Below are 141067 nucleotides of genomic sequence, written 5' to 3' on the forward strand. Positions count from 1 at the left end.
GTGCATTTCATATGTATAGTGTGAGCAGTCAAGTCACAGCTCGACAATTGGACCGTATAGTGTGAGCACATAAATTGTGAGCTTTGTCTTTACATTGCATGCGATTTACTGTACTTAACAAAAACATTGCTGAAATTGCACAGTGTCATCTGACCCTTAAAAGCACTTTGGTGGTATATCCACATCTAGATTTAGTCACATAGATTCAGTCATTTTAAATTTCATAAAAAAAATAAAAATAAAAAAAAGATTTTTTTTAACCCTGATCCTGTCCTGAAGAGTTTAGTTCCAACCCTAATCAAACACACCTGAAGCCGCTAATCAAGCTCTACAGGATCGCTTGAAAATGCACGGGCAAGTGAGTTGAAACAGGTTGGAAATTAACTTTCAAGGCAATAAAGCTGTGTAAGAACTCAGTGTGGAGCGAAGTCCAAGATTTACCACTGTGTGTGTGTCTGTGTCTGTCTGTGTGTGTGTGTGTGTGTGTGTGTGTGTGTGTGTGTGTGTGTGTGTGTGTGTGTATATGTGAACCGACCTTCAGGAAGGTGATGTCATTGTCCTCAGAAAGGTTTTCCAGTTCTCTGACTCTGTCAGAGAGAGACTGTTTTCCTTCTTGAATTATTCTTTCCAGATTTGCTTCCTTTTCATTTTCTTCTTCATTTTGAGCTGATATCTTGCTATCCTCCTCCTCCATTTTTTTTTTTTCTTTTTTTTCTCAAACTCCATCCTGATACTCCTCTCTGTCATATGAGTTTGAGACTGTGGGGATAGCATGTGTGAAGACCTTATCATCCACACAAATCTCACAAGAGGAATAAATAGATATCAAGCTGTACTCAATGACCTTGCTACAAATCTGTCAGATTTGTCCTCACAAAATCTACTTAATGAGAGCTTTAAAGTTGTCCAAAACTGCACTTATAATGTTAGAAGGGTTTTACAACAAAGGCTGTAATAATTAAAAAAACAAAGGCCATTTTCTTATGTTTACGAATGCTTTCAATCTTAACTAACCGTGCAAACAGGCTGGTGTAGTACCGAAAGCCATCAGAGGCAGACGGTGGGTAAATACTACACTCCATTAGGGTTGCAAACTTCAGAAAAGAAAAATGCGGGACAATCATGGTTCTTTACAGGAAAATAAGGGACTCTCAAAATATTTGTAGCTACTGTAAACACAGTATGTGTTTACATTTTTCTCAGACATAAACACATTTGTTTTGCTTAACCTATTTATGTACAATTTAACGTTAATTCTAAAACGAATTTTAAGGTCACACAAAAAGTCACATTACACACAAACCATAGTTAAAAATAATAGCATTTATCTGAAATAGAAAGCTTTTGTAACATTATACACTACATTTTAAAGAAATTAAAGAAAGTAATAGCCTACATTTATTCAGCAAGGATGCATTAAAGTAATCAAAAGTGACAGTAATACATTTATAATGTTACAAAAGCTTTTTTTATTTCGGATAAATCTACTTTGAACCTAGCCTGGATGACACCAGACCCTTCTCAGTCATAACCGAGAGTGGGTCTGGGGAAGGGGCGTCACCAACGGACGTCGCTCAAATGCCTCTAGGCGCAATTGGATAGATCTAAAACCAATCAGATCGATCGTCATCGTGTAAAGCCCGTCTCAAAGTTGTGATTGGTGCCAAGATTTGGAAAGATTGGAAATGGGCTTGAATGGGCTTTTGGCCAGACTGACTTGCAGAGCAAATCTAAATTTGCCAAAAGTTCGTCTGGGTTTTCCCAGGCTACTTTGAACCTTCTATTCATCAAGAATCCTGACTTTTTAAAAATAAAAATAAAAAACATTAATAATAATCAGAAATGTTTCTTGGGCAGTAAATCACATCAGCATATTATTCACTCAGGAAGATTTCATGTTTTCTTGCGTTGGCTGGATGTTGGACTCATGAACAATAATCACGTTGTTTGAATTCACTAAAACTGATATGCTGAAATCAAAACCCGGCCGGACAGTGAAAGGGATTAGCCGTTAGCGTGAGTCCGGATCGAACAGGGAGCGACCAGACAGCAGAGGATTCTGTTCACAAATCAAACAGTGATTTGTCCCAATTCTCAATTTAGAGTTTGTTATCCGTATGGTCTGATGCGCGTGAGTGTGAACTGTGATTGGATGATGACCGGTGTCGTGATCATTCTCAAGTGTTGTGTTGCTGTTGTATCAGTCAGATCAGCGTAGCAATCTATTTAATCGAGACAAGGGAGGTCCCGTACGGGACAAATAAATTAGGCCCAAAATACAGTTGGCAACCCTAGTTGGAGGTATCTGTGGTGGCGTGGCCAAGAACAGGCATGACAGGTAGTGTACAGATGAGAAGATTTATTTCTTCCAAAAATTATATACAGGGGCAGATGTAATGAAAATAATTTCCAAAATAAAGTCCATTTAAAAAGACTTAAGATGCATTCCACTAAGGTTAGCAGATCATGATGTTACTATGGCTGGGCAAATCTGACTCCCCTCTTCTTCTTCTTCTTTCAGAGTTTTATGGCAGTTGTCAAACCAGCTAAAAGGTGCATTTACCGCCACCAACTGGACAGGAGTGTGAAGCGTTAACCGAGTGAAGCAAATAATCAAATCATTCTGATTAAAAAAAAAGATCTATAAAAAATTATATATTAAACTATATTCTGTTTCCCTTAGATACCTTATTAAAGCACTATAAACCCTTGCCTCTTTCTGTGCGTTTTGAAATATGCTATTTACTGACAATGTATTAATACCTACGTAGCTTAATGATTCGGTAAAATGTATTCTTTCTCTGTTTTATTCTGTGCAATGAATCAACACATGTTCTGACTCCCCTCTGATATTCACCACTGCTAGATATACTCCTTTAGCCTCTACCAAACAAAAATAAAGGTAAATATCAAATAAAACTTTCCCCAATTAACAATAATATTTACAACTAAATATCCACTGTATCGTACCTAACATAATACAATCAAATACTTTAGGTACAATACAAAAACTACTCCAAACAAACCAAAAATGAAACTGAATGAAATGAAATAAAAGATCCCCCTCCGATCAGATCATGATGGTACAGTCCAACTTCCTCTGGAACGGCATAAGTCTGGAGGCTGAATCCCTACCTCTTCCTGTGTTTGCTGAACACACGTTCACTCCATGGACCAGAGGTATCTAGGACTCAGCTAGAGTTAAAAAGCAAAGAAGAATCTAAGAAGTGTGCACCCTTCTGTGCATTCAAACTTTAATAAACTTAACTTGTTAACGGATCCTGTGTTTGTTTCTTATACTAAGGGGATTTAAATAAAGTAACAAACCATGTTAAAATTCAACTTCAAAATTAAAGCTGCAAGCAGCGATGAAAGGGCCCTCGCACCCGTGCCATCAACACTCGGTGGCTTTAGGAAGACAGAGCATGGTTGGGCAATGTACATTTAAGGAGGTATATATAGTAAGAGTATGTCAAAGTCAGTTACAAAATGTTTTGTATAATGGTGATAATAGCATGCTTCATGACTCAGCTAAGTGTTGCTAGCATGTTTAGTATGTTTCTAGCATGCTTAGTACACAATAATTATGTTGTTAGTACTGCATAACTGTGTTAACCATGTCAGTTTCTGTTGCCAGTAGTTGGGGCTATGTCTATATCTGAATATTGCTATGTAGATGTGTTCAGTGCAGGACTTTTATCAAACATGTGAAGTTTGGGGCAGATTGGACATTGTATGCTTGAGTTACAACAACTTCCTTTAGCATTTCTAGCATGTTTTATGATGTTTCTAGCATTTTACATATTAATTTTGGGGTAGATTGGACATTGCATTCCTGAGTTACAGCAAATTCATATTTAATTGCAGTAATATCATGCTTTAGCACTTAGCTAAGTGTTTGCTAGTATGTTTTAGCATGTCTCTAGTATGTTGGTAGGATATTTAGCACCTACTGGCATTTTTTTATATGTTATTAGGAGTCCAGAACAGTGTTAAACGTCACTTCCTTTTGCCAGCAGGCGGCGCTATGACTATAACTGAATATGAGCATGGACATGTGTTCAAAAGATAACTCTTATCAAATGTGTGAAGTTTGGGGTAGATTGGACATTTTATGCTTAAGTTACAACAACTTCCTTGAGCTTTTATAGCATGCTTTAGAACTTAGCTAAGTGTTGCTAGCATGTTTCTTGCATGTTACATATTAAGTTTGGGGTAGATTGAACATCCCATGCCTGTGTTACAACAAATTCCCATTTAATTGCAGTAATATCATGATTTAGCACTTATCTAAGTGATTGATAGCATGTTTTAGCATGTTTCTAGTATGTTGTTAGCATGTTTAGCACATGCTGGCACTTTTTTATATGTTATTAGGAGTCCACAACAGTGTTTAACATGTCACTTCCTGTTGCCAGCAGGTGGCGCTATGACTGTAACTGAATATGAGCATGGTCATGTGTTCAGGACAGAACGCTTATCAAAAGTGTGAAGTTTGGGGCAGATTGGACATTGCCTTCTTGAGTAACAACAACATCCTGTTTCATTGAATTAGCATGCTTTAGCACTCAGCTAAGTTTTGCTAGCATGTTTTAACATGTTTCTAGCATGTTTAGAAGTCAATGGCATTTTTAACATCTTGCTAGAACGGCATCAACGTGTTAAACATGACACTTCCTGTTACCAGTAGGTGGCGCTATTACTATAACTGAATATTCTCATGTAGATGTGTTCAGGCCATGACTCTTATCAAACGTGTGACGTTTGGGGCAGATTGGACATTCCATGCCTGTGTTACAGCAAATTCCTATTTAATTGCAGCAATAGCATGCTTTAGCACTTAGCTAAGTGTTTGCTAGCATGTTTTAGCATGTTTCTAGTATGTTGTTAGCATGTTTAGCACTTGATGGCACTTTTTTTATATGTTTTTATATGTCCACAACAGTGTTTAACATGTCACTTCCTGTTGCCAGCAGGTGGCACTATGACTGTAACTGAATATGAGCATGGTCATGTGTTCAGGACAGAACGTTTATTAAAAGTGTGAAGTTTGGTGCAGAATGGACATTGCCTTCTTGCGTAACAACAACATCCTGTTTCATTGAATTAGCATGCTTTAGCACTTAGCTAAGTATTGCTAGCATGTTTTAACATGTTTCTAGCATGTTTAGAAGTCAATGGCATTTTTAACATGTTGCTAGAATGGCATCAACGTGTTAAACATGACACTTCCTGTTACCAGTAGGTGGCGCTATTACTATAACTGAATATTCTCATGTAGATGTGTTCAGGACAGAACGCTTATCAAAAGTGTGAAGTTTGGGGCAGATTGGACATTCCATGCCTGAGTTACAGCAAATTCCTATTTAATTGCAATAATAGCATGCTTTAGCACTTAGCTAAGAGTTTGCTAGCATGTTTTAGCATGCTTCTAGTATGTTGTTAGCATGTTTATCACTTGCTGGCACTTTTTTATATGTTATTAGGAGTCCATAACAGTGTTAAACATGTCACTTCCTGTTGCCAGCAGGTGGCGCTATGACTGTAACTGAATATGAGCATGGTCATGTGTTCAGGACAGAACGCTTATCAAAAGTGTGAAGTTTGGGGCAGATTGGACATTCCATGCCTGAGTTACAGCAACTTCCTGTTTCATGGCGAAACATCGAAATTTGTCAGGCCGCCGAGGACCCGCCCTTCGACGAAAACTCAAGATCTTCGCAATTTAACGTCGCAAAGGCCTTAAGATTACACTCACCAAATTTGAAGATGATCAGATTAAAACTGTAGGAGGAGTTCGTTAAAGTACGAGGCCTGAAAATGGCAAAAACTGCACAAAAATCTGAGAGGAAGTTCAAAATGGCTGACTTCCTGTTGTGTTTAGGGCTATGCTCCAAGAGACTTTTTTGTAGGTATTAGGTCATTACATGTATGTACCGAATTTCGTGCACGTACGTGGAACGTTGCGGGAGGCGCACTCCGTTGAACTTTTATAGGTGGCGCTATCGAGCCATTTTGCCCCGTCCAATTCTGAAACCTATATCAGATGTAAATTTTCGCCAGTTCTGACGCGTGTGCAAAGTTTTGTGAGTTTTTGAGCATGTTTAGGCCCTCAAAAATGCAATTAAATGCGGAGAAGAATAATAATAATAATAATAAATATAGCTGCGAGCAGCGATTACGGGCCCAAGCCGGTGGCACCGCAACCCCGGTGCCTTTAGTTACCTAAAGGCACCGGGGTGGCGGTACCGCCGGCTTGGGCCCTCCATCGCTGCTCGCAGCTATATTTATATATATATATATATATATATATATATATACATACATACACACACATACATATATATGTATATATATATATATATATATATATATATATATATATATATATATATATATTATTGTTCAAAAGTTTGGGGTCAGTAAGATTTTTAATGTTTTTAGGAGAAGTCTCTTCTGCTCACCAAGGCTGCATTTATTGATTAAAAATACAAACAAAAACAGTAATATTGTGAAATATTATTCCAATTTAAAACAGCTGTTTTCAATTTTTAAATATTTTACATAGTAATTCATTTCTGTGATCAAAGTTGAGTTTTCAGCATCATTACTCCAGTCTTCAGTGTCACATGATCCTTCAGAAATCATATTAATATGATGATTGATGCTCAATAAATATTCATTATTATTTTCAATGTTGAAAACAGTTGTGTACAGATTTTTTTTTTCAAAATGCTTTGATGAATGTTAGTTCAAAAGAACAGCATATATTTCAAATATATATTTTTTTAACATTATAAATGTCTTTACTGTAACTGTTGATCACATCCTTCATAAATAAAAGTACTGATTTATTTTATTTATTTACCCCAAAAATAACATTTTAATTATTACTAACCCAAAACTTTTGAGCGGTAGTGTTTAACGTTACAAAAGCTTTAGATTTCAGATAAATGCTGTTCTTTTGAACTTTCTATTCATCAAAGACTGTACACAACTGTTTTCGACATTTAAAATAATAATGAATGTTTCTTGAGTATCAATCATCATATTAGAATAATTTCTGAAGGATCATGTGACAGTGACGACTGGAGTAATGATGCTGAAAACTCAGCTTTGATCACAGGAATAAATAACAGTTTAAAATATATTAAAATAGAAAGCAGCTGTTTTAAATTGGAATAATATTTTACAATATTACTGTTTTTGTTTGTATTTTTAATCAAATATATGCAGCCTTGGTGAGCAGAAGAAACTTCTCTGTTATGTGCGCGCCACAGACTGCACGCACGTCCGCTTAGAGTTCCGCCTTTTGCCTTCCGTCAATATTACGTTATTAGAAAAATATTTTTTTAGAGAATCGATTTTTTGACATTTGTGAATCGATTCAGAATCGTCCACGTCCGCATCGCGATGCATCTAAGAATAATTTTTTTCTCCCACCCCTAGATTTCATACAAATAAACAGTTACAATTAAGTCACTTACATTTTAGATGCAATGTTGACTGTTTTTGTTCTGTTTCAGCAGCGAAAATAGTTCAACAAAGATCACGGCAGAACCATCACTTATCACGTGTTTTCTCATAACTGAACGATTCAGCATTTTTAACGAATCGGTTGACTCAAAGATTGAATGATCAATCCATAAACATCTGTCTTAATCATGATCGACTCATTCGAACGAATCGTTTGAACGAATGAATCAATGACTCGCTTATTAAGATGGATGCCTGGCGACACCTAATGGCGGTTTAGTGTTGTTTATTCTTTCCCACATGTGTGTGATTTGTGTGTGCAACATTATCATTATTTTTCTTTCACTATTATATTAGCGATTTAAAAGCACCCACTCGTGTCACACGTCGATTAACCGGTGGGAAAATATCCTCAGACACATACCTAATAAATGTATATTTAAATACAATATTGGCCTACCTGGTAAAAAGTTTTATATACTATTTTGATGTCCTTTTGGACACAAGAGGGCAGTATAGCCCTATGTTTGCTTTTTTGTTGAACCAAATAGCACTAAATAGCCTGTTTTAACTTTTTCATTCTTCTTGAATTGCAAAAACAGAATAAAATGGGTTTAGTTGTGATATTTGCATTATTTTATATAGAAATAAATGGTATATAATTACATTTTTAGAAGATTTTTAGTGTTTCCTTTTTGGACATTACTTTAATCCCTCGCCATAGCAAAACCGTTTAAGATATTTATTATCCATTCACAATTTAGCATATTTAATGTAGTTTCATCATGTTGAAAAAGTTTGGTACGAATAAAATAAATAGTTTAAGAGGAGTGGCTAAAAATTCAGAGGCTGATTTAGCAAAAAAAATCACATTCAGACCAAAATATCTGACTTCCTGATGGCCAGAGCTATTGAATGTAAATTAGAAAGTTGTCCGGCTTGATGAGAACAATATACAAACTATTTTTTCTTTACTGTAGTTAAAACTAACCCCCCCACTTTTGTCAAAAGCATGTTGAAAGTGACACACTTCCTGCTGCCAGTTGGTGGCGCTATAACTTTGACTCACAATAGCTACATCGATCTGATCGGCCTCTTACCACGAACACACTGCTGAAGTTTCATCAAGATCAGTTAATGTATGCAGAAGTTATTCCACTTCGTGTTTCTCTTTTCTCGCCATAAATTCGATTCCTCGCCACAGCCAAACCGTTCGAGATATCAAAAATCTGTTCGCAATTTAGCATCCTCAATGTCTTGACTTCATGCTGACTGAGTTTGGAGGTGATTGAATGAATTCTCTAGGAGGAGTACATCACATTCCACAGCAAGCGTTTTCCAAACAACCCATAATAGCCGACTTCCTGTTGGGCTGGCGTGAAACTTGACAGAGGGAAAGTTGTTCGGCCCCATGAAATCTATATGTGTACCAAGTTTCATATTAATTCATGCAAGCGTATTTGATATATGGACCAAGTTTTCAGACCCTGTTCAAGAGGGCGCTGTTGAGCCCCCCTGCCACGCCCGTTTCTGAAACTTTTCACATGTCTACTGGCTAATAAGTGTTATGTGTCTGTCGAGTTTCATCCAATTTCAAGCATGTTAAGAGTCTCAAACGCATCCGAAAAGAATATTAAAATTTGATGCGTTGCCACGGCAACAGTATCTAAGATATCAATAATCCTTTCACAGGTCTACATCTGCCGTGTGTTTACATTATACACATAAAGTTTGAAGCAAATCGGGTAAAATTAAGAGGGTGACTTCAAAGCATTTTGAAAGGGACACACTTCCTGCTGCCAGTTGGTGGCGCTATAACTTTGACTCACAATAGTCACATCCTTGTGATCGGCCTCTTACAACAAACACACTGCGAAAGTTTCATCAAGATCAGTTAATGTATGCAGAAGTTATAACACACTTCCTGTGTACCATTATTCGCCATAAATTCGTTTCCTCGCCACAGCCAAACCGTTCGAGATATCAAAAATCCGTCCGCAATTTAGCATCCTCAATGTCTTGACTTCATGCACACCGAGTTTGGTTGTGATTGGACGAATATTCTAGGAGGAGTATTTCAAATTCCAGAGGATGCGTTTTTCAAACAACCCATAATAGTTGACTTCCTGTTGGGCTGGTGTAAAACTTAGAGCACGAAAGTTGTTCGGCCCGATGAGATCTATATGTGTACTGAGTTTCATATTATTATATGCAAGCGTGTTTGATTTATAGACCAAGTTTTCGGACACCATTCCAGGGGGCGCTGTCGAGCCCCCGTGCCACGCCCGGGTACCAGCTTCAGTCCGGCCCTGATGGCCGCAGGTTCTGATGTGTGTGCAAAATTTCAAGAGTTTTTGAGCATGTTAAGGGCCCCAAAAGTGCCCAAAAGGTTGACAAAATAATAATAATAATAATAAAATATAGCTGCGAGCAGCGATTGCGGGCCCAAGCCGGTGGCACCGCCACCCTGGTGCCTTTAGTTACACTAAAGCCACCGGGGTGGCGGTGTCACCGCCTTGGGCCCTCCATCGCTGCTCGCAGCTATATTTATTTATATATATATATATATATATATATATATATATATGTATATGTATATGTATATATATATATGTATATGTATATATATATATATATATATATATATGTATATGTATATGTATATATATATATATATATGTATATGTATATATATATATATATATATATATATATATATATATGGCGAGGCGAGGAACGGGCAGAGAAGAGCGAACGTTTTTGGGACATTCATCATATTGCATTGGTTTTCATTTCTTGTCCTCAAACCGAGCACTAATCTGTTTATTTTTAAGTCACACATTCTCCATTGATTAAAAAAGGGGTGGTGTGGCGCAATGGATAAGACACATGCCTTTGGTGTGAGAGACCTGGGTTCGAATCCACTGTGAGACACCAATGTGTCCCTGAGCAAGACACTTAACCCCTAGTTGCTCCAGAGGCGTGCGACCTCTGACATATATAGCAATTGTAAGTCGCTTTGGATAAAAGCGTCAGCTAAAATGAATAAATGTAAATGTAAGACAATCAAATGTATTTTTTAATGGTAGTATTATTTTATACAGAAATAAATAATTTATAACTCAGATGAGAATAAAGTTAGTGTTAATTAAAATTGTAAGGAAAACAAATATATTGATCTAAAATCTACTATCATTTGCTGCAAATAGGTTGACTATTTATATTTATTATTATATTTTATTACGGCTGTAATGAACCGGCTGCGATGTCAAGATTGCAATGCTGAAATGCACAGTGTGTGTGTGTGTGTGAGGCATGGGCGCGATCGAACAGTGGAAACATAAAAACATAGGCTACTCCGTCGGTTTGTTCATACAGGACATCATTTAAACTGCACTGTGTTTACTTATATTTATGTACACTCGCAATAAAACACAACATTGTGCTTTTGTAAAAAAAACATTCAAGCAATCCCACCCCCGAAATGGCGCTATTTTTTAATGAAACTAAAATGCTCACGGCTGCATGGGCAATAACGCGTCTACAGCGAGGAACGAGCAGAACAGAGTGAATGTTTTTTAGTTCATTCCTACTGGACGTCCGTATTTCACTTTCGCTTTTAAAGGGATACTCCACTTTAAAATGAAAATTCTGTCATCATATACTCACCCTCATGTTGTTTTAATCCTTTATGAATTTCTTTCTTCTGCTGAACAGAAAGGAAGATATTTAGGAGAATGTCAGTAACCAGACAGTTTCTGATCCCATTGACTTCCATAGTAGGAAAAAAATGTATACTATGGAAGTCAATGAGACCAGAAACTGTCTGGTTACTGACATTCTTCTAAATATCTTCCTTTCTGTTCAGCAGAAGAAAGAAATTAATAAAGGATTGAAACAACATGAGGGTGAGTATTTGATGACAGAATTTTCAATTTAAAGTGGAGTATCCCTTTAAGTTAGCGATTTAAAAGCCCCCGCCGCGGTGTCACACATCGATTAACCAGTGGGAAAAAATTCTCAGTCACATCGCTATTATATTTATATATAAATACAATATACAATGGGCCTACCTGATTTTGAACACAAGAGGGCAGTATAGCCCTATGTATGACTTTTTTTTTTACTAAATAGCGCATTCTGGCTGATTTTAAACTTGTACATAATTCTTGAATTGAAAAAAACTGAATAAACCCAAAACTAGTTCTGTTTCGGTTTAGTTCTGATATTTGTATAATTTTATATAAAAATAAATGGTGTATAATTAAATTTTAAGAAGATATGAGATGTTTTCTGATTCCTTTTTTGACATTATTTTAATCCCTCGCCATGTCAAAACCGTTTGAAATATTTAATATCCGTTCACAATTTAGCATCTTTAATGTATTTTCATCGTGTTAAAAAAGTTTGGTGTGAATAAAAAAAAAAACACTTAGCAGGAGTGGGTAAAAAGCAGAGGCTGAATTTGCTAATAAATCCACATTCAAACCAAAATATCTGACTTCCTATTGGTCGAAGCTAATAACTGTATATTAGAAAGTTGTCCGGCTCGATGAGACCAATGTACGTACTGATTTTTGTAACTGTGGGTAAAACTAACCCCCCCACTTTTGTCAAAAGCATTTTGAAAGTGACACACTTCCTGCTGCCAGTTGGTGGCGCTATAACTTTGACTCACAATAGTTACATCCATCTGATCGGCCTCTTACCACGAACACACTGATGAAGTTTCATCAAGATCAGTTAATGTATGCAGAAGTTATTCCACTTCGTGTTTCTCTTTTCTCGCCATAAATTCGTTTCCTCGCCACGGCCAAACCGTTCGAGATATCAAAAATCCGTCCGCAATTTAGAATCCTCAATGTCTTGACTTCAGGCACACCGAGTTTGGTGGGGATTGGATGAATTCTCTAGGAGGAGTACTTCGCATTCCACAGCAAGCGTTTTCCAAACAACCCATAATAGCCGACTTCCTGTTGGGCTGGCGTAAAACTTGACCAGGGGAGGGTTGTTCGGCCCGATGAGATCTATATGTGTACCGAGTTTCATATTAATTCATGCAAGCGTGTTTGATCTATGGACCAAGTTTTCGGACCCAATTCAAGGGGGCGCTGTTGACCCCCCCTGCCACGCCCGGGTACCAGCTTCAGCCCGGCCCTGATGGCCGCAGGTTCTGACCTGTGTGCAAAGTTTCAAGAGTTTTTGAGCACGTTAAGGACCCCAAAAGCCCCTGAAACCTTGAAAAACTCAATAAAAGCAATAAACAAATCCCCCCCTCCCCTCACACACACAGAGACACAGAGAGAGGGAGAGAAAATTCTTCAGAAAATCCACATTCAAACCAAAATATCTCTCTTCCTGTTGGTTGGAGAAAGTTCATGTAAATTAGAAAGTTGTCCGTCTTGATGAGAACAATACACATACCAAGTTTTGTTGCTGTTGATAAAACTAACCCCCCCACTTATGACTAAAGGTGGCGCTACTGAGCCCCTCACCACGCCCGTTTCTGAAACTTTGCACATGTCTACGGGCTAATAAATGTGATGTGTCTGTCGAGTTTCATCCAATTTCAAGTATGTTAAGAGTCTCAAAAGCATCAAAAAAGAATATTAAAGTTTGAAGCGTTGCCATGGCAACAGTATTAAAGATATCAAAAATCCTTTCACAGGTCTACATCTGCCGTGTGTTTACATTATACACATAAAGTTTGAAGCAAATCGGGTAAAAATAAGAGGGTGATTTCAAAGCATTTTGAAAGGGACACACTTCCTGCTGCCAGTTGGTGGCGCTATAACTTTGACTCACAATAGTCACATCCATGTGATCGGCCTCTTACAACGAACACACTGCTGAAGTTTAATCAAGATCAGTTAATGTATGCAGAAGTTATAACACACTTCCTGTTTCCATTATTCGCCATAAATTCGTTTCCTCGCCACGGCCAAACCGTTCGAGATATCAAAAATCCGTCCGCAATTTAGCATCCTCAATGTCTTGACTTCATGCTGACCGAGTTTGGAGCCGATTGGATGAATTCCCTAGGAGGAGTACATTAAATTCCACAGCATGCGTTTCCAAACAACCCATAATAGCCGACTTCCTGTTGGGCTGGCGTAAAACTTAGAGCACGAAAGTTGTTCGGCCCGATGAGATCTATATCTGTTCCGAGTTTCATATTATTATATGCAAGTGTGTTTGATTTATGGACAAGTGTTCGGATTCCGTTCCAGGGGGCGCTGTTGAGCCCCCCTGCCACGCCCGGGTACCAGCTTCAGCCCGGCCCTAATGGCCGCAGGTTCTGACCTGTGTGCAAAGTTTCATGAGTTTTTGAGCACGTTAAAGGCCCCAAAAGCCCCCGAACCCTTGAACAACAATAATAATAATAATAATAATAATAATAATAATAATAATAATCCTAACGAAAACAATAGGGCTCTGCGCCCTTTCAGGGCTTGGGCCCTAATAATAATAAACAGAGCAATTCCAAGAGGGTCCTCACACCATCGGTGCTCGGGCCCTAATAACCAATTTAAATCATGGTAGAGTTAAATATGTGAGGTCAGCTACGCACCCGTCACAGCATCAAAAGCCATCATACATCTTTTTGTCCAGTGATCTTGTTTTTCCTGCTTGTCTTTTCACGTGTCAGAACAATGGCCTCTTATATGTGAAATGATCAGAGAAAATGTATGTAAATAACCCTTTAAAACAGCTGGACATTTTTTCTAGTGCTCTATTTGTCAATTTAATGTAGGTATCTATACACTTCAGTTTCTATGAATATTGTTACTTTATATAGCAGTTATATTTTTATTTCTACCTTTTTTTTTTCATTAAAGCAGAACTCGGCAACTCTAGCGAACTCTAGTCACTTCTTCGCTGATTTTCCCTTTTGTTGTCGCATGTTTTCCCCACGAGCTCCCCCTACAGCTGTGGGAGGGTGTATATTTCACAACACGGTCGTAAAAAACTCACTTGCGGCGGCCTCCTCCCCCTCTCTACCGCTGCTCATGTGCGTTTGTTTTGATCGGAGCAAGCCAACTGTATCGTGTGGAGCTATGTCTACCGAGGTGGGTAATCTGGTAATACATCATACATGCGTGTGTGTTTATGTCGAATTGCCGTAAAGCAATTCGTGTTTCGCGCTCGTTCTCGTTCTCGCTTCTCACGAGACTTCCAATTTCTATCTTGCCGGGACGGTAGTCCCCAATTTGCAAGGTTGGTTTTCCGCCTGGGAACGCTGGGGGGAGCGGGGAAAGTCACCAATATCACCAGAACAGGTTGTTTAACCATCCAAATGATTTCTAGACAGTTTTATTAAGTTAAAAAAGTTACCAAGTTCTCCTTTAAACTCTGTGGACCCAAGAACCAAGTTAAACCAAGACATACTTGCCGAATAATTATTCCAGTCTATATGTCTAACCAGTCAGCCTACAGTCCTCAGGTGGGTGGAACTTGAAAAGCTAGCTGAAGTTTTGTAAAGTAAACATCTATGGAATTTATGTTTAATTATGTTGATCCTAAACACCTTAAACCTTAATGTACCTGCAGATTTTGCTATAACGTGTCGTTCTGTAATGACCCTTTCAGCTGAACGAAGAGCATCTTTCAGCTTACCCTTTAAAGATGAACACAAATATTACACATACACATGTATGTTGCACAAAAAGATACATGCATTTGTTTATACCTATTTGTAACTTCCTTGGCAATAAACTGGGCTGCAATACCCAAGCATTTAATAATTACATAAATAGAGCAAAATTTCTCGGCTTGGGTTGCCGTACAGCCTGTTGTAGCGGCTGTGTTTCGTGCCATTCATGTTCATTGTCCTTACACGTTGAACATATAGCCTTATCATCCGTTTGACAGAACAGCTCAATTTTCTCTCCGTGTATCTGACAAACATGTTCTCCGTCCCTCTCCTTCCTCGTGTTGTTCTCTCTCAGGTAAGACTCACAGGTGTTCCTCAGGCTCAGATTGGACACCGGTGGCTGAGGTGAAAGCTGTCGACAGACGGGACAGTTTCTGGATCTGCTCGAGGTCCAGTGATCATTAATGCACTGACGACAGAAACTGTGACCACAGCTCAATAACACCGGGTCAGTGAAGAGCTCAGTGCACACGGGACACGACAGGTCGCCCAACAGAGAGGCAGCCATGAAGACTGAGACAGAAGACGAAGATTACATTATTCCCTGAGATTGAACAATTTAAAAAAACTCATAAACAACTGAGAGAGAAAACAAAAAAGACACAACAAAGGACTTCCTCATATATGCCCAGCCTCCCATTTTGATGAGAGAGGAGGAGTTAGAGTTAGACAGCTGGATCACAATTGAAATGATAATGGGTTGAAGTAAAAGAAACAAAGAAAACATGCACATCCCTGATGCAAATGTATCCAGGGGCCCGTTCTTCGTACGTCGCTAACTCAGTTAGCTGGATTTGATTGTTGACGATTTGGCATGATCTTGGATTGTTTGGTTCTTCGACGCTCATCCTGGACTTGCTGTCATAGCAACAGGTGCGCAATCTTAAACCTGCTCGGGAGCAGGCTTATTTCATGTTAACAGGATTAGACTGCGGCTCATAAACGGAGATGATACGGGAAGTCCAGCGCAGTGCGATAGTGCACTTTCTGATATATATTTTTTTTCCTCGTGACTCATGAGATTGTCGTTTACATTATTAATTTGTTGGAAACGCACATTTATTTTCGACTTGTCGGAGTCGGGCTTTAACTACAGCACAAACTGTACCCTAAGATTAATTGCGAGTGGCTCTTTCCTTTACAATATTGGAGATGCGGAGAACTTGATGGAAAGTGCTGTTTGTCGTGTCATTCGGAGTTTACCTGGCGCTTTTAGGTTTAAAAAACAGTTTTAGTTTTTTTTGTTGTTTTTTTTTTTGGCATTTCCAAGCCACTGAAGACCCAATGTAAATCAGTTTTTTTAAGCAGCTTTTTATTTATTTTTATTTATTAGACTATAGCCTACTATTTATTAGACTATTTAAATATTTTTTTATGAAGATCATGCGATCATGACCATGCTGATTACAGTATGTCACTCAGGCTTATAGGCTAGACTGCCATCAAGGCCTCAATGAAGGGGATTATGTGAACAGAAAGGGGGTTCACAATGTAAATGTGCAGCCCAGTTACTATTGTGATTCTTAATATTCCAGATTAATAATATTATATCAAATAAAAAAAAGGCAGTTGACAAATCTTCCATATCACAAATGTGAAAGCAAAATGGTCAGGATCTGTGTATGACTTAAGAATTTTCAGAGATTCACATTTATGCACATTATTTGAAAGTGGTAAGGAAAGTTCCACAATTGAATATCAAGCTCACTGTATTACATACACTTACGCTGATCCTAACAGAACTGCATTTTTTCATAGGTGATTATGACATGTTCCTGCCTGCAGACAGGTGTTTTAAGACCCCATTCCCTGACCCAAACCAGTTACAATGCAGCTCTAGCCAGGACAAGGGCACACAATGAAATGAACTTTGGCTGACTAAAGGGAAGATTTCAGTGTCTGAAAAGTCTGAGGGTTGCACACCTGACAGGGCCTGTGACATTGTTGCATTTGCATGTGCCATATTACACAACACTGCCAAAAAAAAAAAAAAAAAATACACTTTTCATTAAATGTTTAATAAAAGACAAATATGCTTAGTTCCTTGAGTTTTATTTCAATTGTTCTTTGTAAAGAAAAGCCAGTGGTCAAGTGCCTGCAACAAGAGATATTAGACACATGCCTCATGCAACAAATAAAAGGAAAAGTTGGCTATACACTGGCCAGCTGTAGGCCTATGTCTCCTCTGTGTGTGCAGACTCTTCTGTAGGCCTTTCTGTAGATGTGGAATTCTGCAACTTATATTGCAGCCATAAAGCATACAAGTATAAATTAAGTAAAGTTCTTTTTGCACTTGCAGGTTGGCTAGTTCCTCCATATGACAGTTATCTGAGAGGGTTTATTCACTGTCCAGTGCAATGGAAACAAATGGACATTACAAAGTCTTATACTTTCTTTCCTTTGGAAAGTTAGAAAATGTCCACTTACTGCACATATTTCAGCTCCACTTTCTTGGGAACAGATACAAGTGTCGGTGTATTATGTATATTATAAAATTATGTATTATGTATAAAATGATGTATTATGTATTATGTGTAGGGTAAGTGTACCCATTAAGCCCACCAAAATCTAAGTCTAGGTTTTTTTCATAGATATTGACATAGTTTATAAGAAAAAATATTTGTTAAAATGCAAGATTAATCTCTCATTTGAAATTGTATTAATTAGTTGATGAACATTTTAGAATATAAAATTAAGATAATTTAGGAATAAAGTCAGAAGTCTGGCATGGGCTTAATTGGTACTTTTGGCACCATTTAAGCCTGCATGTGTTCGAAATAAGCCCACATCATCATTGATTCACAAAATATTAAAAAATTAAATGATTTTAAAGAAGTAAAACATCAATATATTTATTTAGTGACAGGGAAGTATAAAAAAAAAAAAAATTTGCTAATGTTTGATTAGAGCCCTGGGTATGATGGGTTGGTGTTAGTGGCCGGTGGTCTGGAGCTTTAAGTCGGCTTGACTGGAGTTGTAGCTGGAGTCAAGCTGGAAGTTTGACCGGGTGTATCTCGGGAGCCAAGCCGAGTTAGGGCTCCATACTCTGGGCTTAGGGGGGCCTCCTAGTGGGCACCCCACACAGGGAGTCTGGAGCCTTAAGCCAGCTTGGCTCCCGAGTTATGCCTGGTCAAAGGTGGAAGTTAAACTGGGTGTATCTCGGGAAGGAAGCTGAGTTGGGGCTCCAGACTCTGGGGTTTCAGAGGGTCTCCTAGTGGACCCCCCATACCGGGAGTATGCAGCCTTAGGTCGGCTTGACTCCGAGGACTGTGGGGAATATAGGGTCCCTCTGGGAGCTCTCCATGCCCGGAATATCAAGCCTTAACTCAGCTTGGCTCCCGAATTATGCCCAGTTATACATAAAGGACTTTAGGACAAAACGGGCTCTATCTCATTTTAATGAATGTGTGTAATTTGTGTGTAAGTAAGGTAAGGGTAAAAGGTTAGTAAGATAAAAGCACACAAAGACATGTTATCATTAAACACTTTCAAAAAATGTATCAAAGTTTGCAATTAGAGGGATTCCTCATTGAAACACATAAGGTGGGCTTAAATGGTTCCACAGTGAGTAATGGTGAAAAAAGACAATGTTTTCCTTTAAAAATGTAAGATATGTTTACAAATACATGCATGGAGCTTAAATATACTGTGGACTAAGTATCATAGTAATTTTCATTGTGCCCACATTGAGAAATGTTAAGTTTTTTTCATTCAAGGTTAGCTTGTGTTGGCTCTAGTTTGCATGCGTTTTGTGGCACTGTACCATTTAAGCCCATCTTTAAAAAAAGTTAATTTATAAAAGAAATCTTCTCTACAAAACAATTTATGATTTATTTATTAGTAAATTAATGTAAAATGAATCACAAAACATTTATTGTTTGCAGTTCACATGCTTAATTCTTTGGCAGTCTATCTTTCTGTAAGGCTAATGGTTTGACCTATAGAGATTAGCTTTGAACGCAAGCTAATAAAACTCATCTTTCAATTTAAAAGAAAATGATATAAAATGATTAAGTACTATTTGTTCAAACACAAAAAACAATACATTTATCTCTTATTTTACATAATATCAATGTAATTTCCAAAGAAATGGCTGAAAATTGCAGAAATGTGTTGATTTCTGAAGGGTCCAGAAACACCAAAGTTTTGGGGTGACTTTGTGTGAGGTCCCCTGAGACAGCATGCACATGGGTGGGGCTAACTCAACATTGCAAAATGTTATTGGTATGCAATAAAAAATGTCAGGGAAGTAACAAATCACTGGATTGGTTAAAATAATAAGCAGCATAAAATATTATTTTCTCTTTTTTTTAATTGATTTCAGAGTTGAAAGTGGGCTTAAAGGGTACATGGGCTTAATGGGTACACTTACCCTATTACTTTCTTGGGAACAGATACAAGTGTCGGTGTATTATGTATATTATAAAATTATGTATTATGTATAAAATTATGTATTATGTATTATGTGTATTATGTGTATTATAAAAGTGCACAAAAGAGGAAAACACAATGTCATTACAATGAACTACACTCGGGAAAAATGGGATCAATAACTCATGGCATAATATTTTTACATTAACATAAGTTTATCAGTTTTCACTTTCACAAGTCAAAGCAATTCATCATTACTCAAGATTTAACAGTTGAAATGACTATACGGCCTTAATTTAATGCAGCAAAAATTATTTTACAGTGTAGGCTACTAAGATCTTTTTTTTTCTCAGCCTTTTTCTTGGTTGCTTTTATAAACAGACAACCATTTATTTAACAGTGCCTTTTATAAAAGAGACTATATAACAAAAAATTACCATTATGTAGAATATTTTTGTACTTCACTTTTATTAGTTCCCATGTTCTAGTGTGGTGACTCTGACATTACAATGAACAAAGTAATTATGCAATTATTAAAATACAAAAATATAGGCTAATAAATATATTATAGGATAAATATATTATATAAATATAGGCTGATAAAAACATCTAACATGGCCACTTCTAACGGATTTAAATTGTCTGCTACTTTTTGCCAGCCCTCTCTCCTGGCTTTTGCAGACTTTGGGCTGGCGTTTTAATTAAACATTAAAATTCCGAATAAACTTCGACTATTAGTTCTTGCTCTGCGTAGGAGAAAAACTGAGCGCGCTCTTTGGCCACGCTGAGCAGCCAATAGCAGCGTTGCTGATCAATGTTTCTACTATCGATACATATCCCCTTTTAACCAGCGCATGAACGCGCAATTATCTCAGATAACTCAATCCAGCGATACTAATCATATCCGGCAAGTGTGTTCGAAGAACCGAGTTAGCCAGATCATGATTCGCACGATGATATCATCTTGGATGTGTCATTTGATCTCGGATGTAATAAGCAACGTACGAAGAACGGGCCCCAGATGATGTTGGTTTGTTATTGATGATAACAACATAATCATCACCTAGATTCAGTATGCAGTCTTTGTGTGGTGTTGTTCATTTTATATTTTAAGTTTGATTATACAGTATGAAATCCAGCAGTGTCATCATCATCTATGAAGGATTTTAAATGAATAATAAGACACAAACATTTGAACTGCTGTGATATTTAGACACAAAGAGATCACTGTGAGATCAAATTGTTGACTGGGTAGCAATGTTGATTGTTAACAGTTTGCTACAAAAATTTGTGCAAAGCGTTATGGGACGTAGGAAAAAGGTGGATATTATTTAAAAGCTTGAACGCTCAAGCGTGGGCGAGGCAGAAAAAAAATAAATAAATAAATAAATTATTAAGGGTTAGTTCACCCAAAAATGAAAATTCTGTCAGTAATTACTCACCCTCATGCTGTTCCAACTCCGTAAGACTTTCGTTCATCTTCAGAACACAAAGTAAAATATTTTTGATTAAATCTGAGAGCTGTCTCACTCCTCCATAGGCTTCTAAGGCATTATAACTTGCTGGCCCAGAAAATGCATTCAAGACATCGTTAATATAGTCCAAGTGACTATAGTGGCTCAATCTTAAGTTTATAAAGCGAAGAGAATACTTTTTGTGCACAAAAAATAAATAAAAATAACAACTTTATTCCACTATTCATTTCCTTCTCTCTGGGCCTCGAGTTTTTTCACGTAGTGTAACTGCGCAGCGCTTCTGTGTTATACGTCACACGCATCACACACGACCAGCGTCGGCCAATAGTGAGCCTACGTGTGACGTACAACACAGATGCGCTGCGCAGTTATACGACGTGAAAAAACTTTTCTTTTGTAATTTGTGTTCCGAAGATGAACGAAGAGTCTTACGTGGTTGGAACAACATGAGGGTGAGTAATTACTGACAGAATTTTAATTTTTGGGTGAACTAACCTTTTAAGAGAAAGAGAAAGCGAAACACTTAAACGAAGCACAAGGGTCTAGAATCACTCCTGAAGGCTGGTAAAGGTCTGGCTATGCGAGAAAATAAAACTAGTTAAGGCTATTTCAGCAGCTGTGAATAAATAATGCAGACTTGAATTGAGTTCATTTGTTTTGACAATAAAATAATGTTTATCTCTATGGTTTTAAACTCATAATGGTTCTAAAATATCCCGTATAGCAGAAGCCTGTTTATGTTATACATTGTAACAAAGAACGTATGAATTTCTCACACAATAGACAGCATTTAAATACCCAATGTTTTAGCTTGAATGTCCGAAAGTTTTCTTTCTTCATTGACTTTTGACCCCCGTCCAGCAGCAGAGACTCCAACAACACATCCATTCAGGACATGAGAGAGGAACCAATGAAGAATGAAAACAGACTGAGAATCAGAAAGACACATGAAATAGAGGAGAGCAGACTGTGTGTGAGTGTGTGACGTCTGCTTTAAACACACACTAATCACTGCATCATCTCAATGTTTAGTGTCTGAATCTCTCAATCCTCAATCTGAACTTTACAGATGTATCATGAAAGACGGAGAATGTGGTTAAATGTGCACAGATTTATTGAACAAAACCAGTAACCCAGTGTTACACCGTGTAGGAGCCTAAATGCAGTTAACTGATAAATAATTTTAATTTACGCGTTAAATAGTAATTTACATGATTCAGTTATGTGGAGGAAATTGAAGGAAATACTTACAGTATTTACAGGTTGATGCAGTTAATATTTACAGTAATGCAAGGAGTTAATTGTGTAATTATCTAAAATGTGTGTGGATAATTTAGAGTGCATTTATATTACATTGGTGATATTTTGGGAATAGAGGACTGTTATCGCATTTTTACCTTTAACTGCATGCACCTTTAATTGCTTGGAATACTCTTTTGAGAGTTATCTGAGTGAACAGTCAGGCAAGCAGAGCCACACAGTTTTTTGACCATTTTTCTCTCTCTCCCCCTTTTTTGTCGTTAATTAATCATTTTTATTTTCTGTAATATTCCTGTGCTGATGTTTTGTTTGCTGAGAAAACGGATATATTTTTTCACGAGTGGTTCTGTGGATTTATTGATGTGGATTCTGGGGAGTGGACAAATTGTCAAGCTAGGGCTTAATTCAGTGGAAACCTACATTTTAGTAAAAAAAAACTCGCTCTGCACGGATTATTGGACTTTGGAATGGCCTGACTCGAGACAAAGGACAGAAGGAGGAAACTTTCACGGTAAATCTGTAAGTCGTAGCTTTCCTTCCTAAACTGAAAATAGTCACAGCACTTGCATATTGTTGTCCTATTGTTAGTTTAACTGCTTCTATTGTTCTCATTTGTAAGTCGCTTTGGATAAAAGCGTCTGCTAATGAATAAATGTAAATGTAAATATAAAAAAAACCTGGAAGTTTCCAGATGAAGAACATTTTTTGGTCACATGACCAAATGTCTCAACAAGACCAATCCAAAACGTTGTAAATATAGAATGGACAACAATTTTATGATATAAAACATAATATGATTCTGCAGTTTTAGCTTAAATGATTTTGCAGACAATATAATAAACAAAAAAGCACAAAATCAGTGTTTCAGGAGATTATCTCAATTAAATTATGCAAATATCAATCATTAAGTGGTGCCTAATATCTGCCTAATACATAGACCTTAGTCTATAGGTATGAGATGCCACATTGAATTTTGAACATTGAACAACAATATAATCCAGTGAATAAACTGTACTTTTGTTCCCTCAGAAATGAAATATTATCCTAAGGTCTATTGAAAGGAGAGAAAACACATTGAGCTAACAGTAGCAGTTTGTGACAATCCAGCAGGATGAACCGTTATTCTTTTCCTCATATATTCATTTGCTCTTTCTTCCATGCCAGAATCATCAATATAGCCATTACAAAACCAAAACAAACGAAGATCAATACTTTATGTCTCTCCATGAACGACAGTTTCTGTTCAACAGTCACAATTACTTTAGCTGGAACAACACGCAGAGGGATGGACTGATCCTCCGGGATCACAAATGGAAAGACATTCTTTTCTAACGGCAGAGTAAATCCTGCAATATATGAATTTCTCCTGGCATCAGAAAAGCTCACCTTCCTCAAGGGTTTCTGGTCGCGCGAGTCCTGGAATAAATTCAGACAATAATCAAGCTTAACTCTCACTACCGCTGGATTTCCCTTCATGTTTAATCTTGACATTCTAGCTGTCATCTCTCTGTACGAATCTCCAACACGTCTGAGACCCCAGAAGCCGTTTTCAGGGGTCAAAGGTTGTGTAGGTGGTATTCCCTCCAATCCAAGACACACTCCAAGGCTCCAGTGCCGACTGTTTCCCACTTCAATATCCCATGTGTGAACACCATCACTGTATCCCACAGTTCCCAACACCATACGGTTCTTGTGCAGAGGAAGAGGGTTGGGTTTGTTCTGCCGATGGAGACATGATGAGGTGACAGAGGTCAGATCATCTGACACCAAGACGTCTGGTGGAGATGTGTTTGGATTCAGGATCACGGGATCTGAGGAGAACAAGGAATAGTCACATAAGTTGATAATCTAAGCAGTTCTTTCAGGAGTGATCTAGTACTCACAGTAAGGGCAGACGTCCTTCATCTTCTCCCACACTTGGTACTTCAAGTTGCCCAGATGTTTGGGAACATCAATAAGAGCTTCTGAACTCAGTTCTGCATCTGGGAGTGTGTATTTAGCTCTAAACACACACACACCACAGATAAATGAATTTTAATTCATTCTCATCAACATTTAGAAACAAATTGTAAAATTGGAAATGAAAAATACCTGTTCATAATGGTATAATAATTCTAAGAAAAAAACAAAACAAAGAGAGTACCCGTCATAAAGTAACAATAATGAACTAAGGTGTATTTACACTAAGAATATGTAACACTGATGCACTAATGCACTATGTAAAACGATTTACACTAATGTTGAATCCATTTTGTAAAAGTAATGCTAGGAAAGTGTGTGTGTGTGTGTGTGTGTGTGTGTGTGTGTGTGTGTGTGTGTGTGTGTGTGTGTGTGTGTGTGTGAACCTTCAGGAAGGTGATGTCCTCATCCTCAATTCGCTCTTCCAGTTCTCTGACTATGTCAGAGAAAGACAGAATTCCTTCTTGTATTCTCCTTTCTATCTTTTCTCCCTTTTCATTCTCTTCATCATTTAGAGATGATACCCTTCTCTCCTCCTCCTTTCTGAGGAACTGATGGAGTTTCTCAAAACCCATCCGGATACTCCTCTCTGTCATCTGAGTTTGAGACTGTGGGGATGGCATGTGTGAAAACCTAATCATCCGTATCTCCCATGCTGTAACAATGAACTAACAAATCTGTGAGACTCCTTAAGTTTACCTCTGTCCTCACAAAGATGACCAGTTAAAACTGCACTTTTAATGTTAGTAGGATTTTACATCAAAAACTGTGATAATAAAAAAAAAAGGAATTTTTTTTACATTCACGAATGCTTTCATCATAACTAACAGTGCAAACAGGATGTAAGTAAGAGATTAATTGAGCAGTGTAAACAGTGTCATTGATTACAATGTCGTTTTGGCAAAAGAGCAGAACTTTGTGCTCACGCTGAACTGAAATGATTGACAGCTCCAGCAATTATAATATAGAGGGATAATTTTTTATCACTTCTTTTTTATAATTTAAACACTTTAAATAATAGATGATTTCCATGCTACTAAGAGGAACAGTGTGAGGTTGACCGCTTGGACACATTAGGATCCTGTGGAAGGTATGTTACTTTTAGGCCAGTGATCCTGTTTTTTCTGCTTGTCTTTTCACATGTCAGTGGGCGGAGCCAAAGAGGCGATGATGAAGAAGTAGGCGTTGAACTGATTCTGTAGCGGCGGTATTGCTATTATGTAATAGTGGGAAGCAAGTACCAAACAAGCCATTTAGCAGCTTGGTTTCAATAAAAGCTGTTTTTGGACAAGGTTTTCTGAATCTTACAGTATGTTTTTCTTTCTATAGAACAATGACCTCTTTTATGTTAAATGATCAGGGAAAATTTTCAAATTCATGACCCCTGCACAGCTACTTCGAGTCCATAACCCTTTCAACATGTTGGACATCTCTTTTCCCCTGTGCCTTATTTGTCAATTTAATGTAGGCGCAATTATATTTTTATTACAACCCGAATTCCGGAAAAGTTGGGATGTTTTTTTTTTTTAATTTGAATAAAATGAAAACTAACAGATTTTCAAATCACATGAAGACAATAGAACAAAAATGACATAACAAATGTTTTAACGGAGAAATTTTACACTTTTATCCACTAAATGAGCTCATTTCAAATGTGATGCCTGCTACAGGTCTCAGAAAAGTTGGGAAGGGGTCATGTTTACTACGGTGTAGCATCTCCTCTTCTTTTAAAAACAGTCTGAAAACGCTTTGGCATCGAGGTTATGAGTGTCTGGAGTTTTGATGTTGGAATTTGGTCCCATTCCTGCCTTATATAGATTTCCAGCTGCTGAAGAGTTTGTGGCCATCTTTGATGTATTTTTCGTTTAATGATGAGCCAAATGTTCTCTATAGGTGAAAGATCAGGCCAGTTCAGCACCCGGACTCTAATACGATGAAGCCATGCTGTTGTAATACATGTAGTGTGTGGTTTTGCATTGTCCTGCTGAAATACACAAGGCCTTCCCTGAAATAGACGTCGTCTGGAGGGGAGCATATGTTGCTCTAAAACAGGGGTGTCAAACTCAGTTCCTGGAGGGCCACAGCCCTGCAGAGTTTAGCTTCAACCCTAATTAAACACACCTGATCAGTTAATCAAGTCCTTCAGGCTTATTTGAAAACTGCAGGTGTGCGTGTGTTGAAGCAGGGTTGGAACAAAACTCTGTAGGGCTGTGGCCCTCCAGGAACTGAGTTTGACCTGTGCTCTAAAACCTTTATCTACCTTACAGCATTCATAGAGCCTTCCAAAACATGCAAGTGTCACGGAATGGTGAGTTAGTGAGAGGAGGATTCAAGTGCAGGTAAGGATCTTTTATTAAATAACAAATAAACAAAACAAAACTAACAACAAAAACTCCCAGTGGGGGAAAACAGGACTGGCATCGGCAGGAACAGAACATAAGGGAAACATAGATAACAAACCAGCACAGGACTGCAAACACAGTGAGACTAAATAGGGAAGCAAACAAAAGAGGGTAACGGGGAAAGCAGGTGGGGCAAATTAATCAATAATCAGGTAACAAGATGGGAGGGGCTAGACAACTGACAGGAGAGCACATGGCACAAGGAAATGCATGACAAGCCATGTGCTCACAACAAACCAGACTATACACAAACACATGACAAACCGGGAATGCCAGAGCTCTGTCACCAACCCAAGATCAAACCCAAACAGAAGTGACAGAACCCTGACATTATTCCTGGGCTCATTTAGTAATGTCATCGACACAATCATGCCGATGAGTGATGCAGTGTAGTCTGAGGGCCCCAAGACCACGGGCATCCAATAAAGGTCTTCAGCCTTGTCCCTTACGCACAGAGATTTCTCCAGTTTCTCTGAATCTTTTGGTGATGTTACGCACTGTAGATGATGAGATTTGCAAAGCCTTTTCAATTTGACGTGGAGGAACATTGTTTTTAAAGTATTCCACAATCTTTTTACACAGTCTTTCACAGATTGTAGAGCCTCTGCCCATCTTTACTGCCTCTCTAAGACATCCCTTTTATAGCTAATAATGTTACAGACCTGATATCAATTAACTTAATTAGTTGCTAGATGTTCTCCAAGCTGAATTTTTTCAAAATGTCTTGCTTTTTCAGCCATTCAATTTGAAATGAGCTCATTTTGTGCATAACATTGTACAATTTCTCCGTTTAAACATTTGTTATGTTATCAATGTTCTATTGTGAATAAAATACTGGTTCTTGTGATTTGAAAGTCTTTTTGTTTTCATTTTATTCAAATAAAAAAAACGGCCCAACTTTTCCGGAATTCGGGTTGTAATACTGTTACTTCTTATTGCATTTCCATTTTTATTTCTACCCTTTTGTCATTAAATTCTGTGGACCCAAGGACCAAGTTAAACCAAGACATAACTATTCCAGTCTATATGCCATATTTCATACGACAGCCTACAGTCCTCAGTTGGATTTAACTTGAAAAGCCAGTTAAAGTTTTGTAAAGTAAACATCTGTGGAATTTGTTTAATTATGTTGATCCTAAACATTAACCTCACCTTTATGTACCTGGAGATTTTGCTTTCCCGTGACGTACCATTCTGTAATGACAGCAATGTATTTTTTGCTGAACGAAGGGCATCTTTCAGCTTCCCCTTTAAAGATGAACACAAATATTCATTATCACATCTGTTACTTTAAAACCCATTCGTAATTTACTTGGTAATGAACTGGGCTGACATTTCCAAGCATTTAATAATTACATAAAAAAAGTATCTGCTAAGAACAAAATTTCTCACCTTTCGTTGTCTGACAGCCTGTTGTAGCGGCTGTGTTTCATGCCATTCATGCTCATGTTTCTTACACTCTGAACATAAAACCTGGTCATCTGTTTGACAGAACAGCTCAATCATCTTTCTATGTGTCTGACACTCCAGTTCTCCATTCTCCTTCCTCGTGTTGTTCTCTCTCAGGTAAGACTCACAGGTGTTCCTCAGGCTCAGATTGGACACCGGTTGCTGAGGTGAAAGCTGTCGACAGACGGGACAGTTTCTGGATCTGCTCGAGGTCCAGTGATCATTAATGCACTGACGACAGAAACTGTGACCACAGCTCAATAACACAGGGTCAGTGAAGAGCTCAGTGCACACGGCACACGACAGGTCGCCCAACAGAGAGGCAGCCATGAAGACAGAGACAGAAGACGAAGAATAGGTTATTCCCTGAGACAAAAAAAAAAAAAAAACAGGAACAACCAAGAGAGAAAACAAACAAGACAAAGTAAAAGTCTTAGACTTCCTCATATATGCCCCTCCCATTTTTATGAGAGAGGAGGAGTTAGAGTTAGACAGGTGGATCATGATTGAATCTTAATGTGTGTGTGTTAGCACTAGTCAAGCCAACAGAACTCCAAATAGCAGCTAATTTTTATGAATGCATAAGAAATAATAATAAGTTCTAAACCTACCACAAAATATGCAGCCCTTTAAATATGCACCCATGATCACAGGTTTAAAACCTCAAAAATGTATCTACTTTTTCTTTTGTTTCTGGTGAAGTTTATAAAAAAAAAACATTCTCCCTCTAATGGTACAGAGCAGCATATCATTCTCAGGTGTGTTTTGCTTAAAAGCTGTTTTAATGCACACGACTGAATATGAAACAATGGAATAAGACACCAGGAAATTGTTGTCGCTTAATAAGGTAAATAGCATTTCCACCCTATAGACCAGACATGCTACATTAAAGCTATATATTTAGTTTATAATATTATAGTTACATATTCTCATGTATTATTATATTTTCTGTTGAACACCCAGCTTACCATATGAATGATTTCAAAAGAGTGTCCAAGTTCATTAAGCTGCCTTTCTAAAAACACATTATGCAGTGCATTATGCCATTCTAAGTATGTAGCATTTTGAATTGTTAAGTAAGTCTTCATCTTTCTGTCCAAGTAGGAGACACAATTAGTTACTGAATATTTGATCTATACATAAGGCCTATACAACCTTCAAACTACACTTTCTTGAAGGTCCAGGAAAGATTTTATTAAATCCAACATTCAAAGTTTGTCTTTGTTTATAAAAGAGAAACTGTCTTACACTGCAAAGATATGTGCCATCCCAGCAAACACATTTACGTTGTGGCAACGTCTCTGGCACGTTGCATTTCTGCTATGGCAACGTCGCTGTATACGTGCTCGCAACATTGTAACAACGTAGAATTGTAAGACGTGACAGGGCTGTAGCAACGTTGTTGCGCGACATTCAGCAACTGAGAGACGACGTTCTGACAATATTTTTATATGGTGTATTTTGTTAGATAATTACATACTTTTTATCGTTTATTGTTTATCTGTATTATTTAATGGGGCTATCAACACCTGCAAGTGTAGCCTACACTTTAAAGAGTAAAAATTACAGAAGGTTTCGTTAATTCAACTTTATTAAAATTGCATATAATCAAATTGCACTTCCAAAAGTCATACATTTGTGAAAAAAGAAAAAAAGAATGAAATAAACGAATACACATTTATTTTAAGTATAATAAATAAAACATGAAAATCAAAGGCAGATCAGAACATTTAACGAACAAAACCGGGTCTGTATGACAGACAGTAGCCGAGCAGGTGTCACCGGGGAAACATCCACAAATCCAGCAAAGGAGCAAAGAAACGAATGAGACTAAATAGCGGAAAAATCAAACGAAAAACTAAACAGTGCGAGCGATGCTTCATTAATCACATTAGAAATTAAAGCTGTAGGTTGTGTTTGATAGCTGAAGTAGGCTAAATGCAATACTCACGTATCCTTGCTCGATGATGAATGAGAACACAATGAGCCCAACAACAGGTGGTTGGAATTTAAAAGGCTGATTTTCCCGCTTCAGGGCAGTGACGAGTACATTATGTAGTCCAGTGGTTGTCAAGACACCCTAGGCACAACCTTAAGCAATGGCCCTGAACGATGGTTTAATGTCAACATTGTGACAACGCTGTAACAACTTCACCACACAACGTAGTTATAGCAACCTTTTGGCCATGTTGTTAAAACGTTGTTAGAAGGTTGGCTACGTTGTGCCAACGTTCTGTGTTTGCTGGGATACAGTTTTGCAAAGGTTGTACTGTACATAGACCTCAACACTTGGTACACAAACCTCAAGAACAGTGACAATTAATGACTGTAAAAAATGAGCTCCTTACATCACACAACAAATAACTATCAATTATGACAAAACAACTGGTTTAAAGTAAGCTAACAGCGAAACAATAATCCTAGAACAATAACTACATTTATCCATGCTGCAATGCATGCTGGGAACTCAACATTTCAGCAATATTTAGAAATAATTTTAATCTTAATAAATCATGAAAAAATTTGTGCAAAGCGTTATGGGATGTAGGATGATGGATATTTTTAAAAGAGACAGAAAGGAACAAAAAATCAAGTATTTCTGGAAACACCTTAAAAGAGAAACCTTTTACTTTTACCTGTGAATCCTATTTATGGCATTCTTTCGACTATTTTAAACATTCGCCTTTTTAATAATTAAAAGACTGAATTTTGCAATATTTGTGCCGTAGCCTTGTTTCTGCACTCGCAAGGGAGACTTTGATCATGTAGGTCAAAGATGTCGCAGCACAGCAAAATCTAATGAGTTAGACTTATGTAAGAACTGATTTTCCTGCTAAGACAAAACACCCTGCAATAAAGCCATAAAACACACCCTGGAAAGAAGATAACAAAGACAGAGCACAGGACACTCCTGTCCAAACGTTTTCCCCTTCCTTATCTATGCATCCCCCCTCCACAAGCCACTAAAGAGTTCACTAAGAATGTCTTTATATGTATCTTGTGAATCTATTGTTTTTCCTTTTCATGTTTGGTATCATTTTAAGTGTCTCAGTGCGATTGGTAAAATTGTCTTAATTTCATTGCATTCATTGGTTTAATGAGAAAGATTGAGAACTTAGGAGAATCCTGTTCTCCTCTCTGGGTGATATCTCTTCAAGATATCTCTCGAGACCCCCCCTAGGCTGCATGAACTGACCCAAAGCAAACTCTAAACAATATTGGTATAACCCTTTTGTTCTGGTCTGGGTATTTAAGGGTGGGTGACAGAGTAGTCTGTGGGACCCTTTACCAGGATCACCCCCATACAGTGCTGTTTCAGTGTTGACACACTGACACACCACTGTATGTCTCTGTCAGGAATGCATTGCTTACTTTTAGAGTCATCTTTGAGTAAATGATGTCATGTATTTATTATTTCTGAATTGGCTTTTAATCATTAACTTGTGTAAATGGCATGATAGATTTTTACCTGACAAATAAATGTTACATCTTGATTTATTCTGAAGTTTTCTGAAATCATTATTTTAGTAGACTATGAGGAGGCTGGTGCTACCGCAGCTCTGTGTCCAGGATAGGTCAAACTAAAGGCGCATATGAACGGAGCAGTAGGCACGTCATCTGAAGACCTTTTGATTTCTGTCTATCACTGACTTGGCAAGTTGTACGGAAGTGGCTAAATAAACTACACTTTTTTTGTATGAGTGAGCAGTAGGCAACCGACTTAAGAGGTATTAGCAAACCCTGCACCCTCTGAGCAAGATCACACTGGCGAGGCTGTGTCCGTGAGATCCACGTAAACCCGGGGCTTGTGAATCTGTGCGGCATCAGGTCCATTAATGAATAATTAATTGAAAGTATGGGATACTCGGAATAATCAAGGATCTAAATTAATTCATAATCAAATTTAGATCGTAGAAAATAGTCATAATATTCGATTATCATTTAAAATTGGAGTCAGATTACGCATAGAGCTAAAGTCATATTGAAACTAAATTCCAATAAATTAAGTGAACTTCACTGGAGCGCTGAAAAGACATACACGCATTATGCCTTCGCCCACCGTTGGATTCCGTCGTTGGGCCAATAGGTGGTCCTTACACTTACTTAAAAAAAGAAACATTTTCTTAAAACGGATTTCCTTAACAAAACAGGGAATGTGAAATAGGAATAGTATTTTGTACAGACAAATGCTAAGTTAGTATAGTTCACTTACACAAGAGTTAGTTACTAAAAAATAACTGAGAGTATAAAAAATGAAATAAAATTCAATACCTATTATTGTGTTTTGCATGCTGAATGTTGAAGTCTGTGTGACTCAAGCATGATCAATTACAAGATATTGTCATAAATATAGAGAGATTATATCAACACAATTAAAAGTTTCACAAGGTCTTTGATTGACATAAGTTACAATCATTATAGCACATGAAGGGAAGTAATTAGGTTGCTTTTTAAAGGTGACTTAACTTCAGACGAAATCATTAACCATAGTTACTTGATCCTGCCGTTCATTCATTTGTATTTCTTCAATATTTTGACTCAATTTTAAAGTTTCTCTTCACCTGTTGTACACAAACAAGCCTGATGACGTAATAAAGAGATACTGAAACCTGTTTGCTGTAGGCAAATTTTCATATTTGTACACAATTTTCGGTCAAATTTGTATTTTTAAGTAAATTTCTCCTTTAGCTCATTCTGATTGGTTAAACTGACCTTATTATTAAGCAGTGGATTCAGAGGATACTTTGGCCTTTAATGTACAGTAAATGACTGATAGTAAAAGTGTCGTCACTCACTTGATGCATCCAAAAGTATTTTGAACCGAGAAAGAAATATGAAAAAAATGATTTATTTTAAAATATAGCCCTTTCACACAACATTGCAAACCAAGCAGATTTAATAAGTTTGAAATCTACTGATCTAAGAGGTCAATGTGTGACATGATCCTCCTTAAACATCTTTTCACTAGTATTTTACAATTCAGAGTTCACCTAACCTCCACTTATAATTCCTGCTCTCCAACTTTCATCTACTTTTCTGAAAGGAACAGGTTTTGTGAGAGGAGTGTAACTGCATCGTGAACTATTATCAATAGTTTTGTTTGTTATGTAAACTGCTTTAAAGAGCACAATTGATGAATTATAGTTCCTGAATCAACACTAAAAAACTGATTCTGGATGCTCTTGAGGAGATTGTGAATGCAGATTTCAAGCGGTTCATCTGGCACCTGTGGAACGGTGTAGGATCAGACATCGAGCCTATTCCTCAGGCAAGGCTGGAGAACGCGGATCGCCAGGATGTCGTGGATCGCATGGTAGAGAAGTACAGTACTAATGCTGGGACTGTTGCAGTACAAGTGCTGTTGAACATCAACCAAAATGATCTCGCAAAAAAACTTGATTTGAAACTTTAGGAAGGTAAAGGAAAAACTATTAATACTGGTTTATGATTTAGTGCTGCTCTCTGAAGTATATCGTAGTGATTCCATGCAGACAAAAAACAGTTACATTTGAGATCGGTTAACTCGGTTGATAAAATTATGATTTTTACTGATTGCGTATAATGGGTGACATATTATTGTTTGAGCAGTTACATTTTAATGTTGTTGTTTTTATTTGTTATAATTATTTAAAAAATTTGGTGTTAGATGTTGAAATTAAACACCAATCATCAATGGTAGAGGATGATGAGTGATTATGTAATTTACATTTACTCATTTAGCATGTTATGCTGTGAATGCTTTGTCTGGGGATTGATCAATATAGATAACTGATGGATCATTATTTCTATATAATCAGAGTGTGTGAGTTTCTGTGCAAATGAGAGTGATTTATGAAAAAAACATAACATAAACCGCATTGGTTCAACATCATGCTTGCACTCAGAAAATGAAACAGAACTACAACTGACTTTAAAGACAGCCTGAAATCAACTACAAATAAAATATGTAGCACTGAGGATGTCAAAAGGGACAGATAAAATTACACCCCCCTTTAAATTTTTAACGTGGTAAAGACATTGTCACATTTATTTGTATTAATGGATTGCACTGTTCATTTCTGTTAAACTCAGGTTCGTCTGCAGGGGGCACCCAAGAGTTACACTACGCATCAGTAGCTGAATTGAGCGTCAGCGTCAGTTCTGGCAGGCCAGGTAGTCAAGACGCTGCTAATGCTATTTGCTAACAACACTGTCCCGTCAGCTGATCTGCTCCAGTTGATCTGCTTCAGCTGAGCTGCATTAGCTGGTTAGCTCCCCTCGCTGCTCAATGGCCAAAGCTCAAACTAGGCGCCCTATTTAAAGCTCATTCAGTTTGCTCATACATGCTTGCTGCTCGCTTCTGCTGATCTGTACGCTGGTAAGAAATCCGCTCTGGTTTTAACCCTTAAGCTATCCGTCCCGACGTTCGGGCTATTTTTGACGCCCAGAAACCCATGAGCTCAAGTCTCTGATTGTTTCGCTAATAAACACATTTGATCATTATTTTGCTCGCGCTCTGCTCAGTATAATGCCCATGGATGCGCTACCAGCTGTTTAATTCCTTCATCTAGCTCGTTTCTCAGAAGGTGGCTTGGTTATCTTTTCATAGCGCTTACACTGTAGACTGTCAAAACAGTTCAAAGACAGATAATTCTAGGTAACCGCATGTTTTAGCTATTGCGGTCTTGAATAGTCATTTCAGTAATTAATTAATAATTTTTACTATAATATAACTCGCTAAATTAGGGCGGCTCAAACGACACCGTTCGAGACACTCAACTTCTGTTTTGGGGGGGATGGCTCATTTAGTCAAAATAACGTAAGTGCCCTTATGCTGCTGCTGCTGCATCCCCTCATGCTGATAATGCTGTCTCTATATGCGGCTGCTATCTCCTGACCCCTCTTTCACACCGCAAGCGTGAGCGGCGCATCCGCGCAACTACATCATCACTGCAGCAGCAGACTCCCGCGAGTATTCACACTGGAAGTGTAGTGCAGCGGCTGCAAACTGTGTTTGGCAGACAATATAACCATTTCAAACAATGGGTCAGTTCTTTCAACATTTTTGTTTTTATAATAATACACCTTACTTTCACCCAAAACGAATAATTAAAAAGTTTAAATGGGTAAATACATATTTGTTATAATTAATTTTCTTTTCTGGCATAATTGTTAAAACACTAGACATTGGCATTGTTGTTAAAACTCTTGACATGCTTATTCTGTGCATTTTGAGCACGTTTTGTGTTAAATCACATTTATTTTGTCCATCAAAAGCATTAAAAGTGTTCTTTCACTTTAATTGCGCTGCTCCTGCTCCCGGTGTGAATGCACTCATTGATTAACATGGACGTCGAAAAAAAATACGCGCCGCTGACGCTTGCGGTGTGAAAGCGGGGTCATACTGCTGCTGTCCCCTGACTTCTGCTAATTCATGAATGGTCAGGGGACTCATCTGATTATAACATATTGCAAATTATCCGTATATTCGTAGATTACTTAGCATATAAATTGTTAAATCATCCTCTGTATCTCAGAGGATTGCCAGGTGTGGTTTTGTTTGGGGGGATATTTTAGCTCACAGTCCTAAACTGTGTGAGCGTTCCCTAATGCTGCTGCTGCTGTCCTCTGACTCTCTGCTATTTCATGGTGCTCATGAAAGGTCAGAGGACTCCCTGAACAGAGCCATGCCGCCAAATTTCAATTCAGGAACATCAACTTGTTTGCAATCTATTCAATACAAATTCTTAAATTATTTTTATTGTCTGTGTTCTTGACTTAATGGACCTGACAGAACTAACAGAATAGAAGTAGCATTCAGTACGTGATGAAGCGCGGTGTACGTGCAGAGAAAAGTACTCCTTGTTTGACCTGTGTTTTTCATGTATTTTCTACAGGTAAGCTGACAATAATCTTTATACTAGTAATGCCTAACAGTATTGTATTTTTATAGAGCCGTAGTTCGTGCCTGAGACGTTAAGAAAAGTTTAATTTTGACTGTGATTAAGAGTGTCGTACGTAAAATGGCGGACGAGAGTGTTAACAACTCAAGAGAAAAACTAGTAACTTTTAACATGAGCAAAACGGAGGGATAATTAACCAAATAGATGTGTACGAACATTAAGTTGTGTGTAGTGAAGAGTCTGGGCAGTCTGAGTTAAGAAGGCACACGTGTCTGTGATTAGTCTACACATAGATATGTTAACCTCATTTAGCATTACTTTGTCAGCCATTACATGTAAAAGCGCATTCAGTATGTACTGTTAATAAGAAGTCCAGTCAGATTCAGTGGTAAAATGCTTTTATTAATCATTTTGTGAGTTTATGATGAGAACATAGTAACTGGTGATCTGTTGAAATCTAGTTAATGATAAAGTCAGTTAATTAGCATATTTCATACAAGATTAAAAACTGATTAAAAACAATTAAAACAGTGATTAGAGTATTAAAATATATGTGCAGTTATCAATGCTAGAGTAATGTGAATTTATTCTAAATAGCTAGAGTTTGTGATACTTTAATGACGTTATTCGTCAGACCTTTCCTTTATGACTTAGGTAAAGTTGGTTTTATATTCGCACATTCGCGGACTTCCGCGCTCAATAACTCGTGAACTAAACGTTGTTGCTACACAAAACACCTATCACATATTACTACAGATAAAACACCAGAAGCTACAACATAATTTTCCTCAAAATGATCTTTCCTTCGCACTGGACAAAATACATTGATCTCTATGCGCAGGCTGCTAAGAAGGGACCATCTGCAAAGTGCAAACCCGAAGGAAAGCTCGTTTTGAGGAAGGAAAGCTCGTTTTGAGGAAGATTTAAATATTAAAACAATGTAATTTGTGTAGTAACAATATTCAGCTCACGAGATATTGAACGTGGAACTCCGCGAATATGCAAATATAAAACCAACTTTACCCAAGTTGCAGACTTGATCATGTAGGACCTCAGTCACACATACGTGGACAGCACCATGAATATAGTCAAGTAAAAAAAAAAAAAAAAAAAATTTTTTTGCTGCGTATTCACCTAGACTGCTTTAGTGTACTTTTGTGTAGGCTACTGTACATACAGTACGCAAATGTTTTATGTAAAAGTTACAGTAATTCACCAAAGGGATTTTTTTCATGTTCCAAAGGTAGTGCTTTCCTATTGACCAGACTGACTTACTACAGGTGAAATTTTGACAATACCTCTTTTACTGTACGTACAATAAACAAATAAGTTTAAGAAAAAAATTACAGTAATTCACCTTAAGTATTTTTTTCCTGTTCCAAAGGCTGTAGTGCTTTCCTAGTGACCAGACTGACTTACAGGTGAAATTTTGACAATACCTCCCTTACTGTAAGTATAGTACAAACATATTATTATTAAAAAAATACTGTAATTTCTCCTTTTTTCATGTTCCAATGGTTATAGTATGTTCCTAGTGATCACTCAATTAACTTTGATAAATGTATTAGGTAAAAGTATGTATTAGAACTGCTGTTCCTTGTACAACACAATTCTTTCATTAATTAAAAAAATGCAGATATTTTAGGTTAATCATTTTCAACGTTATAAATAAGCAACTCCCTTATTGTAATGATTCAAGTTAAGTTTTTGTTATGAAGTCCTGAAGAAGTGGATTCTGGAACACACTGCTGCTTCAATGTATATCTAATGAGTGATTATAATCAAGGCATTAATCAATAGTTTTCCTTCTATATATCAAATGAGTTGAATGACTTCTCTAGGCTTATGAGATTTTACTTTGTTATAGAAATTACCAGTGTGATTATCGAAAATGTTATTTCATGTATCCTTTAAATGTGTGTATTTGATATCTGAGGTGTAACATAAGGGTCTGACCCATGCCAGGAATGCAGTAACAGTGCTTGCTCATTTAGCCTGGCTTCCAGAGATGAAATATGGACTTCTTTAACAGGTGTCACTACATCCATCTGCTTTTCTAGGCTACCCTGATAGCAATGGTCTCAGGAGTCATTGAAACCTATAGTGGAGAGACCATTTCTTAGTTAAAGTCTTTACTTTACAGTTAGATTTAAAGTATCCTCTCCTTGAGAGAAAGAACATGTTATCTTAATGTTTTGAGAAGACTCTCCTCCTCACCAAATCCAATCTTGAAAAACTGTGTCTGTGTGTGTTAGTATTCTTGGTTACATGTTAAGGAACAAGTGGAAATATAGCTGCAAGCAGCGATACGGGGCCAAGCCCCTGAAGCAGCAGCAAGAGCAGGAAGAGTAAAAACAGCAGAAATTGAAGAAAAAAGAGCTGGTTTAGAAGTATAGGTGAAAATGAACTCAAAATGAACAGAAGTTCAGATGAGAATGAACAAGACATACATTAATCCAAGAGGAAGAAAGATTAGTACAACGTTGAATAATAAAGGAATCGACATGACACAACATTACACACAATTTTTTTAAATCATGCCACATGGGGCTCGAACCCATTATCTCTGGGTGAGATACCTGTCACTCATATCATTGCGCCACTGAGAAGTTGTGTGTTTGGCAAGATGAAGAAGGTCCAATAGTTCAAGTGAGAAGCAATTCAAAATGAATAATTTTTGTATGAATTTGCTGCATGTTGTATTTATCGAGTTCATTCACATATAGGCACCATGTCTGGAACAGAAGCAACTTTTCCACCACTTAAGGCCACAATACCTCTTGCGATCTGGGAATGTGCCACACAGCATTCAGACCCACAACCGGAATGGTTCATGGTTCATGCTAACCAATTAGCATGCTAAGCTAACTACCATAAGGCTGATCAGTCACTTCTGTATGGCTCAGTCCAAAGATCATCTGAGCCAATTTTCGTAAAAATTGAACAAAATTTGAATGAGGAGTAGCACAAACAATTGAACACTGTACTTTTCAAAATGGCCACTACTGTAATGGGCAGAGTCTTATTGTAAGATATTGATTGTGATCACCATAATGAGTGGAATCAGGTGTACTAAGTTTCATTTTACATCTATTTACATTCACATCTACATCAAAGGGTTCAAAAGCTATAACCCTTTTAATGTGGAATTTTTGAACTGGTGGTGGCGCTATAGAGTTGGTCCTACAGACTCAAAAATTAGTCCAATAACTATTCATTACAATCACTACAAGTGTGGAAGGTCACGACGTGCCTAAATTCAGGGTCCGAATGTCAGCCGCACAATTGATGGAGATATGCTTCAGTCTATCTATGTGTAGAAAATGTGTGATTATTTATTAGCCAATCAGAATCATTCAACCTGAGCAATGACAAAGCTTAGACCTTGGTGAAGGGTATAATTGCTGTGATTTTTGTAAATGTAAGGGGAAGCAGCCTACTTTTGATCACTGGAGTAATCACTCCTTGTGATTCTTGAAGCTGACTTCTGCCTGATGAAACTATCTTCAGTAAAATTTCCTTTAATTTATTATAATTCTGACTCTTGTCTAAAATTGACTGCACTTCCAATGCCTGGTCTTAATAAATCCTATCTGGTCCTTGGGTCTTTAACTGTAAGTCCCGAAATACAGATATACAGTGGTAATCCATATTGAAACAAGGACAATAAAGCAGAAGTTTCAGCAGATATTCTTTAATGATGTTCCACTGTTTAAGGTACACAGTGAGCACAACCATTGGGCATCTTTTCCAGGTAGCTTGTCTGGTGATAGTCCAATGCAGCATACACTGGGTACCATCTTTGGCACTGTTCACATTGGTAAACGTGACAAGGATTAATTATGTAACAAACCACTAACAGTTATGTGTGTTAACCAATTACATAATGCAATGAATAAATATTAAATAACATGTTCAATTGCTTAAATATTTTTGTTTACCCAAAGTAGTCCTGACTGAAAACATTTGAAAAAATTGTATTCAAACACACACATTTGTTTTACTTAAACTTTTACGTCACTTCACTAAACGAAAATATAGTAAAGTAAAAAGTACTTGACAAAACAATCAGTTAAAGGGTTTATGATAATATAAGAACAACTTAAACCAAGAGAGGATCAACAACAGCAAAATTTTGAAGAGGTGAAATTGAAATATTACTCTAACCACGAGGAATTAATTACAACTTGTATGTATAATCCCAGTGGTATTCCATGAACAATTAGAAAGATAATAGAAATAAAACAGTGCACTGTACAGTATCTTGAATGCCTCCATGATCTTGCTGTTCATTATCTGTCAGATTTGCTGCACCAATGCGTACAGGTTCAGTTACTACTGTTAATAATAATGTAGCCCCTATTAATGTACTACAACCTTAAAAAAAAAAAAAAATTACAGTATTATATTATTATGTAAAATAGTATTATTAGGTATTGTCAAAATTTCACCTGTAGTAAGTCAGTTTGGTCACTAGGAAAGCACTACAGCCTTTGGAACATGAAAAAATACTTTAGGGGAATAACAGTAATTTTTTCATAAACTTATTTGATAATTGTACGTACAGTAAGGGAGGTATTGTCAAAATTTCACCTGTAGTAAGTCAGTGTGGTCACTAGGAACATGCTACAACCTTCGGATAGTAAAAAATCCCTTTGGTGAATTAATGTAATTTTATTCTAAAAAGATTTATGTACATTATGTACAGTGACAGTGAGGCAGGTTTCCTAAATCATTATAATGCACTTTTTATTGTTGCTAAAGTACAATCAATAGCATTAGAACACATAATGTGAGAGATATTTGCTGGTACATCTGTACTTTGCAAAAATGTAGTTGTCTGTTTGCACACAATGGAAAAAAATATCTTCCCTATCTTCTTTACCACACACATTGAATGTTCAGTCACAACTTTGTATGCCATTAAAACATTATTTGCCCATTTTGATCGATTGTGGAGAGTGTTGTAGTTCACCATCTTTGTCCTAAAGATCACGTAGCTGCTTTTATTTTGCAAAAATGTGCTTTATTGCGCTTGTTATTGAGACAGTTTTTAAGCAAAAAAGTGCGAATGTGCGAATATAAAACCAACTTTACCTAAGTAATGATTTGTGTTTTAAATCCCGTGTAAAGAAGAGCATAAACATATAGCAGCTCATTTTAATATCACTACATGGTTGCATGAAGAATGAGTTCTGAACTTACCGCAAAATATGCGAGTTTAAACACCCAGAGAAACAGGTTTAAAGCCTCGGAATGGCGTCTCTTCTTTTCCGTCTCTTTTCCTTTCGTTTCTATCTAAAGGTGTGTCTTGTTTTCTTGTAACTCCACTAATATGAAAAACAAACTCACTCCCTCTAGTGGAGCAAAGAGTCTATAATCTGATATGAGAGAGAGAGAGAGAGAGAGACTGACTGACTGAATGGCGTCTATATTTAATCCTTTACTTTCTTACTTACGTTTGTCATCTGGTTTTAACTCCACTGTATGAAAAATAAACTCCCTCTAGTGGCGGAGAGCATCATCACAGTCTCAGAGTGAAGACCATCAGGAAAGTTTTATATGGTTCATAAAGGAGGTAAATAAATGATAGCTTTTTGTAGTCAGTTACCTCTCCATTACAGTGTGGTGTTTTGAAAATCTGACCTACGTCCTCAGGATGATCTCTTAAACTTTTTAGACTTTACACTTCACCAGTAAAACAGAAACTGTGGACCAACAAATGTCCAGACGTGTCACGTGACGCCCACAAAAGGTGTGCCTGGCTCTACCATACTCACTCATTCGATTTTTGAATTCTGAACACAAAAAAAAAGTTGTATAGTGTACTACACATACTATAGCGAACTATTATGTTCATATGTTACATATTATCGTGTCATTTTATTTGTGAATAAAACTTACTCTTCAGAAACAAAACTGGTCACATTACCAGAGCCTCTGATTCAGAACGTTGTGCAACTAGATCTCAGAGTGAGAACATGCAGCTGACACAAACAGTTATGGGTTATGAGTTATGAGTAATGATGCTCCATGAACAATTGTGCAAAACATCATTGGACGCACTATTGGAAAAGGATGAAACTTTGAGAGGCTGTTCACTGCAGAGCCATGGGTGGTGTGTGAAGTCCAGCTCCGCCTCTCTGAATGTAATTTGGGCCTAATGGGTGGAGCTAAATATCTAACCACACCCTAACTCAACCCATAACCCTATTAGACGTCCAGAGAGGAGGGGCTGGATGTAATTCGACTCTGCAGTGAGCACTACTTGGAGAACTTCGAAAGGTTTGAACAAGATTGGGAGGAACAAAGAGAAATTAAGTATTCCTGGAAAACAGTAAGGCGAGACCCTTAAATGATAAGAACAAGGAAGTGCAGACTCTACACGAAAACTCTCTCCAACCAGAAATGGTACAGGTTATAATTCTAAATCATTTCAGTATCAGATATACAGGTTTAGGTTTTTTTTTTTTTTTTCTTTTTTCATTTGTTAACTTTTAAGTTGTTTTGTAAGTGTTACGTTTTTTTTTTTTAGAGATAAAGTTTGTTCTTTTGACCAACTTAGAAAAAACGTACTGTGACAAAAGTAGTATATTGCAAGTCTGCAACAATTTGGATTTACATTTAAAAGTAAAATTTTTGCCCATTGTTCTGTAATGGTATTTTAAACATTCGTACTAGATAATAATAAAAGGTCTGAATGTGGCAATATTTTAATAAAATAATATGTTAATGGCCTGTTTTGCATTTGTACATGTATATATATATATATATATATTAATGTTAGACCTTTATTAGACCAATATATTGAAATGACTGATTGCAAGGAAAAGTCTCAGAGGAAACGTTTAGCTCTGCTAATCACCAACATACGATTCAAGCACTTAAAACACGGGGCTGGAGCAGCGAGAGACGAGGAGAACATGGAGTGGCTGCTGAAGGCTCTGGATTATAGTGTTGAGAAATACACAAATCTCTCTGGAACTGTGCGTACAGCCTCGTGAAATTATTATTATTTATATAAATCAGTGAAAGTCTTTGGGATGTACTGAAGGAGACTTAACAGAGTACTCGACTTTTGCATTGTCAATACAAGATCTTGATGCACCTCTTAATGGAAATAAGGTGTGTGATGTTATGTCCTATACACAAGAACATCCCAAAGACTTTCACTGAGGTTCAGCTTTGGACTCTGAGGAGCCGATTCATGTGTGGAAATGATTCTTCCAACCATTCTTTCACAATCTGAGCCTGATGAATCTTGACATTGTAATCCTGGAATATGGCCATGATGTGTTTTCCTACATGTTTGTTTAAGAAATAAAAACCACACACTCCATTGATTGGGTTAGAAGAACTGTCGCCAAACATATAACATGCTAGAAACATAATAATAACTGCAATAATGATCCAATCATATACTTTTAAGCATTTGCCTATTTAAAACAGTGACTTTTTTCTTCTTTTTTTTTCACAGGAAATAGATACAGCAATCAAGGACTTCGCTGCACGTTCTGAACATGAAGACTCGGACAGCACCTTTGTGGTTATTATGTCTCACGGGAAAAAGACCCCATATAGTGAAGAAACCATTTTAGGTGTCAACTATCATGAGGAGGAAAACCCTGATGATTACTTCCGTGTTGATGACATCTACTCCAATCTGAACTCAGAGAAATGTCCTGATTAATAAACCAAAGGTTATTCTGATTCAAGCCTGCAGAGGAGGTACGGCATTACTGATAAAACTCATATTGCTATTTCCCATTTTCTCTTTACCTTTTTCTTTATTTAGTACTGTATTGTGTGTCCATTTCTCTGTCCAGATCACCCAGGAGGTGTTTACAGGTGCTCTGGTCGTTGGGTGCACGTGAGCAAAGATTTCGTCTGTTTTATGTCCAGCCCCCCTGGTCAGTTTACTGTATGTGACATGATTGCTGAAATGAGATTAATTTGTAGCTCGCACATGTGTTTGTCTATTCACGAATGTCTGGTAAAAATTATTAAATGAATGATTTGATGTGTTACACCACGCAGATGTGTGACAAATAAAACAGTGCAGTTGTTTGTTTGTTATACATATAAATGCTTAACTTACCATTGATTTATCTCCACAGGTATCACTTCGTACAGGAATAGTATCAAAGGATCTTTTTTTGTCAACTACATCGTGGAGGTGTTCAGGAAGGTCAATAAAGTAAATTTAAATTGTTTTACTTTTCCAATGGTTTGATTTTCATTTTTGATTTTTTAAAGTACAGTTTTTTCACTTTCAAATTATTTGTTTTTTTTTTTATAGGTCAGCTCACGCATGGATAACGACCCACGTTTCACACGGCAGTGCAAAATATTGCCAAGTATAGAAAGAGTCACGCTTACAAAAAAATTCTACCTGTTCCCTGGACTTTGAGTATGTGGAGGTTCAATCAAAATCACACTTTTATGGCAATCTCTAACTCGACATCTAAACAAAAAAAAAGTCTAAATATGAAAAAAAGAGTGTGTGCTCTAAAGAAATGTGCTCTAAATTTGTTTCTGAAATTAAACATTTAAATTTGGTAAAAGGAATACTGAGCTCAAGACATACATCTGTGCTGACATTTATTAATTTATATATAACCTAATTCGTCATTTTTATATATCATTCTTAAATTTTTTTTTAACTTGATCCCATTTAATGAAATTTCATCATACACTTTTCTATTACCATATTACTGTATTAACGACATAACCGATTAATAAGTTGTTGTCTCCACCCATGTCCATGAAATGGAGACAATGTGCAGTAAATTTTTCACCCCCTTGTTTGTTATGAGAACATTTACAAATCTTTGATAAAAATGCAAATGAATCAATAAATCTTTTCTAATTTGTTGCCATCACTGTCTCTTGCCTGCTTATCCTTCTGCATTTGGTTGAAGCCTGAGTTAACTCATACTGAAGTTCTGTTCATATGTTAGCATATTTGAAGTGAAATCTTGGCATGCCATCATAGGGTTGAGTTTGGCTTCATGGCACAGATGTAGCCGCTTCCCCGCTCAAATAAAGTGAAGGTAGATGTTATAGACACGTTATGGCTGCTCTGTGCCTGCTCAAAGTTATATGTAAAGGGTCTAGATCGCCCCTGAAGGCTGGTAAAGGTCTGGCTAAAATAAAAGTAGTTAAGGCTATTTCAGCAGCTGTGAATAAATAATGCAGACTTGAATTGAGTTCATTTGTTTTGACAATAAAATAATGTTTATCTCTGTGGTTTTAAACTCATAATGGTTCTAAAATATCCTGTAAAGAAGAGCAGAAGCCTGTTTATGTTATACACTGTAACAAAGAACACATGAATTTATCACAAAATAGACAACATTTAAATACCCAATGTTTTAGCTTGAATGTCCGTAATTTTCTTTCTTCAATGACTTTTGACCCGCGTCCAGCAGCAGAGACTCCAACAACACATCCATTCAGGACATGAGAGAGGAACCAATGAAGAATGAAAACAGACTGAGAATCAGAAAGACACATGAAATAGAGGAGAGCAGACAGTGTGTGAGTGTGTGACGTCTGCTTTAAACACACACTAATCACTGCATTATCTCAATGTTTAGTGTCTGATTCTCTCAGTCCTCAATCTGAACTTTACAGATGTAACATCACACACAGTCCATTCATTATGTGCAAAGATTTATTGAACAAAACCAGTAACAGTGCTACACTGTATAGATGTTACATTACAGAGACATTTTCTCCTGATCTGATGCTTAGAAGTTACTTAGTTACTTAGATTCATTCAAATTAATTTATATTTTTGCAATGTATTTGGACTCGAATAAAACCATTTTAAGCTGAAACTGTGACAAAATCTACAGTAGCTTTACGAGATCAAATGAAGAGCCAGTGTTTCTACAGACCATCATCTCTGACTCCCTGAAGTCTCCACTGACTCACACAATAGCAGACTGGATATCAGATATCAGTGGCATGTGATCAGACCCTTCAGAACCTTCAGTGAAGGAGTGACAAATCAGGACAATCAAAAAAGATTCAAAAGTTATGAAATATTAAATAATATCTATCTATCTATCTATCTATCTATCTATCTATCTATCTATCTATCTATCTATCTATCTATCTATCTAAATTATTTAACAATAAATGTTATGTATTTAAATATAACATAAAAAACAGCTTGACTACTGTTGTGTGTTTATGAAATGAAAATGTACCCTTCTGTGTTTCTTTGTGTAAACGCAGTAGAGTTTGTAGTAGTGCTATAAAAAACAGCAAGCACCTGGTTTATCTTACTCCCGCCTCTCATGTATTTCTTAGAAACTATAAAGGAAATATATAACGATTACCTCAAATGGATTAACCTAATCTTTCCTGTTTGACAGAGGGTTCTAAGTCTGTGTTAGCCAATCAGAAAATCGATATGATATGATCGATATAGTTTACAGAGCTATTTGCATATTCACAAAATATTCTGATATGTCCAGTAATTTATTCATATAAGCAAATCTGACCAATCGCATCTTTTATTAGCACTGTGGAGGTTGGCCTTCATAGCCCATTGAAGAGGAGCCTTCCTGTACACTTTATGTAGTATTTGTTTGATTCCGTCATTTGTCACAATTGTGACTTTATATCTCCTTATTCTGACTTTATTTCAGATAATTGTAAATTTATATGTCATGATGTGACTTATGTGTTTCCATATGTGTCTTTTTGGTTCATCACAGGAGGCTGTTAAATCTGACAAAAAGACACTGAAGAATCAGTATAAGCTCTAAATCCAGCATAGAGGGATTCAGTGAATGTGGTGTTGAATGTATATAAGTGTGTGAGTGTGTGTGTGTCAGAGACGCTGTAAAAGGACAGAGTGCCAGTGGACACGTCCACATACACTCCTACTCTATTAGAACAAGATGAAGGGACAGGAATGTTCTTACTCTTACTATTGTGCCAGACAGAGTAATGATCATCACGACAGTAAATATTCCAGGACTTTTCATTGATTCCAAACCGACATTCACTCCCTCCTTTCCTGCTGATTCCTTTATATGCCACTGCGACATGACCCCATCCAGTCCATTCAGCCTCCCAGTAACAGCGTCCAGTCAGACTCTCTCGACACAGAACCTGCTCCTGGAGCTCAAATCTCTCTGGATGATCAGGATACAGCTGATACTCTTTTTCATATGTTGTTTTTTTGTTCCCATCAGACAGAGAGAGACGAGTGTGTGCTGTGTTTGGATCCAGAGTGAAATCACAAGCATCTGAACACAGAAAGACAGATCAGAACAGCTATGGCATCAATAATGCAGAGGTTTGCATGTGTGTGAGTACTTACATTTCCGCAGTCCTGGTGTGATCCTGAAATTTCCTCCATGATCCAAACTGAGAAGAGAGAAAAACAAATAATGTGTAAAGGTGCAGTGTGTAATATTGGCTGCTAGCTGTTGTAATGGGTACCGCAGTCCATATTCAAAATATTGGAGAGAGTTGATTCTCCCACCCCGTCCTCTGAATCGACGCTCACACGATTTGCTAGATTGAGAAACGCAACAGGAATGAGGGCACATGACAATGGAAAGCGATACATTTCATGTTCCTTGATGTTCCTTCATGTTCATGTTCAGCTAATGTAATGATTTGCAATGTTTTTACTGCAGAGGATTTTTAGGTTGGGTAAAATCTGCCATCTTTTACCCAGTTGTTTGCTGGCTGCAATAAGCTGTGTTTTCCAACAACTGGCAACCCGTGTTTCGAAATACTATTGGGCAAATTTGCAGTGTAGCGGGATCACACAGACCAAAACAAAAACAAAAAGCTCCGGAAAGCACATTTAAAGGTAGAATAACTGACTGAAGCATTGTTTTTTCGTAGAAACTAGTAGTTGAACTTAGCATGTTTCTTATATTTCTACAAGCATATTATGGTAGTTTTATGCTTTAGTAAAGTAAGGCCCCAATATATTCTTCGCTTAGGAGTAAAAATACTTTTGAAATAGGTGACCATTTAGATGATCCTTTAAGAGGATATGTAAATATGTGGTAAAAAAAAACTAAAATGTCAGCTGTGAAAGGACAGACTAAACAGAAGAAATGAACCGGAGAAGATTTCCATGTAAAAAAAAAAGATCCTCAGAGCCACACCTACCTATTACATAAATGCCACGGACCAATGGTAGTTCGAAGGTGTTTACCAGAATTTTTTTACTTTTGTTTTTAGATTTTCAAGAAAGTATATGTATTTGCTTTCAATATTTACTAATGTCCTGCAGAGTTCAGCTCCAACCACAATCAAACACACCTGATCCAGCTAATCAAGTTTACATGAAAACTACAGGCAGGTTTGTGAAGTCAAGGGGTTAGAACAGAAGTCTGCAGGAAGGTAGACCTCCAGGACCAAGGGTTGACACTGATTCATTGTGCACTTTATGAACATTCTGCAGATTTTATCTGAAGTCAGTAACTACACTCATTGCCTATATAGTGAAAAAAAAAACAAAGTAGTAATAAAAAAAAAGCTACATTAAATTAAACCTATAGTTCTACACCTCTAATGTTGGATATAACAGATTAAAATGTTGCTCTTACATGAGGTTTATGGATTTTTCTGTATTAAATCAGAGAAAAGTCAGCAAAAAAAATAATGGGAGCACAACATTTCATAAAACAATATCTTAACAAAATATCCCTCTTAACCCTCTGGGGTCTGGGGTGTTTTTGGGGTCCTTGAGATGTTCTGACATGCCCTGACATTTGTGCTTTTTTCAGTTGCTTATAAACATATTAATGGCAAAGGTATAAATTCACTCTATATAGCACAAACAGGACTACAATAATATGTGAGCCACATGTATGTACATGTTTTCATTTTTGAGAGAATAATGTTTATGCACGTAAACGCTCCAACAGCATCATGCATATTTAGTAGTTCACACCTGATGTCCCTGCATACCTAATGAGCCATTCATTCAGGTGTGTCACCTATAGCTAACTTAAATATACAAGCTTCATAAAAATTATCATTCTAGAGGAAAATTTCAGATGGCATTTAGAGGCTTTTGCATCTGAACTCTTCATATATATACACACACACACACACACACACACACATATATATATATATATATATATACATATACATATATACATATATATAATATATACATATACACATACACACACACATATATATATGCATACACATACATACTTTATAATCTATTCAAAACTAGTCAACGTCTTTCAAAACTATACATTTCAAAGTATACATTTTATCATACGTATTTCAAAGTAAAGGATTCATTAGTTAGTTGATGACTTTATTTTTGACAAAACACATACAGTATATATTCCTCATCTCAGTATAGCAATAGAGTTTGCTAAAAGCTGTTCATTCAATACAGCAGTATTTGAAAATCGATAATATTTTGTAAAGTTACATTTATATTTGCATTTATGTCAAAACCTAGACACTTTTAAACATCAAAAGGACATTTATTAATATGTATTCGTGTCAAAATGACATATAAACAGATTTTCCTATTCAATTTTCCAAGACGCTTGCGTGTCGTGTGAAAAATAGGCGTCGGTTCTATTTCTAGCCTGCGCGCGTTTTCCACGCGGCTCGTGCCGCGCCTGAGTCGCGCGTCTCACACAGGCAGTGTGCAAACTCTAAACTGTTAACATGGGAGCCGAAATAAAAATGGACAAGCCATGCAGCTGAGACGCTTACGCCACGCATCCAGTGTTTCACCGGCCTTATCCAGCGGATGTGGGCGTTCACAGGTTTGTATTGTATGCATCGCCTCACATTTGCGTTTGTATAGCGCGGTCTCCGTGGGCGGAGTCACATTACAACTTAATTAGCTGAGATGAGAACGACTGACATCTCTCTCTTTACATACATATTATATAAACTGTGAATATTTGTTTTTTATAAAAAATACTTAATTTAAAAGAAGAGAATTCAAGCTTCATGCCTGTGTGTCTGTATGTCTGTTTGACTGAGTATTCTCTGAGTTACAGTTCATTTTCGGACGCATTTCAGAATTGACTTCACTGACGGAGAGTAGGCAGAACTCGCATCATGTTTATTTTTCTTTATTTGGCGAAAAGCACAACACTTTGTTTTTATTATGAGCATACACAAAAAAAATACACACTAAACAGGATCGATTGATGTATAACACAAGCATATAAGATAAAAATGTTTTTTTTTTTTTTTTTTTTTTACTCATAAAGGAAAAAATAGCCGACCCCAGGGGGTTAAGAAATATTATGAGTCATAACTATCCCACATACTTGAGTATCTGCAGTTTGTAGTTTGGATCATTCAGTCTGTCGATGAGCAGCTGGACTCCTGATTCTCCTGGGTGATTGTAGCTCAGATCCAGCTCTCTCAGGTGTGAGGGGTTTGAACTCAGAGCTGAAGACACATAACCACAGCCTTCCTCTGTCACCATACAGCCAGACAACCTACAGACACACACACAGTCAGATCATCAACAAACACACATCAACATTATGACCGGCTGAGTGTATATATATCCCTTATATGCTCTAACACACCTCAGTATCTCCAGCTGACAGTTTGGACTCTTTAGTCCATCAGAGAGCAGTTTCACTCCTGAATCCTGCAGGTCATTGTTACTCAGGTCCAGCTCTCTCAGGAACGAGTTTGAAGATTGAAGGGCGGATGCCACAGTTTTACAGGACTGGCAACTGAGATTACAGCCAGCAAGACTAAAAGAGAGAAGAACACAATTTTCTGTCTGTACATTATCTTACAGTTAAAATGTATCTGACTGAAGTTATATACAAATATTAAGTAACTTAAAAGAGTATACAAGAGAGAAAAAAAAACACTTACAGAGCTTTTTTGCAGTTGATCACAGCTGGTATCAGTCTTCTTCTCCCCTCATCTGATGTGTTGTATTTCTTGAGGTCCAGCTCATCCAGCACCTCCTCTGACATCTGAAGCATGTAGGCGATTGTTGAGCAGTGAGCAGGAGAGAGTTTCTTCTCTGAGAGTTTGTCTGATTTCACAAACTCCTGAATCTCTCTGGACAGAGTCTGATCTTTGACTTCCAGCAGACAGAGGAACAGATTGATGGATCTTTCAATGGAGAGTCCATGTCCATCTTTGATCTTCTCTTTAATGTACTGTGTGGTTCTCCTGATGCTCTCTGAGCTGTTCTCTGTGTGTGTGAGTAGATCATGTAAGAGTCTCTGATTGGTCTCTAGTGAGATGCCCAGCAGGAACCGCAGGAACAAATCCAGCTGTCCATTCTCACTCTCAAGGGCTTTGTCTACTGCTCTTTTCTGTAAATTATGCAGTGAATCTAAACACACTTCTGTATTGCTGCTTATGTGGTAGTAATAAACATAAAAAGCAGCGAGAAACTCCTGGACGCTCAGATGAATGAAGCTGTAGACTTTCCTCTGATAAATCACAGATTCCTCCTTAAAGATCTCAGTGCAAATCCCAGAATACACTGAGGCGTCATTGACGTCTATGCCGCTCTCAATCAGGTCCTCCTCATAGAACATCACATTACCCTTCATCAGCTGTTTGAAAGCCACTTCAGCAAGTTTCACAATAACTTCTCTGTTGGACTGCAGGATTTTCTCTGCATCTTTCTCTTCATACTTCTGATTCCTCATGTTGATCTGAATCAGCAGGAAGTGGATGTACATTTCAGTCAGAGTTTGAGGGATTTCTGCACTCAGATCTTCTTCCAGGAGCTTCTGAAGCACAGTGGACGAGATCCAGCAGAAGACGGGTATGTGGCACATGATGTGGAGGCTTCTTGCTCTTCTGATGTGTGAGATGATTCTGCTGGCTTGAGGGTCGTCACTGATTCTCTTCCTGAAATATTCCTCCTTCTGAGGCTCATTGAACCCCTGAATCTCAGTCAGACGGTTGATGTATTTGGAGGGGATCTGATTGGCTGCTGCTGGTCTGGAGGTGATCCAGATGAGAGATGAGGGAAGCAGATCTCCTTTCATGAGGTTTGACATCAACTCACCCACTGATGAAGTCTCAGTCGCATCAGAAACTTTCTGAGTGTCTGAAAACATCAGTGTGATTCTGCTTTCATCCAGACCATCAAAGATCAACACAACTTTACACACCTCATAAATCTTTGGGTCCAGATCTTGAAGTTCAGGATGAAAGTCCAGCAGAAGTTTGTGAAGACTGTACTGATGTTCTCGGATCAAGTTCAACTCTCGAAACTGAAGTACAAACATGAAATCTACATCCTGATTGGCTTTTCCCTCAGCCCAGTCCAGAATGAACTTCTGCACAGAGACGGTTTTCCCGATTCCAGCGATGCCTTTAGTAAGAACAGTCTTGATTTGCTCTTTTTCCTCACATCCTGGTTCAGGTGAGGCTTTAAAGATGTCATTGCAATCGATCGGAGAGTCTTGTGAGTTTCGTGTTTTGGCCGTTTTCTCCATCTGTAAAACCTCATGTTCTTCATTCACTCCTTCACGCTCTCCCTCTATGATGTAGAGCTGTGTGTAGATCCTGTTCAGGAGGGTTTCATTCTCTTGGAGTTTGTTTCCCTCAAATAATCTCTCATACTTGTTCTTCATGCTGGTTTTGTGCTGGTCTTTGACTCTCTGCAGGCCTCCAGTCTCCTGTGTGTGTGTCTGCAGGACTGCTTCAGTTTTTTTCTGACTGATGAGAGTCTGATAGTGGGATGTAGAGGATGGCACAGATCTGATCGGCTCACGTATCTTACTCCTGCTGAAAAAATAAAAGAGCAGCCATTCCAGTGATTACAATGAGCATCAGAAATATCATCAGTATATCAGTTCCTGGATATGACTTTGGTGTCCCTTTTCAAGTTGCACCCTTGTGTAGTGCATATGTCCCTTGTGTTATTTCATTGAGTTTCTTAAATTCTTTTAACCCTCTGGGGACCGCGCGTTTTGCTCGTTTTTTTTTTTTAGCAATGAAAATAAACACTAAATGCTCTGTTAATTTTGATCTTTCATTTTCGTGTAATACATCAACCGATCCTGTTCAGTTTCTATTTTTTTTCTGTATACTCACAATACAAATAAAGTGTTTTGCTTTTTGACAAATAAAGTAAAATTTTGACAAATTTCTGCCTTCTCTCTGTCAGTAAACTCACATTTGAAACGTGTTCGAAAATGATCTATAACTCCGCGAAAATTCAGTCAAACAGGCAAACAGACCCACGAGCATAAAGCTTGAGATCGCATCTTTTAAATGAAGTAATTTATATAAAAAAACAAATATTATCAGCTTCTGTAATCTGTATAAAAAGAGAGCGAGCTCATTACGAGCTAATTCACAAGTAATGTGACCACTCCCCGGGGAGCGCGTGCAAATTCTGAGAACTATTTCAGATCTGTGAACGCCCACATCAGCTGTAAACAAAGTGCGTCGCGATCGAGTGAGGCATAATATAGCCTACCTTATGGAGAAAAGATTCCTCAGAACAGTGCTGATATGAGGAGCAATATCTCCTGATATGAGGAGCAGATCCCGCTGAGGAGTGAGGTAGGCTTCTTTTCTCAAGTGTGGAATAACGTTATGGAATAACGTTAGTGTAGGCCTATGCAAACCGCAAAAAGATGAATCGCATTTCTATAATATGACTCGCCTTTCTGTGAGATGAATGAAGGGTACATATTTGAAGAGTTCAGATGCAAAAGCCTCTAAGTGCCATCTGAAATTTTCTTCTAGAATGATCATTTTTATCAAGCTTGTATGTTTAAGTTCAGTAATTTCACTTTAATGACAATTAATTGGTCATTTTCATTGCCATTAAAGTGAAATAACTGAACATAAACATACAAGCTTGATAAAAATGATCATTCTAGAAGAAAATTTCAGATGGCACTTAGAGGCTTTTGCATCTGAACTCTTCATTTGTAAAGACTGTTTAGTCTAAATATGAATCGCGCGTCTGTGTGTGAAAGAATAAACTGCTTTGCTATAGCCTACTGAGATGAGTAAAAATTGACTGGAATATGTTGAAATAAAATGTATTTGTATAAGCAACGTATTAAACTGCAAATTAGCATTTATATGCCCTAATATTTCATAAAAACAACGTTACAGTCAGTCACTTGTTGACTAGATTTGGGTACAGTTTTTAGGCTACTGTAGAATAAACTGTCACATCAAATAAGCTTTTGTTTAGCAATTTCTGCTCATATCTAACGTTATATATATATATATAATACTATTTTTGTCAAAAATAAAGTCATAGACTAAGATGTTAGATGTTCCAATGTTGGCTATATTCAAACTAATGAATACATATGATAAAATGTAGGCCTATAATCTTTTTTCTGTTTCTTTTTTACAAAGAAAGAGTACACTTGAAATATTGTTGAAATTGTAATTATTGTTGTAATTGTAACCTTTTTAATAAAATAGCAAAACATATTTACAAGAGAGATGTAAGCGAAATCTTAAATGGTCAATATAAGTCTTCTTCTAAATACATCTTTTGTCCTTGCATTGTGGCTCAGTCAGTGTCACACCTGAATGAATGGCTCATTACACATAATGGGTGGGACATTGTATTCTCAGGTGTAAACCACTCCTCCTTCACGCCCCCCTCGCATATTGGCTTTCCAAGCAAAACCTGTTTTACACCATTTAAATCAATGTATTTTTTTTTTTTTTTGTGAACGATAAAGCAAGACTATTTTCACAAAATTTTGAAGCCAGAACTCGAAGCGACAACATCCATTAGTCAAAAGTCTTGTGGACACATATTTAATATGTGTTTTGTGGTCTTATTTCAGCAACTTTCATTTTTATTTTTTCCAATAACCACTCATAAACATTATTCTCTTAAAAATACAAACATCTACATACACGTTGCTCGCATATTATGGTAGCCCTGTTTGTGCTATATAGAGTGAATTTACACCTTTGCCATTAACATGTTTATAAATAACTGAAAAAAGCACAAATGTCAAGGCATGTCAGAACATCTCAAGGGCCCCAAAAACACCTTGGTCCCCAGAGGGTTAAATGATCTTATTTATCTGAGATGCACAACAGTAAATTAGCCAGTTAATGTTTATACTAACAGAGGGTCAGAGATCACTGGTCCATCGCTGAAAGTGAGGGGTAGCATCATGGAGTCATTACTCTTCAGAGACACACCGCTGGGTTCTGGAGACTCTGATCTCAGTCTCTTCCTCCTGCTGATACTGACAAATAAAAACAGAATGTTAGAGCACTAGCTATTAGGGTTACCCAATATTCCGGTACTACAGTAGTATTACTAAAGCTTAAAATTACGGGCGATACCATTGTATTTTAAACAGTAGTATTGTCAATACGGTAGTACCATAAGGAATGTTGTGTGTGGGGCAGGTAAACTATTTAAAAAGTTAATATGAACATGCATGCCTGCAAATACATTTGTGCGATGCCTTTCTGCTGTGCCCTGTGTAGTAAATTATGTGTAGAATTAGCGCCTTATGGAATGTTTCATTTAATTTTGCAATGAAATAAAGTTGGACTTTCACGTAGTTGCTCGCGCTACAGTTTATTAGAAGAAGGGGTCTGAAATTATTTAAAAATCAAGCATCACTTAATCAACATTCGATAAGGCACTAATCACATTATATGTTAAAATATATATTAAAATCATATTATAATGATTGGAATTTTGATATACATGTTTTGCTCTCCAGTCAGGGTTGGAAATATGTAGAAAGAAGATAGAAGATATGTGGACAAAAATGATCCTGATAGTTCAACAATGTGACACGAGCAAGAGTGCTGTTTTTATTTCATATCTGAATGAATCTGTGTTTTTGAACAAATGGGGGCGGATCACTAATTCACTAAGCCATTCATAAAAACAGTCATTTGCTTTGTTCCTGAATGATTCAGCTGTTGAACGAATCAGTTGAAGGATTAAGTGACTCAATCATTAAAACTTGCTGCCACCTACAGGCGGCTTTAGTTTCCCATCTAAAAGTAGGACAATTCATACATTTTTAACATTTCATATTTCTAAATTTTATTTAAAACATTAAATTATGCAATTGTAAATGCAATGTAAATGCATAAATACCACATCTAAATGTCACTTCATGCAGCCTCTGTGCTACTGTGCACTACTAAGATTAATTATGTTTACACTAATTTCATTCGATTGGTAACAATAGCCAATTATTCATTCAGAGGAAATCTGGTCTATTTTGTCTTAGTATGTATTTATGAAAGTTTGGTTCATTTTGTAGATTTTAATTATAATCTAGATGAGTAAAGTTTGTAAACAAACTTAAAAGTTGGCTTGAGAAAGTTAGACCAGAAAGTTTGAACTAGTTTTAACAGCTAACACCCCAAGCTTTAGGTTTACAGGTAGCTATTTTAAAAGATAGAATGTTCGATAGATAGATAGATAGATAGATAGATAGATAGATAGATAGATAGATAGATAGATAGATAGATAGATAGATAGATAGATAGATAGACTGTAAAAAACTGTAAAAAAAACACAACACGGGAGTGGGAGGGAAAGGAGACATTTTTCTGGGATAGGGACAGGACAGGATTTAATTTTTTGTGGGAGTGGGATGGGAGAGGTTTGAAAATCCACTCCTGTGTCACCCTCTGTGAACCCAGACACATCAGCGTTTAGCTTTTCAGCATATTTGGGACTTCCACAACAGGTACAAAGCAGCATTAGTAGTTATCTCCAACATGGTTGATGACGGAAAAAAATACAGAAAGAAATGTTGTTGTTGATGATGTGCGTCAAGACACTCCTCATTGCGCAATGTTTTAATTCGCGAAAAACAAGAAACATCCTGCGAGTGAGTAACGCAATGGGAACATTCACTTTTTATTCAAGAATATTTAAGCTCAAGGAGGAGTGTGACACGTCAATCAAATCTTCTTGACAAACTTTTTATTAATATAGTTTATCAGATGCTTTTCATTAGGGCTGCATGATATTGGAAAAAAACTAACATTGCAATATTTTGTTTTTCTGCAATATATACTGCGATATGACAACAATTTCACCTGATGATTTGAATAGCTCTATTTGTAAAAAATTATTAATTCTAGGCTGATTTGGGTAATTTCCTAGGGTAGTGCATCTGCATAGAAAATAATAAACACATTACAAGCATAGATGAATACAATAGAACAAAGACAGATGGAATAAGCAGTGCTTTATGTTTTTCAGGTAAATTAACTGTATTCAGGTACAGACATTGAATAGTCAAATGTAAAACACAGCATAGTATTCACTGCATTTATACATATATAATTTATAAATTGATACGATTCATATAATTAAAGGATTAATTCACCTCAAAATGAAAATTTCCTGATAATTTACTCACCCCAATGCCATCCAAGATGTCCATGTCTCCATGTCAAGTTTTTTGAGGAAAACATTTATAAAAGTTTTTTGAGGAAAACATTTCAGGATTTTTCTCTACACAACGGACTTCAAGAGCAGAACAGAATGTTGAAGTTCAAATCAATGCCGTTTCAAAGGGCTCTGCACGATCCCAGCTGAGGAATAGAGTCTTATCTGGCAAAACGATCGGTCATTTTCTAAAAATTTTTTTACATTTATATACTTATTAACCACAATTGTTCGTCTTGTGCTGGTCTGCGATGCGCCACGCATTACGTAATCACATTGGAAAGGTCACGCGTCACGTCATCTATCTAAGTTATTTGTCTGTGTACTCCGGTTCAAAAAGGAGGGAAGGGCGAAAAATTCCATCTCATTTTCTCTTCCAACTTCAAAATCATCCTACATCTTTGTTTTAATTTATTATTATTATTTTCTTCTTTTTTTTCGTGACCTTTCTAATGTGATTAAGTAATGCGTGGCGCGTCGCAGACCAGCACAAGACGAACAATTGTGGTTAAAAAGTTTGACCATTTTTTTTTTTTTTTTTGAAAATGACCTATCGTTTTGACAGATAATACCTCAGCTCAGATAAGAACTCAGCTGGGATCGGGAAACGACATTGATTTGAACTTCAACATTCTGGTTGCTCTTGAAGTCCGTTGTGTAGAGAAAAATCCTGAAATGTTTTCCTCAAAAAACCTAATTTCTTTCCCACTGAAGAAAGAAAGACGAACATCTTGGATGGCATTGGGGTGAGAAGTCATGGACTTCTCGTGTTGTCTGCGTGGCTCTGTCTGCGCACACAAAACAGTGCGCGAGTTACAGTCTTCTTGCACTTGATGTTTAAACTGACAGGACTTTAAAACACATGCAAATGATAAACTGTCACTCTATGATGGTTAAACTTAGCAATTAATCTGGCAATTAAACGATACATCGCACAGCCCTACTTTTCATACAAAGCCATTTAAAGGTGAACTAAGTAACTTTTTTACCTTAAAGGGGACATATCATGCTAAATGCACTTTTTTAGCCCTTAAATGCATTTTGTTGTATATTTGGAGTGTTTAGAAGTACAGAAAAGATGAAATTATTCTCTTCAGGTGCTTCGTTGATATCTTTATATTCTGTTTTGGTCATATTTTTCAACCGGTTCAGATTTTTCTGTTATCTATGACGTTTTGCGAACTAATACGTCACAGTATTTGCAGTGGAACTGCCAAATAAGGACATTGACTTCCGGCCCAACACTTTGAGCAATCCGCCATTATTATTTATCGCTGCAATTTTGTAGTCCAAGCTGGATGCAGAAGTTACGAGAGGGTAAGTTAAAATGTTCGGTTGTTGGATGTAGTAACCCACACGCTTCATTACACCGTCTAATGTAGATGAACTGCCGCGCTTGTGGCGCATGTTTGACTGAAAGAACGAGCAAAGAGAGAGAGAGAGAGAGACCCGGTCGCGCGGGCGCTCTCTCTATCTCTCGGAGCCCTACAGTCTATGGTGTAAACATGACTTCACCGTCTCCAAAAGACGCTGTCTTGCTCGCTCTCCCTCGCACATATTAATCAAAATAAATCGACACGGTGGTAAAAGGTCGGAAGACCAAAGTTTCATGTGTAAATACAGTAACATACCATTGCGATACATCCATATGAAGACGTTGTTCTGCAGGTTCGTCGTCTACATTTTTATCTCGCTCCGGCTCCGACTCTGGCTCGAACATGTAAGGCTGGCTGGACAAGTCTTCCGTTGTTGACATTTTGTTAATAACGTGTGAATAAAAAGTTTCTGTGCCGCTAGATAATCCTATCTCTGCTATCAGACTACAAAAATGGCCGAACGGGGTGGAGTTGAACCTCTGCAACCTGGAGAGGGGGCGGGGTATGAAGTGTCTCAATGTTTTTTAAAGAGACCGCACCAAAACGGGTTGCTCTGAGACGCACATGAGAAAAGGGGTAAAAAGGGGGCTTGTGGAGCTATAATAATGAAGAATTCAGACCCAAGCATTGCAGTTCCGCTTTATATAGACTACAAATGTATGATTTATATGTAAAAAGGAACAATTTAAAAGCATGATATGTCTCCTTTAACTGAACAGCAAGTATTGCGTGATATCAGGTCTCGCAATGTAAACAACTGCTTTACGGCCAAAAGAAATGTGCTAAAATGCTGTCATTATTCCGCTCCCTCACGCTGTTCGAACCCGAATGAAGAAGACGTTTTAAAGAATGTCCCATCTGCTTTGATGTCGATGATCTACTAGCCTCTGGTGTCTAAGAATCACCAACGAGTTTTTACAACAGTGTTATCAAATATCTATTCCGAAGCTGTGGGGGGAGCTCTAGAGAGAAACCTGCGAGCAAAAAGCGAGAATACAGCGTAGAAATCCCGAAGCTACTGAGTGCTGCTTTAAAGCAAACTACACATACATTACTAGAAAGAGAGAGTTAGTGGTTTAACAGGATTTAGTCAAGAGAAGTCTTTAGACACATCTTGAAAACTGCAAGCAAGGAAAGTGATTGTGTGCTTCTCTGTGAAGGTTCAGTATCAGCACTCACCCACTGCAGGCTTCTGCACCCACCCTCTTCACAGACACACAGCTGGATCCAGGAGATGGAGGACTCATTTCAGAGGCAGTGTCCTCATCTTGTCTTTGAGTATGGAGACTCATTTTAGTTTTCTCCTACTCTCATTTGCCAAAAGAGTGTGGAGAGACTGATTTCAGACCTTTATTGTGGAAACTCAGAGTTAAATTATGTAGCACAATTATACAATACAATCAAAGTATTCACAACAATCCCGGACAAAGAATGAGTGAAGATGAGGAACTTAAATACACATGGTGATGAACTAAGTGACAAAACAGCTCTGATGAACAAATGGATATACATGGAAACGGAAAATGGAAAATAAAGGAACACAAGAACACAGCTGACTAAACAGACTAATAGAAAACTAAACCAAAACTGAGTATAACTGTGACTAATAGCTTCGTTCGGCCATAATAAAGATAACTGATATTACTTAAACAAACAGACATTTCTCATGGATGTCACGTGAGAAAACGATCATCTGCAGAGAGAAACTGCCATTCTGAAGACATCAGAGGACTGGAACTTCATTACATTATTTTATGTTGTTGTTTATTTATTCATTTTAAATATTCAGTTATCATGTATCATTTATGTATCCAGCTTGCAGTCCTTTTTAAATGTCTTTATTTTTTTTTACCAGATCAATATTTTCGTAAATAAAGTGGTAATTATTAACTAACCCTTTCTTTGTGCGTCAAGTTCAAGTGTTACTCTTTTGGCGTAAATCGATGTGTACGGCCGTCTGCCGGAAAGCTAGTTATTTTAGTCGATAAATTAAACACAATAAAGCACAACTGCAGTTCGGCTATTTCATTTCAAACATTGTGAATTGTTGTTCAGATATTTTTGTAAAACTCAAGTACTTTCATTTACCATTTTCTTACTGCTTATTCTTTTTTTAATGTTTGCTAGAGCAGTGTGTGAATGCAGGAAGAGAAAACTCGACACTGTTTGAAATAAATGTAATAGTGCCCTACATTTTGAAACTTAATTTACATTAGTCTTTATTATTTTGTGAAGTTTAATACTGGTATGATAATCTGAATGCAGTATTCAGCACTGCTGTTTCCAATAATAACCAACTGCAGAACCGCAGAACCATACGTCCTGACAGTCTGATGCCGGAAGTGGACGGAGTTCATGTTTAACACGGTATTAACAAGGAAAAGAAGAAGACAAGAAGCTAAAAATAAGTTATATCTTCGTTGGATACAACATACTTAACGTTACGCTTATACAAAACGGCTCAAATAATTAACTGAAAGAATAACTTTTGATTATGACACTATTTTGTTCTAGATCTGCCGAGACAAACTTTATTGCAGTATTTTCCTATGATCCGTGTAAAGCTGCAATCTGTATTGTAAAAAGTGCTATAAAAATAAAGGTGACTTGACTTAATAAATGTGACTAAGTGAGAATTGTGACGATGGCACTTGATCATGTATTGTTATTTTACAGTTGGATTGTATTACTTTGTTAGGTTACATATTTATGGTTTGTGATTTAATTTGTTGTTAAGCGTTGTATTTTATAGCATTTGTTACATTTTCTGACCATGAGAATTGCATTAATTGTATTTTATTTCACCTACAGAACCACATAATTCAGAGAGGTTCAGCGCTAACACCTTTGGAGCAATGCACAACATGCGGCAGAAATGTTCACTGCCCTTTTTGTGAGAGCAGTATTTTTAAACAGACAAAACGGGACAAATTGAATAATCACATTAAAATCCACTTTAAAAGGCTGTTGTTCATGGAGGTATGAACATCTGGAGTTATTTTTTAATATACAGTGGCAATAGATATTATTTTACATTTATCCATTTGGCAGACGCTTTTATCCAAAGCGACTTGCATTGCATTTCAAGGTACACATATTTAATAGTAGTCCCTTTGGAATTAGATGGTTTTCTGCATGATTTAAACAAAATATTAAATTATCTTCATTAACGTCTAAAGGTTACACAAACAATCTACACTGAAACTTAAGCTAACAAAACACAAACAATTATATATTTCTGTATTTATATTTTGTTATAATGATATTTCATATCTATGAATGCATCCCATTAAACATGCAAACACAAAGGATAAGTTTGAGTAGGGTTGGAGTTAAAGGAGATGAAAGCCAAGGCGCCTCAGGATTCACTCCATTTGTATGGAGTTTTGATTTATTTGATTTATTTTTCACTTGCGAATTATTGTTAAATGTGCGCCTGCATAACTTTTATAAGATTTATTTTCTTTGGTTTGATTTTATTTTGTATAACTTATTTATTATTTAGTTTGATTTTGTATTTTTATTTAATTACTATTATTTATTTGGAGCAATTAAATCAAATGTTCAAACGAAAACCGAAAATGATATGAAACCTTTGTTTCATATCATTATTTTTTTGTTTTAAGCTTTGTTCAATTTATATTGTTAATCATTTGACTCAACAAAACGGATAAAGTATCATTTTAACTTTTAAAAAACTATTAACATTTGTTAATAATAGTATATTGTATTTTGTTAATAGGACAAAATATAATTTTATTTGAATATATATTTGAGATATTACATTTTCAGTTAAATCGTTTAAATGCCTTGCTGCGCCCACGTCCTCACACTGATGTATAGTTCTGCGGTTCTGCAGTCAGACCTATCTTGTTGTTGTGCTGTGTCGAACTTGAACACTTAAACAACAGTAGGCTATAATATAAAACAAACTAGTATATTAAATTATAACTATAACCATTATTATATAAAACTAAAACTAAATGTTAAAACAAAGATCACGGGATATCAAAAGTAAATAGGCTACTTTAATCATTAATGTTTCCGCCATTTTGGTTTGTTTGTCCTGTCTAAATATAATGATTTGTGTTTTAAATCTGGTGTAAAGAAGAGCATAAACATATAGCAGCTCATTTTAATATCACTACATGGTAAAATGAAGAAAGAGCTTTGAACTTACCACAAAATATGCGACAGTTTAAACATCCAGAGTAACCGTTTTAAAGCCTCGGAATGGTGTCTCTTCTTTTCCAACTCTTTTCCTTTCATTTCTACCTGGTAAAGGTGTGTCTTGATTTCTTGTAACTCCACTAATATGAAAAACAAACTCACTCCCTCTAGTGACGCAAAGAGTCTGTAATCAGAGAGAGAGAGAGAGAGAGAGAGAGAGAGAGAGAGAGAGCATGACTGACTGTGTGTTTGTGGTTTATATTCCTCGGAATGCCGTCTATATTTAATCCTTTACTTTCTTACGTTAGTCAGCTGGTTTTAACTCCACTGTATGAATAATAAACTCTCTTTAGTGGTGGAGAGCATCATCACAGTCTCAGCGGAGGACAACATATCTCAGTCTCAGAGTGAAGACCATCAGGAATTATATGGTTCAGTGAGGTAAATAAATGACAGTTTACAGTGTGGTGTTTTGAAAATCTGACCTTTGTCCTCAGGATGATCTCTTAAACTTTTTAGACTTTACACTTCACCAGTAAAACATAAACTGTGGACCAACAAAAGTCCAGACGTGTCACGTGACGCCCACAAAAGGTGTGCCCGGCTCTACCATACTCACTCATTAGATTTTGTATATTCTGAAAACACAAATAAAGTTGTAAAGTGCACTACGCATACTATAGCGAACTATATGTTCATATGTTACATATTCTCGTGTCATTTTATTTGTGAATAAAACTTTTACTCTTCAGAAACAAAACTAGTCACATTACCAGAGCCTCTGATTCAGAACAATCTCCAGCTTCCCCTTCGTGCAACTACAACCCAGAGTGAGAACATGCAGCTGACACAAACAGTTATGAGTTGAGTTATGATGCTCCGTATGAACACACACAGGATCAGTTACTAAATGCAACACAGTTACACTGCAGTCATTTACTGCATGTACTTGTCAGTCAGTTTCGGTAGCAATCTCCAATCGCACAAACACTGTACAGTTTATGAATTTTTATGCTTGATATAAATGGCAGACATACTGAAATATATTTATGACTTTTCATTTTATGCATGTTCACATTTCGCTGTAATATTATTACAATTATTAATAATAGGCTATTATCATTAAGCTATTATTAATATTTTTATTTTATTTTATATTCAGTCCTTAAAATAAAGTAAAGAATAAATGTAAAGAAAAAAAAAACTAATTGATTATTGTTTAGTTTATTTAGCAGGTGGGATTTCCATAAAACATTTTTTTTTTTTGTCTTTTAAATAAGTGGAAAACATCTTCGATGCTGGAGGATGAGGACCGAACGATGATTCGTTTTAGTTTGATGGAGGTTACTATCATAAATCGTGCAAAGCATCATTGGACACACTATTGGAAAAGGGTGAAACTTTGAGAGGCTGCTCACTGCAGAGCCATGGGTGGAGTGTGAAGTCCAGCTCCGCCTCTCTGAATGTAATTTGGGCCAATTGGGTGGAGCTAGAATATCTAACCACACCCTAACTCAACCCATAACCCTATTAAACATCCAGAGAGGAGGGGCTGGATGTAATTCGACTCTGCAGTGAGCACTACTTGGAGAACTTTGAAAGGTTTGCACAAGATTGGGAGGAACAGAGAGAAATTAAGTATTCCTGGGAAACAGTAAGTAAGGCGAGACCTTTCAATAACAAGAACAAGGAAGTGTAGACTCTACACGAAAACTCTCTCCAACCAGAAACGTAAGTACAGTTCATAATTCTAAATCATTCCAGTATCAGATATACAGGTTTAGTTTTTTTTTTTTTTTTTTTTAAGTTAACTTTTAAGTTGTTGTTGTTTTTTAAGTTGTTTTGTAAGTGTTACGTTTTTTTTTACGAGATAACGTTCGTTCTTGTGAACAACTTAGAAAAAACGTACTGTGACAAAAGTAGTATATTAAATCTGTAACAGTTTGGATTTACATTTAAAAGTACAATTTTTGCCCATTGTTCTGTAATGGTATTTTAAACATTCGTACTAGATAATAATAAAAGGTCTGAATGTGGCAATATTTTAATAAAATAATATGTTAATGGCCTGTTTTTCATTTGTACATGCGATATATATATATATATATATATATATATATATATATATATATTAATGTTAGACCTTTATTAGACCAAGATATTGAAATGACTGATTGCAACGTGTGCCAGATTAATGTATAGGCCTATACCATGCAAAACAGATTTTTTTCCTCATGATTACACAGTTTGATTTGTTTAATAATGTTGCAAGTCAAAATGATTTATACGGTTTGCTTTGATGATATCTCTTGATCAAAATATTTTACATGACGAATAAAAAAGGGCGGCGGTGGGCCTGATTAATTAGTAATTAATTCAATTAATTGCATAGTAATATTTGCTTGTAAAAACAAATTAACCTTTTAAAAGACATTTCATTACGTTCATGTAAATTAGCTAATATAGATCAACCTAAAAGTTTTGTTTTTATGTGTGTGATAAATTGATGTCCACTAGACTGTTGGAAGATGGTCCCAGATCAGTCCCAGATCTAAGACTGTTTTGTCCTTTTTCTCCCAGTGACTCAAAATGTCCGCCACTAAAAGAGTGATGACTGAGGCACTTGAGGAGCTTGTTGAAACAGATCTCCAAGAGTTGAAACAGCACCTGTGGAGTGGAGTGATGCCAGACATCAACCCTATTCCTCGAGAAAAGCTGGGGAAATCTGACTGTATGGATGTGGTGGATTGTATGGTACAACAGTACAGTGATGATGCGGGCAGGATCGCAGTCCAAGTGTTGTGTAAAATCAAACAAAATGATCTTGCACATCGCCTTGAGTTGAGGAAGGTAAAGAAAAACCTGTTTATACTGGTTTAAAGACTATGAGTGTAATGCTCTGAATTATATAGAAAAACAAGCAAAGAGAAATGTACATGAATGGGACATTTTTCTGTACATGAACATAGTATTCCCAATTGACCTATGGCTAAGCCACGCCCCCAAACGCGATGAGCCAATCACAGTGCGCATAGCTAACCCAATACACTCGGACATTCTCTGCTTCCACGACCATTGAAATGCATTGCAGTTAGTCAGTTTTCATTCGTTTATATATGTTTTTTTCTTGTCATTTTAAGTTTAAAATGGTCAAACGGTGTGCATGGTACATGCAACTCCGACACTAGGTATCCTGAGAGGCTGGGCTACGGTGTGTATTTTTTACCCTTTCCCAAGCCACATCTCAACTGAGATAAGTGTCTGCTCTGGATTAAGTTGTGCGGTAACTTAGACCACAACACCAACTAAACGTGGATAAATTAAACAAGGATGTCTATGTAGCCGGTTCAGGCTCGCGTTTCCCTGTTACTCGGCTACCCCTCTGCGTTGTGTTGTGTTGTGTTGTGCAATGAATAAAAACTGGAGTCCAATTGCTGGTTCAGAGGTTCTTTATCTGCCTGCATGCATGAGTTGGAAAATGCAGTGATTAATATGTTGCATTCAAAGAAGTGCATTTAGTCAGCCTTCTCCTCGCTCTGCTCAGACCTCCCGCGGACTGAAGCGAGTTCACAATGCACATATGCAATCTCATTTACAGTAATAAAGAATATAAAGAAAATAGTAATAATTAATATCACATCAGGTGCATCAACAGTCAGAGAAATAAAACAATATATATTTATATCTATCTCTAAATATACATTGTCACTAACTAATCTCATATGATATACATCTTTAAATCACCCACATTCCAGCATTTTATATAACCAATTCGGTTGAACACATAACAAAGAGATCACAAAAACAATTCATAACCATACCTGCATGCATGAGTTGGAAAATGCAGTGATTAATATGTTGCATTCAAAGAAGTGCATTTAGTCAGCCTTCTCCTGTCAAACATTTGAACATAGAAAAAATATCAGCAGACACGCTTCACAGGCCAACTTTCACACTAATGTTAACATACAACACCACGTGAGACTGCATTCACTCGGTTAAACTTTCACTTATGCAGGAAAAACATATTCAAGAGGGAAGATCACATACATGTGCATACTCATTTACATTTTAACAAAACCGATCACTTAATTGGTGATTATTTTCACTTATAACACTCTTGTGAACGGGAGTGCACACAATACTATACCTCGCTCTGCTCAGACCTCCCGCGGACTGAAGCGAGAGCGCGCGCAACGCGCAAATTACGTCACAACTGCGACGAACGCAAAACTCATAAAGACATAAAAAATAATAATTTTCTTTTCTCTTCTTACATGCATATGTAACAGAAAAATTAGGATTTTGTGTGAATTTAAATTAAAACACAAGTTATAATTAATACCTGTTACATCTACATCTGTTCTAAGGTAAGTCAACAACGTATTTGAACGTTATCTTTAACGTAACGTTAGCCTAGCTTCTAGCTGAACAAAATGATGGAGTAACGTTAAGTTATGTTTTTATGTTTCCACTGTTCGATCGCGCCCGCGCCTCTCTCGCTCTGACACACACACACACACACACACACACACACACACACATTTCAGCATTGCAATCTTGACATCGCAGCCTGTTCACATAGACAGTAAAAGAAATGGACACAGCGACCCCATTGGATTCAACGGAGACAAAGTGAAGCCCATTAGAAACTTTTACTTCCTGGGGGTCCAGCGTACTGCGCAGACTCAAACTGAGCTCGACGACGTAGATGTGACGTAAGCAAACCGTCTGTCTTCTAGTGGCTGTGCCAAGATCAATCTGAATCATTACCTTCCGAAACTCGCAGAGACGGAGAGCGTAAGTAGGAGCTGTCCATGATCTTGGAGCAGGAGAAACTTTTTGTAGGTGTTCTGATTAATTACTTTGTCATTTTGCCTCGACGTCCTCCCGATTGCCCGCGAGCTTCTCTTCCTGTCCATACGGTAATTTCCTACTGTGCGACAGAGAGTCGCGTGGCTGTGACGCAATCGTTAGCCTACTTTTACAAAAACTGCTTCTACAGGGCCATAACGTAAGCTACAAGGTAATGGAGCCTTTTATACATTTTCGTGTTTCTTTAGAAATAAATAATGGACAAATGGAGTCTTTAAACGCCTCAGATGTGAAGTTATTCGCTGTCAAAGTGACGCCAAAATGAATGGGAGTCAATGGGATGCTAACTGCAGGTGGGGTTCTGTTAGCCAATGGCGGCGTCCGGGGGTGCTTCAAAATAATACAAATCGCTGCACCCTTGCCTGTTCATTATGCTGCGTTCACACCAAACGCGAATAGAGCGTCAAATTCGCGCGTATCGCGTCTAGTTCGACGCGTGAACATTTTGAATCCATTAGCGCGTCCAAAGCGAATAGGACGCGCGTATAAAGCGAGTGTTGAAATGTCTCCTACTGTGACAGCTGCCATAGCGCCTGTTACCGAATGTTGACTGTTTGTCCGAGTGAGTGGAGGGGGCGTGGCTTAGCCATAGGTCAATTGTATGTGATATATTGTATTAGAAAGGCAGAAAAAATATTTAGTGCAGACTTTCTATTGTTCTTTGTTCAGTGGGCGGTTGGTACATCTTTAAATATATTGAATGATGTAAAACATGATGTGTTTTTCTGTCTTCAGCTCATCCATCTGTTCAGGAGGAGAGCAGAAATGCTCCAGTGTCTGTGGAGGAGTCCAGTCCAGTCCAGTGCGAGTCCAATCCAGTCTAGTCCTGTCCAGTCCAGTGCGAGTCCAGTCCAGTCCAGTCCACACACAATGACTCCATGCAGCCGACAGTTGAAGACTGAAATTCTTACAAGAGAGAAAAAAGAAGCAAGTATCTCCGTTTCAAATCACTTTTGACTGAGTTTTGACATGGATCAGTGTTAACACTAATGCTCCTCCTAAGATACCCAACTCTAATTTTGCTCCAGCCATTGGTTCTGTTGCTTCTGCTTTAATTCTGTTCGTTTTGGATTGTGTTTCATAGGTTTATGAAGACTTTCACTGAGGTTCAGCTCTGGACTCAGAGGAGCGATTTTAAAACAGTGACTTTTTTGTTTTTGTTTATATGTTTTTTTATTATATATATATATATATATATATATATACAGTATATATATATTGTTGTTGTTCACAGGAAATAGATACAGCAATCAAGGACTTCGCTGCACGTTCTGAACATACAGACTCAGACAGCACCTTTGTGGTTATTATGTCTCACGGGAAAAAGACCTCATATAGTGAAGAAACCATTTTAGGTGTCAACTATCATGAGAGGGAAAACCCCAAGGATTACTTCCGTGTTGACGACATCTACTCCAATCTGAACTCAGAGAAATTGAGATTACTGATAAAACTCAGTCTTCATATTGCTATTTCCCGTTTTCTCTTTACCTTTTTCTTTATTTAGTACTGTTTTGTGTGTCCATTTCTCTGTCCAGATCACCCATGAGGTTACTGGTGCTCTGGTCGTTGGGTGCACGTGAGCAAAGATTTCGTCTGTTTTATGTCCAGCCCCCCTGGTCAGTTTACTGTGTATGACATGATTGCTGAAATGAGATTAATTTGTGTTTGTCTGTTCATGAATGTCTGGTAAAAATTATTAAATGAATGATTTGATGTGTGACACCACTCAGATGTGTGACAAATAAAACAGTGCAGTTGTTTGTTTGTTATACATATAAATGCTTAACTTACCATTGATTTATCTCCACAGGTATCACTTCGTACAGGAATAGTATCAAAGGATCTTTTTTTGTCAACTACATCGTGGAGGTGTTCTGTGAAAGGGCTCATGATGATGACATCATGGAACTGGTCAGGAAGGTAAGTAATTTTTTTTTTTTTTTTGGTTTACTTTTCCAATGTTTTGATTAAGATTTTTGATTGTACAGTACTTTAAAGTAAAGTACAGTTTTTTCACTTTAAATTTTTTTTTTTTTTTATAAAGGTCAGCTCACGCATGGATAACGACCCACATTTCACACAGCAGTGCAAAATATTGCCAAGTATAGAAAGAGTCACGCTTACAAAAAAATTCTACCTGTTCCCTGGACTTTGAGTATGTGCAGGTTCAATCAAAATCACACTTTTATGGCAATCTCTAATTCGACATCTAAACCATAAAAAAGTCTAAATATGAAAAAAAAGAGTGTGTGCTCTAAGTCTAAATAAATGTGCTCTAAATTTGTTTCTGAAATGAAACATTTAAATTTGGTAAAAGGAATTCTGAGCTCAAGACATAAATCTGTGCTGTAATTACAATTATGACATTTATTAATTTATACTGTATTAAAAACATAACCGATTAATAAGTTGTTGTCTCCACCCATGTCCATGAAATGGTGACAATGTGCAGTCAATTTTCCACCCACTTGTTTATGAGAACATTTACAAATCTTTGATAAAAATGCAAATGAATCGATAAACTTTTCTAATTTGTTGCCATCACTGTCTCTTGCCTGCGTATCCTTCTGCATTTGGTTGAAGCCTGAGTTAACTCGTACTGAAGTTCTGTTCATATGTTAGCATATCTGAAGTGAAATCTTGGCATGCCATCATAGGGTTGAGTTTGGCTTCATGGCAAACATGTAGCCGCTTCCCCGCTCAAGTAAAGTGAAGGTAGATGTTATAGACACGTTATGGCTGCTCTGTGCCTGCTCAAAGTTATATGTAAAGGGTCTAGAATCGCTCCTGAAGGCTGGTAAAGGTCTGGCTATGTGGGAAAATAAAACTAGTTAAGGCTATTTCAGCAGCTGTGAATAAATAATGCAGACTTGAATTGAGTTCATTTGTTTTGACAATAAAATAATGTTTATCTCTGTGGTTTTAAACTCATAATGGTTCTAAAATATCCTGTAAAGAAGAGCAGAAGCCTGTTTATGTTATACATTATAACAAAGAACGTATGAATTTATCACAAAATAGACAGCATTTAAATACCCAATGTTTTAGTTGAGTGTCCGTAATTTTCTTTCTTCAATGACATTTGACCCCCGTCCAGCAGCAGAGACTCCAACTACATCCATTCAGGACATGAGAGAGGAACCAATGAAGAATGAAAACAGACTGAGAATCAGAAAGACACATGAAATAGAGGAGAGCAGACAGTGTGTGAGTGTGTGACGTCTGCTTTAAACACACACTAATCACTGCATCATCTCAATGTTGAGTGTCTGATTCTCTCAGTCCTCAATCTGAACTTTACAGATGTAACATCACACACAGTCCATTCATTATGTGCAAAGATTTATTGAACAAAACCAGTAACAGTGTTACACTGTACAGATGTTACATTACAGAGACATTTTCACCTGATCTAGGGCCTCATTTATAAAACTTTGCATAGGATTTGCGTCAGAAGTGGCGTACGGATGAAACATAGGACGTGCGTACGCACAGAAATATTCGGATTTATAAAACCGTGCGCACGCACATCCTACGCAGTTTTCCCTTAATAAATCACAATCAATTCTAAATGTAGCGCAGCTTTTGCGGCTTCATGTCACGCCCATAGTTGCCCATAAATAGTTAATATTAATATTCATCGTTTGCGAAATCATGGCAAACACAGAGAGGAAAACGCATTGTGACGGCATCATGGCATTTTATTACCACCCATTTGATTGCATCTGACAAGCTACAGATGTGCTGAGGATGAATTGCATAACATGTCAATATTATTGCAGAACATATTTCACTTTTCTTTTTGCAAATATGTGTTAATTTGCATTTCTGTTGTAATCTCCATTTGATTTTGTTTGTTTTACACTGCAGATCGATCAAACGGGTGTTCGTGTAGGCTGTTGTAAGACTTGCTTTGTGAAGTCTTCATGTTATTTATGAGAGGCAATATTGCCATTTCTTTTACACAACGGTCTACAGTTTCACACACTTTCACGTGTTTCTTCCATCTGCCGACGGTGTCGCCATTTCTCATTTCACCCGTTTTTGTGCGTACGCCTGGGTCAGAGGTTGCGTGAAGGACCGCACATTTTCCCGTCAAGTTTGCCTTTTATAAATACCAGTTATTGCATAGAGAGTGGCGTACGCCTTCTTTTGTGCGTACGTAACGTTTATAAATGAGGCCCCTGATGCTTAGAAGTTACTTACTTAGATTCATTCAAATTAATTTATATTTTTTGCAATGTATTTGGACTAAAACCATTTTAAGTTTTCATAAACACAGAAAAAAAAATAATCTAGAGATATAAAAGAGGTAACTATAAAATGTAACAAGTCAAAGTTGAACCAAAGACAACTTTTGTACTTTTAGCTTCAGTGAAGGAGTGACAAATCAGGACAGATTAAAAAAAAGATTAAAAAAAGATATGAAGTGTTAAATATTATATATATATGTGATTTTTTAACTATTTATTTGTATGATACAGCTGCAAATAAGTATTTGAACACCTGTCTATCAGCTAGAATTCTGACCCTCAAAGACCTGTTAGTCTGCCTTTAAAATGTCCACCTCCACTCCATTTATTATCCTAAATTAGATGCACCTGTTTGAGGTCGTTAACTGCATAAAAGACACCTGTCCACCCCATACAATCAGTAAGAATCCAACTACTAACATGGCCAAGACCAAAGAGCTGTCCAAAGACACTAGAGACAAAATTGTACACCTCCACAAGGCTGGAAAGGGCTACGGGGAAATTGCCAAGCAGCTTGGTGAAAAAAGGTCCACTGTTGGAGCAATCATTAGAAAATGGAAGAAGCTAAACATGACTGACAATCTCCCTCGGACTGGGGCTCCATGCAAGATCTCACCTCGTGAGAAATAGCAGGGTGTTCAAATACTTATTTTCCTCACTGTATATATATATATATATATATATATATATATATATATATATATATATATATCCAGATAGTGTTCCGACGGGTCGTCCTCGGGACATAGGGTGATTTGAAGGGTTAACTTTATGAAAGACAAAAAAAAAAAAAAAAAATTTTTTACAAGTCGCATATCTATGGAAAGCTGAGATTCTTGTGATTCTAACGATATAAGCCATTTTAGGATACAATAAACACAGCGGGTACAATCTGTGTCTTTGTCAGACCACCAACAGCCAAATAAACAAACAGGAAGTGGAAGACACTTGCCTAAAAAGCCTTCTGTTCGTCCACTGATCCATTACATTGCAACAACAATGGTTTAGTTACACTGTAAAGGCTCCATACAATCAATTTAGCGAAGTATTTAGTCCATAACACATTTATATATCAATAAACATCCACTTACTGTGAATAGTAGCATTCCAAGTTAGCCGACAGAGCTCTCAAAACTATCGAACATACTATGGTAAATCTTCAAATTACATGTCAATATTACAGCTATTTTGACTTCAAAATGGCCGCTGACCCCTGAACTTTTGAGTGACAGCGGATTTCAGCGAATCACGGAGTTTAAGGGGGGTTTTTCTTCCAGCTTGAGCCAGTCAGAGCGCATTAGGGACACGGTCCACCTTTCGCTTTGACGGACATTTGGCTACTCCAATTGGAGCAATGTTAGAAATGATTGACGTTTTGAATAGCCAATGATCTCCTGAAGACATTGATATGCAATTTTTATGGGAAGGATTCAAACAGCGTCAGCAATGACGTTGCGCAATGTTTGTTGTCGATCGTGCGCTCGTGCGCAAAGCTGCGCTCGCTATAGCAAATGACTTTGGAAGGCTATTTTGATGGGAAATCGTCTCTTTTGACAAGTAAGTCTGTTATTATACATATACATGCAAATATAACATATTTTACGTGTTTTTCTGAGTATCTTATGTTTGTGTTTCACTGTTTTGAGATGGCCAATGCTAACTGGTGATGGCTAAGCTTCAGCTTGTCCTCAAGCGTAACGTTATGTGTGCATTGAGCGCTCATGTTACTGTTGTGTTGGACATTTATCAGTTTGTTTATGTCCCTGTGTGTCTTTATTCACGGATTTGTGTTTGTCCGTGTTTGTTTGTGTGTGTTTGGTGCTTTTAGCGCTCTTGTTATTGTTATGATGGGTGCGTGAATCGCTGTTTATGTCCCTGTTTGTCTTTATGCACGGGTGTGTGTGTGTGTGTGTACTTGTTTTCATGACAACTGAGGACATTTTTATGATAACACACCTGCAAATGAGGACACTCGGGAAAATAGGTGATTTATGAGGACAGTTTGGGTGTCCTCATTTTTCAAATGGCTTTAAAAACATACTAAGCAGTGTTTTTTATTAAATGTAAAAATGCAGAATGTTTCCTGTGATGGGTAGGTTTAGGGATAGGGGCAGTGTAAGGGGATAGAATATACAGTTTGTACAGTATAAAAACCATTATGCCTATGGAATGTCCTCACAAATCACATAAACATGGCTGTGTGTGTGTGTGTGTGTGTGTGTGTGTGTGTGTGTGTGTGTGTGTGTGTGTGTGTGTATATATAAAATAGTACACAATACATAAAAGATATAAATTATTTGTTTGTTTTTTTTTGCTTTTTTTATATCACAGAAAAACATCTGACATTGAACTGGATGAAGAATGGGAGTCAGCAGAAAGCCATATGATGGACATCAAAGAGGAACCCTATCCTTCACCTTCCTAGAGAGGTTCAATAACCAAAGAAAAACCTAATCATAAATTTGTTAATAGTTTGATATATATGTAGTGTATAAAATACTAATATTAAATAATATTTTAATACCATAACACTTGTTTTGTATTGTTATTTGCACAAATTTCAGTTTCAAGAATGGCAAAAAAACAATATAATGTGTTTATGCTTCAGTTACTATGTGTCAACAATTATTTACAGTGAATCTGAATAAGGAATAGAATAGCTCTAAGTGTAACCTTTCATTAGAGCCCAAAATTTTGCCTGTACAGTAAAGCATTCAAGAATAGCAGCATGTTATGTGTCTGTGGTTACAAAGTGTCATTTGGAGTCTCCAAGTGGCTTTTTTTGGGGAGCGCCTAGACATAAACTTAGATAAACCTGTGTAAAACACTCATTAGCTTAGGTTTTGTTATCAACATTTAAATTGGGCTTGGTAAGGCTTCATGCTGTGATCCCACTGTGTTTTCCAGCTAATACCTCCCAGCTATAGTTATCTGCAGGCATCTTTTTACAAAAAAAAAGTTAGGCGGAAATTTTTTCCCTCTTTTTTAGTGTGTTCAAAGTTCTATTACTCAATACCAGTGAGACTTACAGTGATTCTGACTGTTTGGGAACAAACCTCAAAGTGTCCCCTTTCAAAAGAGACCAATACCATGCATATACTCCAAATGGTTCAAGAACAGCATGCAATTTAATTTGGGTAGGCCTTTTTTAGGTGTTTTTGGCAGAATTTGCAGGAACGCTAACAGGATATATATATATATTGTTTTATGGTGTGTCCTTTAATCTTTACACCTTCTACCTATTCATTTATTATTCTCAGGTAGGTAAGGAAAGTCAAACCTGGACAATACTATAAGTATTCAAAAGGTACTTGCAAACTGTTCAGCAGACTTCCCTGTGGTCAGTTCTTGCTCAAGCCTTTTCAATTACTACACTGGTCGACGACAACTTGCCAATAATAGTACAAGTTTTATTAAGGTTAACAAAAGTTATACAAAAGTACAGTAGTAAAGTTACAATAATAAGTTTCAATCAGGGTATAATCAGCTGGTATCAGGCGTCGAGGGACACTGCGTTATTCAGTATCCGTCAATTCAGTCTCTCTCTCAGTCTTTTATACGTAGACAGTCCAACGCAGGTGCCAAACTCTCTTCTGACGTCATCACATGGAGTTCTGCCAACTCCCGCGACAAAGCCCTCAGTTGCTTGCGGTGTATCCTCTCACAGCGTCTCCGTCTTCTCTTTCTCTTCTTTCTCCTCTTAATCGTCTGTAACATATACCTTGACTAATACATTTTCTATTTATCATAATAACAATTTCTAATACATAAATGTGTGTTACATCATTTTAAAGCAAATCAAGAAATAATCAAGGCAGTATAATTGCAAAATCATCCTCTCCATTAACAATATATATATATATATATATATATATATATATATATATATATATATATATATATATATATATATTTTGTTAATGGAGAGGATGATTTTGCAATTATACTGCCTTGATTATTTCTTGATTTGCTTTGATTTGATTTCTTGATTATGTATTTAAATAAAACATAAAAAACAGCTTGACTACTGTTGTGTGTTTATGAAATGAAAATGTACCCTTCTGTTTCTTTGTGTAAACGCCATATAGTTTGCAGTAGTGTATAAAAAACAGCAAGCATCTGGTTTATCTTACTCCCGCCTCTCATGTATTTCTTAGAAACTATAAAGGAAATATATAATGATTACCTCAAATGGATTAACCTAATCTTTCCTGTTTGACAGAGGGTGTAAGTCTGTGTTAGCCAATCAGAAAATCGATATGATATGATCGATATAGTTTACAGAGCTATTTGCATATTCACAAAATATTCTGATATGTCCAGTAATTTATTCATATAAGCAAATCTGACCAATCACATCTCTTATTAGCACTGTGGAGGTTGGCCTTCATAGCCCATTGAAGAGGAGCCTTCCTGTACACTTTATGTAGAATTTGTTTGATTCCGTCATTTATCAATTGTGACTTTATATCTCCTTATTCTGACTTTATTTCAGATAATTGTGAATTTATATGCCATGATGTGACTTATAATGTGTTTCCATATGTGTCTTTTTGGTTCATCACAGGAGGCTGTTCAATCTGACACAGAGACACTGAAGAATCATTATAAACCCTAAACCCAGCATAGAGGGGTTCAGTGAATGTGGTGTTGAATGTGTATAAGTGTGTGAGTGTGTGTGTGTCAGCGACCCTGTAGAAGGACAGAGTGCCGACCGACACGTCCACATACACTCCTACTCTGTTAGAACCAGATGAAGGGACAGGAATGTTCTTTCTCTTACTATTGTGCCAGACAGAGTAAATATCATCACAACAGTAAAGATTCCAGGACTTTTCATTCAGTCCAAACCGACATTCACTCCCTCCTTTCCTGTTGATTCCTTTATACGTCACTGCTATATGACCCCATCCAGTCCATTCAGCCTCCCAGTAACAGCGTCCAGTCAGACTCTCTTTACACAGCACCTGTTCATAGTTCTCAAATCTGTCTGGGTGATCAGGATACGGCTGATATTCTTTCTCAAATGTTGTTTTTTTGTTCCCATCAGACAGAGAGAGACGAGTGTGTGCTGTGTTTGGATCCAGAGTGAGATCACAAGCATCTGTGCACAAAAAGATAGATCAGAAGAGCGGTGGCATTAAGAATGCAGAGGTTTGCATGTGTGTGTGGACTTACATATCCGCAGTCCTGGTGTGATCCTGAAATTTCCTCCATGATCCAAACTGAGCAGAGAGAAAAACAAATAATGTGTAAAGGTGCAGTATGTAATATTGGCTGCTAGCTGTTGAAATAGGTACTGCAGTCCATATACAAAATATTGGAGAGAGTTGTTTCTCCCACCCCGTCCTCAGAATCGACGCACACACGATTTGCCAGATTGAGAAACGCAACAGGAATGAGGGCGCATGGCAATGGAAAGCGATACATTTCATGTTCCTTTCCAAGGCTCGAAATTGCGACCATTTTGGTCGCATATGCTCCTGAAATTTAATCTGTGCGACCTAAAAATATATTTGGGAGCATTTGTGCGTGTGCAAATAATGGTTGTGGTGCGACCTGTTTTCATTTCTCTAAAAAACGTTTGCAAATTACTTCACAGTGTGTACCTTATGTGCGCTGATACGCGATGGCCGGACCGTCATTCTATCCAACGTTATATAACCAATCCCGGGGTTTTTCCTGCATTGATTTTTTTTGGCGGCCGCCAAAGCCTTTGATCGGTGCGTGAGTGACTGCTGCGCTTGACGAGAGAAAGCCCCGGCCGCACGCGCGCACTCTCACGTCTTCAAACAACACGAGCGCTGTCTTGCTCTCTCTCCCTCGCGCATATTAATCAAAATCATTTGACACGATAGAAAAAGGGCGGAAGACCGAAGTTTCACGTGGAGCATTCGGAGATTTTTTTTTTCTCCTAAATTACCGTGGAGTGTGAATTGTGCTAAAAAATAAACTACCGGGATAATCACACAACGCTTGCCGTATGCTACACTTCCACTAATGACACTCCGATTCGCGAACTAATGACTCATTTGAACCGATTCACTTTAATGAATGGTTAAAACAACTGATCTGTCCAACACACTCACGAGACGTCTGAATCGGTGTAACAAATCGGTACCACTTTACAATAATGTTCCACTTATTAAATTCTAGTTAACACAGTTGTACTATTAAAAAAACTGCACTTTGTTAATTTGTTAACCATTGTTAATGTTAATTTCAACATTTGGGCTACTAATAGCCTATACATTATTGATTTTTTTTTTTTTTTTAACAGTTTACACTGTGAAGTAACATTAATGAACAATGAACAGCTGTATTTTTATTAACTAAGATTAACAAAGATTAATACAGCATATTAATAGCAATAGAGTGCCAAGTGCCAAGCAAAAAATGCAGGGACAGGTGTGTGGCAAACAAATCAGGTTCAATTATTAAGTCTTTTAATCGGCAGGATACGTCAAATATAACCATACTGTCTATGAATATAACACCGCATACACCATCGCCAAAGAAGAGCTTGCCTTCACTAAATTTATGTCAAATGACAAATCATGTGCCAATATCATCGGGGTGAGATGATATAGAGCCAGAAGACCAAATTTCAAATCTTGGCCACAGGATGAAATAAAATTTGTTAATATATAATTTGTAGTTGTGGTGCTCCTTAATTTTTGGTGGGTGCTCCTAAATTTTTGCTGGTGCTCCTAACTTTTTGAAGTTGGGAGCACCAGTGCTACCAAGTAAAAAAGTTCATTTCGAGCCCTGTTCCTTTCATGAGCCTTACATTGCAAGCTGATCAGCCAATGTAATAATTTGCAATGTTTTTACTGCAGAGGCTTTTTAAGTTGGGTAAAATCTGCAATCTTTGACCCAGTTGTTTGCTGGCTGCAATACGCTGTGTTTTTCACCAACTGGCAACCTGTGTTTCAAAATACTATTGGGCAAATTTGCAGTGTAATGGGATCACACAGACCAAAACAAAAACAGACATTCAGCCCCGAAAAGCACATTTAAAAGTAGAATAACTGGCTGAAGCATTGTTTTTCATAGAAACTAATAATTGAACTTAGCATGTTTCTTAAATTTCTGCAAGCATATTATGGTAGTTTTACGCTGTAGTAAAAAAAAAAAAAAATTAACATTTAACCTCCTGGGACCCAGAAAAAAAAAGGTTTTTGAATTTAGCTTTTTTCCATGTCATCACACTGTTTAGAGCACAATAAACAAATGGTAAAAAAACATTTTTGAAAAATAATATTTTATTCATACGTTATGCTATGTCCTCTGTAGTGGACGCCAGGACTAAGTTGTTGAAAAAATAAAATGACATGAAATTATATGTATAGGCAAAACCAATGGGATTTTTTTTCAATCACCAATAAATTTGGGGGTTTCAGGATTTTTTCAACCAAAATTTGTATAAAGATGATTCTCAACTATGTTATGAAAGAAATAACGGAATGAATCGATACACCATTTTACTTTATGCAATATGTGGGTAAAATGTCCATAAATTAATATTCCCATTCAATGCAATGTATATATAAACTGTATCTAATTTGCACCTTAATGTGTTCTTGGAGCAACATTTAATGAAAAAAGAAGTGTAATAATTGGAGTAATAATTGGCAACATTTTAATAATAATATCTATTATTTCATAGGAATATTGATGTATAACTTATTTCCATATTCACTTGTTGTGTCTCACAAAATGCCTGATAAACATGATTTAAGTCCTGGTGTCCTCTACAGTGGACACGTATGAAATCAACGCCCTGTTCTGTAACAGAAAGTAATTTTTTTATTTGAAACCCCTTAACATTTTCCTGAGATGTTGTTTTATGAAATACAATTTGAAAAGTAGTCCAATTTAAATTATAATTACAATATATTATCATATTTCCATAAGAAGGCTACATTTGATCACTAAATTAATGTCAGACATTTTTAAAGACCAAGGAGAAGTTGTTTTCATGGTGAAACCTCCAAACATTTGGTATCTCTGAAAAGTCCTGAATGTGCTCTTTACAGGACTCCCAGGTTGTGTCATGTGACATGTATGATGTCAGAGAAATTCACTAAAATATAATGTCCACTACAGTGGACAAAAGTCTATTCTTGGGTCCCAGGAGGCTATAGGCCCTAATATAATCTTCGCTTAAAGTCTGCATGAACCGGAAGTTGCAAATAACTGTTTTGACGTATTTCCAAGTGAAACAGAATATTGAACAGAGGGCAGGGTTTTAGTGTCAGCGCTCCTCCTCTCCATCTCTCGCTCATAGCAGACTAACGGTTTGAGTGGAGTGGTTAAGCATTTTTCAACCCAAACCGAGCCTCTCAAGCCTACGTCATCAGAAAAGGAACGCCATTTCAGACCGGAAGTAACTTTTCAGACTTTGATTAAAGATTACCACGGCAAACTGTGTATTAACTTGCACAGATTAATTGTTCACCACAAGACTAGTAATATGCGCTAACAAAGTAAATAGGGTCATTGTTGATTTCATGTCGACTTTAAAGGGGTCAGCGGATCCCATTTTCCACAAGTTGTTATGATTCTTTAGGGTCTTCATCAGAGGTGTCCAGGTTCAGAAAGTAAAAGTCCTCCTCAGTAATTTGCTCCAATCACCTGGATTTGCTAATTCAGCCAGGAGATACAACTAATTAGTGAAATCAGCTGGCTGAGTTCATGAGTGGAATAAACATATGGCAGGACTTTTACTTTTTGACCCCTGGACTATACACCTCTGGTCTTCATGTAACGTGTGGAACATACTTTGGTTAAAATTCCTTAATGATTGTGTAAAGCAACACCCTTTTTACCTCCTCAATAACAGCTCTGTTCACAGCGACCCATTTCGGTGCATGTCTCTTTAAATGATAATGAGCAACTGCTCACCACACCCCTTTCTTCTGTGGGGGGCGTGTCAACAGAAGACATGCAAAGGATGGACTGAATAGTAGAAATGAACCAGAGAAAATTTCAATGCCAAAAAAATGCAGAGCCTCAGAGCCACACCTACCTATTACGTAATAGCCACGGACCAATGGTACCACTTTTTTTTAAAGCTTTTTAAGAAAGTATATAAATAAGCTTTCAATATTTACAGCAGGCCTAGTTAACCCTGCTCCTGGAGAGTTACTGTCCAGCAGAGTTCAGCTCCAACCACAATCAAACACACCTGATCCAGCTAATCAAGTTTACTTGAAACTTACAGGCAGGTTTGTGAAGTCAAGGGGTTAGAACAGAAGTCTGCAGGAAGGTAGACCTCCAGGAGCAGGGCTGACACTGATTCATTGTGCACTTTATGAACATTCTGCAGATTTTATCTGCAATCGGTAACTACACTCGTTTCTTATATACTGAAAAAATAAAACTGTAGTGTAGTAATTTTAGTAAACCTCTAGTTTTACACCTCTAAAGTTGGAAATAACAGATTAAAAATGTTGTTCTTACATGAGGTTTATAGATTTTTCTGTATTAAATCAGAGAAAAGTCAGCAAAAAAATAATGGAAGCACAACATTTCATAAAACATTATCTTAACAAAATATCCCTTTTAGGAAATATATGAGTCATAATTAGCCCACATACTTGAGTATCTCCAGTTTGTAGTTTGAATCCTTCAGTTTGTCATTGAGCAGCTTGGCTCCTGATTCTCCTGGGTGATTGTAGCTCAGATCCAGCTCTCTCAGGTGTGAGGGGTTTAAACTCAGAGCTGAAGACACATAACCACAGCCTTCCTCTGTCACCATACAGCCAGACAACCTACAGACACACACACAGTCAGATCATTAACAAACACACATCAACATTATGACCGACTGACTGTGCATTATCCCTTATATGCTCTAACAAACCTCAGTATCTCCAGCTGACAGTTTGGACTCTTTAGTCCATCAGAGAGCAGCTTCAAACCTGAATCCCGCAAGTCATTGTTACTCAGATCCAGCTCTCTCAGGAACGAGTTTGAAGATTGAAGGGCGGATGCCACAATTTTATAGGACTGGCAACTGAGATTACAGCCAGCAAGACTAAAAGAGAGCAGAACATAATTTTCTGTCTGTAAATTCTCTAACAGTTAAAATGTATCTGACTGAAGTTATATACACATATTAAGTAACTTAAATGAGTATACAAGAGAGAAAAACACACTCACAGAGCTTTCCTGCAGTTGATCACAGCTGGTATCAGTCTTCTTCTCCCCTCATCTGATGTGTTGTATGTCTTGAGGTCCAGCTCATCCAGCACCTCCTCTGACATCTGAAGCATGTAGGCGATTGTTGAGCAGTGAGCAGGAGAGAGTTTCTTCTCTGAGTGTTTGTCTGATTTCACAAACTCCTGAATCTCTCTGGACAGAGTCTGGTCTTTGACTTCCAGCAGACAGAGGAACAGATTGATGGATCTCTCAGTGGAGAGTCCATGTCCATCTTTGATCTTCTCTTTAATGTACTGTGTGGTTCTCCTGATGCTCTCTGAGGTTTTCTCTGTGTGTGTCAGTAGATCCTGTAAGAGTCTCTGATTGGACTCCAGTGAGATGCCCAGCAGGAACCGCAGGAACAGATCCAGCTGTCCATTCGCACCTTTAAGGGCTTTATCTATTGTTTCCCTATGCAGACAATGAACTACATCCAAAAACTTGGATGTGTCGAAATCTTTCATTACATAAAGGTAAAACAAATAAAAAGCAGCGAGAAACTCCTGAATGCTCAGATGAACAAAGCTGTAGACTTTCCTCTGATGAATCACTGATTCCTCCTTAAAGATCTCAGTGCAAATCCCAGAATACACTGAGGCGTCATTGACGTCTATGCCGCTCTCTCTCAGGTCCTCCTCATAGAACATCACATTGCCCTTCATCAGCTGTTTGAAAGCCACTTCAGCAAGTTTCAGAATCACTACTCTGTTGGACAGCAGGACTTTCTCTGGATCTCTCTCTTCATATTTCTGATTCCTCATGTTGATCTGAATCAGCAGGAAGTGGATGTACATTTCAGTCAGAGTTTGAGGGATTTCTGCACTCAGATCTTCTTTCAGGAGCTTTTGAAGCACAGTGGATGAGATCCAGCAGAAGACGGGTATGTGGCACATGATGTGGAGGCTTCTTGCTCTTCTGATGTGTGAGATGATTCTGCTGGCTTGATGCTCGTCACTGATTCGTTTCCTGAAATATTCCTCCTTCTGAGGCTCATTGAATCCCTGAATCTCTGTCAGTTGGTTGATGTATTTGGAGGGGACCTGATTGGCTGCTGCTGGTCTGGAGGTGATCCAGATGAGAGCAGAGGGAAGCAGCTCTCCTTTCATGAGGTTTGACATCAACTCACCCACTGATGAATTCTCAGTCACACCAGAAACTTTCTGAGCGTCTGAAAACATCAGTGTGATTCTGCTTTCATCCAGACCATCAAAGATGAACACAACTTTACACTCCTCATAAATCTTTGGATCCAGATCTTGAAGTTCAGGATGAAAGTCCAGCAGAAGTTTGTGAAGACTGTACTGATGATCTCGGATCAAGTTCAGCTCTCGAAATGGAAGCACAAACATGAAATCTACATCCTGATTGGCTTTTCCCTCGGCCCAGTCCAGAATGAACTTCTGCACAGAGACGGTTTTCCCGATTCCAGCGATGCCTTTAGTAAGAACAGACTTGATTTGGTCTTTCTTCTCACATCCTGGTTCAGGAGAGGCTTTAAAGATGTCATTGCAGTCAATTGGAGTGTCTTGTGAGTGTTGTGTTCTGGCTGTTTTCTCCATCTGTAAAACCTCATGTTCTTCATTCACTCCTTCACTCTCTCCCTCTATGATGTAGAGCTGTGTGTAGATCCTGTTGAGGAGGGTTTCATTCTCTTGGAGTTTGTTTCCCTCAAATAATCTCTCATACTTGTTCTTCATGCTGGTTTTGTGCTGGTCTTTGACTCTCTGCAGGTCTCCAGTCTCCAGTGTGTGTGTCTGCAGGACTGCTTCAGTTTTTTTCTGACTGATGATAGTCTGATAGTGGGATGTAGAGGATGACCCAGATCTGATTGGCTCACCCCTGCTGAAAAAATAAGAGAGCAGCAATTCCAGTGATTACAATGAGCATCAGAAATATCATCAATATATCAGTTAATGGATATGACTTTGGTGTCCCTTTTCAAGTTGCACCCTTGTGTAGTGCATATATCCCTTGTGTTATTTAATTGAGTTTCTTAAATTATTTTAAATTATTTTATATTATCTGAGATGCATAACAGTAAATTAGCCAGTTAATGTTTATACTAACAGAGGGTCAGAGGTCACTGGTCCATCACTGAAAGTAACGGGTTGCATCATGGATCTGTTACTCTTCAGAGATACACCGCTGGGTTCTGGAGACTCTGATCTCAGTATCTTCATCCTGCTGATACTGACAAATAAAAACAGAATGTTAGAGCACTAGCTATTAGGGTTACCAAATATTCTGGTACTACAGTAGTATTGCTATACTAAAGATTACTTAAAATACTTAAAAAGATTACTCAAAAATACGGGCGATACCAATGAATTTAAACGGTAGCATCGTCAATACGGTAGTACCGTAAGGAATGTTGTGTGTGGGGCAGGTACACTATTTAAAAAGTTAATATGAACATGCATGCCTGCAAATATATTTGTGCAATGCTTTTCTGCCCTGTGTAGTAAATTCTGTGTAGAATTAGTGCCTTATGGAATGTTTCATTTAATTTTGCAATGAAATAAAGTTGCACTTTCACGTAGTTGCTCGCGCTGCAGTTTATCAGAAGAAGGGGTCTGAAATTATTTAAAAATCAAGCATCACTTAATCAACATTCGAAAAGGCACTAATCACATTATATGTTCAAATATATATTAAATCATATTATAATGATTGGAATTTTTTGATATACATGTTCTGCTCTCCAGTCAGGGTTGGAAATATGTGGAAAGAAGATAGAAAATATGTGGCCAAAAATGCTCCTAAAAGTTCAACAATGTGACACGAGCAAGAGTGCTGTTTTTATTTCATATCTGAATGAATCTGTGTTTTTGAACAAATGGGGGCGGATCACTAATTCACTAAGCCATTCATAAAAACAGTAGTTTGCTTTGTTCCTGAATGATTCAGCTGTTATGAACGAATCAGTTGAAGGATTCAGTGACTCAATCATTAAAACTTGCTGCCACCTATGGGCGGCTTTAGTTTCCCCATCTAAAAGTAGGCCAATTCATACATTTTTTTACATTTCATATTTCTAAATTCAGAATTTTATATTTAAAACATTAAATTATGCAATTGTAATTGCAATGTAAATTCATAAATACCACATCTAAATGTCACTTCATGCAGCCTCTTTGCTACTGTGCAGTATTAAGATTACAGTAATTATGTTTACACTAATTTCATTCGATTGGTAACAATAGCCAATTATTCATTCAGAGGAAATCTGGTCTGTTTTGTCTTAGTATGTATTTATGAAAGTTTGGTTCATTTTGTAGATTTGAATTATAAACTAGATTACAGTTTTTCTCAGTCGCTTTGGTGCATTTCTCACATCACTATTTACATTTGCACAACAGTTAGTTCAACCTCCACAACATTTATTCATTTGTGCACATTATAGTCGCAGTTTCTCATTCCTTCCAACAAATTGCAAATGCTTTTGGACATGCATCAATTGCTTTCATACAACTCTCTGCTGTTTTATAACATTATCATTTGCTTATGTCATGCCAGTCAAAATTAACTATACTTGTGAATGCTGAATAGTCATTCCATATAAAACTAATAGTCCTCATTTCATTGCTTTAGTCATTACATACAAAAATGTTGAACTAGTTGTCAAAATCTGTCAAGCAAATTTTACAAATTTTTTTCCTGATTGCAAGAGATGATATTCGCTGTGATGTAGATGAAATTATGTGGCCAGACAGAGAGGAACGTCTGGATGTGCATGAATGATTACAGTACTATATATGTTGTATGTTCAGTTCCAATATGTACTGCAATATTGTTTACAGTTGTGCACAGCTCTACCCAAAGGGAGTTTATGTTTGTTGTAAATAAGTGTGTATTTTTTCTTTTGCACAATGCTGTGAACAAATTAGAATTGCATAGAAGAGCATATGCAGTAAAAATGTGAAACGTACATATTCAGTGTCTTGTACTCAGTTACCTCACTAAATACAGTAATGTGTAACTTTACTGTATTTTTTAAATGGCTGTGCAAATAGTATATAGTGCTGTCTTGAGCATTTTCAGGTAGTGTCACCAAGATCTGACTTTTTTGCATTGGAAAACATTTACAGAGTAAACTGTCATAATGAAAACATGACTAAACCATTTGACTATCTTGTTCATAAACAATGGTGTCAGGACTTTTCATCTTGATGACACTGACACTTTCATTGACATGAATACTTGCTTTTGAGGAATGAGCTATCCATTTTGAGCAAGTGACACGCTTTTGCAGGTTATCAACTTTTTGCAGTTTGTACTAATTGTTTTGAGAACTGCATTAACTGTTGTGCAAATGTAAATAGTGATGTGAGAAATTCATCAAAGCGACTGAGAAAAACTGTAGTAAAGTTTGTAAACAAACTTAAAAGTTGGCTTGAGAAAGCTAGACCAGACAGTTTGAACTAGTTTTAACAGCTAACACCCCAAGCTTTAAGGTTTACAGGTGGCAATTTAAAAAAATAGAATGTTCGATAGGCATACAGGCAGACAGATAGACAGATAGATAGATAGATAGAGACAGACAGACAGACAGACAGATAGATAGATAGAGACAGACAGACAGATAGATAGATAGAGACAGACAGACAGACAGATAGATAGATAGAGACAGACAGACAGACAGATAGATAGATAGAGACAGGCAGACAGACAGATAGATAGATAGAGACAGGCAGACAGATAGACAGATAGATAGAGACAGACAGACAGACAGACAGATAGATAGATAGAGACAGACAGACAGACAGATAGATAGATAGATAGATAGATAGATAGATAGATAGATAGATAGATAGATAGATAGATAGATAGATAGATAGATAGAGACAGACAGACAGACAGACAGACAAACAGACAAACAGACAGTTAGATAGATAGATAGATAGATAGATAGATAGATAGATAGATAGATAGATAGATAGATAGATAGATAGATAGATAGATAGATAGATAGATAGACAGAGGAGAAGCGCAGTCTCAGTCTGGAATGTGTGGACACTTTTGTTCTTGTATAGCAACAGTGGGACTCCATCTTAATGGAAACTAGTGAAAATTTGGTTATATAATGTGTGCATGCCTTTGTGTGTGTGTGTGTGTGTGTGTGTGTGTGTGTGTGTGTGTGTGTGTGTGTGTGTGTGTGTGTGTGTGTGTGTGTGTGCATGGATGATTTACATGAAATGTAATGTGTGTGCAATGTTTAAGCTGGCTCTCAGTTCAATAAAATAAACTTCATTTTAGATTTTTTTCAACTAAGGTGGGCATGCTGTGATTTGTAGTGTACTTTTAACTGTAAGAAAAAAAACACAACATGGGAGTGGGATGGAAAGGAGTCATTTTTCTGGGATAGGGACAGGACAGGGTTTTATTTTTTGTGGGAGTGGGATGGGAGAGGTTTGAAAATCCACTCCTGTGTCACCCTCTGTGAACCCAGACACACCAGCGTTTAGCTTTCCAGCATATTTGGGATTTCCACAACAGGTACAAAGCAGCATTAGTAGTTATCTCCAACATGGTTGATGACGGAAACAAATGCAGAAAGATATTTTGTTATTGATGATGTGCGTAAAAACACTCCTCATTGTGCAATGTTTTAATTCGCAAAAACCAAGAAACATCCTACGAGTAATCTAGAGTTAGTAACGCAATGGGAACATTCACATTTTATTCAAGAATATTCAAGCTCAAGGAGGAGTGTGACACATGTTAATCAAATCTTCTTGACAAAATTTTATTAATGTAGTTTATCAGATGCTTTTCATTAGGGCTGCATGATATTGGTAAAAACTGACATGGCAATATTTTGTTTTTCTGCAATATATACTGCGATATGAAAACAATTTCACCTGATGATTTGAATAGCTCTATATGCAAAAAATGAATCGTTCTAGGATGATTTGCGTAATTTTCTAGGGTAGTGCATCTGATTAGAAAATAATAAACACATTACAAGCATAGATGAATACAATAGAACAAAGACACAGATGGAATAAGCAGTGCTTTATGTGGTAAATTAAGTGTATTCAGGTACAGATATTGAATAATCAAATGTAAAACACAGCATAGTATTCACTGTATAAATTAATATGATTCTTATAATTAATACAGTTTGTATGTGTTAAAGCTACAAAAGTGATTTTCTCTTTCTCTTTTGTTGTTTGATTAACTTTGGTGACACAAACAGTTGGGGGTATATTGGGCTGCTGTCACTTTAAGACGAATGCATGTATCCAATACCGGTAATGATGAGCATCCGTTTTCTTTCTCTGTTTACAACTCATAACCGACTGCGTTTACGAGGAAACTCGTCAGGACGGGCATTTTGACTTTTCCATGGACATGTCCGTTTACAAAACAGCGCGCGAGTTACAGTCTTCTTGCACTTGATGTTTAAACTGACAGGACTTTAAAACACATACAAATGATAAACTATCACTCTATGATGGTTAAACTTATCAATTAATCTGGCGAACCGGGCGGCATCTGGTGCACATCGCAATATAGATGCTAAAAACGATACACCGCACAGCCCTACTTTTCATACAAAGCCATTTCACGAGTTCACATCTACATATAATTAATACAATAAGTTTATGCGTATTTGGCGTGCTGTCCGGGGGGAGGGCTCCGAGCTCGGAGTTAGGCCCGAACCCAAAGTACTCCCCCAGTTGGTAGATGGAACTGGAAGTGTAGATGGAACTGGAAGTGAGGAGATGGGGTGGAGGAGGGATGCTGACAAACTTTCAATGAACAGAGATAGGTCTGCTGTGAATTTATACTCTGTCATTGAGTTGATTACTGATTAATCTCCAGCTGTGCATAATTTGGTTAATTATCTGAACCTGCTCCTCCCGAACTTTGTTAAATAAAACCTCATTTAAAGCAAACTACACATACATTAAAGAGAGACAGTTAGTGGTTTAACAGGATTTAGTCAGGAGAAGTCTTTAGACACATCTTGAAAACTGCAAGCAAGGAAAGTGATTTTGTGCTTCTCTGTGAAGGTTCAGTATCAGCACTCACACACTGCAGGCTTCTGGAATACACTGTAAATCACTTTGAATAAAAGCATCTGTTAATGCTGAAATGGCCAGTGTCTCACCTGGGGTCAGAGGTCACTGTTGCATCACTGGATCCAGACGAAAGATTCCTCATGGATTGATCACTCTTCACAGGCACACAGCTGGATCCAGGAGATGGAGGACTCATTTCAGAGGCAGTGTCCTCATCTTCTCTCTCATTATGGAGACTCATTTTCTTCTACTCTCATTTGCCAAAAGAGTGTGGAGAGACTGATTTCAGACCTTTATTGTGGAAACACAGAGTGAAATTCAGTAGCACAATTATACAATACAACAAAGTAAAAACTCCAACGTTAGTGCAGTCTTAATCTACATGATATTGTAATCTAACTATTTATCCCCATATTATAATAACATGCAAAAATAGCTCAATGTAACATAAAAAAGAATAGTCAATAGTGATTCAAAAGTGATTTTCTCATAATAATAGTTGGAACTACATCCCTTATGTTAAACACATTTATGCTGAAATGCTTCTTTGTGTTTGGGATCAGGAATCTTTATTCCCACATTTTTGTTTTTAAATCTGTCAAAATATACTTAAAAAAGCTTGTTTCTTAAGCTGAATCATCACACAGACTATCAACAATCTCTACATGTAGGGTATTCTATTAAACAGAGCTAGATACACTTCTCTCCTCTTCTTTACCACTAAATATTTGTTTTTTATGCATAATAATGCAGAGTCACATAAACATTATAAGCTATATCCTATGATTTTAACTTTCCTTATACTGTTGTTAAAGGCACTGTCTGTTCATAATAGTGTCACGTTTAAAGTCCAAAGATGATGAAGATGAAGGCAGGTTAAGCGTTTCAAAATAGTAACAAGGTTTATTAACAGAAGTGAACAACTCGAGAGAGCAGAGTAAACACCAACAATCCCGGACAAAGAATGAGTGAAGATGAGGAACTGAAATACACATGGTGATGAACTAAATGATGAACAGCTCTGATGAACAAATGGATATACATGGAAACTGATTATGGCAAGAAAAGGGAAACAAAGGAACACAAGAAAACAGGTGACTAAACAGACTGATAGAAAACTAAACCAAAACAGTATAACTGTGACTTATAGCTTCGTTCGGCCATAATAAAGATAACTGATATTACTTAAACAAACAGACATTTCTCATGGATGTCACGTGAGAAAACGATAATCTGCAGAGAGAAACTGCCATTCTGAAGACATCAGAGGACTGGAACTTCATTACATTATTTTATGTTCTTTTTTATTTATTCATTTTAAATATTCAGTTATCATGTATCATTTATGTATCCAGCTTGCAGTCCTTTTTAAATGTCTTTTTTTACCAGATCAATATTTTAGTAAATAAAAGTGGTAAATTATTAAAAAAATTTGTGCAAACAAAGCACTCGCGTCGCAATGACAGCATTTCTTTTTTTGGATGAACTAACCCTTTAAACACAATAAAGCAAAACTGCAGTTTGGCTATTTCATTTCAAACATTGTGAATTGTTGTTAAGATATTTTTATAAAACTCAGGTAGGCCTACTTTCATTTTCCATTTTCTTACTGCTTATTCTTTTTTAATGTTTGCTAGAGCAGTGTGTGAATGCAGGAAGTGGAAACTGGACACTGTTTGAAATAAATGTAATAGGCCCTACATTTTGAAACTTAATTTACATTAGTCTTTAGTATTTTGTGAAGTTTAATACTGGTGTGATAATCTGAATGCAGTATTCAGCACTGTTGTTGTGCTGTGTCGAACTTGAACACTTAAACTACAGTATATATAAAACGAACTATTATTATTATTATTATTATTATTATTATTATTATAACCATTATTATATAAACCTAAAACTGAATGTTAAAACAAAGATCACGGGATATCAAAAGTAAATACGTTAATCGTCAATGTGTCCGCTATTTTGGTTTATTTGTCCTGTCTAAATATAATGATTTGTGTTTTAAATCCCATGAAAGAAGAACATAAACATATAGCTGCTCATTTTAATATCACTACATGGTTGCATGAAGAATGAGTTCTGAACTTACCGCAAAATATGTGACAGTTTAAACACCCAGAGAAACAGGTTTAAAGCCTCGGAATGGCGTCTCTTCTCTTCCGTCTCTTTTCCTTTCATTTCTACCTGGTAAAGGTGTGTCTTGTTTTCTTGTAACTCCACTAATGTGAAAAACAAACTCACTCCCTCTAGTGGCGCAAAGAGTCTGTAATCTGATACCAGAGAGAGCGAGAGAGAGAGAGAGAGAGAGAGAGAGAGAGAGAGAGAGAGAGAGAGAGAGAGAGAGACTGACTGTGTGTTTGTGGTTTAATTCCTCGGAATGGCGTCTATATTTAATCCTTTACTTTCTATGTTCGTAAACTGGTTTTAAAGTCCAACTGAAATCAAAATTGACCCTATTTACTTTGCTAGCGCATATTACTAGTCTTGTGGTAAACAATTAATTCGTGCAAATTAAAACACAGAAAAAAATTTGTTTGCCGTCGTAATCTTTAATCAAAGTCTGAAAAAAACTTTAACTCCACTGTATGAATAATAAACTCCCTCTAGAGGCGCAGAGCATCATCACAGTCTCAGTGGAGGACAACATATCTCAGTCTCAGAGTGAAGACCATCAGGAATGTTTTATATCAGGGCCGGCCCGCGGCATCTAGGCGGAATAGGCAAATGCTAGGGGCGCCACTCATCTATAGGGGCGCCAGAATGAGTGAACAAGTGATTTTTTTTTTTTTTTTTTTATTGTTAATTTTTTATATATATATATATATATATATATATATATATATATATATATATATATATATATATATATATAATACTATTTTAAAACCATTAATTCGAAATACTACCAAATAAAGCAAAAAAAGTCCGGCACATCAATCTTCCCCCGCCGAGTGCTTGAAGTGCATCAGAAACAGAGCGCGCGCGCGATCAGTTGGTCATTTGTTGTGTAGCGTAAGCGACGCCACATCCAATGTAGACAGCATTGCTTTTGTTTGAGGTAAGGGCGCTTAACACACTCAGGCTAGTAGAAACACTCGTAGAAACGGGCCTGGCAGCTCGCGCCAGTTCTAGACATGGTGAAAGTTTCCTGATTGTGACGGATGGCCGAATTTACATGACACATTATAAATGAGCATTATAGTCTGCGATAGATACAGTGCCAAAAAGAAGAGAAGAGGATAAAAGTGGATAAAGACAGGTAAAGTGATGTAGTGAATGAACAGTTTATCTAATTGCAGTAAGATACTATAATTTCATGGCAGTTATTATTTACCTTAAACTTAATGTTAGCCCCGAGTCCCCAGACTGTGTGATTTTGTAACAATTATTTTTTATTATCACTTTTTTTATTGATGTTTTACTCTACAGTTGTGCAGTTTTGGGGGGATACAGTACAGGCCAAAAGTTTGGAAACATTACTATTTTTAATGTTTTTGAAAGAAGTTTCTTCTGCTCATCAAGCCTGCATTTATTTGATCAAAAATACAGATTTTTTTTTTAAATATTGTGATATATTATTACAATTTAAAATAATTGGTTTTCAATTTATTATACTTTAAATTATCATTTATTTCTGTGATGCAAAGCTGAATTTTCAGCATCATTACTCCAGTCTTCAGTGTCACATGTGACATCCAGTCTATCACATGATCCTTTAGAAATCATTCTAATATTCTGATTTATTATGAGTGTTGGAAACAGTTCTGCTGCCTAATATATTTGATGAATAAAAGGTTAAAAAGAACTGCATTTATTCAAAATAAAAATAAAAATATTTTCTAATTATATAAATCTTCTTTACGATCACTTTTTATCAATTTAACACATCCTTGCTGAATAAAAGTATTGATTTATTTCAAAAAAAAAAAAAAAAAAAAAATGACTGACCCCAAATTACTGACCAGTAGTGTATATTGTTGTTACAAAAGATTTCTATTTTTAAAACATTTTCTTCTTTTTATTTATTTATTTTACTTTTTATTCATCAAAGTATCCTAAAAAAGTATCACAGGTTATGAAAAAATATTAAGCAGCAGAACTGTTTCCAACTTTGATAATGAATCATCATATTAGAATGATTTCTAAAGGATCATGTGATAGACTGGAGTATCCCGAAAATTCAGCTTTGCATCACAGAAATAAATGATAATTTAAAGTATAAAAAATTAAAAACCAATTATTTTAAGTTGTAATAATATATCACAATATTACATTTTTTTCTGTATTTTTTTATCAAATAAATGCAGGCTTGATGAACAGAAGAAACTTCTTTCAAAAACATTAAAAATAGTAATGTTTCCAAACTTTTGGCCTGTACTGTATATGGCATTTTTAAAATTGATTTGCCAAAATTAGTAATGATATTTATTTACAGGTTTATTAAAAAATAGCAAAGTTCACATTAAATCTGTATTGTAAAACACGCTATAAAAGATAATGGGGACTTGACGTGAATGCTAGATGTAATGCTCTTGGTATTTGTGTTTAGGCTGTAGTGTGTGTGTGTGTGTGTGTGTGTGTGTGTGTGTGTGTGTGTGTGTGTGTGTGTGTGTGTATATATATACATGTATAGGCTAAATAATCATGAACACAATGACGGGGTGAAATGGGCTGTGATGCATGGGGCACCAGGTAAAATTTTGCCTAGGGCAGCAAATTGCACTTCACCAGTAAAACATAAACTGTGGACCAACAAAAGTCCAGATATGTCACGTGACGCCCACAAAAGGTGTGCCTGGCTCTACCCTACTCAATCATTAGATTTTGTATATTCTGAACACAAAAAAAAGTTGTATAGTGCACTACGCATACTATAGCGAACTATATGTTCATATGTTACATATTCTCGTGTAATTTTATTTGTGAATAAAACTTTTACTCTTCAGAAACAAAACTAGTCACATTACCTGAGCCTCTGATTCAGAACAATCTCCAGCTTCCCCTTCGTGCAACTACAACCCAGAGTGAGAACATGCAGCTGACACAAACAGTTATGGGTTATGAGTTATGATGCTCCATGAACAATCGTTCAAAGCATCATTGGATGCACTATTGGAAAATGATGAATTTTGAGAGGCTGCTCACTGCAGAGCCATGGGTGGAGTGTGAAATGCAGACTCTACACAAAAACTCTCTCCAACCAGAAACGGTACAGTTTATAATTCTAAATAATTTCAGTATCAGATATAATACAGGTTTAGTTATTTTATTTTTTTTAAGTTGTTTTTTAAGTTGTTTTGTAAGTGTTAAGTTTTTTTTTTTAGAGATAACGTTTGTTCTTTTGAACAACTTAGAAAAAATGTACTGTGACAAAAGTAGTAAATTGCAAGTCTGCAACAATTTGGATTTACATTTAAAAGTAAAATTTTTGCCCATTGTTCTGTAATGGTATTTTAAACATTCGTACTAGATAATAATAAAAAGGTCTGAATGTGGCAATATTTTAATAAAATAATATGTTAATCTATATATATTAATGTTAGACCTTAGATATTGAAATGTCTGATTGCAACGTGTGCCAGATTAATGTATAGGCATAGACCATGCAAAACAGAAATTTTCCCTCATGATTACACAGTTTGATTTGTTTAATAATGTTGCAAGTCAAAATTATTTATTCGTTTTGCTTTGATGATATCTCTTGATCAAAATATTTTACATGACGAATAAAAAAGGGCGGTGGGGCTCGGGCACAAACCAGAAATGTAGGCCTGATTAATTAGTAATTCATTCAATTAATTGCATAGTAATATTTACTTGGAAAAACAAATTTACCTTTTTAAAAGACATTTCATTACATTCATGTAAATTAGCTAATATAGATCAACCTAAACGTTTTTATGTGTGTGATAAATTGATGTCCACTAGACTGTTGGACGATGGTCCCAGATCAGTCCCAGATCTAAGACTGTTTTGCCCTTTTTCTCCCAGTGACTCAAAATGGCCGCCACTAAAAGAGTGATGACTGAGGCACTTGAGGAGCTTGTTGAAACAGATCTCCAAGAGTTGAAACAGCAGCTATGGAGTGGAGTGACGTCAGACATCAGCCCTATTCCTCGAGAAAAGCTGGAGAAATCTGACTGTATGGATGTGGTGGATTGTATGGTACAACAGTACAGTGAAGATGCGGGCAGGATCGCAGTCCAAGTGTTGTGTAAAATCAGACAAAATGACCTTGCACATCGCCTTGAGCTGAAACTTAAGGAAGGTAAAGAAAAACCTGTGTATACTGGTTTAAAGACTATGAGTGTAATGCTCTGAATTATATAGAAAAACAAGCAAAGAGAAATGTACATGAATGGGACATTTTTCTGTACATGGACATATTCCCAATTTTATGTTATATATTGTATTAGAAAGGCAGAAAAAATATTTAGTGCAGACTTTCTATTGTTCTTTGTTCAATGGGCGGTTGGTACATCTTTAAATATATTGAATGATCTAAAACATGATGTGTGTTTTTCTGTCTACAGCTCATCCATCTGTTCAGGAGGAGAGCAGAAATGCTCCAGTGTCTGTGGAGGAGCAGCCCGTCCAGTCCAGTCCAGTGCGAGTCTAGTCCAGTCCAGTGCGAGTCCAGTCCAGTCCAGTGCGAGTCCAGTCCAGTCCAGTGTGAGTCCACACACAATGACTCCATGCAGCCGACAGTTGAAGACTGAAATTCTTACAAGAGAGAAAAAAGAAGCAAGTATCTCTGTTTCAAATCACTTTTGACTGAGTTTTGACATGGATCAGTGTGAACACTAATGCTCCTCCTAAAATACCAAACTCTAATGTTGCTCCAGACATTGGTTCTGTTGCTTCTGCTTTAATTCTGTTCGTTTTGGATTGTGTTTCATAGGTTTATATCCCAAAGGACAAGTCTCAGAGGAAACGTTTAGCTCTGCTGATCACCAACATACGATTCAAGCACTTAAAACACAGGGCTGGAGCAGAGAGAGACGAGGAGAACATGGAGTGGCTGCTGAAGGCTCTGGATTATAGTGTTGAGAAATACACAAATCTCTCTGGATCTGTGCGTAAAGCCTCATGAAATTATTATTATTTATATAAATCAGTGAAAGTCTTTGGGATGTACTGAAGGAGACTTAACAGAGTACTCGACTTTTGCATTGTCAATACAAGATCTTGATGCACCTCTTTATGGTAATACGTGTTGTGATGTTATGTCCTATACACAAGAACATCCCAAAGACTTTCACTGAGGTTCAGTTCTGGACTCAGAGGAGCCGATTCATGTGTGGAAATGATCCTTCCAACCATTCTTTCACAATCTGAGCCTGATGAATCCTGACATTGTAATCCTGGAATATGGCCATGATGTGTCTTCCTACATGTTTGTTTAAGAAATAAAAACCACACACTCCATTGATTGGGTTAGAAGAACTGTCGCCAAACATATAACATGCTAGAAACATAATAATAACTGCAATAATGATCCAATCATATACTTTTAAGCATTTGCCTATTTAAAACAGTGACTTTTTTCTTCTTTTTTTTTCACAGGAAATAGATACAGCAATCAAGGACTTCGCTGCACGTTCTGAACATGAAGACTCGGACAGCACCTTTGTCTCACGGGAAAAAGACCCCATATAGTGAAGAAACCATTTTAGGTGTCAGCTATCATGAGAGGGAAAACCCCAAGGATTACTTCCGTGTTGACGACATCTACTCCAGTCTGAACTCAGAGAAATGTCCTGGGGCCCGTTCTTCGTACGTCGCCAACTCAGTTAGCTGGATTTGATTGTTGGGGATTTGGCATGATCTTGGATTGTTTGGTTCTTCGACGCTCATCCTGGACTTGCTGTCATAGCAACAGGTGCGCAATCTTAAACCTGCTCGGGAGCAGCTTATTTCATGTTAACAGGATTAGACTGCGGCTCATAATCGGAGATGATACGGAAGTCCAGCGCAGCGCGATAGTGCACTTTCTGAGATATAGATTTTTTCTCGTGACTCGTGAGATTGTCGTTTACATTATTAATTTGTTGGAAACGCACATTTATTTTTGACTTGTCAGAGTCGGGCTTTAACTACAGCACAAACTGTTTGCATTGCCCTAAGATTATTTGCGAGTGGCTCTTTCCTTTACACTATTGGAGATGCGGAGAACTTGATGGAAAGTGCTGTCTGTCGTGTCATTCGGAATTTACCTGGCGCTTTTAGGTTTAAAAAACAGTTTTAGGTTGTTTTTTTGGCATTTCCAAGCCACTTAAGACCCAATGTTGTAAAGCATTTTTTTTTAAAGCCTTTTTTCTTTTTTTTTAGGCTATCATATTTTTTTATGAAGATCATGCAATCATGACCATGCTATGTGAACCATGACCATGTTAGTGAAGCCTGAGTATTTCACTCAGGCTTCACTAACGTGATTGGTACCATAGACTATAGGCTATAGACTGCCATCAAGGCCTCAATGAAGGGGATTATGTGAACAGAAAGAGGGTTCACAATGTAAATGTGCAGCCCAGTTACTATTGTGATTCTTAATATTCCAGATTAGTAATATTATATCAAAAAAAAAAAAAAAAGGCAATTGACTAAAATCTTCCATATCACAAACGTGAAAGCAAAATGGCCAGGATCTGTGCATGACTTAAGCATTTTCAGAGATTCACATTTATGCACATTATTTGAAAGTGTTAGGAAAGTTCCACAATTAAATATCAAGCTCACTGTATTACATACACTTATGCTGATCCTAACAGAACTGCATTTTTTCATAGGTGATTATGACATGTTCCTGCCTGCAGACAGGTGTTTTATGACCCCATTCCCTGACCCAAACCAGTTACAATGCAGCTCCAGGACAAGGGCACACAATGAAATGAACTTTGGCTAACTAAAGGGAAGATTTCAGTGTCTGAGGGGTTGCACACCTGACAGGGCCTGTGACATTGTTGCATGTGCCATATTACACAACATTGCCAAAAAAAACCACTTTTCATTAAATGTTTAATAAAAGACAAATATGCTTAGTTCCTTGACTTTTATTTCAGTTGTTCATTGTAAAGAAAAGCCAGTGGTCAAGTGCCTGCAACAACAGATATTAGACACATGCCTCATGCAACAAATAAAAAGGAGACGTTGGCTATACACTGCCCACCTGTAGGCCTATGTGTCCTCTGTCTGTGCAGACTCTTCTGTAGGCCTTTCTGTAGATGTGGAATCCTGCAACTTATATTGCAGCCATAAAGCATACAAGTATAACTTAAGTAAAGTTATTTATGCACTTGCAGGTAGGCTAGTTCCTCCATATGACAGTTATCTGAGAGGGTTTATTCACTGTCCAGTGCAATGGAAACAAATGGACATTACAAAGTCTTATACTTTCTTTCCTTTGGAAAGTTAGGAAATGTCCACTTACTGCACATATTTCAGCTCCACTTTCTTGGGAACAGATACAAGTGTTGGTGTATTATGTAAAAGTGCACAAAAGAGGAAAACACAATGTCATTACAATGAACTACACTCGGGAAAAATGTGATCAATAACTCATGGCAAAATATTTTTACATTAACATAAGTTTATTAGTTTTCACTTTCACAAGTCAAAGCAATTCATCATTACTCAAGATTTAACAGTTGAAATTACTATACGGCCTTAATTTAATGCAGCAAAAATTATTTTACAGTGTAGGCTATTAAGATCTTTTCTTTTTTTTCAGCCTTTTTCTTGATTGCTTTTATAAACAGACAACCATTTATTTAACAGTGCCTTTTATAAAAGAGACTATAATATAACTAAAAATTTCCATTATGTAGAATAATTTTGTACTTCACTTTTATTAGTTCCCATGTTCTAGTGTGGTGACTGACATTACAATGAACAAAGTAATTATGCAATTATTAAAATACAAAAATATAGGCTAATAAGTGATAAAAACATCTTACATGGCCACTTCTAACGGATTTAAATTGTCTACTATTTTTGCCAGCCCTCTCTCCTGGCTTTTGCAGACTTTGAGGTGTTCCCTGGCGTTTTGATTAAACATTAAAATTCCGAATAAACTTCGACTATTAGTTCTTGCTCTGCTGAGGAGAAAAACTGAGCGCGCTCTTTGGCCACGCTGAGCAGCCAATAGCAGCGTTGCTGATCAATGTTTCTACTATCGATACATATCCCCTTTTAAACCAGCGCATGAACGCGCAGTTATCTCAGATAACTCAATCCAGCGAGACTAATCATATCCGGCAAGTGTGTTCGAAGAACCTAATTAGCCGGATCATGATTAGCACGATGATATCATCTTGGATGTCTCATTTGATCTCGGATGTTTTAAGCAACGTACGAAGAACGGGCCCCAGTGCTACACTGTACAGATGTTACATAAAAGAGACGTTTTCACCTGATCTGATGCTTAAAAGTTACTTAGATTCATTCAAATTAATTTATATTTTTTGTATTTGTATTCATATGTATGTATTTGTATGCAATGTATTTGGACTCGAATAAAACCATTTTAAGTTTTCAAAAACACAGAAAAAAAATAATTAAGAGATATAACAGAAGTAACTATAAAATGTAATCAAAAGACAAACATATGAAATACTCAGAATTGTAGTTTTGGCATAATTTTGCAAAGACAATAGTGTTAAACACAGAGTGAGGTACAACTAACTACAAAACCATAAAATGGATCTTTCCGGACAATCCAGCAGCAGAAACTGAGACTGAGGATCCTCTGAAACTGTGACCATATCTACAGTAGCTTTATGAGATCAAATGAAGAGCCAGTGTTTCTACAGACCATCATCTCTGACTCCCTGAAGTCTCCACTGACTCACACAATAACAGACAAAAGACCGGATATCAGTGGCGTGTGATCAGACCCTTCAATGAAGGAGTGACAAATCAGGACAGCAAAAAAGATAAAAAAAAAATCTATATCTATCTATCTATCTATATATATATATAAATTATTTAACAATAAATGTTATGCATTTAAAAAAAAACAGCTTGACTACTGTTGTGTGTTTATGAAATGAAAATGGACCCTTCTGTGTTTTTTTTTTTTTTTTTACTTTTTTTTTTTTTGCCCTTCTGTGTTTCTTTGTGTAAACGTCTAGAGTTTGTAGTAGTGCTATAAAAAAACAGCAAGCACCTGGTTTATGCTTATTCCGCCTGTCATGTATTTCTTAGAAACTATAAAGGAAATATATAACGATTACCTCAAATGGATTAACCTAATCTTTCCTGTTTGACAGAGGGTGTAAGTCTGTGTTAGCCAATCAGAACTGCTAAGTATGATCAATATAGTTTACAGAGCTATTTACATATTCACAAAATATTCTGATAGGTCCAGTAATTTATTCATATAAGCAAATCTGACCAATCACATCTCTTATTAGCACTGTGGAGGTTGGCCTTCATAGCCCATTGAAGAGGAGCCTTCCTGTACACTTTATGTAGAATTTGTTTGATTCCGTCATTTGTCACAATTGTGACTTTATATCTCTTTATTCTGACTTTATTTTAGATAATTGTGAATTTATATGTCATGATGTGACTTATAATGTGTTTCCATGTGTGTCATTTTGGTTCATCACAGGAGGCTGTTAAATCTGACACAGAGACACTGAAGAATCATTATAAACTCTAAATCCAGCATACAGGGGTTCAGTGAATGTGGTGTTGAATGTGTGTAAGTGTGTGAGTGTGTGTGTGTCAGAGACCCTGTAAAAGGACAGAGTGCCGGCCGACACGTCCACATACACTCCTACTCTGTTAGAACCAGATGAAGGGACAGGAATGTTCTTTCTCTTACTATTGTGCCAGACAGAGTAAATATCATCACAACAGTAAAGATTCCAGGACTTTTCATTCAGTCCAAACCGACATTCACTCCCTCCTTTCCTGCTGATTCCTTTATATGCCACTGCGACATGACCCCATCCAGTCCATTCAGTCTCCCAGTAACAGCGTCCAGTCAGACTCTCTTTACACAGCACCTGTTCATAGTTCTCAAATCTGTCTGGATGATCAGGATACAGCTGATACTCTTTCTCAAATGTTGTTTTTTTGTTCCCATCAGACAGAGAGAGACGAGTGTGTGCTGTGTTTGGATCCAGAGTGAGATCACAAGCATCTGTGCACAGAAAGATAGATCAGAAGAGCGGTGGCATTAAGAATGCAGAGGTTTGCATGTGTGTGTGGACTTACATATCCGCAGTCCTGGTGTGATCCTGAAATTTCCTCCATGATCCAAACTGAGCAGAGAGAAAAACAAATAATGTGTAAAGGTGCAGTATGTAATATTGGCTGCTAGCTGTTGTAATGGGTACTGCAGTCCATATTAGAGGTCGACCGATTCATCGGTTTTGCCGATTAATCGGCACCGATAGTTGATTGGTGGAACTATCGTTATCGGCAAAAATACATACCGATAGTTTTTCCTGGTTGCGTCCGTTGCTGGAGCGGCTGAGAAGCGCGCGCTGTCATTCATTACACAGTAAGAGAGAGCTGAGAAGGGTCTGCTGGCATCATGCAGTACAAGAGCGGCCTCTAGAGGTGTAATACAAACTATTGCTGATGCCTCGTGTTGTTTCTTTCGACACGTGATGCTGCGTGCTGCACTGAGAGCACACGCTGCGTGGAGAGCGCTGACATCAGATGCGCATTTAAAGCACCGACAGCTAAAAGGTAGCCTATGTATACACTACATTTTTTCATATCATTATGAAGTGATTAATTTGTTGACTAAATGCTGCATTAGTAGAGAAAGAACAGCACAACAGCAGGGGCGGAGCGGGGGGGTGGCTAATTGGGCTTAAGCCCCGAATGTTTTGTCAAAAGCCCCGAATAAATAACTTCAACTCAAGCTCTATTACCGTGCGAGGTGGCGGACGGTAATTCATCGCGCATCACTCAGCTTGTTTGCCAACTGCCAATAAAAACTAACGAAGAAGAATATAAATTTTCTTCTTCGTCGTTGTCATCAGGGGCTGGCGGGCTGTTGTATGTTTCACCGGCGTCGTAGCGAGCTTACTGGCTAACCGGCTGAAGTTAATATGGACGTAACCGAGGGGAGGGGGGCTCGTAAAACCAAAACACACATCTTGTATCAAATGGTAAGTTATCTCAGGGCATGTTTTACAGCTAATCTCGGCAAATTAGTGGGATAATTGATAATATAGTGATAAAGAAGATTAGAAAGACATGAGAAAGTATATTTCCTCCTCCTGATGATTCCAAGTACAGATGCATCAATATCGTGGAAAAGTTATTTTTTTTCCCCCATACTTTAATTTAAAAAGTATTTTTTTAATATATTCTACATTCATTACATACAAAGTAAAATATTTCAAGCCTTTTATTGTTTTAATCTTGATGATAAGGGCTTACAGCTCATGGAAATCAAAACTCCAGTACGCCTATCTCAAAATGTAGTATTAGAATTTTAGAACAAAGATTTTTTTATACGACCTGACAGCTAATCAGCTAATCAACTCAAAACACCTGCAAAGGTTTCCTGAGAATTTAATCTGTCATTCTTGTTCTGGTGGTGCAGCACAATGACCTTTTCCACAATATTCAAAATTTGAGATGCGCCTGTAATAATGTAATACACGTATTAGTATTTACGTAATTAAAGGAATTGTTATGGTGAACAGTAATAATGAATAAATAGTAGCAGCAGAGTATTGCTAATTTAATAAATTTAATAATAAGACACAGGTCTTTGGAACTTTTATTGCACACATGAGACTGAAATTATTATCAGCGAGTTATGGTGGCGTTTTGGCCCCAGTCAAGGGCTGTTATAAGTTTTACACGCCACCAGATACCACTGTGTTTATTTTCCCAGATAGTGTATAGATTTTTAGGCATTCTATTGTCTCAAACAGCCTGAAAAATAGTGCATTTAGCTGACGTAAATGGGAAAAAAATCTTCCCGGGGGAGTATGCTCCCGACCCCCCTAGGTTTGGGCTAAGCCCCGAATTTTTGCATCGTCTGGCTCCGCCCCTGCACAACAGTATGTTTGTTTGCCTTCGAGGCTGAGAGGACGCTAGTACCTCAAGCAGTTAAAACACTGACAGAAATAAACGTCCGACCCGAATGTTTAATGTCACAATTGTTACCATCTATTGGCATTAGTTTATATCCAGCTGGTCACTTTTATGCATTAAATATGCAGAGAAGTTGCATATTTAAAGCTAGAGACGTAAGATAGCAAACTGATATGTTCATACAGCCGCCAGAAACATATAAACAAATCAGAAAAGCATTCGATTTCGGTGATTTTTTTCATCATCACTTTAATACATATTTTGTTATTTTGATTAGATAATCATCAAGTGTTTATAAAATAGAAGCAAAAGCGTGAGACTATACATGTAATATTTATGTCATTTCAATGCTCTGGCGTTGTAGATATTTAAAGTTGGCCATCTTTAAGCATGACTGTTTGGATTTATATGAAATGATAACACTTACAATAAAATTCCATATGTAACATTAACTAAGGTTAATAACTGCTGTTTAAGGATTGTTCATTATTTGTTAATTAACATGTACTAATTTATATTAAGTACAATATATACATTTAAATTAAGGTTTTTATTTGTTAACCATAACTATCAAACTAACATGAATGATCAAGGTGCAATTGTATTGCTCAAATATTATACAGATCAAATTTTGTTACTTTTTTATTCATTAAGTTGGCTTGAAAAAGAACAGTTAAACAGTTACATTTTAATGTTACTGGTTTTATTTGTTATTTAGAGTATAATTTTTTGTTTCAGTTTGAATGAATGTCTTTTATTGACTTCAATATTTATTCATATTTATATATTTATTTCATTTAGCATGTTTTCATGGTTCAATACAGTTTTATTATTTTTATAATAAAGTTCAGCACTGTTTTACTTGGAGTGTTATGTTTGTTTTTATCCAGTATCAATTTTAAAAACTATCGGTTGATTAATCGGTTAGCGGCAAGTATGGCCCAACCTAGCTATCGTTATCGGTAAAATCCACTATCGGTCGACCTCTAGTCCATATTCAAAATATTGGAGAGAGTTGTTTCTCCCACCCCGTCCTCAGAATCGACGCTTACACGATTTGCCAGATTGAGAAACGCAACAGGAATGAGGGCGCATGACACTGGAAAGCGATACATTTCATGTTCCTTTCATGAGCCTTACATTGCAAGCTGATCAGCCAATGTAATAATTTGCAATGTTTTTACTGCAGAGGCTTTTTAGGGTGGGTAACATCTTTAATCTTTGACTCAGTTGTTTGCTGGCTGCAATACGCTGAGTTTTTCACCAACTGGCAACCCGTGTTTCAAAATACTATTGGGCAAATTTGCAGTGTAGCGGGATCACACAGTCTAAAACAAAAACAGACATTCAGCCCCGAAAAGCACATTTAAAAGTAGAATAACTGGCTGAAGCATTGTTTTTCATAGGAACTAGTAGTTGAACTTAGCATGTTTCTTAAATTTCTGCAAGCATATTATGGTAGTTTTACACTGTAGTAAATAAAAATAAAAATAAAAAATAGAACATTTAAAGGCCCTAATATAATCTTCGCTTAAAGTCCGTGTGAACCGGAAGTTGCAAATAACTATTTTGACGTATTTCCAAGTGAAACAGAATATTGAACAGAGGGCAGGGTTTTAGTGTCAGCGCTCCTCCTCTCCATCTCTCGCTCATAGCAGACTAACGGTTTGAGTGGGTTAGAACAGAAGTCTGCAGGAAGATAGACCTCCAGGAGCAGGGCTGACACTGATTCATTGTGCACTTTATGAACATTCTGCAGATTTTATCTGCAATCGGTAACTACACTCGTTTCTTATATAGTGAAAAAATAAAACTGTAGTGTAGTAATTTTAGTAAACCTCTAGTTTTACACCTCTAAAGTTGGATATAACAGATTAAAAATGTTGTTCTTACATGAGGTTTATAGATTTTTCTGTATTAAATCAGAGAAAAGTCAGAAAAAAAAAATGGGAACACAACATTTCATAAAACATTATCTTAACAAAATATCCCTTTTAGGAAATATATGAGTCATAATTAGCCCACATACTTGAGTATCTCCAGTTTGTAGTTTGAATCCTTCAGTTTGTCGTTGAGCAGCTGGACTCCTGATTCTCCTGGGTGATTGTAGCTCAGATCCAGCTCTCTCAGGTGTGAGGGGTTTGAACTCAGAGCTGAAGACACATAACCACAGCCTTCCTCTGTCACCATACAGCCAGACAACCTACAGACACACACACAGTCAGATCATTAACAAACACACATCAACATTATGACCGACTGACTGTACATTATCCCTTATATGCTCTAACACACCTCAGTATCTCCAGCTGACAGTTTGGACTCTTTAGTCCATCAGAGAGCAGCTTCAAACCTGAATCCCGCAGGTCATTGTTACTCAGATCCAGCTCTCTCAGGAACGAGTTTGAAGATTGAAGGGCGGATGCCACAATTTTATAGGACTGGCAACTGAGATTACAGCCAGCAAGACTAAAAGAGAGCAGAACATAATTTTCTGTCTGTAAATTCTCTAACAGTTAAAATGTATCTGACTGAAGTTATATACACATATTAAGTAACTTAAATGAGTATACAAGAGAGAAAAACACACTCACAGAGCTTTCCTGCAGTTGATCACAGCTGGTATCAGTCTTCTTCTACCCTCATCTGATGTGTTGTATGTCTTGAGGTCCAGCTCATCCAGCACCTCCTCTGACATCTGAAGCATGTAGGCGATTGTCGAGCACTGAGCAGGAGAGAGTTTCTTCTCTGAGTGTTTGTCTGATTTCACAAACTCCTGAATCTCTCTGGACAGAGTCTGGTCTTTGACTTCCAGCAGACAGAGGAACAGATTGATGGATCTTTCAGCAGAGAGTCCATGTCCATATTTGATCTTCTCTTTAATGTACTGTGTGGTTCTCCTGATGCTCTCTGAGGTTTTCTCTGTGTGTGTCAGTAGATCCTGTAAGAGTCTCTGATTGGAATCCAGTGAGACGCCCAGCAGGAACCGCAGGAACAGATCCAGCTGTCCATTCTTACTCTCAAGAGCTTTATCTACTGTTTCCCTTTGCAGACAATGAACTACATCCAAAAACTTGGATGTGTCGACATTTTTCATTACATAATGGTAAAACAAATAGAAAGCACCGAGAAACTCCTGGACGCTCAGATGAATGAAACTGTAGACTTTTCGCTGATGAATCACAGATTCCTCCTTAAAGATCTCAGTGCAAATCCCAGAATACACTGAGGCGTCAGTGACGTCTACGCCGCTCTCTCTCAGGTCCTCCTCATAGAACATCACATTGCCCTTCATCAGCTGTTTGAAAGCCAGTTCAGCAAGTTTCACAATCACTTCTCTGTTGGACTGCAGGAGTTTCTCTGGATCTCTCTCTTCATACTTCTGATTCCTCATGCTGATCTGAATCAGCAGGAAATGGATGTACATTTCAGTCAGAGTTTGAGGGATTTCTGCACTCAGATCTTCTTCCAATAGCTTCTGAAGCACAGTGGACGAGATCCAGCAGAAGACAGGTATGTGGCACATGATGTTGAGGCTTCTTGCTCTTCTGATGTGTGAGATGATTCTCCTGGCTTGATGCTCATCACTGATTCTCTTCCTGAAATATTCCTCCTTCTGAGGCTCACTGAATCCCTGAATCTCAGTCAGACGGTTGATGTATTTGGAGGGGATCTGATTGGCTGCTGCTGGTCTGGAGGTGATCCAGATGAGAGCAGAGGGAAGAAGCTCTCTTTTAATGAGGTTTGACATCAACTCACCCACTGATGAAGTCGCAGTCACATCAGAAACTTTCTGAGCGTCTGAAAACCACAGTGTGATTCCGCTTTCATCCAGACCATCAAAGATAAACACAACTTTACTCTCCTCATAAATCTTTGAGTCCAGATCTTGAAGTTCAGGATGAAAGTCCAGCAGAAGTCTGTGAAGACTGTACTGATGATCTCGGATCAAGTTCAGCTCTCGAAATGGAAGCACAAACATGAAATCTACATCCTGATTGGCTTTTCCCTCGGTCCAGTCCAGAATGAACTTCTGCACAGAGACAGTTTTCCCGATTCCAGCGATGCCTTTAGTAAGAACAGTCTTGATTTGCTCTTTCTCCTCACATCCTGGTTCAGGTGAGGCTTTAAAGATGTCATTGCAATCGATTGCAGTGTCTTGTGAGTGTTGTATTCTGGCTGTTTTTTCCATCTGTAAAACCTCATGTTCTTCATTCACTCCTTCTCTCTCTCCCTCTATGATGTAGAGCTGTGTGTAGATCCTGTTCAGGAGGGTCCGAGTCTCTTGGAGTTTGTTTCCCTCAAATAATCTCTCATACTTGTTATTCATGCTGGTTTTGTGCTGGTCTTTGACTCTCTGCAGCTCTCCAGTTTCCAGTGTGTGTGTCTGCAGGACTTCTTCAGTTTTGTCCAGCCTGATGTGGGTGTCATAGTGGGATGTAGATGGCGGTACAGATCTCATCAGCTCATGTACCTTTCCCTTGCTGAAATAGAAAATAGCATAGCAGCAAAAAGGAATATGGCAGTGATACAAGGACAGCTGACGACATCAGAAATATATTGCTTATTAGAAATAAGTTTTACACCCCTCATCAAGTAGCTCCCCTGTACAGTATGTATGTTACATATTTTGGAGTGCATTTAGTGCTCTTTCATTTAGTTTATTAAATCATTATTAATCTGATATGCAGTACAGTAAATTAGTGAGTAAATGTTTATACTAACAGAGGATCAGAACACACTGGTTCATCACTCAATCTAGGGGGTTGCTCCATGGATCTGCTACTCTTCACAGACACACCGCTGGGTTCTGGAGACTCAGAACTCTGACTCTTCCTCCTGCTGATTCTGGCAAAAGACAATCAAAACAGCATTTTAGACAATTTTTAAATGGGTTAGTTCAAAAATAAATATTCTGTCATTCCAAAAATGTATTACTTTTTCATTAATCTTTAAAAAACTAAAAATATATTTTTAACCCTCTGAGGTCGGCAAACGCGCCCGCGCGTTTTGCTGGATTTTCTTCACATTGTAGCACTTTAAACTTAAATTACTCCGTCATTTATGGTCATACAGAAAAAAGAAATATAAAAAAAGAATCTGTGATATTTCTACTTTTGTATGTGTCCACTTACAATCAAATCAAAACATTGTGCTTTTGAAAAATAAAGAAAATAAACAGGGTGTGCGTTCTGCCTCTCCGTCGCGGTGAACTTTTTTTTCTTGAGCACGTCTATAAACTGAAACAAAACTCAGCGAATACTTGTCACACATTTATGAGCCATATACCTTTATAAACATTTAAGTGTGTACTTTTAAATGATCGGATTCAAACTGAAAACAAATATTCTCTGTTTAAGTAATTTGTATAAAACCAACAAGATGTCCAGCTTCTCAAACGCTTCCTAATTAGTTTTAATTTGACCACGCCTACTCGCGCAAAAGATATTCACATGCAAATCTCCACATGGAACGCGAACGCGCTCATTACCTCAAAAACAAAACACCAAAACACTTCATCAGTCTCTGCTTTTCGTCGAGATTGAGAGACGCGTCCTGAGCTTACATTGGCTTTACCCCAGAAGAAGAACGCGATTTGAAGATAAGGTAAGAAATTCTTACATATTAGTTTGTTATTGTTGCATAAATTTCACATTGCAGTTGAACTGTTGCTAGATATATGGTGAATATTATCATATTTAGATCCGTGTTTACTGTTACTGTGTTTGTGGATATCTGCTCAAACGTAGATATGTATATGGTAACCATAATGTTTTATATTTGAGCGCGATCGCGTTTGAATGTATCACATTTTGGATCGCGATCGCGTTTGAATGTATCACATTTTGGATCGCGATCGCGTTTGAATGTATCATATTTTGGAAAAGCAAAACGCTCCAAACGGCTTCATGTTTTTACTATTATCTCATTTCATATCATCATAACGAATGGAAACATTTGAAGTAACATGATAATCAATATATTTTTCTCTAGCTTAGTTACTGAAATCTTTTGGAAGATTTATATAGGCTGCTATATTGTTATTATTTTATGCAGCACTGCGCATAGCCTATACCTACAAGGCACAACAAATGTGGTGTTCATTATATAATATATTGTTGGAAACATTTGTGTGTGTGTGTGTATTCTGTGAATTTTAAAAAGCAATTTTAACCAGAAAAATCTAAAATGTATTCCCAAAATCGTGCAGGCCTTTCTCTTGATATCAGTATGTTCACTTTTTTTTTGTTTTTTTCAGGACCCAGATGCCACTGAGTCCTGCTGACTTCAACATTCACAGTACATGTCTCTGTACATGAACATGGTAAAGTGAAAATCAAACACCTTGGAAATGAAAGGTATGTACAATGTTTTTAGGAATGGCACAAAGGTCTCTTTCTTTGGATCATTGTTATCAATAAGTGCTTTTTTGTTGTGTATCTTTGGATTATGTTGTGTTGTAAATAAATCCAAACAATTTTAAAAGCCATTCTTTTTTAAATCTCCTCATTCTTTGTGCAAGGTTGGTCAGAATGATGGGCCCTGATAAGCTCCTAATAGGGCCATTAGGGAGTGTCTTTGTCTTTCTCAGGTGTAAAAAGCCTTACATATTAATGAGATGGTCCGTCCCTTCGCATATTGCTTTTTCACACAAAACACGTCGTAAAAATTTTAAATCAATATATTGTCTTCTCTGAATGAGCAGTCAGGGTGATTTTCACATAGTTTTGGAGCAAATATTCTAGGCTACGTCATACAATTTTCAAAAGTCTTGTGAAGAAATAATCAGTATGGGTTTCATGACCTTATTTCAGTGAGAATTTTTTTTTGTATTCTCACAAACCACGCATAAATGACATTATCTCAAAACTACAAACTTTTACACACATGCTGCTGATATATTATTGTAGCAGAGTTTGTGCTGAATACAGTGTAATTAGACTTTAGCCATGAAAATGTCACAAGTAACAGAAATAAGCACAAATGTCAGAGCATGTCAGAACACCTCCAGGGCCCAGAAAACACCTCAGACCTCAGAGGGTTAATAAAACTGAGAAATTCCATTCAAAGTCCATACCACCAATTTTTTTTAAAGATCCAATAGGGTCACACTCAAGGCTAAATTAAATTTGTTCATCAATTAAAGTGATCGTATCTCTTCACAAAACACCGATTAAATCACTGGATTCACATGGATTTGTTTTATGATGCCATTATGACCATTTTGGATCTTCAATATTTTGTTGGCATGAACTTTCAGCAGAAGGGACAGAAATCTCCCAGGTTTCATTAAAAGTAGGCTGGGTGATAAATGAAAACAAAATTATTGCAATATAATTTTCCTTGATAAAACGATATCAAGAGTTTGATAAATGTTCGATTATGTTTATGCGCCAAAAGCGGAATGAAACGCATTTGATCAACGCACCACATGGACCATTTATCCGCTCTGCTCAAAGTCCAAACAGCAGCGCAGCGTTTACTAGATCAGATGTGTTTACTTGCAGAATGGTCTCGGTCACATAACCACTAAACAGCGCTGTGAGATCCAGTGAGAAGCGCTTGAATTCAGCGAACAACACAAATGTGTCTGTGATTTAAACGGGTGTAAAGCCAGATGAAACCGCGCTGACAAGCAGGAAACACTGCACAACAATGCAGTCAGAAAGCTTTTCAATCTACAAATCACATCATTTACCATGGATTTACTGTAGTAACACTAACTGCACCATGGAATTGTGGCAGAAATGTGGGATATTCAGATATAATTTTATCATATTACTATGTAGACATGTATTACATATAATTACAGTATTTATTGTGATAAAGCTATAGTGTTTGTGAATTTATACTAAATGTATTTAGGCTACTATTTTTCATATAAAATACCATAGAAACCATATAGTTACATTCTACCATGGTACTGAGGTGCTGTATGCATGGTTTTAACTGTGTTAACTAAATATATGATATTATGGATGACCAATGGTTAATTTTAATAAAACTCAAATAGTCAGAATATTTATATTTTTACCATTTAAAAAGTCAAGTCAAGTTTATTTATATAGCGCTTTTCACAATACAGATTGTATCAAAGCATCTTAAAGAGCGCGATGGATTATAGGGCAATAGAAGATCCGTTAAATAGACTGGAGCTAAGCCGTTTAGGGCTTTATAAGTCAGTAGCAATACCTTGTAATTAATACAGAACTTTATAGGTAACCAATGTAGTGATGATAAAATTGGTGTTATATGATCATATTTTCTTGATCTAGTAAGAACTCTAGCGGCGGCATTTTGGACTAACTGTAGCTTGTTTATTAAGGATGCAGGACAACCAGCTAATAAAGCATTACAGTAATCTAGTCTCGAGGTCATGAATGCATGAACAATGTTTCTAAGGTGGAAAAAGGCTGTTCTTGTAACATGAAATATGATTTTCAAAAGACAGGTTGCAGTCTAGTATAACACCCAGGTCTTTTACTGTAGAGGATAAAGTAACAGGACATCCTACTATGTTAAAGTTGTAGTGTGAGAGGTTTTGTGGGTGGTTTTTTGAACCGATGATTAGTACCTCTGTCTTGTCTGGATTTAATAAAAGAAAATTGCGCGTCATCCAATCTTTTATATCTTTAACACACTCTGTCAATTTGGATAATTTCGCGTTTTCATCTGGCCGTGATGAAATATAGATTAAGAGTGTCAAAATGAGTGGCATAACAATGGAAACTAATTCCATGTTTCCTTATAATATTTCCAAGTGGCAGCATATATATTGAGAATAACAGAGGGCCTAGCACAGATCCCTGCGGCACTCCATAGTTTACTGGAGTTATGATCGATTTTTCTCCATTTAAATAGACAAAATGGTAGCGGTCAGATAAGTATGATCTGAACCAGCTTAATGCTTGTCCTTGAACACCAGTATAATTTTGTAGTCGATCTAAGAGTATTGTGTGATCTATAGTATCGAACGCAGCACTAAGATCAAGTAAAACTAGTATTGAGATACAGCCTTGGTCAGAAGCTAAAAGTAAATCATTTGTGATTTTAACGAGCGCAGTTTTAGTGCTATGATGCGGTCTGAATCCAGACTGAAACTTTTCATAGATGTCATTTTCTTACAAGAAAGAGCCCAGTTGAGCGGACACCACTTTTTCTAGTATTTTAGACATAAAAGGAAGATTTGAAATGGGTCTATAATTTGCTAGATTATGTGGGTCTAATTGTGGTTTCTTAATGAGAGGTTTTATAACTGTCAGTTTAAGTGTTCTTGGAACATGACCTAAAGATAAAGATGAGTTAATAATATTGAGGAGAGGCTCTTCCACTATAGGTAACACTTCTTTCAGTAGTTTAGTGGGTATAGGATCTAATAAACATGTTGTTGTTTTAGATGAAGTGATAAGTTTATTTAACTCTTTTTGTTCTATAGTTGTAAAGCACTGTAATTGTTCTTGCGGGGTGATAATTGAGGCTGAATTATAAGACGCGATTGAGGATTGAACGTTTACAATTGTGGTTCTGATGTTTTCAATTTTCTTAGTGAAGAACTTCATGAAATCATTACTACTAAATAGAGGTCGACCGATAGTGGATTTTACCGATAACGATAGCTAGGTTGGGCCATACTTGCCGATAACCGATTAATCAACTGATAGTTTTTAAAATTGATACTGGATAAAAACAAACATAACACTCCAAGTAAAACAGTGCTGAACTTTATTATAAAAATAATAAAACTGTATTGAACCATGAAAACATGCTAAATGAAATAAATATATAAATATGAATAAATATTGAAGTCAATAAAAGACATTCATTCAAACTGAAACAAAAAATTATACTCTAAATAACAAATAAAACCAGTAACATTAAAATGTAACTGTTTAACTGTTCTTTTTCAAGCCAACTTAATGAATAAAAAAGTAACAAAATTTGATCTGTATAATATTTGAGCAATACAATTGCACCTTGATCATTCATGTTAGTTTGATAGTTATGGTTAACAAATAAAAACCTTAATTTAAATGTATATATTGTACTTAATATAAATTAGTACATGTTAATTAACAAATAATGAACAATCCTTAAACAGCAGTTATTAACCTTAGTTAATGTTACATATGGAATTTTATTGTAAGTGTTATCATTTCATATAAATCCAAACAGTCATGCTTAAAGATGGCCAACTTTAAATATCTACAACGCCAGAGCATTGAAATGACATAAATATTACATGTATAGTCTCACGCTTTTGCTTCTATTTTATAAACACTTGATGATTATCTAATCAAAATAACAAAATATGTATTAAAGTGATGATGAAAAAAAATCACCGAAATCGAATGCTTTTCTGATTTGTTTATATGTTTCTGGCGGCTGTATGAACATATCAGTTTGCTATCTTACGTCTCTAGTAGAGATGCACCGATTACAATTTTCTAGGCCGATTCCGATTTCCGATTTTTCACTGAGTTTGACCTGCCGATACCGATTTTAGCCGATTCCGATAAAAATTTTTTCTAACCACTTTACAGCACACACAAATATTTATTTTCCATCTTTTCTTTAACCCTTTCACGCGTAAGTTTAAAATATTCTAACTGACACCCCCACCCCCCGAGTGAGTTTTTTCGCGAACGTTCCCTTTAATGTTTCCATGGCGACGCGTCACGCGATACACCGCAGCCACAATAAAACTGTATGACAGATGTGTCGCTTTTATTTCACTTTTCCTTTTTTATTCAAAATATTCACAAACTTGCTTACCATGTCATCAACTAGCCTATCTGATATTCCGATTCTCAAATACGTGTAAGTGAGTGGTCGTTTAAAAACCTTTAATCTTGATCTATGAGATGGGCGCCGCAATGTTGTCCTGTCAGTCGGATTTACAGCACGTGAATTCATCAGTTTCTCCGAAATAAATGCAAGAAAGTGGCCGGTGAACTGAGAAGAATAGAGTAAACTTTATAGTTACTTCCCCTATGTTTGTCTGATATGAATAACACACATGTCGGCAAATTATATTTGAATAGATTGTTATTGCTGCTTCCACAGACATCAGTGTGTGTTTTACAAACTCCAAATGTATTGTTTTAATCGTGCTTATGTGTATTTAAATATCTGAAACCTAAAATAAACATTATGAGGTTGAAAACACTGCTTAGTTGTGCCATAACAGCGCTGAACGCGTCCGACTCTGGCTCAGGGCCAGCCAACGCGCGAAAGCACAGTTTGAATCTGGCAGTGATGCGACGTCACTGAACATCTAAATGTGGCACCGCACCGTACTCTCATGGGCACAGACATACAAATCTCATATATGAGACCGTACCGCTCAAAAGGTTAATCATGCGGCGCCCGAGTGCATTTGACCGGCATAAAATCGGCATATGTCAGACTGACCGGCCGGTCGCCGGTCATGGCCGATCACGTGAAAATCGGCCAATTCCGGTCACCAGCCGATCAATCGGTGCATCTCTAGTCTCTAGCTTTAAATATGCAACTTCTCTGCATATTTAATGCATAAAAGTGACCAGCTGGATATAAACTAATGCCAATAGATGGTAACAATTGTGACATTAAACATTCGGGTCGGACGTTTATTTCTGTCAGTGTTTTAACTGCTTGAGGTACTAGCGTCCTCTCAGCCTCGAAGGCAAACAAACATACTGTTGTGCAGGGGCGGAGCCAGACGATGCAAAAATTCGGGGCTTAGCCCAAACCTAGGGGGGTCCGGGGGCATACTCCCCCGGGAAGATTTTTTTCCCATTTACGTCAGCTAAATGCACTATTTTTCAGGCTGTTTGAGACAATAGAATGCCAAAAAATCTATACACTATCTGGGAAAATAAACACAGTGGTATCTGGTGGCGTGTAAAACTTATAACAGCCCTTGACTGGGGCCAAAACGCCACCATAACTCGCTGATAATAATTTCAGTCTCATGTGTGCAATAAAAGTTCCAAAGACCTGTGTCTTATTATTAAATTTATTAAATTAGCAATACTCTGCTGCTACTATTTATTCATTATTACTGTTCACCATAACAATTCCTTTAATTACGTAAATACTAATACGTGTATTACATTATTACAGGCGCATCTCAAATTTTGAATATTGTGGAAAAGGTCATTGTGCTGCACCACCAGAACAAGAATGACAGATTAAATTCTCAGGAAACCTTTGCAGGTGTTTTGAGTTGATTAGCTGATTAGCTGTCAGGTCGTATAAAAAAATCTTTGTTCTAAAATTCTAATACTACATTTTGAGATAGGCGTACTGGAGTTTTGATTTCCATGAGCTGTAAGCCCTTATCATCAAGATTAAAACAATAAAAGGCTTGAAATATTTTACTTTGTATGTAATGAATGTAGAATATATTAAAAAAATACTTTTTAAATTAAAGTATGGGGGAAAAAAAATAACTTTTCCACGATATTGATGCATCTGTACTTGGAATCATCAGGAGGAGGAAATATACTTTCTCATGTCTTTCTAATCTTCTTTATCACTATATTATCAATTATCCCACTAATTTGCCGAGATTAGCTGTAAAACATGCCCTGAGATAACTTACCATTTGATACAAGATGTGTGTTTTGGTTTTACGAGCCCCCCTCCCCTCGGTTACGTCCATATTAACTTCAGCCGGTTAGCCAGTAAGCTCGCTACGACGCCGGTGAAACATACAACAGCCCGCCAGCCCCTGATGACAACGACGAAGAAGAAAATTTATATTCTTCTTCGTTAGTTTTTATTGGCAGTTGGCAAACAAGCTGAGTGATGCGCGATGAATTACCGTCCGCCACCTCGCACGGTAATAGAGCTTGAGTTGAAGTTATTTATTCGGGGCTTTTGACAAAACATTCGGGGCTTAAGCCCAATTAGCCACCCCCCCGCTCCGCCCCTGCTGTTGTGCTGTTCTTTCTCTACTAATGCAGCATTTAGTCAACAAATTAATCACTTCATAATGATATGAAAAAATGTAGTGTATACATAGGCTACCTTTTAGCTGTCGGTGCTTTAAATGCGCATCTGATGTCAGCGCTCTCCACGCAGCGTGTGCTCTCAGTGCAGCACGCAGCATCACGTGTCGAAATAAACAACACGAGGCATCAGCAATAGTTTGTATTACACCTCTAGAGGCCGCTCTTGTACTGCATGATGCCAGCAGACCCTTCTCAGCTCTCTCTTACTGTGTAATGAATGACAGCGCGCGCTTCTCAGCCGCTCCAGCAACGGACGCAACCAGGAAAAACTATCGGTATGTATTTTTGCCGATAACGATAGTTCCACCAATCAACTATCGGTGCCGATTAATCGGCAAAACCGATGAATCGGTCGACCTCTACTACTAAACTGTAACGGAATATTTTGTTCAGGTGACATCTGTTTATTTGTTAGTCTAGCCACGGTGTTAAATAAAAACCTTGGATTATTTTGGTTATTTTCTATTAGTTTGCGGAGGTGCTCAGCCCTGGCTGCTTTTAGGGCCTTTTTATAACGTGACATACTGTCTTTCCATGCGATTCTAAAGACCTCTCAATTAGTTTGTTTCCATTTACGCTCTAAATTACGTGTTTCTCTCTTTAGAACATCCGTAGCACTGTTGTACAACGGTGCATTACTTTTCTCTCTGACCTTTTTTTATCTAATGGGTGCAACAATATCCAATTTTCCAGAGAGAATGGTGCTCATAGTGCTAGTTAATTCCCCTAGTTCATCTGTTTGTTTGGGTTCACTAAACAGCTGAGACAGATCAAATAAGAATTTGAAAACTTATCTATGGTGGATGGAAGGATTGTTCTGCCTGATCGATAACGCGGCGCAGCATGACATATTACAGGAGTAAGTAATATGCAAGTTACCATGTAATGGTCAGTGACATCATCACTTTGTGGAATGATATCTATATCGGTTGGATCGGTTCCATGTGATATAATTAAATCGAGTGTATGATTAAAACGATGAGTTGGTCCGGTAACGTTTTGCTTGACCCCAAAGGAGTTTAATAAATCTGTAAACGCAACCCCTAACGCATCATTTGGATTATCTACGTGTATGTTAAAATCTCCAACAATTAATGCTTTATCGACATTGACCAAAAGGTCTGAGAGAAAATCTGCAAACTCTTTTAGCTAGTAAATTACTTAATTTTATTTTTGGGTGGAACTGTACATTTTAGGCCCATTCACAAAAAGAGCAATAACTTTAATGATAACTACATTATAGGGCTGCACGATTTGGGGAAAATGTCATATTGCGATAATAGAGGACAATAGAGGACAATATTGCGATTGCGATATAATAAACAAATGGTTTCATGAGTCAACTTGCTTGGTTCTCAAGGAAAATAAATGCACACACAGATTAGTGATAATCTGCCTAAAGAAAAAAGTTCTTTAGTCAAGAGCAGTGAGTGTTTTTCTCTGTTCCCTTTGTTCTTTGATTAACTTTAGGGACAGATATAATTAGTGGCTACTGTGTACTGTCCCTTTAAGACCAGCCGCTGCTGTCAGAGACGCGGATCTCACACGCGCCTCATTCTCTCACGAGTCACAACTCTTCACGTTCATCATAAGACTACTCTTATGTTATGAAGATACTCGACAAAAAGACACTTTGGCATAATTGTGTGTGTTATTGTTCGTTCAAGCTCGAAAGAGAACTGTATTCTGGCATGCTGTTTTGTGCACACGCACGATATAAGCGCGAGTCTTTCTGTGTGTCACAGTCAGGACATTCACAGGCAGCGCGTTCATTTTGGCATACATGTGTGTTGTTCTACAGCGAAAGAGAACTTGATAGGCTGGCGCGCTGTCTGTACGATACTGGCACGCGTCTATCTGTGGGTCGTGTGTATGTGTGTGTGTCAGGAGGACATTCACTGACAGCGCGTTCTTTTTTGTCTTATCGCGCATGAATGGTTTAAAAGCATTTGCATGAAGAGCGGTATCATGTAACAATGGCCAAAGGATGCCAAAAATTAACAGATGCTGCGTTAATTACGTTAACAGCGCTAATTTGTTTATTTAATATAAAATCGCAGCACTTTGCGTCATATAATCGTGTAGGCTTGACATCACGATTGCGATACGATTAATCGTGCAGCACTACTACATTAGCATCTCCATCAAAAGACTATAATGTTTTGTTTATTTCCAACGCTTGCTAAAGTTTCATCATCTACTGCTTTAAACGCACAAGCTCTTTAAAACCAATGGATTTTGATTGGCAAAAAGGACTGTGGCAGTGATACAAGAACTAACAACCATAAAAAATATAGATTAGAAATAAGTTTGGCACCCCTCTTCAAGTTCCTCCCCTGTGCAATGCATATGTTAGGCCTACATATTTTGGAGTACATTTAGTGCTATTTCATTTAGTTTATTATATAATTATTAATCTGATATGCATAGTAAATTAGCGAGTAAATGTTTATACTAACAGAGGATCAGAAGACACTGGTTCATCACTCAATCTAGGGGGTTGCTCCATGGATCTGCTACTCTTCACAGACACACCGCTGGGTTCTGGAGACTCTGGTCTCGGTCTCTTCCTCCTGCTGATGAAGATAACAAAACGGTTAAACGGTTAGTTCAAAAATATATTTTCTGTCATTCTAAACATGTAAGAATTTCATTCATCTTTGAAACACAAGTTAAGATATTTTTAATGAAATCTTAAAGATTGATGTCCTTTTGCTTAAAGTCCATGCCACCAAAATTTTAAAGATCCGTTAAGGGTCTTCCTAAAGGCTAAATTAAATATTTTCATCATACAAAGTGATTGTATCTCTTCACAAGACTAAACCACTTGATTCATATAGATTCGTTTTACAATACATTTATGAGCCATTTGGATCTTCACATTTTTGATGCCGTGGAGTTTCAGCAGAAGGGCACAAGTCTCTCAGGTTTCATTAAAAAATTATCTTAATTTGTTATTCGAATATGAACAAAAGTCTTACAGGTTTGGAGCAGCCGGAAGGGAGAGAAAAATTACAATTTTCATAAATGTAAAGTATAAATGTAAGGCCATTTAACAAGAAGAACAATTATGATAACAACATTATCAGACTGTAAATGTTTGTTTATTCATCATCTGCCACTTTAAATGCACAAGCGGCAGTCAATGATTTTATTGTTGATCATCTTTCTGAAAGTTAATAAAAAAAAAAAAAATTCTCGCTACATTTGTGGTGTGGACTTCTATTCTCATCAAATTCGAACAATTATTTATCATTATAGTTATTATTAAAATGCAGGCTTCAGGAATGCACTATCAGTCAATGTGGATTAAAAACATCTGATGTGTGCAAAAATAGCTAATGTGTTACCTGAGGTCAGAGGTCACTGTTGCATCACTGGACGCAGAGGGACGATTCTTCGTAGGTTGTCTGTCGCTTGATCCATCAGATGAAGAACTCATTTTAGAGGCAGTGTTCTCCTACTCACATTACTGTGTTGAGAGACGGATTTTAGACCTTACAGTACAGTACAGTACAGTTGTGTAGTTCAATGATCCAGTTCAATGATAAAAAAATGCTTTAACCCCCTGTAGACTGGAGTACAGATACATTAAAATACACCCTTAACCCATATAGAGTACTATTATTCAATTAGGGTATTACAGCTTAAGTTCAGAGCAATGCAAATTGCGGAATAAAGGCAGAAATGAAATACAATACAGCATAAGTGCACTGAAAAAATGAGTGTAACGTAATTAATAAAACTGTCTAAATAACTGATATTTTTCAAAGTAAACAGAACTGCAGTTACAACTTGCAAGCAGCTTTGCAATGCTTCTGATCAGGGTTTGTTTGATGGTTGGTTTCAATCTTGTGACGTCTCTAATATTTTTCAGTTAATTTTTCAGTTCAAACATCAATTTCATAATATTTGCTGATGTTCAGTTATTTTCGTTTTATTCGGGTTCATGTAGCCTCAAATTTAATTCTGAATACAAGAAAATGTACAACAGTTTTAATTGAGCAGTTTAAGCACTATTATAGCAACTTGTATGCTGTAGGCTATAAGTTTAGTATACATCAGTGTTTTGTTGGCTAACTGTGTTGATGTATTTTTGTCATTACAACAATGAGTGAGTCATTACAACGATGAATCAAATAACAGAATCAACGATCGTCAATACTGTTCACAAATTTTGTTGCTAATTACTGTATGTACATTAATGCCACATTCGTTAAGATAAAAGATCATAACAAGTCTCAATAAATAGCCTATTCATCGATGTCTGCGCCATTTTGTTCAGAGATGTTTGTTCAAACCGTCGAAAGATAAGAAACTCAAAACCAAATAGCAGCTCACTTTGACTAGATGGTTACATGAAGAATAAGTTCTTAACTTACCACAAAATATGCAGCAGTTTACATAAAACGGTGTTTAAAACAAAATCCCAGTGTTAACAGATTTAATGCTTCCGAATCTTCTTCTTCTTCTTCTTCTTCTTCTTCTTCTTTGGGCTTATTGGCGGTTCGCATTCTTAAAAAGAGCATTACCGCCATCTACTGTAGGTAATAGATCAGAGACAATATATCACAACTCCCAGAACAATCAGGGCTCGTGCTTTCAATGTTGCTGCGTGTTCAGCTCCTCCATCTACAGCCAGCCAACGTCCATCATATTCCAGAGAGGGATACTGATACTAAAAATACGGTAACACTTTACAATACGGGTGCACTAATCTGCATTAATTCATGCTTAACTAATGCACAGATAATCATGTGTTAATGTATGACTGACTCATGAAGAACTAAACCATTAATTAATGATTACTGCATCAGCAACTAATAAAGATTCTAAATGATTAATAGATTAAGTAATAAATGAATTGTTATTAATTAAATGTGTCATAATGTATTAATTCCTTAATAACTTATTTTATTAACTAAAAGTGTAAATTAATGTGTTAATTACCACAGTTGGTCAAAGCAATGTACTTCAACTTCCAGCTGTCTGCTTTAATTAATCATTAACTAATGATTTGCAAATGTATCATTATGTTATGACTTTACTTGTTGAGGCACATGACTATTAACTAATTGTTAAGTAATATGCCATTTATGGGTTTACATGGCACCAAAATGGCATATTACTTAACAATTTGTTAATAGTCATGTGCCTCAACAAGTAAAGTCATAACATAATGATACATTTGCAAATCATTAGTAACAATTCATATATTACTTAATCTATTAATCATTTAGAATCTTTATTAGTTACTGATGCAGTAATCATTAATTAATGGTTTAGTTCTTCATGAGTCATACATTAACACATGATTATCTGTGCATTAGTTAAGCATGAATTAATGCAGATTAGTGCACCCGTATTGTAAAGTGTTACCAAAAATACTAATAGCCTATCTATATTCTATAGATCAAATTTGTTCTACTTAAAAACTTTATTATTAACCTTCCCCCTTCTACTGAGTTTAAAATCATCTTTAATGTTAATTGTTGATTATCTTTCATGAAATTCTTCAATTATCTTACTTCTTTCCTCAGAATATGTATTACACTTAATAAGTACATGCTCCACTGTTTCTCTGATTCCACACCATTCACATAATCCTGTAGGATGTTTTCCTATTATTTGCATTGTTGAATTAAGTCCTGTATGTCCCAGTCTTAATCTAGAAATAATACAGTCTTCCTTCCTTCTCCCACTTGAATACCTTCCTCTACCTACCACTGGTTGTATTAAATGTAAATGTCTACCCTTTTTCTCATTATCCCAATACGATTGCCAATTTTTATTTATCTCCCTTTTAATTATTGATTTGATTTCTAATTTGCTATACCTAATTTGCATATCTATAGTTTCCTTTGCCATAGACTGTATTGCTAATTTATCTGCTGCTTCATTTCCAGACACTCCAGTATGTGCCGGAACCCATAAAAACTGAAGTATCTTATTTTTTTGTTGCATCATGAACAATATCTGTAAGATTTCCAAAACAATATCCTGTCTAGTATCTGACTTTTGAGCTTCCAGGCACATCAAGGCTGAACTTGAATCTGAGCATATTAAAGTTTTACTTAACCCCATTTCATTTATTTTATTAATTGCTACCATAATTGCTAGTAACTCTCCTGCAAACACAGATACATGATCTGATACTCTTTCCCCTCTTGCCACTTTCAATCTGGGAATGATGTACGCTACCCCCACCTGTGGATCCTTAGATGCATATATTGTTCCTACTTAATACCTATATTCATTTGTCATCTCTGCTTCCAACATCCTCTGATCTTTATCTTGTCTTGATTCCAATAAGAATAGATCTACATTTGGTTGAGGTAAAATCCATAATGGTGTTGTTGGTAATATTACTGCTGGAATAACTCTATACTCATTTAATTTCATATCCTGAACTAAATCCTTAATAATCCAACCAAAACTGTTAACTTCAAGTATACCTTTTGTTGGATGACTATCCTTCTGCCCTTTTAGGTTTACCCAGTATGCCCGTATCAATTGCTTCCTTCTTAAGTGAATTGGCATCTCCCCCATCTCCACCTGTAAAGCTGAAACAGGAGAGGAAGGATAAGCTCATCTTCTTCTTCTTCTTCTTCTTCAGCGTTTTTTATGGCGGTTGGCAAACCAACTTAACGGTGCATTACCGCCACCGACTGGGCTGGAGTGTGAATCAGGAGATATTGGAACTTGACAAAAAAAAAAAAAAAAAAAACCTTTTGGCTAAGTCTGTTTCTCTCCGAAACTTAATAACAAAGTGATAAATGTCACTGGATGTTTTCCCTAATAAACCTTGCATTGTAAAATTATTCTGATTGACCATTCTGAGAGACTGAAAAAGCTGATTTCTTTCTTGGCTGTACTTTGTGCAATGAAATAAAATATGCTCTACAGTTTCTAAATGACTACAATGGTGGCATTTCCCTGTTGGATGTTTCCCTATTATCTTCAATGAAGAATTGAGCCCTGTGTGTCCTATTCTTAACCATGTAATTATATTTTCCTCTCTTCTACTCCACACTGTCCTTCTTATATCCACTTCTGGTTGTATATTATATAAGTGTCTCCCTTTATCATGATCCACCCAATACTCCTGCCATGTTGATCTTGCATATGCTTTAATTAACATTTTAGCTTCAGATTTGCTATATGGAACTTGTAATATTCTATTGTGTTTCAGTGTTTGTTTTGCAAGTTTATCAACCTCCTCATTCCCTTTCACTCCAACAAATGCTTCCGAATGGCGTAGTTTCCCTCTTTTACTTTCGTTTTTAACTCCAACCACATGTGAAATCGCGCTCCCTCTAGTGGCGCGGAGCATCATCAAATTATCAGGTTCCTTTTCTTCTTCTTGTTTTAATGGCGATTAACTCCTTAGGAGCATTTATCCTCGCTACTGTCTCTCTCTCTCTCTCTCTCTCTCTCTCTCTCTCTCTCTCTCTCTCTCTCTCTCTCTCTCTCTCTCTGTGCGTGTGTGTGTGTGTGTGTGTGTGTGTGTGTGTGTGTGTGTTACCTTGCAGTCATGTTCTTCTGTGTTCTTCGTGTGTGTCAGTGTTGTCTCCCTCACAGCTCACAGCGGTCAGATGATCCAGACAGAACAGGAACAGACTCCGCTCGTGTCCCACAGAGAAATGACTGTCCTGGACACACAGCCTCACAGAGACCCCTGTTCAAATACACATCCATTCAGGACATGAGAGAGGAACCAATGAAGAATGAAAACAGACTGAGAAATCAGAAAGACACATGAAATAGAGGAGAGCACACAGTGTGTGAGTGTGTGACGTCTGCTTTAAATACACACTAATCACTGCATCATCTCAGTGTTGAGTGTCTGAATCTCTCAGTCCTCAATCTGAACTTTACAGATGTAACATGACACACAGTCCATGTGATTCATTATGTGCAAATATTTAATGAAGAAAACCAGTAACCCAGAGTTACACAGTGCAGATGTTACAGTAAAGAGACATTTTCACCTGTTACTATCACTAATACAACCTAATGAAGTCAGCTTGATTCAGTCACATTCATTTATATTTTGACATTTATTCAACTTGAATTTAGCATATTAATATTTAGCTTACCTGGCAAAATATTTTGACAAATCCAAAATACAGGAACAAAAATATAAAAGATATAAACAGAAAACTTTAAAAATGTAAGAATGCGTCAAGGTGGCAAAAAACAAAATCAAACATATGAACTACTCAGAAATGTAGTAATATAAGATTAAAGAAAAAAAGAGAACAGTGTTAAACTGAGCGAGCCAAAAATGACTGAACAACAAAATTCTTGAATGTATAAATCAGTGCTGCCGAACATTTTGTCATTACAGTTATGATAATATAAATAATTATCATCATCATCTAATTGAACAGAGAGAAAACGCATTGACCTAACAGTAAGAGTTGTAACAATACAGCAGGATAAAGCTGAGATTGTGGATCCTCTGAAACAGTGACAACATCTACAGTAGCTTTTATAAGATCTCCCATGAATCCTGAAAAAACTCAATCTCATGAATATACTCAAGCTTTACTCTAACTCATTTAATGTCGACATCCCAGTAGTCAGCAATTTATCTTCATCAAAACAGAGAAATTTGTGTATCTGTCTTTGCAAACACAAAGTCCTTGGATGTACAGTGCGTGCAGAATTATTAGGCACATTGATTTTCTGACCATATTTTATTCCCAGACACATTTTGCCAATTCCAAACCATATTAATCTTAATAACTACTATTCATTTTGTATTTAATCATTTATAAGTGATATATAATTGTTCATGAAGGCTGGAAATGAAAAACGCCTTATATTCAGGTGTGCAGAATTATTAGGCAAGTTTTCTTTTACAGATAAAATAAGCAAAAAAAAGAGATTTAAGTAAGTGAAAATGGTGTGCTTCTATATAATTTGTACCCCTAAAGGTACAATTATGTACTTTATTTTCTGAGAGTGTGTCTATAAAGCCTATAAAAAAACAGTCTTCATGTATTTTATTATACTTCAGCTTGTGATTCTTATTAAGAGGGGGTTCATTTTTAGGATTCTTTGCCTAACCTAAGTCTCTGAGATCCTGACACCTTGCTCTTCTGGAGACTCCAGGTAGGTTGCAGTTCTGGAAAATGGTGGCGCTGGAGACTAAAGGGTTCCTGATGGTTTCACACTTAATTCTTCACCTTATTTCCTAATTGTTTTGCAGTTAACATGTGTCTTTTCTTCTCCACCTGTTTTTGTCTGACCCTGCTGACCCAATGAGCATTTCACTGTCCAATGGTCATGCCTTAACTGCAATCTCTAGTATTGCATTAGTATTGTATCCTTCTCATGGGCATTTCATAATTTTTGACTTTTCAGTCTTAGTTAAATATCTTTTTTTTGCTTATTTTATCTGTAAAAGAAAACTTGCCTAATAATTCTGCACACCTGAATATAAGGCATTTTTCATTTCCAGCCTTCATGAACAATTATATATCACTTATAAATGATTAAATACAAAATTAATAGTAGTTATTAAGATTAATATGGTTTGGAATTGGCAAAATGTGCCTGGGAATAAAATATGATCAGAAAATCAACATGCCTAATAATTCTGCACACACTGTACACACACACACACACACACACACGTGCAAAGAGTCATCACAGATTCAACAGGACTGTAATCTGATACCTGTGTGTGAGTGCGAGTGTGTGTGTGTGTGTGTGTGTGTGTGTGAGAGAGAGAGAGAGAGAGAGAGAGAGAGAGAGAGAGAGAGAGTGTGTGTGTGTGTGTGTGTGTGTGTGTGTGTTTTATGTGCATCTTGCAATGATGCATCAAATTGAAATATAATTGCATTAGACATAGATGCCCGAAAAACTAATTTACAAGTAAATGTGTGTTTCAGGTGTTTCTCACAGCAGGTTGTAAAACCTGACACAGTGACAATGAGGACTCAAACACACCGAATCCAGCATAGAGGGGTTCAGTGAATGTGGTGTTGAATGTGTGTAAGTGTGTGAGTGTGTGTGTGTCAGAGACGCTGTAGAAGGACAGAGTGCCGGCCGACACGTCCACATACACTCCTACTCTGTTAAAAAAGGGTGCTGGTATAGGTACATTATTGTTCACATTATTGTGCCAGGAAGTGAATCCATTAGCTGAACAGTTACAGTACAGACACCAGGATTTGTCACTGCATCCAAACCAAGAGTCATTCCTTCCTTTCCTGCTGATTCCTTTATACGTCACTGCCATATATGCCATAACTCCAGTCCATTCAACCTCCCAGTAACAGCGTCCAGTCAGACTCTCTCCACACAAAACCTGCTCAAAGTCATCAAATCTCTCTGGACGATCAGGATAGGACTGCTTCTCCTTGACATGTGTTGCTTTTCTGTTGTCCTCAGACAGAGAGAGGTTAACATGTGCTGTGTTTGGATCCAGTGTGAGATCACAGGCATCTGAACACAAGAAGAGACATGAGAACAACATGAAGGTGGTTTGAAAATACAATTGAAGTGTATGCAATGTGCCCATTTAGATAGTTAAGTAAATGTTTGTGTGTGTGTGTGTGTGAGAGAGAGAGAGAGAGAGAGAGAGAGAGAGAGAGAGAGAGAGAGAGAGAGAGAGAGAGAGAGAGAGAGAGAGAGAGAGAGAGAGAGAGAGAAGAGAGACCTACATTTTCTCATTCCTGGTGTGATTCTAAAGGGGTCTCCATGGTCCACACTTGAGAGAGACAAATATAAACCACAAATGTTTCATTAAAAGTGTGCAAGAAAATGCAAAAATATCAGTCAGCAGCAACTAAGCTTTATCTAAGCTTTATCTATACAACTATATAGAGTTAAATAAGTTTAACTCTCACAAGAGCACATTTGATTCTACCAAGGGTTAGTTTTATTCTAGGAATATAGCAAGTGTACAAAAGCAAACAAGGATACTTTAAGTGTGCAGAAATATGTCTAGTTTCAAGTGATCTGAAGCCAAGGTTGCCAGGTCCCAGAAAAATGTCCAGCCTAATGTCGACTCAAAAACCGACAAACCTTTAATATAAAATGCCAAACTCAATTAACCTGCCTAACAATTCCCTATGTGGAAGAAACACATGTAACTTCTAAGTTGTGAAGTGAAATGAAACGTGCCTCTCATTCCATTTCTCCTTCACTTTCTCTTTTTAGCGGTCCTGGGGTTTCCTGGTATTCATTCAAAGGATCAACACACATTAGTAAAAGGATGTTTTTTTGTTTGTTGTTGTGTACAGTTAAACTTTTTGGTGACCTTGATGCATTATATAAGTATTGTCTCTGTAAATAACTGTATTTTTTTCCTGTGACTGCATTTTGTAAAATTTCCCAAAACTGTGCAATGCTGTCTGAAGACTTCTTCTCTTGTTCTACATTATTGTCTCTCTGCTGACACCTACTGTATGCCTGAGGCAGATTTTGAAACCCTGAAGTCATTAATCTTGGAATCTTGTGGCAAATTCAAGATGCTGGAAATTTCCTGAAGAACTGTGCACACAAGTGCAACCAATTTTGTTTTTGTTTTCAAAAACAAAGCCGTCACACCAAGATTGAATTCAAATTTTATGTAAATTCTTGATAAATTAATTATTGATTTCTTATGCAAAGTGCATCATCATTGCTGGTAGTTCAACTAATTTTACCCAACTGAAGTCAGTAGTATTAGTAATCTTGTGTGAAACTTCCTTGATGCATACTGGAGTTTCTTCAATGAGCAGTTTGGATCATTCAGTTTGTCGTTGAGATGCTGGACTCCTGAATCTCCTGGGTGATTGTAGCTCAGATCCAGCTCTCTCAGGTGTGAGGGGTTTGAACTCAGAGCTGAAGACACATAACCACAGCCTTCCTCTGTCACCATACAGCCTGACAACCTACAGACACACACAGTCAGATCATCTACAGAAATACATACACAGTCAGATAAAAACATGCATTAACAGTCAGACAACCTACAGAGATATAGACTAAATAAAAGATAAGGGAGATATCCGAGTATAAAAATGGAGAGGATCTGATGAAAGACATAATAGGTGCTGGAATTATCAATTAATTCTATACAAACAGTTTAAATCCCCACACAGATAGTTCAGACCATCCTCGATCAGTGTGATAATTTACCCATGTTTATGCTTAAATCACAATTAACACAAAATATTCCTTATAGTAGGAATAATAGTATATTCACAAAATAGTACTGGGCATCCAAAATATCTACTATCAAATGTTACACACCTGAGTATCTCCAGCTGACAGTTTGGACTCTTCAGTCCATCAGAGAGCAGCTTCACTCCTGTATCTTGGAGGTCATTGCTACTCAGATCCAGCTCTCTCAGGACACAGTTTGAGGATTGTAGAGCCGGTAACACAGTTTCACATTGCTGAGCAGTGAGATTACAGCTAGCAAGACTGAAAAAAAAAACAACAACCTTAACCTATTTCCATAACTGGCATTTCAAAAACACCAACATAAACATTCATTCAGATTAAAATGAAATCTAAAACTGAGTAAATTATAAATTATGTAAATTATATATTATATTTACTTGACACAACAACAGAAACTAAAATACTATTTAGAGATAACTTTTTGTAATTTATGGACTAAGCACGCACAGAGCTTTAGTGCAGTTGATCACAGCTGGTATCAGTCTTCTTCTACCCTCGTCTGATGTGTTGAATTTCTTGAGGTCCAGCTCATCCAGCACCTCCTCTGACATCTGAAGCATGTAGGCGATTGTTGAGCAGTGAGCAGGAGAGAGTTTCTTCTCTGAGTGTTTGTCTGATTTCACAAACTCCTGAATCTCTCTGGACAGAGTCTGATCTTTGACTTCCAGCAGACAGAGGAACAGATTGATGGATCTTTCAGCAGTGAGTCCATGTCCATCTTTGATCTTCTCTTTAATGTACTGTGTGGTTCTCCTGATGCTCTCTGAGCTGTTCTCTGTGTGTGTCAGTAGATCCTGTAAGAGTCTCTGATTGGAATCCAGTGAAACACCCAGAAGGAACCGCAGAAACAGATCCAGCTGTCCGTTCTCATTCTCAAGAGCTTGATCTACTGCTCCTTTAAGCAAATTTTGTACTGAGGCAAAATTCTTCAGTCTCTCCATGGTAATGTTCACATGGTAGTAAAATGCATAAAAAGCAGCAAGAAACTCCTGAACGCTCAGGTGAACAAAGCTGTAGACTTTCCTCTGATGAATCACAGATTCCCCCTTAAAGATCTCTGTGCAAATCCCAGAATACACTGAGGCGTCAGTGACGTCTATGCTGCTCTCTCTCAGGTCCTCCTCATAGAACATCACATTACCCTTCATCAGCTGTATGAAAGCCACTTCAGCAAGTTTCACAATCACTTCTCTGTTTGACTTAAGGAGTTTCTCTGGATCTCTCTCTTCATACTTCTGATTCCTCATGTTGATCTGAATCAGCAGGAAGTGGATGTACATTTCAGTCAGAGTTTGAGGGATTTCTGCACTTAGATCATCTTCCAGGAGCTTCTGAAGCACAGTGGATGAGATCCAGCAGAAGACGGGTATGTGGCACATGATGTTGATGCTTCTTGCTCTTCTGATGTGTGAGATGATTCTGCTGGCTTGATGCTCGTCACTGATTCTCTTCCTGAAATATTCCTCCTTCTGAGGCTCATTGAATCCCTGAATTTCTGTCAGACGGTTGATGTATTTGGAAGGGATCTGATTGGCTGCTGCTGGTCTGGAGGTGATCCAGATGAGAGCAGAGGGAAGAAGCTCTCCTTTAATGAGGTTTGACATAAGCACACCCACTGATGAAGTCTCAGTCACATCAGAAACTTCCTGAGCGTCTGAAAACAACAGTGTGATTCTGCTTTCATCCAGACCATCAAAGATGAACACAACTTTACTCTCCTCATAAATCTTTGAGTCCAGATCTTGAAGTTCAGGATGAAAGTCCAGCAGAAGTTTGTGAAGACTGTACTGATCATCTCCAATCAAGTTCAGCTCTCGAAATGGAAGCATAAACATGAAATCTACATCCTGATTGGCTTTTCCCTCGGTCCAGTCCAGAATGAACTTCTGCACAGAAACGCTTTTTCCGATTCCAGCGATGCCTTTAGTAAGAACAGTCTTGATTTGGTCTTTCTCTTCACATCCTGGTTTAGGTGAGGCTTTAAAGATGGCATTGCAGTAGATTGGAGTGTCTTGTGAGTGTTGTGTTCTTGCAGTTTTCTCCATCTGTAAAACCTCATGTTCTTCATTCACTCCTTCACTCTCTCCCTCTATGATGTAGAGATGTGTGTAGATCCTGTTCAGGAGGGTCCGAGTCTCTTGGAGTTTGATTCCCTCAAATAATCTTTCATACTTGTTCTTCATGCTGGTTTTGTGCTGGTCTTTGACTTTTTGCAAGTCTCCAGTCTCCAATGTGTGTGTCTGCAGGGCTGCTTCAGTTTTTTTCTGACTGATGAGAGTCTGATAGTGGGATGTAGAGGACGGCCCAGATCTGATCAGCTCCCACCTGCTGAAAAAATAAAAGAGCAGCAATTCCAGTGATTACAATGAACATCAGAAATATCATCAATATATCAGTTACTGGATATGACTTTGGTGTCCCTTTTCAAGTTGCACCCTTGTTTAGTGCATATGTCCCTTGTGTTATATCATTGAGTTTCTTAAATTATTTTAAATGATCTTATATTATCTGAGATGCATAACAGTAAATTAGCCAGTTAATGTTTATACTAACAGAGGGTCAGAGGTCACTGGTCCATCACTGAAAGTAGTGGATTGCATCATGGATCTGCTACTCTTCAAAGACACACCACTGGGTTCTGGAGACTCTGATCTCAGTCTCTTCCTCCTGCTGATACTGACAAAAAAAACAGAATGTTAGAACACTAGATATTAGGGTTACCCAATATTCCGCTACTACATTAGTATTGCGATACTAAAGCTTAAAAATACGAGCGATACCATTGTATTTTAAATGGTAGTATCATCACTACGGCAGGTACACTATTTAAAAAGTTAATATGAACATGCATGCCTGCAAATACATTTGTGCGATGCCTTTCTGCTGTGCCCTGTGTAGTAAATTATGTGTAGAATTAGCGCCTTATGGAATGTTTCAGTTAATTTTGCAATGAAATAAAGTTGCACTTTCACGTAGTTGAAAGTCAGGAAGAAGAGTGGCAGACAAAAAGCACCTTGGAGAAACTCAACAGCAGTGCAAAATATGAAAAGACAATGCAGAAAAGCAGAGCGCATGTGGCGGAAGACAAAACTTGTAGTCCATTATAACATCTACAAAGACAGCCTTCATGCTTTCAATATGGAACTAGGCAAAGCTAGACAGACTTTCTTCTCAAATATTATAAACAGCAATTTAAACAACACACGCACTCTTTTTGCTACTGTAGAGAGACTGACAAACCCCCCAAGCCAGATTCCCAGTGAAATGCTCTCAGACAACAAGTGCAGTGAGTTTGCTTCTTTCTTCTCTGAGAAAATCAATAATATCAGAAAGGTGATCAGCACATCCTTGAGTTACGCTGGGGTCAGACAGACCAGACCATCTGAGAAAGTAGTTACTATGTCTGATTTCAAAGAAACTGATGGCAAAATTTTGGAAGAAACCGTACAGCACCTTAAAACATCAACCTGCGCTCTTGACACACTTCCCACATCTTTTTTCAAAAGTGTGTTAAACAGTCTAGAAGCAGATCTTCTAGAAGTGGTAAATGCCTCACTTCTCTCTGGTAGTTTTCCAAACTCCCTGAAAACTGCAGTTGTCAAGCCCCTCCTGAAAAAGAACAATCTGGATAAGACCATATTAAGCAACTATAGACCGATCTCAAATCTTCCTTTCATAGGCAAGATCATTGAAAAAGTTGTCTTCAATCAGCTGAACAAATTCTTGAGCTTGAATGGATCCTTTGACCATTTTCAATCTGGTTTCCGACCGCACCACAGCACAGAGACAGCGCTCATAAAGATAATAAACGATATTCGCTTAAATACTGATTCAGGCAAATTATCAGTGCTGGTGCTACTCGACCTCAGTGCTGCATTTGACACTGTCGATCATAACATACTTCTTGACAGGCTGGAAAACTGGGTGGGGCTTTCTGGGATAGTCCTAAAATGGTTCAGGTACCATTACTTACATACTTAGATGGGAGAGGTTATTATGTGAGTATAGGAGACCATAAGTCTGAGTGGACATCCATGACATGCGGAGTCCCTCAAGGCTCAATTCTTGCACCACTCCTGTTCAACCTGTATATGCTCCCAATGAGCCAAATAATGAGAAAGAACCAAATCTCTTACCACAGCTATGCAGACGACACACAGATTTACTTAGCCCTATCGCCTAACGACTACAGCCCCATTGACTCCCTGTGCCAATGCATTGATGAAGTAAACAGTTGGATGTGTCAAAACTTTCTTCAGTTAAACAAAGACAAAACTGAAGTCATTGCGTTTGGAAACAAAGATGAAGTTCTCAAGGTGAACGCATTCCTTCACTCTAGGGGTCAAACAACTAAAAATCAAGTCAGGAATCTTGGTGTGACACTAGAGTCAGACCTTAGTTTCAGTAGTCATGTCAAAGCAATAACTAAATCAGCATACTATCATCTGAAAAATATTGCAAGAATAAGATGCTTTGTTTCCAGACAAGACTTAGAGAAACTTGTTCATGCTTTCATCACCAGCAGGGTGGATTACTGTAATGGACTCCTCACTGGCCTTCCCAAAAAGACCATAAGACAGTTGCAGCTCATACAGAACGCTGCCGCCAGGATTCTGAGCAGAACCAGAAAATATGAACATATCACACCAGTCCTCAGGTCTTTACACTGGCTCCCAGTTAAATTTAGGATTGATTTTAAAGTATTATTACTGGTATATAAATCATTCAATGGCCTAGGACCTCAATACATTGCAGATATGCTCACTGAATATAAACCCAACAGATCACTCAGATCATTAGGATCATATCAGCTAGAAATACCAAGGGTTAACTCTAAGCATGGCGAATCTGCTTTTAGCTATTATGCCAGCTGCAGCTGGAACCAGCTTCCAGAGGAGATCAGATGTGCTCCTACTGTAGTCACATTCAAATCCAGACTCAAAACACATCTGTTTAGCTATGCATTTACTGAATGAGCACTGTGCCGCTGTTCATCCGACTGTTTGTACTGTACTGTATTTTATTTTATTTTATTTTTCTAAACTGTTTTAATTATTCTTATTTCTTTTATTATTTTAATTTCTTCTATGTAAAGCACTTTGAATTGCCATTGTGTATGAAATGTGCTATATAAATAAACTTGCCTTGCCTTGCCTTGCCTAGTTGCTCGCACTGCAGTTTATCAGAAGAAGGGGTCTGAAATTATTTAAAAATCAAGCATCACTTAATCAACATTCGATAAGGCACTAAGCACAATATATGTTAAAATATATATTAAAATCATATTATAATGATTGGAATTTTTTTGATATACATGTTCTGCTCTCAAGTCAGGGTTGGAAATATGTGGAAAGAAGATAGAAGATATGTGGGCAAAAATGCTCCTGATAGTTCAACAATGTGACACGAGCAAGAGTGCTGTTTTTGTTTCATTTCTGAATAAATAAACAATTTTAAACAAATGGGGGCGAATCACTAATTCACTAAGCCATTCATAAAACCAGTCATTTGTTTTGTTCCTGAATGATTCAGCTGTTTTGAATGAATCGGTTGAAGGATGCAGTGACTCAATCATTAAAACTTGCTGCCACCTACAGGCAGCTTTAGATTCCCATCTAAAAGTAGGCATATTACAGTTTTTCTCGATTGCTTAAACACATTTCTTGAAACTATGCCTCGTATTCTCAAAACAGTAAACACAAATCCATAACGTCTCACCCAGTTCCCCAAACATCCTATTTTCAGGTCAAAATGAAGCTCTACTCTCAAAACCATTCACTCTTGCTGAAAAACGTACTCGGTTACCTAATGTAACCTCGGTTCTCTCTAGAAGAGGGAACGAGTATTGCGTAAGTTGCTTACGCTACGCGTATCTTTTCTCGAGATCTGAAGCCAAAAATTATCCTTAATTTTGTATTTATTGTCAACGCAGTGCGGCAGCCAGCAGACCATAGCAGGCTGTATAAGCGTGCTCATTGGCTGACCTGCGGCATCTGCAGCAGCCTATCGGTGAGCCCTGCATGACGTCACGCCCAATGAGATGCCGCAGGTCAGCCAATGAGCACGCTTGGGCGTAACGTCACGCATGGCTTCACGGGTCACAGCCCGCCAGAATGGGTGTGGCTAGCGTGTATAAAGGAAGGGCTCACAGGCTGGAAATCTGGTTTTCATAGACTGCGAATAACTTTGAACTATTTGAGACGACTGGCTGATTTTTAGCGCAGTCAGAGATGGAACTTATATCTCACAGGACAGTGCTTCTCAGCCATCTGGAAAGCCTGGGTCTCATGGTCAACTGGACCAAGAGCTCATTACTGCCCAGTCAGTCAGCCTCTTTTCTGGGTTAGAACTAGACTCTGTGGCAATGACGGCCCGGCTGTCGACGAATAAGCTTGTGGTGCGACACGGCAGGTTACGCAATACTCGTTCCCTCTTCTAGAGAGAACCGAGGTTACATTAGGTAACCGAGTACGTTCTCTTACGAGAGGTTCTCTCGTATTGCGCAAGTTGCTTACGCTACGGGAACCCCTTGTCAACGCTGTGCGCGCCGAGCATCCATTGCATGAGTCCCAGGGGAGCCCGGGGAACACAACATGCGGGAACAGGCGGCCAGCAACGCAGGCCAGCACATGTAATAAGCACTTTATAGGAATACAGAGCGGCTCTGCCGGTCTATGTATAACGTGTGGGGAAAGGCGGCCAGCAGCGCGGGCCAGCACAGTACATAAGCACATCATAGGGAGAATAAAGAGCGGCTCCGCCGGTCTATGTATAGAGAGTATCAACCCTTAGCGCAGCTGTGTGGAGAATAGGTGGCCAGCAACGTGGGCCAGCACAAGTGCACAGGCGCATAGCGGGGAAAATACAGAGCGGCTCCGCCGGTCTGTGTATAGAGAATCTCACCCCTTAGTGCAGCTCACCAGAAGAGCTAGCAGTACATGAGAGTGGTCTGCACATGAACAAATCGGCAGAACGTACGTATCACTCAGACTGATAACAGTTTAGCCTGCAAGGCGGGAACTTCCAGGTTATAAAATCTCACGAATGTAGAGGGGGAGGCCCAGCCTGCCGCCATACAAATGTTGTGAATAGAAACCCCGCTGGACCAAGCCCACGTTGAGGCCATGCCTCTAGGGGAGCGGGCTCTAATGCCCATAAGGCACTGCAGGTGTTTGGACGCATAAGCTGCTGCGATAGCGTCCACTATATTTATCTGGACAGGCTATGTTTCGAGGCAGCGAGACCTTGAGTGCGCCCACCAAACGAAACAAGGAGCTGCTCAGAACGCCTGAGGGCGGCGGAGCGTGTGATGTAAGCTCTCAGCACCCTGACGGGGCATAGGAGGTTATCACTGTCCTCGCTTTCGGATGCTGGCAGAGCCGATAGGGAGATGATCTGTGCCCTAAAGGGAGTGCCAATCGCCTTGGAGACGTAACCGTGTCTTGGTTTGAGGATAACTTTAGAGTAATTTGGTCCAAACTCGAGACATGTTGGGTTAACGGATAGCGCGTGTAGATCCCCCACACGTTTTACTGATGACAGAGCTATCAGAAAAACGGTTTTGAGCGAGAGGTATTTCAGATCCACGGATTCTAACGGCTCAAAGGGAAGCTTTCAGGGCCTCTAGGACCAAAGAAAGATCCCACATAGGAACCGAAGGTGGCCGCAGAGGATTCATCCTCCTGGCTCCTCTAAGGAAGCGGATGATGAGCTAGTTCCGTCCTATCGCACGGCTGCACGTCGTCTCCACGAACGCTGCAATAGCCGCGACATACACTTTGAGCGTGGAAGGGGACCTGCCCTTGTCCAACAGCTCTTGCAGGAAGGAGAGCACCCACGAAACCCCACACGTGCGTGGATCCAGGCTCTTAGTAGCGCACCATTTGGAGAACACTGAACATTTAGACGCGTAGAGTCTTCTTGTAGAAGGAGCTCTAGACTGCGTGATCGTGTTCACGACCCCTTCTGGCAGATCAGCGGGTATCCGATGATTATCCACGGATGCAGAGACCAGCGCTCTGGATGGGGATGCCAAATTGATCCACCGGCTTGAGAGAGAAGATCTCTCCTCACCGGGATCGGCCATGGGGCTACGTGCGACAGCCTCACCAGTTCTGGGAACCAGGTTTGGTTCTCCCATCGCTGGGCTATGAGGAGCACTGAGCGGCGCGTTTCCCTGATCTTCTTGATTATCTGTGGTAGCAGTGAGATCGGAGGGAAAGCATACAGCGGGCGGCTGGACCAGGTTTGGGCCAGCACGTCTTCGCTCTTCGAGAGGAATCTCAGACAATGAGCGTTGTCTTTTGACGCAAAAAGGTCGACTTCCGCTCTGCCGAAAAGGCGCCACAGTGACTGTCTGAGGGTGCAGAGACCATTCTCCCGGGGGAATGTTGTCTCTGGACAGTCTGTCTGGGCCGACATTCATGTGGCCCAGTACGTGCGCGGCTCTCAGCGAGCGCAACAAGTGATGAGCCCACACGAGAAGGTGTTCTGTCAGTTTGCAGAGATTCCTGGATCTGACACCGCCCTGGTGGTTCACGTAGGACACCACGGACATGTTGTCCAAACGGACTAGAACATGGTGGCCCCGTATGTGTGGGAGGAAACGTTTGAGCGCGTTCTCGATCGCTATCATCTCCAAACAGTTTATATGGAGGCATTTCTCCTGGTCTGACCACAGGCCAAAGACCGGTCAGCCCTCGAAAAGAGCGCCCCAACCTAAGTTGGGGGCGTCCGTCGAGATAACTTTTCAAAACATATCAAAATCCACGTACACACTTTAATCGTAGATGTTTTTGGAAGAGCTATTGAGCTATTTTGGGACTGAAGTTTCATGTAATGAAGATAAAACACAAATAGCAGTTCATTTGGATAACTACGTGGTTATATAAATAATTTCTGAACTTACCAGAAAATAAGTTGCTGTTTAATTATCAAATGTTGACCGGTTAAAAGCCTAAAAATTGCGTCTCTTCTTTTCTTCCTCTTTCAGTTGTGATTCTAGTTACCTGGAAACCAGACCCATAAACTCCACCCATATGAAAGACAAGTGCGCTCTCTCTAGTGGCCCAGACGGTCATCACATTCTCAGTGAGCCTTATTTATTTTATTCACTGCTTTAGGCAACTGAACTCACACAGTATGAATAAAAATTAAACACAATATGGAAACTAGACATATATGTTATGTGGTCACCACTCCATTTGACCAACCTGTATTAGAAATGGTCATGTGAAAAATGATTACATGGGCAGCACATCACATGAAGCAAAGAAAAACCTGTTTTACCAATGTAATGTGTTCAAAATTTAGGTAAACAGGAAATAACTGGTGTGCTTGGCACCATATTCTGTGATTTAAGACAAATACACAAGCCTATAAATTAAACAACAGGTCTTGATCCATTCAGGACATGAGAGAGGAACCAGTGAAGATGAAGAATGAAAACAGACTGAGAATTAGAAAGACACATGAAATAGAGGAGAGCAGAGAGTGTGTGAGTGTGTGACGTCTGCTTTCACACTGAATCTCTGAGTCCTCAATCTGACATTTATTGAAGAAAACCAGTAAGCCATTGTCAAAAAGACAAAATACCAATGTAAATCAACAACTAATGACCAAAAGCATAAAGAGATGAAAGCTTAGACTACACAACAGAAGAGAATCAAATATCATGAACTGCTCTGAACTGTACTTTGCATAACTGGTCAAACAGGATATTTAGACACACAATCCTGAGGATACTGAGCACTGCTGGGAATAATAATGAGTCACAAGCAGTTCTGGTGAGGAGATATGATACATCACAAAGATATGCAGCACCAGATTTCAACATCATGATCGTTGTTGACTGCTGAGGAGCAATAGGAAGAACTGTGGGATATTGTGAGATGGATAAAGGATCAATCCTAATCTCAAAGTTTAGAAGTAATTTGGTTTGAAATCAGTGATCAACTATTGTGGAAAATGTCTATATTAATAATAATAAGAGACGGTTCAACAGAAACTCTACCACAGATGTTTACACTGTCCCCAGCATTTAGACGCATTCACAACAAGAACAATATTTATGAGTATAACTATAATAATTATATTGTTGGCCAAACCAACAGGCAGTGGAACTTGAAACCATAGTTGACTAACACTCTGCATTTAATAGTGGCGGTTACGAGGCTTCATTCATCACACACACCGCCAGCCCTGATCGTCTTTGTGCCTCCTCTCTCTCACACACTCCTGTTGGGAGCCTGGTGAAGTACGGCGATTAAAGGGACATGGTGATGCAAGAATAAAATAAATGTGCATATAAAATTAGACTAAAATCAAGATGCAAGTAGTGAGTGTAAATGTTAGCAATGATGACACCCGTCTTTTTCAGGTTATGCCACATTAATGCAGCATAGACCACATATAGTTAGACAATTAAGACAGTCCATAACCTTTTGTTTGCTAATGTCTGGGGCATTGCAACAGACCATTATGTCAGTAAATGGACAGCTTGTTAAATGCTTTCCTTTTCATGCACTTTGTCATCGATATTCCACGGCAGAATCACCAATATCGCCATAATGACACAAAAACAGGTGATGGTCAAGACTCGATGTCTCTCCTTGAAGGATAGCTTCGGTTCAACCGGTTCAAATGGTTCAAACGGTTCAACAGTCAGAGTAACTTTAGCTGGGATGACACGCAGTGGGACAGAAGGCTCTTTTGGGATCACAAATGGAAAGAGATCCTTCCCAGCAGGCACTCCAGTAATGTAGGCAAAAAGGCAATCATTAGAAGCGTCATAAAAACTCACATTCCTCCACCATCCTCCCTTCATGTCATAGCAATCCTCTAGCCTCACTCGCACTACTTGGGGATTCGTCATCAGCTTGAAGATTAGTGTTGTGTTCAGGAAATGGTACAAGTATCCATCCCGTCTGAGACCCCAGAAGCCGTTTTCAGGGGTCAGAGGTTGTGTAGGAGGTTTTCCTTCCGATCCAAAACACACTCCTAGTGTCCAGTGGCGATTGTTTCCCACCTCGATTTCCCATGTGTGAACACCATCACCATATCCAACACTTCCCAGCACCATCCGGTTCCTGTGCAGACGAAGAGCTTTGTGCTTGTCCTGCCGATGGAGACGTGATGAGGTCACAGAGGTCAGATCATCGGACACAGAGATGTCTGGTGGAGCAGCGTTTGGGTTCAGGATCACGGGATCTGGAGAGATTAGAAGAAGAGATCATCTGTCAGTCAATTTAAGGAAACACACTACAGGCAAATCTATCGGTTTTATTGCACTTGTCAATTTGGGAATGTTTGGGAGATTTTTCAGGAGTTTTGCTTCCATAACATTTCATAGCTGTTTTGTCTTCTTTCAGACTATTGTGGGAAGAAACCTTCAAAAATGCACATATACATAACACTTTATCTATTTACTTCTGTAGATTTCAATTACAATACATATCTTTAAAAGCTGTTTTCTCAAAATGAGCTTCTGCAGCATGCTATCATACAGGTAATTTACTACAGGTTCTGTCTGTGATAATAGACATCATGGCTCATCAACAGGGTATGAATGTGTCAAATCCCTCTGAATCTGAGGCATGACTAATCCGGACCAAGTTACATTCAGATAGTAGGGGTGCTTTCACACTAACACCATTTTTTGCAGTGTCATTCATACAAATAGGCCTACAAAGACCTGCTTCGTCCAATGTTCAGTTTTCTATTCTGGATATTTATGCAAACTAGCATGTATTTAATTAAATGAAACTGCTTCATTTACAAAATTGTTTTGTATTACAAGTTTGAAATGTTATATTTGTCTAATGTACAGTGATTAATCATTTGAGAAAGTATGGTGACATCTATTAGTTATTTTTCTAGAAGTCTAGCACTCACAGTAAGGGCAGACGTCCTTCATCTTCTCCCACACCTGGTACTTCAAGTTGCCCAGATGTTTGGGAACATCAATAAGAGCTTCTGAACTCAGTTCTGCATCTGGAAGCGTGTATTTAGCTCTACACACACACACACACACACACACACACACACACACACACACACACACACACACACACACACACACACACACACACACACACACACACACACACACACACACACACACACAGCTCTCAGAGTAACGACTGGACTCAACTTAAACTCTATTATATTTTTTTTACTTAGAAACCAATAAATACCTGTTCATTAGGCTGTTATAATTCTGTGAAAATGCACAGCTAGATTAGTGACTGTAATAAAATAACAAAACGTGTGAGTATGTGAAGTGTATTCCCTCCCCCACCTGAAGGAAAGTGATGTCGTCATCCTTCATTCCCTCCTCCACCTCTCGGAGTCTGTCTGAGAGTGAATGTATTCTGCCCTTCCTTCTCTTCTCCATCTTTCCTCTCTTTTGTTTCTCTTCTTCATTTAGAGCTGCTATCCTGCTCTCCTCCTCCTTTTTGAGGAACCGGTGGATCTTCTTAAACTCCTCCCTGATTCTTCTCTCTGTCTGCTGAACTTGAGACTGGGGGGTTTAAGTGTTCATTTTTAATGTAATATTTGAATGTTCTC

The 141067-nt window shown here is 37.5% G+C and overlaps 5 protein-coding genes and 1 long non-coding RNA gene across 9 annotated transcripts in view; 1 reads left to right on the top strand and 5 right to left on the bottom strand.

Moving 5' to 3' along the window:
* Positions 1–22995: 22995 nt before the first annotated feature.
* On the bottom strand, positions 22996–41266 carry LOC311286365 (zinc-binding protein A33-like). Of its 2 annotated transcripts, XM_084402561.1 has the most exons (7): positions 41135–41266; positions 27990–28412; positions 27750–27845; positions 24582–24803; positions 24328–24350; positions 24120–24238; positions 22996–24047 (listed from the first exon to the last, which is right to left on the bottom strand). In XM_084402561.1, exons 2-7 carry the CDS (start codon positions 28374–28376, stop codon positions 23368–23370), a joined length of 1527 nt encoding a protein of 508 aa, XP_084258687.1. In that variant the 5' UTR covers positions 28377–28412; positions 41135–41266; the 3' UTR covers positions 22996–23367. The 2 variants fall into 2 exon arrangements, with proteins under 2 accessions (XP_084258687.1, XP_084258686.1); XM_084402560.1 differs by lacking the exon at positions 41135–41266 and having other exon boundaries at positions 27990–33448.
* Positions 41267–45681: 4415 nt separating this feature from the next.
* On the bottom strand, positions 45682–91438 carry LOC311286321 (protein NLRC3-like). Of its 2 annotated transcripts, none has more exons than XM_084402479.1 (8): positions 62883–62988; positions 59882–60050; positions 55018–55140; positions 50801–52684; positions 50500–50673; positions 50233–50406; positions 47271–47317; positions 45682–47196 (listed from the first exon to the last, which is right to left on the bottom strand). In XM_084402479.1, exons 2-8 carry the CDS (start codon positions 59992–59994, stop codon positions 46667–46669), a joined length of 3045 nt encoding a protein of 1014 aa, XP_084258605.1. In that variant the 5' UTR covers positions 59995–60050; positions 62883–62988; the 3' UTR covers positions 45682–46666. The 2 variants fall into 2 exon arrangements, with proteins under 2 accessions (XP_084258605.1, XP_084258604.1); XM_084402478.1 differs by lacking the exons at positions 45682–47196; positions 47271–47317; positions 50233–50406; ... (3 more) ...; positions 59882–60050; positions 62883–62988 and adding exons at positions 75978–77107; positions 77182–77228; positions 81606–81779; ... (3 more) ...; positions 89327–89528; positions 91333–91438.
* On the top strand, positions 72716–74532 carry LOC311286459. The gene is made up of 2 exons (XR_014626559.1): positions 72716–73560; positions 74335–74532. It is a non-coding gene; the product is annotated as an uncharacterized lncRNA (long non-coding RNA).
* A 6972-nt stretch (positions 91439–98410) lies between the features above and the next one.
* On the bottom strand, positions 98411–120985 carry LOC311286319 (protein NLRC3-like). Of its 2 annotated transcripts, none has more exons than XM_084402475.1 (9): positions 120697–120985; positions 119665–119786; positions 118774–118890; positions 108042–108164; positions 105911–107800; positions 105612–105785; positions 105346–105519; positions 101469–101515; positions 98411–101394 (listed from the first exon to the last, which is right to left on the bottom strand). In XM_084402475.1, exons 2-9 carry the CDS (start codon positions 119754–119756, stop codon positions 100865–100867), a joined length of 3147 nt encoding a protein of 1048 aa, XP_084258601.1. In that variant the 5' UTR covers positions 119757–119786; positions 120697–120985; the 3' UTR covers positions 98411–100864. The 2 variants fall into 2 exon arrangements, with proteins under 2 accessions (XP_084258601.1, XP_084258602.1); XM_084402476.1 differs by having other exon boundaries at positions 108042–108158; positions 120697–120806.
* Positions 120986–123846: 2861 nt separating this feature from the next.
* On the bottom strand, positions 123847–137135 carry LOC311279793 (uncharacterized protein; the record flags this gene model as incomplete). Its single annotated transcript, XM_084391522.1, has 8 exons — positions 123847–123966; positions 126228–126772; positions 126991–127037; positions 128032–128205; positions 128567–128740; positions 128948–130825; positions 131054–131176; positions 136297–137135. The coding sequence occupies 8 exons, from the start codon at positions 137133–137135 to the stop codon at positions 123847–123849; spliced, it is 3900 nt and encodes a 1299-aa protein (XP_084247648.1).
* A 1782-nt stretch (positions 137136–138917) lies between these two features.
* LOC311286396 (E3 ubiquitin-protein ligase TRIM35-like) overlaps positions 138918–141067 on the bottom strand; it is a 4362-nt gene continuing 2212 nt past the window's right edge. The window contains exons 3-6 of the mRNA XM_084402603.1: positions 140799–141020; positions 140695–140717; positions 140393–140511; positions 138918–139708 (exon numbers count right to left, since the gene is read on the bottom strand). Of these exons, the coding sequence (XP_084258729.1) occupies positions 139002–139708; positions 140393–140511; positions 140695–140717; positions 140799–141020 (1071 nt within the window). The 3' untranslated portion in view covers positions 138918–139001. The remainder of the gene's footprint in view (positions 139709–140392; positions 140512–140694; positions 140718–140798; positions 141021–141067) is intronic.

The sequence above is a fragment of the Rutilus rutilus genome (assembly GCF_951802725.1).
Source record: "Rutilus rutilus genome assembly, chromosome: 2".
NCBI classification, from domain to species: Eukaryota; Metazoa; Chordata; class Actinopteri; order Cypriniformes; family Leuciscidae; genus Rutilus; species Rutilus rutilus.

What these genes read in the sequence shown, in the direction of transcription:
- LOC311286321 (XM_084402478.1), bottom strand. Translation starts at nt 89,478, where the DNA reads ATGAGTCTCCATAATGAGAGAGAAGATGAGGACACTGCCTCTGAAATG. An exon ending in CCAGTGACCTCTGACCCTCT is followed by an intron (nt 84,052 to 84,276) that starts GTTAGTATAAAC and finishes TTATTTTTTCAG; the next exon opens with CAGGGGTGAGCCAATCAGAT. An exon ending in CACACCAGGACTGCGGATAT is followed by an intron (nt 77,108 to 77,181) that starts GTAAGTCCACAC and finishes TTTTGTGCACAG; the next exon opens with ATGCTTGTGATCTCACTCTG.
- LOC311286319 (XM_084402475.1), bottom strand. Translation starts at nt 119,756, where the DNA reads ATGAGTTCTTCATCTGATGGATCAAGCGACAGACAACCTACGAAGAAT. An exon ending in ACAGTGACCTCTGACCTCAG is followed by an intron (nt 118,891 to 119,664) that starts GTAACACATTAG and finishes TATCTTCATCAG; the next exon opens with CAGGAGGAAGAGACCGAGAC. An exon ending in CACACCAGGACTGCGGATAT is followed by an intron (nt 101,395 to 101,468) that starts GTAAGTCCACAC and finishes TTCTGTGCACAG; the next exon opens with ATGCTTGTGATCTCACTCTG.
- LOC311286365 (XM_084402560.1), bottom strand. Translation starts at nt 28,550, where the DNA reads ATGATCCACCTGTCTAACTCTAACTCCTCCTCTCTCATAAAAATGGGA. An exon ending in AGGCTGTCAGACAACGAAAG is followed by an intron (nt 27,846 to 27,989) that starts GTGAGAAATTTT and finishes TCATCTTTAAAG; the next exon opens with GGGAAGCTGAAAGATGCCCT. An exon ending in AAATCTCCAGGTACATAAAG is followed by an intron (nt 24,804 to 27,749) that starts GTGAGGTTAATG and finishes CCATCCCCACAG; the next exon opens with TCTCAAACTCAGATGACAGA.